We start from the raw sequence: 144,179 nt of genomic DNA on the forward strand, positions 1-144,179 counted from the left end.
TTACTTTTTAACCAACTGATTCAAATGTTTTGAAAATTATTACAGTTAAAAAATGAACTCATAAAACTTTAGTTAAATAGTGCAGTAGCATTAAAAATATATTTCAATTTAATGATTTTCATTGAACCGGATGTTACTTGACCATTTAAAAGGCCATAATTGATTCATAATGGGCTAAAGCTAACTAACCATTATCATGCTTCTCTGTTAAAAGTAAGGGTTATTGCTGTCGTTATATATTTTACCTATAGGCTACAACATATAACTGCACAACACTGAAAGATGTTTCACATATTCATAGATACTACTCATAAATAATTTAGACTGCAGCAATACAAATGGACTATTATTAATAAATTAATTACATTTAATGTTAATTAAATGTTACATTTCATTTGTAACCAGAATAACAATCTTCAACTTCCTGTATTTTTCTTTTCTTTTACATTAAGTCCTAATATTTCATCAAGCATGTGTCAGTATTTCCGCATTAAACAGTTTCTGTGTTTTTAATAGAGATCAGCAACATACAAAGCCCTCTCTGATATTTGTGAAGGTCTTTAAGACCAAGAGGTTTAAGCCTACCATGGAAGGGAGGGACTTCCCGTCCTCACCATCAGATGAGTTGCCAGAAACTGTGGGCTGCAGTTTCACAAGAGGGCTGCAGTCTCAGAGCACACTGGGAGAACGTGGCTGATCAATAAGATCAACAGATGTTCGGTCAGACAATATCAGACTGTGTATATTTGAGCTTGAAATGTTTTAAAAGTAAAGTGACTATATGTGCACCTATTAAATAGCCTATATTTTAATTGTCTATATACAATATCATAATTTACATATGTTGACAGAATATAGTGAATTATTTGCAGCATAAGACAATTATCTCAGATAATGTGTGTTGAGATGTGTTGTTAATGATACTTAAACACTGAGGGGGGAGTGAAGGTCCAGTTGGAAACTCCTATCGTTGGATGAGTCATACGCTGTAATTGTGACGATGAGTCTACGTGCAATACTGCCATAAGCACTCAACTCAAATCTAAGCATTGCATTTTTCATAGATCTGAAGAAAAACTTCAGAAACAAACAAATATTTAGATAATATATGTAAACATCAGATATGAAAGCATCAAATTGAAAAAGACCCAGAAATTCTTCTCTTTTTTTCTTAGTTGTATTATTGCATTTTCATGTATCTTATTATAGTAACCGATTACTAACCTTAAAGTATCATTACAAAATGAGCAGATGAATCAGTTTCGACGTGTGTTAAGAGGGGTGTGTAACATGAGCAAGTGTCAGAGAATTGTGCCTGGGGTTAAATTACTAACAGCATGTTGAAATTTCTGTGGTTATAATAAAAGGGTAGAATACATTGAAATCACATATTTTAAAACTTTATGGTTTGCATCCAAATGCTATATGAACAAAGTTTTCAGTAACTAATTCTTAGAAATGTTTATATGTAATGTATTATATATATATATATATATATATATATATATATATATATATATATATATATATATATATATATATATAAACACACACTATATCATTCAAAAGTTTGGTATCTGTAAGATTTTTTAATCTTTTAAAAATAAATCTCTTGCTCAACAAGGCTGCATTTATGTAATACGAAATACAGTAAAAATGTATTTATATAAATATATTTTAAAATGTATTTTATTCATGAGATGGTATAAAAGCTTAATTTTCAGCATCATTATTCCAGTCTTCAGTGTCGTATGATCCTTAAGAAATTCTAATATGCTGATTTGCTGCTTAAGAAACATTTCTGATTATTATCAATGTTGAAAACAGTTTTGTACATTTATAGATTCTTTGATGAACAGAGTTTTTTATTAGAAATAAATTAATACTTTTTTCAGCAATAGGCTACATTAAATTGGTCAAATGTGACAGTAAAGACATAAGGTTACAATAAAAAACGAACAATTTTATGATAAGAGAAAAAGCAGCATTTCTGTTTGATTGATTTTCAAACGGTTTCATGCAAGTAAACATCTCTTTTTTGTAGTACAGTTTGCCCTAAAACAAGTGTAAATATATGTATAAGGATTGGAATTCCCATTTCTGACAATATTTACAAAATTTTGCATAAAACATAAGGATGTATACTTAACTAATTTTGTAACATTTTGTAACATCTTAATATACAACTAAAGTATACGTGTTTATTGTAAGAGTAAATTTAGATTAAATGGCTATTAAATAATATGTATACTAGTATGCATAAAAAATATAAATCCTTAACTTTTTTCAACATTTCATTATATCACATTACAGAGGATACATTAAAGAAACTGTAGATTTTTTTTTTTTTTAATGGAAACAGAAAAGCAAAGTGTTTTTGCAAAAAGCTTAATTTACTTTATGGTTTCTGATGTCTACAGGAAATACAAGAAAAAGTGAAAAAAATATTTGAAAGATTTTTTTTCTTCTTATTTCTCAAAGCATCTATAATATTAAAGTGAATGTCCAAAATTTTTTGCTAGATCCCAGGAGGATATAATTTAACAATACACTGATGACATATGCTACCATAATATGTGCAGAATTTCATTTATAAAATTAGAAGGCAATCAGTATGACACTTTTTTTTAAATGAATGCAGGATTGCAATTCTCTTTATTAAATTGTATTGTTTTTTATCATTCTCTTGTCATTTACCTCTTGCTCACCTGTAAAAAAAATAAAAACTTTTTATGAGGCTAGATGTCAAGATGGCAGCCATCCTTCAGTTATCACAGTACTGTACCTTTAAGATGGACAGCATCAGCACTGTGATAACTGAACCAGGGCAGCCTGTCACATCAAGTAGATCCAGGGCGGTAGTGCTTCACGCATCTTCTCATCCACGTTCATTCAGGGATAACAACTTTGATTTTGAAAATTCACACTTTATCTCGGATATTTACATTTTTACTGTATTAAAAATATAACAAATAAAATAGAATATAGGCTAATTAAACCTGAAATTTCCAACTGTATATATTATAGAAATGAGCAGGCTAGATGAAGCAATTTATTATTAAACAGAACTTTGTGTAGCTAGCAGAAATTATAATATCATGCCATATTTTCATTGAATACACTGCATTAAATGACAACTCCCTATCTGACAGCAAGATATTCAATACCTTCGTTTTTGAGCTATTCATGAATTATTTGAATTATTCATACACAGCGCCCCTGTGACGCCAGACTTGTTATGGTAACTCTGACTCCACCTTCTATGCTTTTGCTCTCGTATTTGGCAAACAAGAGGCTCCTCCCACATCATCACCGCCCTCCGTGCGAATCTCTTCTTGTAAACAACTCCATCAGCGCGTCGTGTTTGCCATCTCAGGACAGTGGAAACGCCTGCCAAATAATGACAAAACATCTGCCTAACATTCCTATAGCGGCTGTTTGGGGGGAAAAGGAAAGACAAACATTTGAAACATTAAAAATAAAATATTCTCGCTGTTATAGTGTGTTGCGACTTCTCACGGGAAAATGTTTGCTTTAAGAAACTACAGTTTTAAATAAAAGTAATTTATGTGAGGAACATCAGAGGAATAGAATTTATAAACTATACATGAATACAAGATGTGTTTGAGCAAAAAGCCCGTTAGAACGTCATAGTCTGCAATAAATTATACATAAGTTATTACACGAAAAGGTATTACATTAATTGTGCCATAATATCACAACAAGTATCTTAAATAGTCTGAGTGTAAATAGCTGTTCTACTTGCTATGCTGATTCGTTTTATAGTCTTATATCTTGTGAGTCGTCTTATTGTACAGTACTGATGCGCGCTAACGCCCAACAGCGCGCGCACACACCCCTCTCATAGCAAAAACAAACACCACGTACTTCTAAGGTAAAAAAAAAAACATTAATGTAATATCACCATCACAGTTAGACAGATGTATTATTCTACCGACTGCTAAAGTACTTACTTGCATTTTCAACGCTGAACTCCCGTGTTTACGTGAATATTTTTAGTGACGCAGCAAAGCGCCTTACAGCGAACAACGTGATTGTCGCCATTTTTTGTTGTTATTGAAATCTTCAAGCCATGTGACAATAAAATAACACGCTTCCGGGTGCTGACGCTCAAAGTTCACCACTTTCTTTAGTGCAGATTCAGAATGACTGTTGCCTTATAGAAGGGTTGAAAAGTCGACTGATTTTGACATAGCCTATTGCATGTCCGAAGTGAACTGCGTTTATGTCTTATGTTCTGACGCCACCGTAAGGCACCTCGGGAATGTTTGGCATTGTGATTATAGCTGACTCTATTTCAGTGGTTTTCAATATTTTTGACGCCAAGTCCACCCATGTATGATATTTCCTGTGGAATTGTTGATGTAACGAAGCTGCTTGTTTTTAAACTTGTTTTTATTGACAGAAACTAGTGTCAATATACAAGTAATTAGCCATGATTAATTTTATATGATTGAGTTAGAACTGTTATTCCATAGTTTAAAATTGACTAAGATAAGAAATTAAAATATGAAATATTTTAAGTATTAAGTGTCAAGTTGACAAATTTGTACATAAAGCCTTGTTTTTCTAAGGAAAAAAATATTATTTTAATAAAATGTATTTAATATGATTAATATTGCATATTGCAGCCCCATTTAGAAATGTGTTGAGGTCCCAATGGGCCCTCACTGACCCCTTGGTTCTCACTACTCAGTGACTTGAAATCAATGTGGTAGACCTGTGTGCTGTGTCAATGGCACATTTGTGAAAACTTTAACTTAAACAATGCTGTGGCATCTGAGGAATGTTTTGCACCAACATAGTAGTCAACAAGTGTGTCCTGTCCTAAATCAGACAGGGGGCAATATCACACCAGTTATACCCATGAGTTAGTTGCATGTGGAGGGAATAACATACGTCCCAAATGACGGCTATGATGCACTAACTGTATGCACTATACTCTACTGTAGTTTATGGATTTTATAAGCCCATTTTATAGCCCCTCCCCTACTTAAAGTAATAGTTTACCCAAAAATGAAAAACCAAAGAAGATATTTTGAAGAATGGTGGTAACCAAACAGTTGACTTCCATGGTAGGGGAAAAAAAAATATGGAAGTCAATGGCTATAACAACTGTTTGATTACCAAGTCTTTAAAATATATATTTCGTGTTCAATAGAAGAAAGAAAATCCTATAGGTTTGGAACAACATGATGAACAAAATGATGACATTATTTTCAACATTTTCATTTTTCATTTCCCCTCGGGGATAATAGGCTAAGTCTAAATTTTCATTTTGGGGTAGGCTATCCCTTCAAGGAAATTGTTACATAGGCGGGTGCATACGTGTCCAATGTTCCACACTTCGTATTTCCGGATAAATAAGTGTATGACCCGCATTTGAAATGCAGTTTTGCATTTTGGAATTTTGTGGACACACTTCTCACACTAAATGGCATAGAATGGTGTGGGAATTACAGTTTTTTTCTTCTTCTGTAAAGATCCCCTTTCAACATAACAATCATGTGCGCCTCGGACTTCAATCTAATATAACCATATTAGGAAGCTAAATCGGATTATTTTTCAACGAACTGGTAAGTAAACAGACCGACTCTCACAAACAGAATTCGCGTTTGCCTGAGGTAACCATAGCAACAGTACAGCTGTCGTTCATTATTACTTGTAGATTTGCACATCCTACAAATATCACAAACACGTTTTGCTTATAATTCCCTGTGTATGATTCGCACATTGTTTTAAAGAGATTTTGTTATGCATTGGGGTGCAACTGAATACAACGCCTACTCTATGCGGTGCAGCTTGTGTAGGCTACGTTATATTTTTCAGTGCGACGCCGTTCCAGAGGCGTTTTAAAATAGGGCGTTTATGTTTCTCCTCCATTCATTTGCAGAGAGGAGACGCTCGCGTCTACATAAAGAGCAGTAGGCGGTGCGTCAGCGAAGCAAGGGCTACCAGAGTTTAATGAACAGTACACAACGGGCTCGGTTTTCACCGTGCAAATAACAGTTTAATAGTACAGTAGGCTACTCTGTTGGGTGGGTAAGTTTGTTTGTTGTTTTTGGCCTTTTTAAGTCGCTCCTTGTGTGATTTTGTGATTTGTATTCGATGTTACAGCTCCCCACCCCTCATTCTGCACTGAAGATCTTTAACAGAACTGTACTGAATTGTAATTAATGCAAAGCGCACTACATTGCAAACTACGTGGAATAAGTGCATAATGATGTGCATGGTTTCAGTAGTAATGCTGGACTCATTTTTTATTATTATTGCATACAGGGCAGTTCTGTGAGGATATGTCCAAGTTATTCCGGGCTGTTATCATGGGTCCCCCAGGCTCGGGGAAAGGGACCATATCGGAGAGGATCGCGCACAGTTTCGGCCTTAAACATTTGTCCAGTGGAGACTTTGTTCGAGAAAACATCTCTGCGAAAACTGGTGCGTGCTTTGCAAAAATGTAGCTACAAACTTTCGGTTGTTTTCTTTTGAAGCTTTTTTATCTCTGAAAACATGTCGATGCTAACAAATGCTAGATGCACTGTGAAACAGCCTTGATCATACCGTATAAAGGGGCGTAACTTTGTGGTTAGGGGAGCGCGGGGCACAACCTAACGCGGGGTTAAATGTAACACGGACCTTTTACGTAGTTACTCAGGGTCACGCGTGTTGTGTTTACGCTCCTTTTCTCTCGCTGCCAGAAGACGGTCTCCCGTGGATTTGTGAAAAGTTTTGGTAATATTTTGTGAAGATACGGGACAAAGAGTGTTTTGACACCATCTAAGTATTTTTTTTCATCATACGTATTTTTCTGTTTCTGAGTTGTGTGTGTACGTCACCAAATCTAACTTTATATTGCCTTAATCACTGTCTTGTTGGCTAAAACATGGCACCATTTTGAAACATGTCAGCAACTCCTAGCAACTGTTAGCTAGGTTTAAAATATTTTTTACACAGCGGGGTTAGTTGTAGCACAGTGTTACAACTAAGCCGCCAAGTGTTCACAATATTGTAGGCTATGGGATTTGTTTACTATATTGATCACTTGTTTATTTATTAAAAATATTGCCTGTTTTCATGTAATAAACACTTTAAAATGTGATTTTAAGCTTGTTTTTATTATTATTACTGTTACTATTAATAATAAGAATAATTTTGCATGCAAAACTGTTCAGCCCTTTCCTATATCTCTATCCATGATATTGATCCATAATAGAAGGATGATTGGATGAGGGATGGATGTATGGATATTTATCTATACAGATGTACAAACAATATCAAACTATACAGATAAAATAGTACTGAATTATGTGTGTTACACACAAGTGTTACAACTAACCCCTCTGTCTGTTACAACTAACCCCGCATATGGGGTAAGTTGTAACATTTGCACTTCTGTCACTTTCAGTGCAACTGTACGAAAATGGAAGGTCCTAGAAAAAAACTTTAAGTGTTCATTTGTAGCAGAGATGTGTATGTTTCTTGTGTAAAAAAAAGATTACTCTAACCTAATTATTTTTTAAATAATTGAGCCAAAACCAAAATGCGTTAGGTTGTGCCCCGCTCTCCCCTAATACATAAAAAAATGAATGGGGTTTCAAATTACCGATTTTTTAACTTCAACATTTGGTCCTGCCAGTTTGGAATACAAGTTAGTACACCATCGGGAGTCATGATGTAGTTCATGTGAGGTAAATGCTTCTAGAAGTTGCCAAGCTGGCAAGATGCCACTCCACATTTGTTTTTATTTTGCTGTTGTCATGCAAACCTCCTTAAGACTTCAGCTGGTATTCATGCAAGTAGATAAAGACATAATAATCAACTCATTGTATATCCTATTAAACACATTCAGTTTCCTCATTATGAATTAGCTTCAATGGACTTACTCATGCTCAGTTATGTTGTCATGGCTGGTAGATCTATTTTTAACAAAAAAAGAATTTAACCTTTTTTAGGTCATGATAATGCAAGTAACATTTTGCTTTAACACATTTTTACTAAATATATATTTGTGCATTAGTCTTTGAAAACTTTAAAGGCTTAGTTATTTAGCTGCCCGAAAATACATATTTAGTTGTGGCACAGTTTGAAATTTGTGTTGTGTTGTGACATTAAGATTTTTATAATTTTTCATATTTAGTTTGTTGTATCCACAACGTAGATAAAATTCTATTTGAAATCATCAAGACTCATGTGACTGCTCAGTCTATTATATGATTAACAATCTAGTTTCTGGTTAAAATTCTATAATTAGGGCCCAAGCCTTGAAAAGGCGAAGGCCCTATTGTTTTCCTTCGGATTATTATTAGGGCCCAAGCCTTGAAAAGGCGAAGGCCCTATTGTTTTCCTTCGGATTATTATTAGGGCCCAAGCCTTGAAAAGGCGAAGGCCCTATTGTTTTCCTTCGGATTATTATTATTATTATTATTATTATTATTATTATTATTATTATTATTATTATTATTATTTTTCTTACGACTATTCGGGCACTTTTGGGTCTCTTAACGTGCTCAAAAACTCTTGAAACTTTGCACAAATGTCAGAACCCGCGGCCATTAGAGCCGGACTGAAGCTGGTACCCGGGCGTGGCAGGGGGGCTCGACAGCGCCCCCTGGAACGCGGTCCGAAAACTTGGTCCATAAATCAAACACGCTTGCGTGTAATAATATGAAACTCGGTACACTTATAGATCTCATCGGTTCATATATCCTTCGTGCTCTGACTTTTTACCCCAGCCCAACAGGAAGTCGGCTATTTGGCGTAGTTTAAAAAACACATGCAATGGAATTTAAAATACTCCTCCTAGAAAATTCAACCAATCACCACGAAACTCGGTGTGCATGAAGTCAAGACATGGAGGATGAAAAATTGCCAGGGGATTTTTGATATCTCGAACGGTTTGGCCGTGGCGAGGAAACGAATTTATGGCGAATATTGGAAACAGGAAGTGTGTTATAACATCCTCAAACATTAACTGATCTTGATGAAACTTCAGCAGTGTGTTTGTTGTAAGAGCCCGATCACATGGATGTGACTATTGTGAGTCAAAGTTATAGCGCCACCAACTGGCAGCAGGAAGTGTGTCACTTTCAAAATGCTTTAAAATCACCCTCTTATTTTTATCCGATTTGCTTCAAACTTTATGTGTATAATGTAAACACACGGCAGATGTAGACCTGTGAAAGGATTATTGATATCTTAAATACTGTTGCCATGGCAACGCAGCAAACTTTAATTATTATTATTATTATTATTATTATTATTATTATTATTTTTCTTACGACTATTCGGGCACTTTTGGGTCTCTTAACGTGCTCAAAAACTCTTGAAACTTTGCACAAATGTCAGAACCCGCGGCCATTAGAGCCAGACTGAAGCTGGTACCCGGGCGTGGCAGGGGGGCTCGACAGCGCCCCCTGGAACGCGGTCCGAAAACTTGGTCCATAAATCAAACACGCTTGCGTGGAATAATATGAAACTCGGTACACTTATAGATCTCATCGGTTCATATATCCTTCGTGCTCTGACTTTTTACCCCAGCCCAACAGGAAGTCGGCTATTTGGCGTAGTTTAAAAAACACATGCAATGGAATTTAAAATACTCCTCCTAGAAAATTCAACCAATCACCACGAAACTCGGTGTGCATGAAGTCAAGACATGGAGGATGAAAAATTGCCAGGGGATTTTTGATATCTCGAACGGTTTGGCCGTGGCGAGGAAACGAATTTATGGCGAATATTGGAAACAGGAAGTGTGTTATAACATCCTCATACATTAATTGATCTGGATGAAACTTCAGCAGTGTGTTCGCTGTAAGAGGCCGATCACATGGATGTGACTATTGTGAGTCAAAGTTATAGCGCCACCAACTGGCAGCAGGAAGTGTGTCACTTTCAAAATGCTTTAAAATCACCCTCTTATTTTTACCCGATTTGCTTCAAACTTTATGTGTATAATGTAAACACACGGCAGATGTAGACCTGTGAAAGGATTATTGATATCTTAAATACTGTTGCCATGGCAACGCAGCAAACTTTAATATTCTTTTTTAAAGTTTTTGAGACTCTTAGCATGCTTGAAATTGCATGAAACTCGACAGACACTTTACATTTATTGCCTAGTACACTTGTGCAAAGTTTCAGAAACGGGCGTGGTAAGGGGCTCAGTAGCGCCACCTTTAGTCAAAAATGGGGTATTAGTTTTACCTACAGTAACAAAAATCGGTATTTATATTTATCTCCCCGAGCCGGACAACTTTCTAATTTACAGTCATTACCTCCGACCAACAGGAAGTCAGATATTTTGGTTTGAATGTGATTTGATGGGAATTTTGCCAGTCTCTCTCAGTGTCCTCTCTCAGTACAAGCTCTAAAGCAGACTTCTTCTCGACAGTCAAAGCGGGGTTACGTTATTGCCCGTCGTGCACAGGAACCCGAAAGGCAACGGGGTGGCGGCTTTATATATATATATATAAATATATATTATATATATATATATATATATATATATATATATATATATATATATATATATATATATATATATATATATAAATAAATATAGCTGCAAGCAGCGATGGAGGGCCCAAGCCGGTGGCAGCGCCAGCCCGGTGCCTTTAGTGTAACTAAAGGCACCAGGGTGGCGGTGCCACCGGCTTGGGCCCGTAATCGCTGCTTGCAGCTATATTTAGGGCCCGAGCACCGATGGTGCGAGGACACTATTGGAATTGCTCTGTTTATTATTATTATTATTATTATTATTATTATTATTATTATTATTAGGGCCCAAGCCTTGAAAAGGCGAAGGCCCTATTGTTTTCCTCCGGATTATTCTTCTCTATTATTAGGGCCCGAGCACCGATGGTGCGAGGACACTATTGGAATTGCTCTGTTTATTATTATTATTATTATTAGGGCCCGAGCACCGATGGTGCGAGGACACTATTGGAATTGCTCTGTTTATTATTATTATTATTATTAGGGCCCGAGCACCGATGGTGTGAGGACCCTCTTGGAATTGCTCTGTTTATTATTATTATTATTATTATTATTATTATTATTCTTCTCCGCATTTAATCGCATTTTTGAGGGCCTAAACATGCACGAAAACTCACGAAAATTTGCACACGCGTCAGAACTGGCGAAAATTGACATCTGATATGTGTTTCACAATTGGGCGGGGTAAAATGGCTCGATAGCGCCACCTATAAAGGTTCAACGGAGTGCGCCTCCCGCTACGTTTCACGTATGTGTACGAAATTCGGTACATACATGTAATGACCCAATACCTACAAAAAAGTCTCTTGAGGCATAGCCTTAAACACAACAGGAAGTCAGCCATTTTGAACTTCCTCTCTGATTTTTGTGCAGTTTTTGCCATTTTCAGGCCTCGTACTTTAACGAACTCCTCCTACAGTTTTAATCTGATCATCTTCAAATTTGGTGAGTGTAATCTTAAGGCCTTTGCGACGTTAAATTGCGAAGATCTAGAGTTTTCGTCGAAGGGCGTGTCCTCGGCGGCCTGACAAATTTTGATGTTTCGCCATGAAACAGGAAGTTGCTGTAACTCAGGCAAACAATGTCCAATCTGCCCCAAACTTCCCACGTTTGATAAGAGTTCTGCCCTGAACACATGACCATGCTCAAATTCAGTTACAGTCATAGCGCCACCTGCTGGCAACAGGAAGTGACATGTTTAACACTGTTTTGGACTCCTAATAACATATAAAAAATTGCCAGCAACTGCTTAACATGTTAACAACATACTAGAAACATGCTAAAATATGCTAGCAAACATTAGCTAAGTGCTAAAGCATGCTATTACTGCAATTAAATAGGAATTTGCTGTAACTCAGGCATTGAATGTCCAATCTGCCCCAAACTTCACTCGTTTGATAAGAGTTCTGTCCTGAACACATGACCATGCTCATATTCAGTTACAGTCATAGCGCCACCTGCTGGCAACAGGAAGTTACATGTTTAACACTATTTTGGACTCCTAATAACATACAAAAAAGTGCCAGCAAGTGTTAAACATGTGAACAACATACTAGAAACATGCTAAAACATGCTAGCAAACATTAGCTAGGTGCTAAATCATGCTATTAATGCAATTAAATAGGAATTTGCTGTAACTCAGGCATTGGATGTTTAATCTGCCCCAAACTTCACACGGTTGAATATTCTCATGTTTAACACATTTACATGAGAATATTCAGTTATAGTAATAGCGCCACCAACTGGCAACAGGAAGTGACATGTTTAACACTGTGATGCTTTACTAGCAACATATTAAATATGCCATTGAGTTATAAACATGTTAGAAACCTGTTAAAACATGCTAGCAATTCTTAGCTAAGTGCTAAAGCATGCTAATGCAATGAAAGGGGAAGTTGTTGTTACTAAAGAAGGCAATGTCCAATCTTTCCCAAACTTTACACGTTTGATAAGAGTCCTGTCCTGAACACATCTACATGACACTTTTCAGTTATAGTAATAGCGCCACCAACTGGCAACAGGAAGTGACATGTTTAACACTGTGATGCTGTACTAGCAACATATTAAATATGCCATTGAGTTATAAACATGTTAGAAACCTGTTAAAACATGCTAGCAATTCTTAGCTAAGTGCTAAAGCATGCTAATGCAATGAAAGAGGAAGTTGTTGTTACTAAAGAAGGCAATGTCCAATCTTTCCCAAACTTTACACGTTTGATAAGAGTCCTGTCCTGAACACATCTACATGACACTTTTCAGTTATAGTAATAGCGCCACCTACTGGCAACAGGAAGTGACATGTTTAACACTGTGATGCAGTACTAGCAACATATTAAATATGCCATTGAGTTATATACATGTTAGAAACATGTTAAAACATGCTAGCAATTCTTAGCTAAGTGCTAAAGCACGCTAATGCAATGAAACAGGAAGTTGGTGTTACTGAAGAAGGCAATGTTCAATCTGCCCCAAACTTCACACGTTTGATAAGAGTCCTGCCCTGAACACATCTACATGACAATTTTAAGGTTAAAGTAATAGCGCCACCTACTGTCGACAGGAAGTGACACGTTTTACACTGTGATGCATTACTAGCGACATATTTAATATGCCATTGAGTTCTAAACATGCTCAAACATGCTAGCAACACTTATCTGAGTTATAACGCATGCTATTATCCCCATAATCAAGGACATTTTTGTAACTGACTTTGACATACTCCTCCCATTTTTACCTACTTAAATGCACATCGCCCACCGTGCTCTGTCTTCCTAAAGCCACCGGGTGGCGGTGGCACGGGTGCGAGGGCCCTTTCATCGCTGCTTGCAGCTTTAATTAGGGCCCGAGCACCGATGGTGTGAGGACCCTCTTGGAATTGCTCTGTTTATTATTATTATTATTATTATTATTATTATTATTCTTCTCCGCATTTAATCGCATTTTTGAGGGCCTAAACATGCACGAAAACTCACGAAAATTTGCACACGCGTCAGAACTGGCGAAAATTGACATCTGATATGTGTTTCACAATTGGGCGGGGTAAAATGGCTCGATAGCGCCACCTATAAAGGTTCAACGGAGTGCGCCTCCCGCTACGTTTCACGTATGTGTACGAAATTCGGTACATACATGTAATGACCCAATACCTACAAAAAAGTCTCTTGAGGCATAGCCTTAAACACAACAGGAAGTCAGCCATTTTGAACTTCCTCTCTGATTTTTGTGCAGTTTTTGCCATTTTCAGGCCTCGTACTTTAACGAACTCCTCCTACAGTTTTAATCTGATCATCTTCAAATTTGGTGAGTGTAATCTTAAGGCCTTTGCGACGTTAAATTGCGAAGATCTAGAGTTTTCGTCGAAGGGCGTGTCCTCGGCGGCCTGACAAATTTTGATGTTTCGCCATGAAACAGGAAGTTGCTGTAACTCAGGCAAACAATGTCCAATCTGCCCCAAACTTCCCACGTTTGATAAGAGTTCTGCCCTGAACACATGACCATGCTCAAATTCAGTTACAGTCATAGCGCCACCTGCTGGCAACAGGAAGTGACATGTTTAACACTGTTTTGGACTCCTAATAACATATAAAAAATTGCCAGCAACTGCTTAACATGTTAACAACATACTAGAAACATGCTAAAATATGCTAGCAAACATTAGCTAAGTGCTAAAGCATGCTATTACTGCAATTAAATAGGAATTTGCTGTAACTCAGGCATTGAATGTCCAATCTGCCCCAAACTTCACTCGTTTGATAAGAGTTCTGTCCTGAACACATGACCATGCTCATATTCAGTTACAGTCATAGCGCCACCTGCTGGCAACAGGAAGTTACATGTTTAACACTATTTTGGACTCCTAATAACATACAAAAAAGTGCCAGCAAGTGTTAAACATGTGAACAACATACTAGAAACATGCTAAAACATGCTAGCAAACATTAGCTAGGTGCTAAATCATGCTATTAATGCAATTAAATAGGAATTTGCTGTAACTCAGGCATTGGATGTTTAATCTGCCCCAAACTTCACACGGTTGAATATTCTCATGTTTAACACATTTACATGAGAATATTCAGTTATAGTAATAGCGCCACCAACTGGCAACAGGAAGTGACATGTTTAACACTGTGATGCTTTACTAGCAACATATTAAATATGCCATTGAGTTATAAACATGTTAGAAACCTGTTAAAACATGCTAGCAATTCTTAGCTAAGTGCTAAAGCATGCTAATGCAATGAAAGGGGAAGTTGTTGTTACTAAAGAAGGCAATGTCCAATCTTTCCCAAACTTTACACGTTTGATAAGAGTCCTGTCCTGAACACATCTACATGACACTTTTCAGTTATAGTAATAGCGCCACCAACTGGCAACAGGAAGTGACATGTTTAACACTGTGATGCTGTACTAGCAACATATTAAATATGCCATTGAGTTATAAACATGTTAGAAACCTGTTAAAACATGCTAGCAATTCTTAGCTAAGTGCTAAAGCATGCTAATGCAATGAAAGAGGAAGTTGTTGTTACTAAAGAAGGCAATGTCCAATCTTTCCCAAACTTTACACGTTTGATAAGAGTCCTGTCCTGAACACATCTACATGACACTTTTCAGTTATAGTAATAGCGCCACCTACTGGCAACAGGAAGTGACATGTTTAACACTGTGATGCAGTACTAGCAACATATTAAATATGCCATTGAGTTATATACATGCAGGGGGGCAGTGTTCCGAAAAACATTGAAGCCGACCTGGGCGCCGCCATTGGCTAGCGGACCCCCACCTGCTGTTAGCATTCCATTGACTCCCATTCATTTTGGCGTCACTTTGACAGCGAATAACTTTACATCTGAGGCGTTTAAAGACACCGTTTGTCCATTGTTTATTTCTAAAGAAACTCGACAATGTATAAAAGGCTCCATTACCTTGTATCTTACGTTATGGCCCCGTAGAAGCCGTTTTTGTAAAAATAGGCTAACGATTGCGTCATACCCGCGCGACTCTGTCGCACAAGTCGAAAAATTACCGTATGGACAGGCAGAGAAGCTCGCAAGCAATCGGGAGGACGCGGAGGCATAAAGTCAAGGGAGAAGCCCATAGAGAGTGATAAAGTTGCTCCCGTTGCTAGCTCACGGACAGCTAATACCCACGCTCTCCGTCTCTGCGAGATTCGTAAGGGAATGATTCAGATTTCTCTCGGCACAGCTACTAGAAGACCTACAGGTTGCTCACGTCACATCTACGTCGTCAAGCTCAGTTTGAGTCTGCGCAGTTCGCCTTGCGATCAGGAAGTGAGTGCTTCTAATTGACTTCATTTCTCTCCGTTGAAACCTATGGGGCCGCTGTGTCCAGTTTATATACTGTCTATGTATACATGTTAGAAACATGTTAAAACATGCTAGCAATTCTTAGCTAAGTGCTAAAGCACGCTAATGCAATGAAACAGGAAGTTGGTGTTACTGAAGAAGGCAATGTTCAATCTGCCCCAAACTTCACACGTTTGATAAGAGTCCTGCCCTGAACACATCTACATGACAATTTTAAGTTAAAGTAATAGCGCCACCTACTGTCGACAGGAAGTGACACGTTTTACACTGTGATGCATTACTAGCGACATATTTAATATGCCATTGAGTTCTAAACATGCTCAAACATGCTAGCAACACTTATCTGAGTTATAACGCATGCTATTATCCCCATAATCAAGGACATTTTTGTAACTGACTTTGACATACTCCTCCCATTTTTACCTACTTAAATGCACATCGCCCACCGTGCTCTGTCTTCCTAAAGCCACCGGGTGGCGGTGGCACGGGTGCGAGGGCCCTTTCATCGCTGCTTGCAGCTTTAATTATTATTATTCTTCTTCTTCTCCGCATTTAATCGCATTTTTGAGGGCCTAAACATGCACGAAAACTCACGAAAATTTGCACACGCGTCAGAACTGGCGAAAATTGACATCTGATATGCGTTTCAGAATTGGGCGGGGTAAAATGGCTCGATAGCGCCACCTATAAAGGTTCAACGGAGTGCGCCTCCCGCTACGTTTCACGTACGTGTACGAAATTCGGTACATACATGTAATGACCCAATACCTACAAAAAAGTCTCTTGGAGCATAGCCTTAAACACAACAGGAAGTCAGCCATTTTGAACTTCCTCTCTGATTTTTGTGCAGTTTTTGCCATTTTCAGGCCTCGTACTTTAACGAACTCCTCCTACAGTTTTAATCTGATCATCTTCAAATTTGGTGAGTGTAATCTTAAGGCCTTTGCGACGTTAAATTGCGAAGATCTAGAGTTTTCGTCGAAGGGCGTGTCCTCGGCGGCCTGACAAATTTTGATGTTTCGCCATGAAACAGGAAGTTGCTGTAACTCAGGCAAACAATGTCCAATCTGCCCCAAACTTCACACGTTTGATAAGCGTTCTGTCCTGAACACATGACCATGCTCAAATTCAGTTACAGTCATAGCGCCACCTGCTGGCAACAGGAAGTGACATGTTTAACACTGTTTTGGACTCCTAATAACATATAAAAAATTGCCAGCAAGTGCTAAACATGTTAACAACATACTAGAAACATGCTAAAACATGCTAGCAAACATTAGCTAAGTGCTAAAGCATGCTATTACTGCAATTAAATAGGAATTTGCTGTAACTCAGGCATTGAATGTCCAATCGGCCCCAAACTTCACACGTTTGATAAGAGTCCTGCCCTGAACACATCTACATGACACTTTTCAGTTATAGTAATAGCGCCACCTACTGGCAACAGGAAGTGACATGTTTAACACTGTGATGCTGTACTAGCAACATATTAAATATGCCATTGAGTTATAAACATGTTAGAAACCTGTTAAAACATGCTAGCAATTCTTAGCTAAGTGCTAAAGCATGCTAATGCAACGAAAGAGGAAGTTGTTGTTACTAAAGAAGGCAATGTCCAATCTTTCCCAAACTTTACACGTTTGATAAGAGTCCTGTCCTGAACACATCTACATGACACTTTTCAGTTATAGTAATAGCGCCACCTACTGGCAACAGGAAGTGACATGTTTAACACTGTGATGCAGTACTAGCAACATATTAAATATGCCATTGAGTTATATACATGTTAGAAACATGTTAAAACATGCTAGCAATTCTTAGCTAAGTGCTAAAGCACGCTAATGCAATGAAACAGGAAGTTGGTGTTACTGAAGAAGGCAATGTCCAATCTGCCCCAAACTTCACACGTTTGATAAGAGTCCTGCCCTGAACACATCTACATGACAATTTTAAGTTAAAGTAATAGCGCCACCTACTGTCGACAGGAAGTGACACGTTTTACACTGTGATGCATTACTAGCGACATATTTAATATGCCATTGAGTTCTAAACATGCTAGAAACATGCTAAAACATGCTAGCAACACTTATCTGAGTTATAACGCATGCTATTATCCCCATAATCAAGGACATTTTTGTAACTGACTTTGACATACTCCTCCTATTTTTACCTTCTTAAATGCACATTGCCCACCATGCTCTGTCTTCCTAAAGCCACCGGGTGGCGGTGGCACGGGTGCGAGGGCCCTTTCATCGCTGCTTGCAGCTTTATTATTATTATTATTATTATTATTTTCCGCATTTGATCGCATTTTTGAGGGCCTAAACATGCACGAAAACTCACGAAAATTTGCACACGCGTCAGAACTGGCGAAAATTGACATCTGATATGCGTTTCAGAATTGGGCGGGGTAAAATGGCTCGATAGCGCCACCTATAAAGGTTCAACGGAGTGCGCCTCCCGCTACGTTTCACGTACGTGTACGAAATTCGGTACATACATGTAATGACCCAATACCTACAAAAAAGTCTCTTGGAGCATAGCCTTAAACACAACAGGAAGTCAGCCATTTTGAACTTCCTCTCTGATTTTTGTGCAGTTTTTGGCATTTTCAGGCCTCGTACTTTAACGAACTCCTCCTACAGTTTTAATCTGATCATCTTCAAATTTGGTGAGTGTAATCTTAAGGCCTTTGCGACGTTAAATTGCGAAGATCTAGAGTTTTCGTCGAAGGGCGTGTCCTCGGCGGCCTGACAAATTTTGATGTTTCGCCATGAAACAGGAAGTTGCTGTAACTAAGGCAAACAATGTCCAATCTGCCCCAAACTTCACACGTTTGATAAACGTTCTGTCCTGAACACATGACCATGCTCAAATTCAGTTACAGTCATAGCGCCACCTGCTGGCAACAGGAAGTGACATGTTTAACACCGTTTTGGACTCCTAATTAACATATACAAAATTGCCAGCAAGTGCTAAACATGTTAACACCATACTAGAAACATGCTAAAACATGCTAGCAAACATTAGCTAAGTGCTAAAGCATGCTATTACTGCAGTTAAATAGGAATTTGCTGTAACTCAGGCATTGAATGCCCAATCTGCTCCAAACTTCACACGTTTGATAAGAGTTCTGTCCTGAACACATTTACATGAGAATATTCAGTTATAGTAATAGCGCCACCTATTGGCAACAGGAAGTGACATGTTTAACACTGTGATGCTGTACTAGCAACATATTAAATAAACCATTGAGTTATAAACATGTTATAAACATGTTAAAACATGCTAGCAATTCTTAGCTAAGTGCTAAAGCATGCTAATGCAATGAAACAGGAATTTGTTGTTACTCAAGTAGGCAATGTCCAATCTGCCCCAAACTTCACAGGTTTGATAAGAGTCCTGCCCTGAACACATCTACATGAGAATAATCAGTTAGAGTAATAGCGCCACCTGCTGGCAACAGGAAGTGTCATGTTTAACACCATTTTGGACTCCTAATAACATATAAAAAATTGCCAGCAAGTGCTGAACATGTTAACAACACACGGGAACCATGCTAAAACATGCTAACAAACATTAGCTAAGTGCTAAAGCATGCTATTCCTGCAATTAAATAGGAATTTGCTGTCAGGCATTGAATGTTCAATTTGCCCCAATTTCACACGTTTGATAAGAGTTCTGCCCTGAACACATCTACATGACACTTTTCACTTATAGTAATAGCGCCACCTACTGGCAACAGGAAGTGACATGGTTAACACTGTGATGCAGTACTAGCAACATATTAAATATGCCATTGAGTAATAAACATGTTAGAAACCTGTTAAAACATGCTAGCAATTCTTAGCTAAGTGCTAAAGCATGCTAATGCAATGAAACGGGAAGTTATTGTTACTGAAGAAGACAATGTCCAATCTGCCCCAAACTTCACATGTTTGATAAGAGTCCTGCCCTGAACACATCTACATGACAATTTTAAGTTAAAGTAATAGCGCCACCTACTGTCGACAGGAAGTGACACGTTTTAAACTGTGATGCATTGCTAGCGACATATTTAATATGCCATTGAGTTCTAAACATGCTAGAAACATGCTAAAACATGCTAGCAACTTATCTGAGTGATAACGCATGCTATTATACCCATGATAAAGGACATTTTTGTAACTGACTTTGACATACTACTCCTATTTTTACCTACTTAAATGCACATTGCCCACCGTGCTCTGTCTTCCTAAAGCCACCGGGTGGCGGTGGCACGGGTGCGAGGGCCCTTTCATCGCTGCTTGCAGCTTTAATTATTATTATTAGGGCCCGAGCACCGATGGTGTGAGGACCCTCTTGGAATTGCTCTGTTTATTATTATTATTAGGGCCCAAGCCTTGAAAAGGCGAAGGCCCTATTGTTTTCCATGGGATTATTATTTATTCTTCTTCTTTATTATTATTATTTTACTACCTTTTGGGCACTTTTGGGGGCCTTAACGTGCTCAAAAACTCTTGAAACTTTGCACAAATGTCAGAACCCGCGGCCATTAGGGCCCGACTGAAGCTGGGACCCGGGCGTGGCAGGGGGGCTCGGCAGCGCCCCCTGGAATGGGATTCAAAAACATGTCCATATCTCAAACACGCTTGCATGTAATAATATGAAACTCGGTACACGTATAGATATCATCGGGCCGAACAACTTTCGTGCTCTAAGTTTTACGCCAGTCCAACAGGAAGTCGGTTATTATGGGCTGTATGGAAACGCATGTTCTGGCATTTAAAACACTTGTCCTAGAAAATTCAACCAATCACCACGAAACTCGGTGTGCATGAAGTCAAGACATGGAGGATGCTAAATTGCGAGGGGATTTTTGATATCTCGAACGGTTTGGCCGTGGCGAGGAAACGAATTTATGGCGAATATTGGAAACAGGAAGTGTGTTATAACATCCTCATACATTAACTGATCTTGATGAAACTTCAGCAGTGTGTTCGCTGTAAGAGGGCGATCACATGGATGTGACTATTGTGAGTCAAAGTTATAGCGCCACCAACTGGTAGCAGGAAGTGTGTCACTTTCAAAATGCTTTGAATTCACCCTCTTATTTTTACCCGATTTGCTTCAAACTTCATCTGTATAATGTAAACACACGACAGATGTAGACCTGTGAAAGGATTATTGATATCTTTAATACTGTCGCCATGGCAACGCTTTAAACTTTTATATTCTTTTTGGATGCATTTGAGGCTCTTAACATGCTTCAAATTGCATGAAACTCAACATGCATATCACATTTATTGTGTAATAGACATGTGCGAAGTTTCAGAAACGGGCGTGGTAAGGGGCTCAGTAGCGCCACCTTTAGTCAAAAATGGGGTATTAGTTTTACCTACAGTAACCAAACTCGGTACGTATATTCTTCTCTTCGATCTGGACAACTTTCTAATTTACACTCATTAGCTCCGACCAACAGGAAGTCAGATATTTTGGTTTGAAAGTGTACTTTCTGGAGCATTTTCCCTCTGCCCCTCTGCGTCTCTCTGTGTGTGTGTGTGTGCGTGTGTGTGTGTGTGTGTGAGAGAGGAGGGGGGCTAGTTTAGTTTAACCCTTTCTCTGCTGTGTGCAACATCTCTGGCACTTTTGAGGGCCTTAACATGCTCGAAAACTCTTGAAATTTTGCACACAGGTCAGAACCCGAAATATTATATTATTATATATAGAATAATATACATGTTAAAAATAGGGGGAGGGGGGGGGGGGGGGGGGGGAGAATATACACACATACCGGTATATATATGTAACCCAGATAGCATTTATTACCAGTAAAGGGTTAAAGGAAAAAGAGTGTTCTAGACGGAAAAGACATGTATCCAACCACACATCGTGCTGCAGTGACTGACACCTCTGTGAGCCAATAGTAGCAGCATATTGAGGAAGCCGCCCACAGGTCGCGCGGGCGCTGTCTTCAGCAGTGAGCAGATGAGAGCGCATTAGATGAAACAGCAGCATGGAGTATTTCTTCAGAAACTCTGCGTTAAAGAATGAATCTTGTACAGAACTAAGTGCATCTGGAAAGTTGGACTTTGGATACATTAGCCTGAAAAGTCGTCGAAGAGAGAAAAGAGTGAATTGATGATCGGAGGAGAGCAGATGTAAAGGATTTCGGAGTGAATCGACGTGAATGATCTTTCTTTTATGAAACTGATTCTATATCGCTTTGGTGAGTGAAAATTCAGCTATCAATCCGTTTCATATAAAAGACATGCCAAAATCTGTGTGTGTGTGTCTGTGTGTCTGTGTGGGGAGGGGAGGGAGGGAGGGCACACACACACACACACACAAATAGACAGCCCCCCCTGTGTGTGTCTGTGTGGGGAGGGGAGCAGAAAGACTATGAACAATTGTGCCATCTAGTGTTTTATACTATGCATAAATGTGTTTTTTATTTTAAACAAGTGTTTTAAAGTACACTAATTTCAATTAATGATATGCTGCATTTTTATGTATATTTAAACATTATCAAAGTTAGGATGTCATTTTTTTAGTTTCAAAAGTTATCTGTCTCTGTCTCCCTTTGGCTGTCATTACCCTCCCCTCACTCCCACAGTCTCACTTATTTCTTTCTGTATCAAATAATATTACCATAAACAAAAAGTTTGAGTTTCTTTTTCAATCAATGTATTATGTGTAACTTAAAAATAAGCAGATTAAACAGATATGTTTGAGGGCAAGACATGAAAACGATGAAATATAATATGGTATTAGTAAAAGAGTGCAGTATAGGGTTGGATGAATCAGATAAATAACATATTTTGTTAAAAAAACATTTGATTAATTTTCGGTGTTGTGTACTTACAATGGCTGCTGATTTCATGTGTCCGTTAAGTCCATGAGACTGTAGGGTGTCTAATTTTTCATTTTAGGTTTCAGAAGGGTGCTCACGCATACTTTGTGGTTGATATGTGCCCTCGATGCGCACTATTGCAAAACCCACACTGATGCAAGCTCTAAAGCAGACTTCTTCTCGACAGTCAAAGCGGAGTTACGTTATTGCCCGTCGTGCACAGGAACCCTAAAGGCACCGGGGTGGCGGTTTATATATATATATATATATATATATATATATATATATATATATATATATATATATATATATTTATTTATTATTATTATTATTGTTCTTCAAGGGTTTGGGGGCTTTTGGGGCCCTTAACATACTCAAAAACTCTTGAAACTTTGCACACGGGTCAGAACCCGCGGCCATTAGAGCCGGACTGAAGCTGGTACCCGGGCGTGGCAGGGGGGCTCGACAGCGCCCCCTGGAACGGGGTCCGAAAACTTGGTCCATAAATCAAACACGCTTGCATGAAATAATATGAAACTCGGTACACTTATAGATCTCATCGGTTCATATATCCTTCATGCTCTGACTTTTTACCCCAGTCCAACAGGAAGTCGGCTATTTGGGGTAGTTAGAAAAACGCATTCAATGGAATTTAAAATACTCCTCCTAGACGATTCAACCAATCGCCACGAAACTCGGTGTGCATGAAGTCAAGACATTGAGGATGAAAACTTGCGAGGGGATTTTTGATATCTCGAACGGTTTGGCCGTGACGAATTTATGGCGAATATTGGAAACAGGAAGTGTGTTATAACATCCTCATACATTAACTGATCTTGATGAAACTTCAGCAGTGTGTTCGTTGTAAGAGGCCGATCACATGGATGTGACTATTGTGAGTCAAAGTTATAGCGCCACCAACTGGCAGCAGGAAGTGTGTCACTTTCAAAATGCTTTGAATTCACCCTCTTATTTTTACCCGATTTGCTTCAAACTTCATCTGTATAATGTAAACACACGACAGATGTAGACCTGTGAAAGGATGATTGATATCTTTAATACTGTCGCCATGGCAACGCTTTAAACTTTTATATTCTTTTTGGATGCATTTGAGGCTCTTAACATGCTTCAAATTGCATGAAACTCAACATGCATATCACATTTATTGCCTACTACACTTGTGCGAAGTTTCAGAAACGGGCGTGGTAAGGGGCTCAGTAGCGCCACCTTTAGTCAAAAATGGGGTATTAGTTTTACCTACAGTAACCAAACTCGGTACGTATATTCTTCTCTTCGATCCGGACAACTTTCTAATTTACACTCATTAGCCCCGACCAACAGGAAATCAGATATTTTGGTTTGAATGGGAGAAGATCTGAGAATTTTGCCAGTCTCTCTCAGTGTGTGTGTGTGTGTGTGAGAGAGGAGGGGCGCTTTATGTTAACCCTTTCTCTGCTGTGTGCGACTTCTCGGGCACTTATGGGGCCCTTGACGTGCTCAAAAACTCTTCAAACTTTGCACACAGGTCAGAACCCGCGGCCATCAGGGCCGGGTTGAAGCTGGTACCTGGGCGTGGCATGGGGGCTCGACAGCGCCCCCTGAGATGGGATTCGAACACTTGTCCATATATCAAACACGCTTACATGAATAAGTATGAAACTCGGTACACATTTAGATCTCATTGGGCCGAACAACTTTCGTGCTCTAAGTTTTACGCCAGTCCAACAGGAAGTCGGCTATTATGGGTTGTATGAAAACGCATGTCCCTGGAATTTGATATACTCCTCCAAGAAAAATTATCCTATCGCCACCAAACTCGGTCAGCATGAAGTAAAGACATTGAGGATACTAAATTGCGGACGGATTTTTGATATCTCGAACGGTTTGGCCGCGGCGAGGAAACGAAGTTATGGCGAGAAAAGAAAAACACAATGTGTTATAACGTCTTCATACATTTATTGATCTTGATGAAGCTTCAGCAGTGTGTTTGTTGTAAGAGGGCGATCACATGGATGTGACTATTGTGAGTCAAAGTTATAGCGCCACCAACTGGCAGCAGGAAGTGTGTTACTTTCAAGATACTTTTGACTAAAGTGGGGGGGTTATTTTTACCTACAGTCACAAAACTCGGTCTGTATATTGTGCTTATCGATCCGGACAACTTTCTGATTTACAGTCATTAGCTCCGACCAACAGGAAGTCAGATATTTTGGTTTGAATGTGGTTTTGTCTCTCTCTGACAGAGTTCCCCCTGCCATTCTCTCTTTGTGTGTGTGTGTGTGGGGTGGGGGGGAAGGGAGGGAGGGCACACACACAGACAGCCCCCCCCCTTTTCTGTGTGTGTTTGGAGGGGAGCAGAAAGACTCACACTGATACAAGCTCTAAAGCAGACTTCTTCTCGACAGTCAAAGCGGGGTTACGTTATTGCCCGTCGTGCACAGGAACCCGAAAGGCAACGGGGGTGGCGGCTTTTTATATATATATATATAAATAAATATAGCTGCAAGCAGCGATGGAGGGCCCAAGCCGGTGGCAGCGCCAGCCCGGTGCCTTTAGTGTAACTAAAGGCACCAGGGTGGCGGTGCCACCGGCTTGGGCCCGTAATCGCTGCTTGCAGCTATATTTATTATTATTCTTCTTCTTCTCCGCATTTAATCGCATTTTTGAGGGCCTAAACATGCACGAAAACTCACGAAAATTTGCACACGCGTCAGAACTGCCGAAAATTGACATCTGATATGCGTTTCAGAATTGGGCGGGGTAAAATGGCTCGATAGCGCCACCTATAAAGGTTCAACGGAGTGCGCCTCCCGCTACGTTTCATGTACGTGTACGAAATTCGGTACATACATGTAATGACCCAATACCTACAAAAAAGTCTCTTGGAGCATAGCCTTAAACACAACAGGAAGTCAGCCATTTTGAACTTCCTCTCTGATTTTTGTGCAGTTTTTGGCATTTTCAGGCCTCGTACTTTAACGAACTCCTCCTACAGTTTTAATCTGATCATCTTCAAATTTGGTGAGTGTAATCTTAAGGCCTTTGCGATGTTAAATTGCGAAGATCTAGAGTTTTCGTCGAAGGGCGTGTCCTCGGCGGCCTGACAAATTTTGATGTTTCGCCATGAAACAGGAAGTTGCTGTAACTCAGGCAAACAATGTCCAATCTGCCCCAAACTTCACACGTTTGATAAGCGTTCTGTCCTGAACACATGACCATGCTCAAATTCAGTTACAGTCATAGCGCCACCTGCTGGCAACAGGAAGTGACATGTTTAACACTGTTTTGGACTCCTAATAACATATAAAAAATTGCCAGCAAGTGCTAAACATGTTAACAACATACTAGAAACATGCTAAAACATGCTAGCAAACATTAGCTAAGTGCTAAAGCATGCTATTACTGCAATTAAATAGGAATTTGCTGTAACTCAGGCATTGAATGCCCAATCTGCCCCAAACTTCACACGTTTGATAAGAGTTCTGGTCTGAACACATTTACATGAGAATATTCAGTTATAGTAATAGCGCCACCTATTGGCAACAGGAAGTGACATGTTTAACACTGTCATGCTGTACTAGCAACATATTAAATAAACCATTGAGTTATAAACATGTTAGAAACATGTTAAAACATGCTAGCAATTCTTAGCTAAGTGCTAAAGCATGCTAATGCAATGAAACAGGAAGTTGTTGTTACTCAAGTAGGCAATGTCCAATCTGCCCCAAACTTCACAGGTTTGATAAGAGTTCTGTCCTGAACACATTTACATGAGAATAATCAGTTAGAGTAATAGCGCCACCTGCTGGCAACAGGAAGTGACATGTTTAACACCATTTTGGACTCCTAATAACATAAAAAATTGCCAGCAAGTGCTAAACATGTTAACAACATACAGGAAACATGCTAAAACATGCTAACAAACATTAGCTGAGTGCTAAAGCATGCTATTACTGCAATTAAATAGGAATTTGCTGTAACTCAGGCATTGAATGTTCAATTTGCCCCAATTTCACACGTTTGATAAGAGTTCTGGTCTGAACACATTTACATGAGAGTATTCAGTTATAGTAATAGCGCCACCTACTGGCAACAGGAAGTGACATGTTCAACACTGTGATGTTGTACTAGCAACATATTAAATAAACCATTGAGTTATAAACATGTTAGAAACCTGTTAAAACATGCTAGCAATTCTTAGCTAAGTGCTAAAGCATGCTAATGCAATGAAACAGGAAGTTGTTGTTACTCAAGAAGGCAATGTCCAATCTGCCCCAAACTTCACACGTTTGATAAGAGTCCTGCCCTGAACACATTTACATGACACTATTCAGTTATAGTAATAGCGCCACCTACTGGCAACAGGAAGTGACATGTTCAACACTGTGATGTTGTACTAGCAACATATTAAATAAACCATTGAGTTATAAACATGTTAGAAACATGTTAAAACATGCTAGCAATTCTTAGCTAAGTGCTAAAGCATGCTAATGCAATGAAACAGGAAGTTGTTGTTACTCAAGAAGGCAATGTCCAATCGGCCCCAAACTTCACACGTTTGATAAGAGTCCTGCCCTGAACACATCTACATGACACTTTTCAGTTATAGTAATAGCGCCACCTACTGGCAACAGGAAGTGACATGGTTAACACTGTGATGCAGTACTAGCAACATATTAAATATTCCATTGAGTAATAAACATGTTAGAAACCTGTTAAAACATGCTAGCAATTCTTAGCTAAGTGCTAAAGCATGCTAATGCAATGAAACGGGAAGTTATTGTTACTGAAGAAGACAATGTCCAATCTGCCCCAAACTTCACATGTTTGATAAGAGTCCTGCCCTGAACACATCTACATGACAATTTTAAGTTAAAGTAATAGCGCCACCTACTGTCGACAGGAAGTGACACGTTTTAAACTGTGATGCATTGCTAGCGACATATTTAATATGCCATTGAGTTCTAAACATGCTAGAAACATGCTAAAACATGCTAGCAACACTTATCTGAGTGATAACGCATGCTATTATCCCCATAATAAAGGACATTTTTGTAACTGACTTTGACATACTCCTATATTTACCTACTTAAATGCACAATGCCCACCGTGCTCTGTCTTCCTAAATCCACCGGGTGGCGGTTGGCACGGGTGCGAGGGCCCTTTCATCGCTGCTTGCAGCTTTAATTATTATTATTATTTTCCGCATTTGATCGCATTTTTGAGGGCCTAAACATGCACGAAAACTCACGAAAATTTGCACACGCGTCAGAACTGGCGAAAATTGACATCTGATATGCGTTTCAGAATTGGGCGGGGTAAAATGGCTCGATAGCGCCACCTATAAAGGTTCAACGGAGTGCGCCTCCCGCTACGTTTCACGTATGTGTACGAAATTCGGTACATACATGTAATGACCCAATACCTACAAAAAAGTCTCTTGGAGCATAGCCTTAAACACAACAGGAAGTCAGCCATTTTGAACTTCCTCTCTGATTTTTGTGCAGTTTTTGCCATTTTCAGGCCTCGTACTTTAACGAACTCCTCCTACAGTTTTAATCTGATCATCTTCAAATTTGGTGAGTGTAATCTTAAGGCCTTTGCGACGTTAAATTGCGAAGATCTAGAGTTTTCGTCGAAGGGCGTGTCCTCGGCGGCCTGACAAATTTTGATGTTTCGCCATGAAACAGGAAGTTGCTGTAACTCAGGCAAACAATGTCCAATCTGCCCCAAACTTCACACGTTTGATAAGAGTCCTGTCCTGAACACATGACATGCTCAAATTCAGTTACAGTCATAGCGCCACCTGCTGGCAACAGGAAGTGACATGTTTAACACTGTTTTGGACTCCTAATAACATAAAAAATTGCCACCAAGTGCTTAACATGCTAACAACATACTAGAAACATGCTAAAACATGCTAGCAAACATTAGCTAAGTGCTAAAGCATGCTATTACTGCAATTAAATAGGAATTTGCTGTAACTCAGGCATTGAATGTCCAATCTGCCCCAAACTTCACACGTTTGATAAGCGTTCTGTCCTGAACACATGACCATGCTCAAATTTAGTTACAGTCATAGCGCCACATGCTGGCAACAGGAAGTGACATGTTTAACACTGTTTTGGACTCCTAATAACATATAAAAAATTGCCAGCAAGTGCTTAACATGTTAACAACATACTAGAAACATGCTAAAACATGCTAGCAAACATTAGCTAAGTGCTAAAGCATGCTATTACTGCAATTAAATAGGAATTTGCTGTAACTCAGGCATTGAATGTCCAATCTGCCCCAAACTTCACACGTTTGATAAGCGTTCTGTCCTGAACACATGACCATGCTCAAATTCAGTTACAGTCATAGCGCCACCTGCTGGCAACAGGAAGTGACATGTTTAACACTGTTTTGGACTCCTAATAACATACAAAAAAGTGCCAGCAAGTGTTAAACATGTTAACAACATACTAGAAACATGCTAAAACATGCTAGCAAACATTAGCTAGGTGCTAAATCATGCTATTAATGCAATTAAATAGGAATTTGCTGTAACTGGCATTGGATGTTTAATCGGCCCCAAACTTCACACGGTTGAATATTCTCATGTTTAACACATTTACATGAGAATATTCAGTTATAGTAATAGCGCCACCTACTGGCAACAGCAAATGACATGTTTAACACTGTGATGCTGTACTAGCAACATATTAAATATGCCATTGAGTTATAAACATGTTAGAAACCTGTTAAAACATGCTAGCAATTCTTAGCTAAGTGATAAAGCATGCTAATGCAATGAAAGAGGAAGTTGTTGTTACTAAAGAAGGCAATGTCCAATCTTTCCCAAACTTTACACGTTTGATAAGAGTCCTGTCCTGAACACATCTACATGACACTTTTCAGTTATAGTAATAGCGCCACCTACTTGCAACAGGAAGTGACATGTTTAACACTGTGATGCAGTACTAGCAACATTTTAAATATGCCATTGAGTTATATACATGTTAGAAACATGTTAAAACATGCTAGCAATTCTTAGCTAAGTGCTAAAGCACGCTAATGCAATGAAACAGGAAGTTGGTGTTACTGAAGAAGGCAATGTCCAATCTGCCCCAAACTTCACACGTTTGATAAGAGTCCTGCCCTGAACACATCTACATGACAATTTTAAGTTAAAGTAATAGCGCCACCTACTGTCGACAGGAAGTGACACGTTCTACACTGTGATGCATTACTAGTGACATATTTAATATGCCATTGAGTTCTAAACATGCTAGAAACATGCTAAAACATGCTAGCAACACTTATCTGAGTTATAACGCATGCTATTATCCCCATAATCAAGGACATTTTTGTAACTGACTTTGACATACTCCTCCTATTTTTACCTACTTAAATGCACATTGCCCACCGTGCTCTGTCTTCCTAAAGCCACCGGGTGGCGGTGGCACGGGTGCGAGGGCCCTTTCATCGCTGCTTGCAGCTTTAATTATTATATTACTACCTTTTGGGCACTTTTGGGGGCCTTAACGTGCTCAAAAACTCTTGAAACTTTGCACACTGGTCAGAACCCGCGGCCATTAGAGCCGGACTGAAGCTGGTACCCGGGCGTGGCAGGGGGGCTCGACAGCGCCCCCTGGAACGCGGTCCGAAAACTTGGTCCATAAATCAAACACGCTTGCGTGGAATAATATGAAACTCGGTACACTTATAGATCTCATCGGTTCATATATCCTTCGTGCTCTGACTTTTTACCCCAGCCCAACAGGAAGTCGGCTATTTGGCGTAGTTTAAAAAACACATGCAATGGAATTTAAAATACTCCTCCTAGAGAATTCAACCAATCACCACGAAACTCGGTCAGCATGAAGTCAAGACATGGAGGATGATAAATTGCAAGGGGATTTTTGATATCTCGAACGGTTTGGCCGTGGCGAGGAAACAAATTTATGGCGAATATTGGAAACAGGAAGTGTGTTATAACATCCTCATACATTAACTGATCTTGATGAAACTTCAGCAGTGTGTTCACTGTAAGAGGCCGATCACATGGATGTGACTATTGTGAGTCAAAGTTATAGCGCCACCAACTGGCAGCAGGAAGTGTGTCACTTTCAAAATGCTTTGAATTCACCCTCTTATTTTTACCCAATTTGCTTCAAACTTCATCTGTATAATGTAAACACACGGCAGATGTAGACCTGTGAAAGGATTATTGATATCTTAAATACTGTTGCCATGGCAACGCATCAAACTTTAATATTCTTTTTTTGAGACTCTTAGCATACTTGAAATTGCATGAAACTCGACAGACACTTTACATTTATTGCCTAGTACACTTGTGCAAAGTTTCAGAAACGGGCGTGGTAAGGGGCTCAGTAGCGCCACCTTTAGTCAAAAATGGGGTATTAGTTTTACCTACAGTAACAAAAATCGGTATCTATATTTATCTCCCCGAGCCGGACAACTTTCTAATTGACAGTCATTAGCTCCGACCAACAGGAAGTCAGATATTGTGGTTTGAATGTGATTTGATGGGAATTTTGCCAGTCTCTCTCAGTGTCTGTGTGTGTGTGTGAGGAGGGGGGGCTTTATTTTAACCCTTTCTCTGCTGTGTGGGACTTCTCTGGCACTTTTGAGGGCCTTAACATGCTCGAAAACTCTTGAAATTTTGCACACAGGTCAGAACCCGCGGCCATCAGGGCCAGGCTGAAGCTGGTACCCGGGCGTGGCATGGGGGCTCGACAGCGCCCCCTGTAATGGGATTCGAACACTTGTCCATATATCAAACACGCTTGCATGAATAAGTATGAAACTCGGTACACATTTAGATATCATCGGGCCGAAAAACTTTCGTGCTCTAAGTTTTACGCCAGTCAAACAGGAAGTCGGCTATTATGGGCTGTATGAAAATGCATGCCCCTGGAATTTGATATACTCCTCCAAGAAAAATTATCCTATCGCCACCAAACTCAGTCAGCATGAAGTAAAGACATTGAGGACGCTAAATTGCGGACGGATTTTTGATATCTTGAACGGTTTGGCCGTGGCGAGGAAACGAAGTTATGGCGAGAAAAGAAAAACACAATGTTTTATAACGTCTTCATACATTTATTGAGCTTGATGAAACTTCAGCAGTGTGTTTGTTGTAAGAGGGCGATCACATGGATGTGACTATTATGAGTCAAAGTTATAGCGCCACCAACTGGCAGCAGGAAGTGTGTTACTTTCAAGATACTTTTGACTAAAGTGGGGGGGGGGGGGGGGGGGGTATTTTTACCTACAGTCACAAAACTCGATCTGTATATTGTGCTTATCGATCCGGACAACTTTCTCATTTACAGTCATTAGCTCCAACCAACAGGAAGTCAGATATTTTGGTTTGAATGTGGTTTTGTCTCTCTCTGTGTGTGTCTCTGTGTTTGTCTCTCTCTGTGTGTGGGGAGGGAGGGAGGGCACACACACAGACAGCCCCCCCTTTTCTGTGTGTGTTTGGAGGGGAGCAGAAAGACTTCTTCTCGACGGTCAAAGCAGGGTTACGTTATTGCCCGTCGTGCACAGGAACCCGAAAGGCAACGGGATGGCGGCTTTTTATATATATATATATAAATAAATATAGCTGCAAGCAGCGATGGAGGGCCCAAGCCGCTGGCAGCGCCAGCCCGGTGCCTTTAGTGTAACTAAAGGCACCAGGGTGGCGGTGCCACCGGCTTGGGCCCGTAATCGCTGCTTGCAGCTATATTTAATAATTGATTTGTCTCAGTTAAAGGTTACATTTTAAGTGTGAACGTTAGCAGAATTTTCTTTTAAAATTCTTGGCTGCTTCCATTCTTGGTAAAATATTATAGAAAAAACAGCTTATTAAAGAAATATAACGATATATGTTTGAGTTTGATATGTGTTCAGTTAATTATCTTTTTTATTCTTTTCTTTTTTGCAGAAGCTGGTGTTCTAGCTATGACGTATATAAAAAAAGGATTGCTGGTGCCAGACCATGTCATGACACGTCTTCTTTTGCCTAGATTGGTGGAGATGACCAAATACAGCTGGTTGTTGGATGGTATGGTGGTAAATCTCATTTTAATAAATTATTTACCCGTGCACATCATTTTTTTAATCCATGTGCCCTTGTAATACTACTACTACTACTAAAATAACTTCCTCTCCCTTTTGCAATTGACATCTCTTCTCTGAATGTGTTTACTGGCACGAGGGCGGGACAACCTGTCACTCACATGAGATCACAGCAATCGCAAACCATAATGATCCAACCATCCAATCTATTCCTGATGGACCAAATTAAGTCCCACCCTACATTTTTTCTTGTTCGAGAAGCCGTTTCACTTGGATATTTCACAAACGGAAGAATAGGCCACTTTCGTTTCATGCGACTTTAATGATTAATCCTTTTGCTATATTATTATTATTCATTTATTTATTTATGACTATGCTAAATCTTTTTAGAGGAAGCAAAACTTTCATTTCTTCATTCAACAGAAACTCAAAACAATCTGTAGTGTTAGTAATTTTAGGAAGTAAGCTATAAGCCTTGGATATATGTTGCCTTATATTGCCTATTTTCATTTTATGAATTGATAACTGATTTCTGAGATCAAAAAGTCGAGATGTAACAGCTGCTAGCTTAGAAAATCAAAGTCACTAGCTCCTAATATAGGATGAGAGTGTGACCTACAAACATTCTTGCTACATGGATTAAACTAGTGTTCCTTTATTGCAGGACTGTACAGATTAAAGTGCAAACTGCAAAGGCTAATCCCAACTAAAGGTTCAAAATTAATATAGACTACAAAAACGTATCTACACTCACTCACAAGTAATGAAAGCAGGTCTCCCCACTGGCAATGTTATAATGAATAAAAAAATACACAATATGTAGGGTATTATGTGTTTTTTATCATTATAGCATTGCCAGCAGGGGACCAAATAAGGATGTAGTATTGCAACACTTGACATTTATGCATGGTTACAAAACTACACATTGCAACAAAAGTGTGACATTTCAAAGTACCGGTAGCATTTATTTATAACCTTCAATTGGCATCATACTAATTTATAATGAAATGAAGAAAATGCAATCACTCATATGTGAATAAATCAGGTGTGCGCATGAACATTTTGATGTTTGACCTGTAATAAGTGTTAGAAGTCATTTTTGTGAATTTACCTTCCAGGTTTCCCTCGAACACTAGCTCAGGCTAAAGCCCTAAACAGTGTGTGTGATCTGGATATAGCCATCAACCTCAACATCCCTCTGGAAACACTGAAAGAAAGGCTGCGACATCGCTGGATACATCCAGCCAGTGGGAGAGTGTACAATATGTGCTTCAATCCTCCCCGCGTCCAGGTGAAAATACTAGTCATTGTCCTCCATTTCAGTTTGAGATAGGATATCACAGTGCAGTACATGTAGCCACATTAAATTAGATAAGAGTTAGTAGGTTATGGAGGAATAATGAAAATGAAAGCAAATCTCAATTTCCCTTTTTCATTGTTTCTGCACTGAAACCTTTAAACTCATAGGAAGTCTGTCTGACTCCTTTGCTCCAAAAGCAGGTTGAGCAACAACATAAATGTATAGCACTTTATCCTCCTGTTAAATAGAGTAAATATAGTATTGTGCCATGAAGTATGTGCTGCATTTTTAAGCAAAACAGATACAGGTGCATTCTGGGAATTTCTAGGGAGCAAATATTTCTGTGTACTGGAATTATTTTGTCCGCATCAGAAATGCACCGTAAAAAGTAGGCACTTTCAGTTGTTACGTCAAAGAGCTTTTTCTAGGCCCATACAAACTGTTTTATTGGTATGAATTAATGTATAGGCTGATTAACTGATATTAATCATATTTTTTAATTGAATAAAACCAGTTCATTTAGATGTTACAAGTGTGGCTGTGTATGTACTCCCTACTGAACTAGGGAGTGCATTGAGACAAGATTTCGCAATATTCTCAAGATTTTCGTTAGTGTGTTCACACTGAGGCTGAAACCTCATTTTATTTAAATGGAAAACACCACATGGTTCTCTGAAATAGAAAGTAAAATGTTCCTTTTTAAAATGACACTACCCTACACCTTCTTGCAGAGTTTAGTTCCAGCATTAAAGACCCCTGAACCAGCTAATAAAGGTCTTTGAAATTACAAAATTACAACCAGGTGTTTTGGAACGGGGGTTCTGGACAGGGTTCACTCCTCGGGGTTCACAGGGTCCTTCGCTGCCCACCAACTTTACACATTTTGTTGCTTTTCTAAGATTGCTTGCTATCCTCTTAAAGCTGCCGTAGGCAAGTCTGGCAGATTGAGTGGACTTAGACAAAATTTTGAATGTTTACAACTCTCATGACCCTCCCCCACTACCAACGAGCACCCGCCCATCGTCAGTGCGTGTGTACCTGATTTTCTGTGAACGCGTCCGTCTCTTCAGCATCGATCAACACCATAGACTCGGAGGTAGGCTGCCCTGGCTAATCTATCCATAGATAGCAATAACCGAAGAACTGGAAGCTTGTTATTTGATTTTCTCTCTGCCATCACGCTTCGTACAATCTTCAGGCGAACTTCAGGCGTGTCGTGTGCATGTGATATTGTAACGTCCGCGTCTGCGCGAGGGAGGGGGATCTGTGATTTGTGCACGACCTGTGATTGACAGTCAGATCTCGCACCCCCCTGCGCTGATTAGACCCGATGATCCGGGAGCGGTGGATTTTTGTAAAACAAAATAACACGCTCCAGGTGGAGTTAGAAGCTCGGGTTTTTTCTAAAACCACCTTATTTATGTTGTTCTGTCGGATTATAGTGTCAATTTCACTGAATTTGATCAAAAAAATTTTGCAGACGGCAGCTTTAATTTTACTGAACTGGAAGAATCCTCAGCCACAATCTCACGCTCGTTGGATAAAGGATACCCTATATTTTATGAAATTAGAGAAAATTAGATATTCTTTTCAGAGGTCTACAATATTTTAATAAAAATTGCCAGCCCTTTCTTGCACTTTTTAAAACTCTCCAGCTTGACATATATATATATATATATATATATTTCACTATTATTACTATTTTTTTCTTTTACTCTTTCTTAAACCTTTTTTCTTTGTAATGATTTTGTGTTTCTAAATTGTTTACTATTTTTTTCTAGCTGTGTTACACAATTTTTGGTCACACTTTATATTGGGTATCTGTAATGTACTTGCATAAAAATAAAATAGTTAGTAAAATAGTTAGGTACAATTGTGTTCTTGTCGTATTGCAAAACACTATTTCTGCTATTAGGTTGGGATACTAGTAAGTTTAGGGACAAGTTTGGTGGTATGGTTAGGTTTGAGTGGGTTAAGGGGTAGGGGAAGGGTCAACAGTGTAATTATAGATGTAATTAAAATCAGAAATGCATTATGTTAATAGTAGTTAAAAACACTTAATATAAAGTGGGACCAGATCTTTCTAACAGCCTTGCTCATTTCTGTTGTGTTTATAGGGGATAGATGACATCACAGGAGAGCCATTGATTCAACAGGAAGATGACAGACCAGAAGCCCTGGTGGCCAGACTGAGACACTACAAAGATGTTGCCAAACCGGTCATCGATTTCTATAAGTACGCTCATAAAGCATTCATAGAAATTACCTCACATTTTGGAATGCAATCCAAAACACACCCAGTGTGCTTGTGACTGTACTTCTATGACTCAGAGTCAAATTAACGAATGACTTGTGTACCTGGCTTTTACCTTGTTTACTAACAGCATTGTAATTCTTTGAAGGGCTAAAGGCATCCTGTACACATATTCAGACACAGAGACTGATCAGATCTGGCCGAATATCTGCACACTTCTCAGCACAAGGATCCCCACCATCCAATCAGATGCACGGTGTGCTTCAACTCCCTGAGGAAATCCTCTAACATTCTTATATCCAAGAGAACCAACGTGGCCTCATCTCAGAGGAATTGCTGATTGACCACTTCGATTTCCAAAGATTCCATGCTAATCATTTTTATGATTGCAGCGTGTCCGTTCGTGGTATAGTAATATTCTTCATAGTGCTATCTTTGATTATTTCACTTGCTGAAAAACTTGCTGTCTGCTTTTATAGTGTTATTGGTTCCTAAATTTCAACTCAGAGTGCACAGATTTCACATAGATGTGATTAAATCACATATGAATAATAAGTGAAGGGTAGACGCACGTGACTTTGTGTGAATGAGACTGAACTGTTCAAGCATTCCTGTGAGATTCTAGATTCAATTATTTCTGAGATGACTTTACTTTATATCATCTCTGTCAGTGGTATTTAGCTTTCTCACATATTTCTTTGTAGTGTTGTCATGCTACTACCGTATACATCATAAAGAATGCTATGATTATGTTTTTGTTTTACAAGCTTTATAATCCACAAATACCTTGGTAAAGTACAATTTCTTAATCTGCTGAAATTGCTATTGAGGAGACCAGGCCTTATTCTTTGAAATACAGTGATAGAATGTTTAACTGTTAAAAATCATACCAATGTATTGGTAACACTATAGCAAATGGCTGTATATAAGTAATAATCCTATTTCATTACAAATGTTCATTAAACACTGCCTCCTTTTTGGTAAATACTGTTCGGCATTGCATTTTTAAGACCCATATCAAGAGAGATTTCGATAAGAAACAATCTAGTAATGTTTTATGATTATATATTGTAACTATTTGTAAATTAATAATGGTTTAGTGTTCAACCATTACAACAGTGACAGTGATTAAAGCGCAGATTTACCAGAAACCAAAGATGCAATTACAATTAGATTCAAATTAGTCCCCAAAACAAAAGATAAGCTGAAGGATCTCAGAGTGTTAGGCACACAAGACCTTGTGATACTTATCAACCTATCTTTATTTGTCTCCGTTTACTTTTCTTTTATTCTTAATTGCTTCCCATTTTCTCGCTCTCATTTTTTTTTTCAGTCGTCCTATACACCAGCTAATAAGGGTTGGAGAAAACACTCAAAATAATTCCACACCATCTTGATGTGCAATCCCATATACAAGAATTTACATGTTTGAGCTTAGCCTTTTTTTTCCCATTGAAAATAAATGTATTTTCTCAGAAATTTGAAGTGTGTTCTTTTATCTTTCTCATGGAAATCTGTCTTTGGCTGCCCACAATACACATGAAACTTGTTCATAAAACATAATACACATAATATTCCATAAACTAACTGACAGAGGAACGGAAAGGATCTCCTAAAAATGTGTTTTAGTTGTTCTATGAGCCCTATAGGCTAGTGCCTTCCTGATATTTTTTTTCAGATTCATTAAAGAGGGTGTGAATTAATTTCAGCCACTGTACTACTTTTTGACAATAACTTATTTTAAGGCTATATGAGTGATTCTATAATTGGATATACATTTTGCAATTCAAAAAGTTACGGGGGGGAAAACTGTTTAATAACAGATTTTTTTTCCAGTAACTTATTGAAAACATTCCATTTTAATAATTCAGTGCTTGCCAAACACATTACTTTTTTTCTTTTTTACTTTTAACACGATTATTTATAGATTTATTTATAGAATTGTTTGTCAACTGTCAATTCTGTTACATACTGTCAACATTGTTACCCTTCCTTGGTAACGGAGTTTGACAGTAACAGAATTTACCATTTTAAACTTTGTAGCCATAAACTCCACTTGCTAGCATAAATGCTAAGAGCACATGGCACTAATGAAATCATGATTAAAAGACTTTTAAACAACCCACTGTGTGACCAGTGATACATTTTGTGGTATAAATATCGTGGTAACAGTTTTGACGTTTTACAAAATAACTTTTTGTGTAAGAACTTTTTAGATTAAAATATTTTTCAGAGAGAGCACACATACCTTTCAGTGCTTCTGATCTTATCAGTGAGTGAGAGTGACATAATTTCCTGTATCTTACATAGTTGTGGGAGATAATTCCACCTATTTAAAAGCAAGTATAGTATGGTAACAGAATTGACACAAAATGTATAAGATTATTTTTTAAGATAAAAGTTATTGTTAAACAATTTAATGTTGTAGATTTAGGAAAATTACCATTTATAAATAAAATATTACAGAAAGAAAAGTAAAATAAAATATTTTGATTACACAATGAATGATACATGAAGGAAAAAAAATACACTAATTCAGACAATAATAAATCATGATTTTCAGCTATATAAGACACTTTTTACAGAAAATATTATATTGTTATGGCCTGTAACATTTTGTGATCCATGACAACGAGTAACACATTCTGAAAATAAAAATATAACCATTTGAAAAAAGCAGATAAAATAATGACTTTGGACACCAAATGTACCTGTAATTATAGAATCACCCATATATAATACATATATTTATTATTGATAATTATTATTAGTTTTATGCATACAAATACTTCTTACGTAAAAGCGACGTCAGTGCAGGGTTGTACTCTGCGGTGGAATGCATTCAGGGGGCTGCGCGTTGACGTTTATGTTCGAATCCTACTACGGCGAAGGGCAAGCTTATGAATATTAATTAGATAAGATGACAGGACTCTCCCAGCGAGCCGTTTCGAGGAAGTTTATAAAGCGACGTCACCATAATCTAATTGATATTCACAATCTAAGCCTTAGCCATAGTAGCACACACCATCTGCGGCTACAGTTTGGACGCGGCATCACGGAAGTCCCGAAACGTACAAAAAAGATGTCATTGCTGAACGGAGTCTCGGTTTGATACATATTTATAATTCTCATCATCTTGCCTCGCATAAAAAATAGAAGTCAGACGGCTTATCACAAAACAACAACAACAACAAAAATCAGTGATATTTTGACTCCATTTCAAAAATCCATTCCATGATTTCCTAAAATACTAACGGTTCCGTCCATATATTGTGTACAGTTATTGAACATTTTAAAAATAAAAACAATATCAGTTTCTATTTACTAATCTCGATCAAACTGACGGTCCTTGTGAATTTTGCTTGTGGGTTGTTGTGATTCGATGATGCTGAAGTAGCTCGTCGTTGCTTCAAGTCTTGGTGCGCTTATTCGAAACGCAGCACGATTCGCTGGGACATGCGCCAATCTGACCTTTGACAGCTAGCGAATGACAAATGAAAGGTCAGCGTTTCTGACAGCAGCTGGGGCATCGGAGAATGAGAGACAGTGCATCGAAAGGTAGGAAGAAATGCTGTTTAGATAACTGAATGCAGCCTAATTATTATTAGTAGCGGTAGTCATACAGCATTGCATAAGACACTTCGATCTTACGTAGTGATTAAAATGTTATTAATAGCCTATATAAACCGTTGTGGCTGTCGTGATGTCATAATGCACCGAGAGGTTGGATTTTATCCTGATCTGCATTGCTAAATAAGTATTACGTTATATATAGTGCCATATGCGTTTTGTTTGGCTGTGCTCTTCATCATGTCAACATCTCTGCAGCATACAGTAATCGCGTTTGGGCATTTATATGATGAAAGGCCTGTTTTAAAAAGAATAAGCTACATGTAACGTTACACATGAGTCACGACAAGCAAAGCAGATCAGCTGATCGGACGCTAGACTGATGCAGGAGCTGGTGATGGTTTAGGGAATCCTTATTGCTTAGGCTACTAATATTATTATTTATTCTGATAAACCGAGATTTCGACAAAAGATGCACGACGACCATGCTCCAATCCAAAATCCAATCTTGGATGTTAGCTGGTAACGTTAGATGTTTTTTAGCTGGTCTAAGATTGTCATATTAGCAGCTAGCCTGTCTGTTAGCTGTTTGAACAGTTATGGTCCAAAACACAGCTTGACCATCCTAAGCTGTTGTGATCGTTTAGGATTTATTTTTCTATTATGATTTATTTGGTTTGTTTGTTTTATTTTGCTTTTATAAGAAGGCCAGCTAATATATATATATATATCACTGATTCTTGAGAGTCGGGACAAAACATGTCCCACATAGAAAAGTCTAATTTATAGCAAAAATTAAGAAATTCATCATGATTGGCATACTTACAAAGTTAAATCTAAAGGATTTGTATATACCTATCTGATTTTTAGAATAAACTTTTTATCTTTTTGGGGAAAATTTGAAGGTTTTCTACAGGTCCATGTAGAAGGTCCATGTTATTGCACTTGTCCTCAGCAAGAGGTCACAACATTAACCATCCCAAAAAACTTTAAAAAAGCTCTACAATTGTGAAAACATATATATCAAATACAAAATAAGGGGTATACATATAAAAAACAATGCATGAAGTGAACATCAAACAATATTTTCCATAGAAATCTGCCTATTAAAGTTGTGTCCTCAGTTTCTGTCAACTCCGTCAGATATTTTCATAAAGCTCTTTAAATCAGGAAATAGCATGGTCAGCTATATCCCTGAGGACCCCTATTCATCTCTCTGCCTGTGGTGAATGCTGCAATACCACACATGCTCTAGTACGTTTTACATTTTTTTATATTTTAGACAAACAATGTCAATATTCCTATGGTCACAGCTGCACCATGTCAATACCATCTTTCTGTTAAGATACTTTTTTTAAACCATAGTGGATTGAATTTAAGCATTTTAGTGAGGTTATTGGGACAGCTAGCAACTGAGGAAAAACTACCTAGCTGCAGTGTACAATACATGTTTTGGTGGAAAATACATGCCCTTACGTCAACTCCGTCAGACGTCAACTCCGTCAGGTTCTATGTCTGACGGAGTTGACCTGTACGATGACGGAGTTGACAAATCCACCAATAACCTCTTAATGTGCGAATATAATATTATTTGTGAATATAGTGAAGGGTTAAACTGTTATTTCAGGGTTTTATTTACACATAAATGCACATACATAGCATGCATTACATTATTTAACCGTACGCATCTGACTTGTAGAGAATGGGCAGGCAGTGGTCTGCTTATTATTGTGTAACGTGTAACTTTGCCAGCACTTTAATATATATATATATTTATATATAGAGAGACAGATAGACAAATGAGAAGCCAGTGTAGGGCTGGGCGATATGGCCCAAAAAAATTATCACGGCAGAGGGTAGCCCCTGGTTTCCCTTATTGTTTTTTTTTTTGTTTTTTATAGTTGGAAACGGTTTAATTTAAAATAGTTGGAAATGGTGTATGTGCAATATGTTTATTATAGTTTGCTTTACAGTAAGTTAAATACTCTAATAACAAGGAGTAGTTTTAGTAGTAGTGTTTGAAGAGCACATCTGTTCAATAATCAGCAATGCACACATTTTGTGTCAACACCGTCAGTTTTTCGTCAACACCGTCAGTTTTTCGTCAACACCGTCAGTTTTTCGTCAACACCGTCAGATCTTCGACGTTTGGATGTATGTTTTTGTTAATTTTTTTGGGAAAAAAATATTCTTCCTTCAGTTGATGTTGTTTTTGTAATAAAGGACCATCTGATCTACATCCTCTTAGGTTTTATTTATTTAAGGAATTAGTTTTTACAATATTGAAATTAAAATCAAAGTTTGAAAATGCAAATATTTAGAAATCTGAGTTTTCAGAATAGTGTGAAATCACAACTTAAGTTTATATATTGTATTTTGTTTACATATCAGAGTAACTAAACACTATTACAATATACTTCATAACTTTAGATTCTTGTTGGATTGGAAGAATTTAAATTGTTTACTTTTTAGTGTGTCTGACGGAGTTGACACAAATCCAGTTCTGAAGGGAAACATGTAAATTTGTTTAAAATGTGTTTTTATTTAGAACCTGTTCCTTTACATGGTTAAATAGCTAAGACCTTTCTCTGCAGAAACATATAACTCTAATTGATATAGTGTGTATTTAAAAAAAAAGTTTTTTAAAACGTGTTTTGTCCCGACTCTCAAGAATCAGTGATATATATATATATATATATATATATATATATATATATATATATATATATATATAATATTATTATTATATATATATTTTTTTAATTATTTATTTGCTGTCAAATCGATTAATCACAATTAATCATATTGAACATAAAATGTACAAGTTGCTGTTTGTATGTATATATACAGTATACACACACACACACACACACACACACACACACACACACACACACACACACACACACACACACACACAAATACACACATATATATACTGTATATAAACAGACATATATTATACAAACAAACTTTTGTTAGATCGATTTGACAGCACCTGCTACAATGCCAATCTTAGACCAGCTAAAAAACATCTACCAGCTAATTGGATTTGTCAGTATGGTCATCGTGCATCAAATCTCTGTTTATCAGAATAAATAATAATAGTACGCAATGAGGATTACTAAACCATCAACACCTCCTACATATCAGTCTATGTATATATGTATATATATATATATATATATATATATATATATATATATATAAATACCAGTCTATCACTAGTTATGATGTGTAAATAATAATACAATAATACAAATATTTAATTTTAATAAAAATAATATATATATATATATTAATAATTATACAGTATATAATAGGAAACATGTTAATGACAATCGAAAAAAATATAATTCGTTAATTTACCCGTTTCCTTGTTTCCTTTTTATTTATCATTTTAAAATATTTCGTTTCAATATTTTGTTAGTTTGATCCACTGATAAGCAATGATGATCCCACTCCATTCACTCTGGAAAATGGAAGTAACGGCACCAAATCGTTTGTCCTCATCCGATAAATCTTTCTCTCTAGAGCTGTATGTGTTTGATTGGAAAAAATATCACAGAAATCTCAATTTGATCAATGGAAAAGAAAAAGTTCTGTACTTTAGTTTTATTGTTTTTCATGTGTCGTCTATGATAAGCACGAGGTCATTTTATGATGGTGTAAAAGGTTAAGGGAAATCCCTTGCATCATCATGCAAGGAGCTGCTGAAAGGTGCGCTCCCTGTTGCCATAGAAGCAACGTTGCACACACAGTCCTCTATTGACCTGCAGTCTTACCATTACATTAGAATGTTTCTTGCGTCTGATGATATTATATTATATATTACCAACTGCAAAACTTATCATTTAACTATATTAGGTCTAAAAGGGTTAAAGTAACTTAAGTAACTTATTTTAAGCAAGCCACTACAATTTAGGCTTTTATTATGTTAAAAATGAATCCAGTCCCCAGCTGTGAATCCAAGTCCACTTCATTCTAACGAATGTGAGGCATGTTAGCTTTGTTTATAGTTTTATCATCTTCGTTGCAGTTTGTGAATAGGAAGACTTGTCTCTTAAACATTTTAAAATAAAAGAGACAAGAACTTAAAAAGGAAAAAAGGGTGTTTCTTGTTTATTGCCTCCAGCTTTTTATTGAAGTTTTGAACTACTAGATCTGGTAGAGTATAGTAGAGTGATATATTTTGATAAAGACATTGCATGACATTGTTGATGACTGATAATCAGACATTTACAAGTTACAGGTCTTGAAAATGGTCACAAGATTTGTTAAAAAACAACCTGTGTGGTTGTAACATTAACTACTAGACAAGCCCTATAGCTTTTGAGTTGAACAAAATAACTTTTTTACTAGTGTATTCATATCGCCAGTTACAACAATGATTGATTTATGTGCATGCGCTTGCTTACCATTTTCTCAGCTGCTGATTTTCATTTGATGAAATAATGATATTGACATGCTCTTGCACTAAGCAGTACCCTATATTTCTGTCTTCATAAAAGTTTGTATTTCAAGTGTCCAATGATGTCCTCCAGCTGACCCAAGGTTGCTTTTATTGATCGTTTAACTTTTTACAATGGTAAAGGTAAACAAATGAATTGGAGTTGGCGTTAAATTGTTAATTAATGGCAGACAGCAACTAGAGCCTTTCTCTCAGTGACACTTCCTACAGGCTGTGCTCTCAGTCTCACTCTTCTCAAAGGGTTGTCCAGGCTCCAGCTCTCTTATGAGAAAGCATGTAGCCCTAGTGTCTGCCAAGCAAGGGGGCTCCATGAAGGGAAGCATCAATAGTTCAATTAGAGACAAATCATCCTTCCTGAGAGGAAGTCTTGGATTGCCTGACTTCCACTGGCAAAGCACTCAACGCTATATCAGGGTTACTCATAGACTATAGAGCCATAAAAACGTATTTTTGTTCACAGAAAAAAAAAAACGCAAAGCCCACTCAAAAACAGCAAGATTTAGCATTGCTGCAGCTGATAAAAATTTAGGTTTGACCTAAACAGCCATACAAGTACAGTTGGTCTTACTGGAAAAGAGTGATAAACCTTTTACAGACTAAGTATGCATGGAACATCTCACAGCCTTCCCTGTTTAGAAATGTGTTGTTCTGAAATGTGTGTTTGTACATGCAAAGCAAGAACAAGCTAGTTTGTGTTAAAGGTTTTCAGGCAAATTGTGAAAATATTTCCCCCAAAAAAATTTCTGTGCTGATTTTGAGGGGAATTCAGGAGATTGTTGTGGATTGGAAGTTTGAAAGCATGATCAAATCAGTTAAAAAACGAATACTAACAATTTATACAATAGGTAAAGGCACACTATGTAAGATTTTTTTAAACAAAATATCCAAAAACCACTAGAACAATGTTATATATTTTGTTGATTTGTGTACTTGAAGGCATACTAAGTATAAATTGTACCTTAAAGGGATAGTTCACTTTAAAATTAAAATTCTTTCATCATTTACTCACCCTCAAGTTGTTTCAAACCTGTATTAATTTATTTCTTCTGCTGAACACAAAGAAAGATATTTTGAAGAATGTCAGTAACCAAACAGTAGTCTGTACCCATTGACTTCCATAGTATTTTTTTTTCCTACTATGGAAGTCAATGGGTACAGACTACTGTTTGGTTACTGACATTCTTCAAAATATCTTTCTTTGTGTTCAGCAGAAGAAATAAATTAATACAGGTTTGAAACAACTTGAGGGTGAGTAAATGATGACAGAATTTTAATTTTAAAGTGAACTATCCCTTTAATATAACAGCTTCAAAGTAATTTCGGTGGTAAACAAACTCATAGTAGGGCGATTCATCCTGGTAGTAAAGCTTGGGGGGGGGGGGGGGGGGGGGGGACGCCGCTGGAAAAACCAGCAATGCAAGTTTGAGAGGAGCGCCCCCCGACAAATCTCGCGAGAATCACGACTTGCTTTACGGCAATGACGTCACACACATTAACAACATATGAAGCACGAAGACACTTGCGCGCATTTCAGACGTGATACCTTTGCGTGATACTCGTCGATGAAAAAAGAAAAGAAAATGCGGTCGGAAGAGACTAGGAAAAGGAAAAGAGAATCTGACCGTGTGAGGAACCGGACAATAGTCCCACTCGGTCAGGCTTTCACTCGTTGGCGCGAGCTAAAAAGCAGCACTGGATGCTGACCTGGCGATCTTGTTGATGGACCAGTAAATAAATCTCTTATTTGTAAACTTGTTTGCGTTCTATGTTGTATGTTGTTGCACTTGCTTGTAGTATGCCATTTTTTTTACGATGCTGTTCATTCATCCATTATATCAGACGACGCTGTTGATGTTGATTCCTGCGATTATCATGAGAACAGTTGTCAATATTTCACATAATTATCAGGACATAAATAAGCCTAGAGGTTGTAAATAGTGTAAACGAGCACAATTTGCAAACTATTATGATAAATTGCAATAATCATGTCTAATGACATCATAATGGCCAATGTTATGAAATAATGCGACATACATTTAACTTTATTGATGTCATCTAGCATTTTGTAATGTTTACATTACAATAAAAAAAACACAAATTAAATTATACAGTAGGCCTAGACTATAGGCTATTTACTTGTGATTTAGCTGCAATCATGTAAAAACGTTATAAGCCAGCAAACGCGGTAGGCTACTTTATTATTGGTATTTATTCCACAGCGACTCTAGGGGTCGCTGTTTGACAAAAACACAATTTTTTACATAGTGTAACTTTAAATTATTTAGGCCTACTTTCATTATCCCAAATGTTTCTAAGAATGTTTAAATCCAGAAAAATAAGCAGTTTTAACCAAGACATGGACATCGCCTATCAATGACTTTATTCCCGCGTTACCCTCGATTTCCAGTTTTATTTTGTAGAAACCATGGAAACACCAAAGACGATTTAATATATTATGTGTTTTATCAGACAGGTGAGCAACTACTTGGACATATTCATTGACAGAAATTGTTATACAGCTCAGCACAGTTAGTCTTTTTGTTTAAGTCTTGTTTTCTTGATTTACTGCAAATACCATTTACCATGCCTAATATCGATCTAGCTCACTGCAGTGTGCAATAAGTTTCTCATATAGTAGCCACCTGTCAGGGTTGTGGGTAAGAGAAGTTACTGCCGTGATCAGTAACGTTAGGCCTATCGCTCTGTAAGCTGGATCACGAACAGTTGGTACAGATCCATCCTCGAGTAACAACAAGAGTAAATGATGACTGCCATGCTAATTTTTTCATAATGCTCATTGTGATATTTTAAAGTTTCCTAATGTTGTTTTGGAGTCTCCTACAACAGGTTTACATGCAATTAAAGGTAAAAAAAACTGTTTAATTTTCTCATAATATACGTTTGCACATCACCACATTTTCAATGATTCTCAAACAACTCGCTAAATGAATCAGTCTCTCTAAATCCCTCCTATCCGCGAGCTACTCTGCTCTAATTGGCCAGACAGCTCAGTCTGTTGTGATTGGTTTACCGCGTACAGCACGCGTCGAAAACAAAAAACTCCCATTGCCATAACAACGTCAGTTCTGCGTGCATGAGGCTTCCTACACCGTAAACTAAACACAGTAACAAACAATGACGATTTTACCATATCAATCCGAGCGTGAGTCCGATGATGAAACACTAGATAGAAGAACTAGTTATTCAACCCGAACCTCGATCGCAAGGACGACCCGAGCAGGACGTTTCAGTGATACGCTACTCAGTTTGAGGTACATTATGAGATGTTGCAATTCCTCCCCATCATTAACAAGTGCATGTCCATCAACCGATTATTTTACTTGTACTAATTTATTTACCGAGTATGTTTCTAATATATTGCGGTGAACACGTGGAAACTGTATCAATAACAGTGCATGTATGCTGTATACATTAGCCGAGCTCTACCATGAATTACTGATGAAACATAAACATTGGTAAAACAAATCTTGCTCCATGCTTAATCTTTCCTCAAAGTAGTGAGAATGACAGACAACCTGCATTAATAGACACAGTTTTATGTAATAGTGGCCCACAGCTGATCAGCAGAAGAATGTCAGTTAGACAGTGATAATACGAGTTAGCCAGTTAGCAGGAGACCTACACAATGTAAAACTCAAAACTAGTATTTTGAACACCGTCATTCAAGAGCAAGCGGTTTGCGAATCCTGCATTGAACTCCGAGATTTGAGAAGCAGTCGTCAGTAAAATAAAGGGAACACAGCAAAAGTTTAGGATTATACTGCTGTAGTATCATGGTAAAGATACATTTTTTCACAGATTCTTCACATGCTTGTCCTTGGGCAGTGAAAAATAAAGTCTTTACCGTCACATTGTAGAGCACCACGTCTCCTCGACATGATGCTGTCCAGTATCCACAGGAATCAGCTGCCGGTTTAAGTTTCCCTGGAGTCTGCGCACGCAATAAGTGGGCGGGCTAATTACATATTGACGTCACGACAAAACGGCTTATGACTCGTTTGAAAGTCGACTCTTACGTTTGAAAGACAATAACTTTATATACGGTGCACTTTCAGATTTAAAACTTTGCAGGATGTTTTCATTCACTTAGAGCTAGTGTCATGAATTGCGTGGAAGCAAAGGCGGTAGTCGGATCTAAATGCAGCAGACTTTAATAAACACAGAACGGGAAAACTCGGAACAGGAACGTACATTCATTCAATAACTGACCACGAACAAAAGAGCACACAGGATTTAAATACACAGAGGGGATCAGGGAACGAGACACAGCTGGGGCAAATGATGACAATGAGAGGGACATAACGAACTAACGAGGAAACACACCTGAAACAAGGGAGCTAATAATCAACATGACTACGGATAACAGAATACAATTAACAAGGCAGAGAAACAAGGAACAAACTAAATGCAAAAACCAAAGACAGTGAAACACAAACATGACACAATAAACAACACCGTTACAGCTAGCCTATGTTACACACTACATGAAAGGTAATTTTCAAAAATCCATAATAGGGGCCCTTTAATACATTACCGGTCCTCCATGAATATGATTTCTGCCTGAGTACCGTCGTATTCCCCACAGGCTGTAGAGGTAGCCTTTGTTTTGATTAAACGACCTCTAGTGGCGAAAAATTACATAGTGTGCCTTTAACAATAGTTTATAAACAAACAAGCTAGGTGGGATTTATTGACATTTCTGCAGAACTTTCAGATTCCACCTGGGCCTGGTTTGAAATACTACAGTATCGGGAGTTACTTGGATAGGCAGATGGAGTAGACGTGTTTGTGTCTTTCTGCCGCACTTTTATGTTTTTTCTTGATTATTTGAGCCCGTCTATTCATTTATTTTATTTTTGATCTGATCGTATTTAAGAAAGTTGTATAATTTTGTTTCAGTATGACCACCAAATCGACTAAACAAAGCAGGAAAGAAATAGTACAGTATTAAATTAAATTTTTATATTATTATTTTCATGACAATTAATTTTTGTCACATTTTCCCTCCTTAATAGTCTTTAATGTGTCTGGACATTTTAAATGTATGTATGTATTTTTTTGTCCTCAATCTCAATACAGTAATATTTAACAAATTGTATAATACTGTTATAAAATGACTAATTAAAAAATCACCATAAATGTAAATGCTTAATTGTTAAGAAAATTTATTTTTTTCATGTCATTTTAACTATTTCAATATGGTCTGTTGAGCATGCCTGGGGCCATCGTAATGTTTGGTAATATTATCAATCAAGTTATAGGTAGATTTATTATAAATGTATCTCATTGAAATAATGAGTTATAATGCAGGCACTGGATGTACATTGAGGGTGCAGAGTGGGCTGCTAACTGGCTGCATTGATTGGCTGCTGGCTCTGTGTGTGTGCAGCGTAGTAAATGCGGCGCTTGATGACACACCGCCCTCTTCTCTCCTGCAGCTAGCGGCCGTATGTAGCGGGACAGCCTGCTGGAAAGCACATTATTCCCTCCCTCCGAGCTGCCATTCAGAACATGTGCATTCCCCTAGTCTCTTGAAATCGTCGTTGTCGTACGTCTATGTGATTCCCAATTGTTCTCATGAGCCTGCTAGGTGGCTACAAGAAAAAGAGCAGTTATGATGGCTACGAATCTTTGCAGCTGGTCGATAGCGGCGGAGACTTGTGCACCGGGGGACGAAGCGGCGGCGGCAGCAGCGGTTTGACGACAGTGACCCTCGGCAGCGTTAAAACAGGCCCCGCGCGGCAGGACGACTACAGCACCATGGACAGCTCAGGTAAGAAAACCGCGTCTACCGGATGGCGCTTGCAGGCCAGCCGCTCCTTCGTTTGATAGACACCAAGCAACCTGTTTTGTGTTTTTGTTTTAAACTCATGCTGATTTCCTGTAAGAATCCTTGGTGGTAGATTAAATATTAGTTGTCGATATCCGCCGGAAGCATGTGCTTCGTGTCGTCTGTTCGTGTGCTGTGTCATGACAATTGATCAAAGCCACAGAGCTGGCGTATAGGAAGCTACATTGAAACTACTTTGATTGTTAGTTGACATATCAGCTATTGAAATTCGAGTTTGTGAACTAGATATATGTGCATAAATGACGTTTGTTGTTGCCTCATATATTGGTGTGCTATGCAGTTATGCAATTTTCTTTGGACGTGTATGTAGTTGGGCTTATTGCATGGAGTTTTATATGGATTACAGGATAGTAATATCTAAAACAGAGTTTGGATGTCTGTATTATAATACTGGGATTGCTCCTGTTTTACTGCAGTGATCTGGGATGAAAGGTGGCCTTCAAGACTGAGACATGAGGAAGAGCTAGTGTCAGGTTCTTGTAGTCCCAGCTGGTGTCTGCTTCGGTCTGGTGTTTTTGCACGTGTGTGAGAAAAAAATTATATAGCCTATGCTCAAATGTTTTTTGTTAAATTTACAGTAAAAAAATAAATAAATAAAGAGAGAGAGAGAGAGAGAGAGAGAGCAGTGCAGTGCATGCTAGAACTTAAATAAATAAATAAAAACACAGTGAAGATGATACAAGCATTAGCTACATAATGTTAATGTTAAAATCTGTTAATTTCTGTAAAATAACAACGCATTGCATTATGATTTAAACAAGTTAAAACAAGTTAATCAAAAGAAGACTTTCCAATTAAAAATATTGTATAGAAATAGCACCAAATAAACAATTCAGACAATTATTAAACGATTATAATGTACATAAAAGATCTACTCTCACAATATAACTGATAACATAACCATAGAAACACAACTTTGTAAATAATATCTAAACAAATGTGATGGATTGTGAAGGAAAGCAACTTTCCCCATTGATTATAAGGCAATATTTTCCTTTAAATGTGACAGTTGTGGCAGGTCACTTACAATGAACTATAACAGGCAGCCTAGTTTTCATCATTAAGCAGGACCAGCTTACTTTAGTGTTGTTGGAGTGTTGTGAGGCATTGCTGGGTTGTTGATTCTGTGGCTGCTTCATTGCAGTGGCAATGTTCTCAGCATGAGGCCTAGTCACAGTGCATTTAGAGTGAGATTCTAATATAAGCTCATTTTAGAGAAATTGCTGACCTTGATTAAACCTCTGTTCATTTAGTTCCATAATTATTCACTTTGAATTTTATGAGGGAATTTAGAATGTTTTAAATTGCTGCTTGAAAAGACAGTAGCTTTTTGTATGAGCCTGTAGGTGATCTATAATTGAAAAGCCAGCCGGGTCTTGTAACAAGACACACAAGCACACAATTATACACACAAACACACACAGGGGGCTGTACATCACAGAGCCACTCTTTGTGACTCAATTCTGCTGAATTAAAGGAGCAAAAGAAAGGAGGATTGTGATAGGGAATAGAGAATAAAAGAGCAAATGTGTTAGAAAACCCATTCTTTTATATTACAAATCCACTGATCTGATCTTTGTGGTCAGGACGGCCCCCTCTCTCATGACACATACATACAAGCGCTCTTGGGCTCTTTGTGCGATTAAAAGGAACATTAGTAGGAGTTCAGAGACTCTGTGCTCTGTGAGAAGGGCAGCCTTGGACTTTGAAGTCAACTACACCCCTGCGTATTTGCTCACTCAGAATAGAGCTCCTCTGTACCTTAATGGCAAGTCTGACAGGAAGCCCACTCTCTGGCCGGGCCCACTACTAAAACAGTGCCAGGCCACCCTGCTTTTCTAGCTACAACAACAAGTTGGAGGCAGAAAAGTGCTGACAATTTTCGCTGTTTACTCGTCAAAAAATATTTTCACATTTATATTGAGTTTTACTTCTTAAAGCATATTTTTCCATTGACAGCAATCCAAAATGACATGTGTATTTGATATTATAGTATTATTGTTCTGTAGATTTTTTTTTACCTCTGCCTGCTTTTTTTTGGAGGCCCTTACAAGCGTGAGCAAGACTTTTTCCTAGTCTGCTACCTATAATTTCACATTTAAACATGAGGCAAAATGTAAAAACACGGGCACATACAGAAGACGTGTATATTCTAATCATGTTTCTGATCCTTGTGAGAACTATTTCCCCCACAGAATGTTTCATCTCAGCACATTTGAACACGCTGAACACTACTCACTTACAACTGCAGCTCTTTAGAATGAAATGCATTTATTCTGAGTGCATATGTGTTCGGCTGCTGGGAAGTGATCTTAAATGAACATAGAAATGCCTGTAAATTACTGTTTGAGTGTCACGGCAGGATGTGGCAAGGAGAGAGGAGATTGCAGCTTTAACTTTTATTTAACAAAATAAAGAATACAACTAAACGGAACAGAGCTGCAGGAGAATGCAAGTAAACACAGGAAAGCCAGAACATACAAATTAAAAGTCCAAAGAACAGAAACTGAAACCAAAACCAAATGTTACAATGGGTTACAATCCCGCTAATTGTTTGTAACCCATTTTGTAGAATAGAAATGCACAGAAATAGTTTTTACGGATGTTGCCATGAGCTCACAGTTAAATTCAGTTTGGATTTGTATTTTGTACACAACTTATTGTATCCTCTTTGAGAGATTAGAAAATTATTTTTTTTATTAAAAGTAATGTATTAAAATCAGGAATTTATTAGAGGTTCTGACAAATAGCTTTGCTTTGCTTAAAAAATGCAATACACAAAACATAAGTTTCGCCACTAGAGATTGCTTATTCAAAACAATAACAAAGGTGTAGCTTGATGACGATGTGAATGAGTGTGGAATCATGGGAGTTGTCGTCTTTACCCCCACAGCTGATGGAAAATCATGTTCATGGATGAGCTAATGTATTATGTTTTATTAACGTTACTATGATATGAAGCAGGGCGGGGCAGAGAGCCGTGACATTTTACATGGCTGTTTTCTGCATTATTTAGCTGATATTTGCAATGCATGCAGATGTGTAAAGTCAGGGGTTCAGAAAGTAAAAGTCCTGCCATATGTTTATTCCACCCTTGAACTCAGCCAGCTGATCTCCTGGCTGACAAACTGCTAATTAGCAAATCCAGATGATTGGAACAAAATACTGAGGAGGACTTTTACTTTCTGAACCTGGACTTTACACCTCTGTTTGCATGTTATTATGCTTATATGTCGCAGTTGGACGCTGCCGCTCCTTTCGTTTAGTTGGTTATGTTTATTTTACTATTAAAGTTAACATTTAATGTCCATCTCCTTCCCTGAACTTGAACTTTGTTACAGTTACATTTGCTCACTTAAATTATTACATTATTTTTTTTGTGCTGAATTACTTCTCATACAGGCCACATTATTTGACAAATTAAAATTGTGAGGTAATGCAGCGCTGTTTTACTTGGTCAAAACAATCATACATTTGAGTGTGTTAAAAGTTGTTATAATGTTACTTTGTGTGTTCGCTCAGTGGCTGGTATGAGACACTTGCTGCATATTGCAGTCAGCTAGATCGATATTAGAATATCATATTAAAAGCTGGATGACTTGTGTTACCAAATGACATGCAAATAATTTTCAAATATTTTGTATGGTGGAGAAAATGCTGTATTACTGTTACTACAAATAAAGCTCTCTCTGATTATGCTGTTAGCCACTTGACTAAATAGTGTTGTCTCTGGGGCTGTTAACACGACACTGTTTTCAACCAAAAACGTAAAACTTTTTATGAGTTTTGGACATTCATTTAGACGACGACAGCGTTTTGGGTGGCTGAAAATGCAAACATTTGAAAACAGGTTTCAAAGTGCAAGTTTTTGAAGACGGTTTCCGTGTAAACAACAAAAACATGAATCTGTAAAAAACGATGACTTCAAAATGTTTGCACATGTGTATTACATGTTCAGTGACAGTCTATTGTAAGTCATCTAATGGCCTGGCAGCAGAATAGAGCGTTTTTAGTCTTTTTCGTGGATCCGTGTGAATGGGGGTCGTTTTGACAATGGTGACTCAAAGGAAAAACTTCTCAGTTTTAAGCATATCGTTGTCATGTAAACGTACCTCTGAGGCATGGTACTGTCACAATAGAACCCCGTTTGGACCCAGTTGCACCATTTCCCGCCACTAGTTTGTTGTCATGGTTTCTAATTTGATTTGTCATCACTGTCTGCTGTGTTCTCTTTAATCACCTCGTTTGTCTGTGTATTTAAGGGGGCTTTCACACTGGTAGTTTAGTTCAGAACGGGGCACGGTTCGCATGAAAAATCGCTAATGTGAACGCTATCATGCAGAACCGGGTGCGCACTGAGGTACCGAACCCGAGACTACCTGGAGGAGGTGGTCTGAGTTCGGTTGCTCCCGAACCGTGCTGCGGTTCGCGTGAATGTGAAAGCAACACAGACTTGGGTGCGCGCTTGTTCAAGAAGTAAAGTGACCTGCACATGCGTTTTAGCTGATTATTATGTATTTAGTTAAATAAAACGCATGTAAGGGATGGTAGTGTTGATGATTTACCTTGGATAAGACGAGCGAGAGTGAGCCTGCAGTGTATTCGCGCATAGCGCGTGGAATCAGGAAAACAAATTTGGAAATCCACTGTCTCCTCAAAAGAGTCCGTTTGCAAGCAGCAAAAGACCACCTTATGCGACACACACACAGTAAATATGTGTTGCTCACTCAGCTGCGCATAATAGCACCGAATTAATAAAAATCACAATATATTGACCCGCGTTCTGTTTTCTATCATGCGCCGTGCACGTTTGCGATGACGTAATATGTAATATGCACGCAAACGCACCAGGGTTCGAATAGAATCAAGTTGAGTGTGAAACCAGACCAACGCTGTGGGGGGCGCCGGGAACAATCGCTCGGGCTTGGATCGCAGCAAACGAGCCCAGTGTAAAAGCCCCCTTAGTCCTGAGTTTTTAGTTCACCTTTGTCCGGTCTAGTTCGTGAATGGTTGTGTTTTGCTTGCTCTTCTTCATTTGAATTACCCTGTAGATACAATTAAATACTATGTGAACCTTCTTCATCGTCGTCTTTGTGCCTTCATATGCAGCATAACCGTGACAGAAGACCGGACCAGTAAAGTGATATAGATTATGGTTTTGTTTTAGTGTATTTTGTAGTTATATTTTCCCCATCACCATGGACTCTCCCTCATTCCTGTTAATCTACCTTGAGCAGGGAAATCGTTCCCTTAAGGCACATGTGGCAGAATTCATTGACCTTGCACATCAATCGAAATTCCCGGAATTTCACCAGCCCCACTCCCAATCCAGTGCCCAGCAAGGAACCTCCAGACAGCGAGAAACTGCAGCATGAGCCCCCAGCAGACAGGCATGCACCATGGCATGAACTATTATTTTGATTTTGGAGAGGAGGATCCCTCCCAAGCCCGTCTACTCTATTTTGGATGAGATGGTCCCACCCAGCCTTCTTCTCCCACCTCCTCTCCATATATCTGCCTTGAATTTTTTGTTTTTCGCCAGTCCCTCTGTTCGTCATCAATACCTTCTCCAGCCCTCATCCACGCCTGCTACTGCTAGTTCCTCATCAGCCTCCTCTCAGTGGCGCGGCTACACCTGGGGCCTGCTGTGGGCCAGCTTCCCCTGGGCGTGGAAATCCCGTGTTTCCGCCCCCGGCCTCAGATCCAGTCATGCCACCTTGGCCCATCGCCCTGACTCCTTCACCTTCCTCCCTTGAATCCAATAGTAACCTTCGAGCTTTCTGTTCCACTGGAACCGAAAGGTGCTCCACCTCATCCCTCTGGCACCCTGTTTCCATCTCGTGGGGTCGTCGCTGCAGCTCCGTTGCGGACTCAGGGACTATCAGCATCACTCTGCTCCTTCGGCTCTCTGTCTGCACCTAGGGCTCCACCTCCATCGGCTCGGTTACCTTCACTCGTCCCCAGGGTGGAGTGGAGCTGGAGACCCTAACCACCATGGCTCCTCCCTCCAGTAACATCCAGCTGTTCCTGCTCAAGGCCATCCCCTACTGGATCACACCACCATCTGCATCTTCCTGGAATGCCATCTGTTTCAGGGAGCGTAATGTCACAATATCACCCTGTTTGGACTCATTTGATTTGCACTATTTCCTGTCACTAGTTTGATGTCTACAGAAATAAAACCAGAAATAGAGGGTAACAGGCTGCATGATGCAAACAGTTCATTTCGGCTGTAGAAAACAGTGTAATTGTTCAGTTGAAGTCAAAATATATAACATTTTTCTAGTGTTTTTTGGTATTTTAATCCAAAAATCGTACATATTGTACCTTTAAACGTTAATTTAAAAATATGTGATGACTGTCACAAATATAATTTAAAGAAATAATTTTTTTGTACGAATCGGCTGAATGAATGATTCATTGACTCTATTTTTCCCTTATTTCCTATCTATCACTACAGTAGATATCAGTGTTTAGATCCAAACAGCAGTAGCGCAAAGATTTTCATTTTGAAAGCACATTAGTGTGATGGTATTTGTCACGTGTAGAGTAGACACGAGATACATGACGCAGAATTTCTAAAAAAAAGATACTTTAATAAACACAGAGAGTTTAACCAGGAGAATACACAAAGAATAATCACATTCACCACACTAAATCACAACTAGAACTGACAGAGGATTGAACAAATTAGGAAGTACTTATACATACTGTATAGAATATAGATTATTAAAGTGTTAATAGATGGTGATTGAAATCAAGATTGCTTTCTTTTAAGGAATTCAACTTGGCAACTCTACTATGTACGAACAATTTCCACAGGTTTTATTGTTACGCCAGAAGGCAGAGACAAGAAACTTTATGAGTGTGTCATTGAATCATTCGATTGAATGATTCTTTCACAAACAAAACAAGCGAGTCATTAATTACCGGGAATTAATTCAAACAAATCATTTACAGTTTTATTCTACATTATTTGGAACTATTTTCATTGACAAATTAAAATAGACACATATTATACTTGTAGGCAATAGTTTGTTTCATAAAACCCTGAACCCCAGTAATACTTTGACCTCAGTCATGCTCATGTCTAAATGGGAGCAAAAACCAGCAGACCTTCCAACATGTAGTAGAAAGTTCGTAGATGACGCCGTATAGCAACAAAGGGAGGACCACATACTTTTGTCCATCAATTGTATGACAAACTTCCATAGTACGTAAACTGACTAGCTGAGGGACTGTGGGTTGTGTGACTCACTGACAGTGGTAGGATCTGTATTAGAATTCATTAGAATGCGGATGCAGGACATTGTTTGACCCCCCAATATTGTAGCCTGTCTACATGCCGATGAAAATTGCCAGACGTGTGTGTGTGTGTATGCATGAGTAGGTGAAATCTGTAGCTGAGTGGGAGGTAGGAATCTGTAGCTCACTTTCACACAGCTTCATATCATCAAGTCAAGTCACCTTTATTTATATAGCTCTTTAGACAATAAATATTGTTTTTAAGCACCTTTACAGTGATAACAGAAGAATGATGCATTTCTGCTGTTGTTCAGCTATAGCCAGTTCAGTGTTGATTCAGTTCCGTTATAAATACCATCATGATGATACCATCATCGTCTAAAGCACATTTGGCTCAAAAGGTATCTGTACATTGTATACAGTAACATTTATTATAGATTAACCTATTTATGATGACTCCTATATTTCATATAATGGATTTGTGAAAGTACCTAGTTTAGAAGAGAAGATGGTGGACTGGCTTTGGTTTTGAGTGTACAGGAACTATATTTACAAGGGAAACTAAAACCTTCAGATAAACACGATCAGCACATGCTTTGATATTAAGTTTCCTTGGTGATCAGCGCCACTGCAGCATTAGACATCTGCCTAATTGATGCTGCATGTTTGATAGAGAATAGTGTTTTCATGGTAGTCTGCATGCTAGTCATTGTATAAGCATGTACTGTATAATGTGTAGTCATGACTAATGTTTAGCCGAGTTTATACACTACCATTCAAAGGTTTAAGGTTATTAAGAGTTTTTCTTAAAATAATATTTTTATTCAGCAAGGATACATTAAATTATTTAAAAGCGACAATTAAGACTTTCATGTTATTACAACAGATTTTTATTCTTTTGAACTGTATTCATAAAAGAATCTTAAAAAAATGGTTCCACATAAAAAATCTAATTTTCCACAAAAATATTAAGCAGCACAACTGCTTTCAGCATTGACAATACCAAAAATGTCAACTTTTGAATAGTGTATGTATTATCAATATACCAGTATATCACTAGTCATGACATGTGAAATGCCTGTTAGTGGTGTCCCGTCTGCATGTATGTTGTAAGATATGAAATTCTGCTCATTTGAAGGCCCTCCGTCTCCAGATATGGACGGAAACTATGGAGGGGGACTTCTGGATATTGTGAAAGGGGGTGCTGGAAAGTTCTTCAGCAACATCAAGGACAACCTCAAAGACACCATCAAAGACACCTCTACGAAGGTTATGAACCAGGTGGCCACGTAAGTCCTCATGGTTATTTTGTGTAGGTTAGGTTTTGTGTACCCACAAGGAATCATCGGCATTGTCCTCAGAAAACAGCTTGTTAAATATACCAAATAGTGTTGCTCAGTATAAAAACAATAAAAGTCAAAATAAATTAGAGTTTTGTGCATGTTTGCACTTGTGTGTTTATGTGTAAGACTTCAAAGAAAACAGAGTCAAGGTCTTTCAATAGAGTGACCTACTTTTGTGTAACGAATGTTACTATTAATAGATCAAGATTTATCAATCTAATGACTCTGTTTAGGTATGTGTGTGTCTGTATTGGCATAAGAATAGAAATGGGCACTCACACAGTGATGGTGTTGGTTTTTTACAACACAGCACCTGGTCTCTCTGAGAATTGACATAAGTATTTAAGTGTTTTACCTTATATACCTTCATAACCATCATCACTATCATCAATTGCATAACAGACCTGAGACAGAAAGCTGCTTGTTCAGCAGGAAACCCCTGTTTACTCTTTGTCATGGTTATGTGTTTTGTGACCCAGCTGGTGTGCAGTTATCCAGAGGATACTCTGGTGATGCATGGGATAGCTGAGCTTCCAGAACTTCTGAACTATTCATGTGCGTTTATCACTCAGCTGAAAGGAAAGCATTCAACACTAATGGGTAGACATAGCACAAAGTTCTTATGTAATGTAGCATTTTACCCCTGACTGACCCAGAAGCAGATCAGATCTACCAGGTTACTTATGGTGCTCTTAAGTCAGAGAGCATTATTAAACTCAGTGGAAATTAATATTATTAATATTATTGCTATTCATATTTTGCCTAATATATTAAATCATGATTGGGACATGAAAATGTACTCCGTAATAACCTTGCTAATTAAGGAAAGAAAAACAAGTCTCTCTCCGACTCTGTGTGCTTTTCTCTTACAAACACAATTATATTGATAATAATTGAACAAGCTGCTATTTCCACCACTGTGAAAAGGGTGAATGACACCCACACACATATTCAGACCACTGCACAAACACTCACACACAGACACACTGTAAACTACTAGTGTATTTCATTCACCTCTTGCACAGAGGCTTAGAATAGTAGCTTGTTTACATATGATCCAATTAGAAGGATTTCACGCTTCAGCAGATTACACAGGTGATTTGGGTGTTGTGTAATGTGGTCCTCTATGTCTAGAGTTAGATGACTCAAATACATGAATATACACTTCTGTTCAAAAGTTTGGGGTCAGTAAGATTTTTTTTAATGTTTTTGAAAGAATGTGGCTTATGCTCAACAAGGCTGCATTTATTTGATCAAAAACACTGAAAAAAATTCACGGGTTACAAATGTAACCTAGGTTCCCTAAGAAGGGAAACGAAACACTGCGTCTGGTAAGACGCTATGCAAACGCCTCCGCATGAAACACCTCCGGTGTCTGAAGCATGTGTCTAAACAAGACAATTGTATTGACTGGCGACAGCCTTTGACACCACTACCAGTGCGACCGTGAGTATAAAAGGGCGCCTGAGGAACACATCCTTCGTCTGAAGGAGACGTGGCAGGCACCACGAAAGCATGGCAATGAGACTTAGTGTGTCGTTCCCCTTCTCAAGAAACTTAGGTTACATTTGTAACCTGACACATTTTCTTTCGAATGTAACTTGCACTGCGTCTTGCAAGATGCTATGGGGAACAAATACCCACTCCACCATTCTGAGGGGAATGCATGCCCTTTTGACGCTGACTAAGCACTAAAAAAGCTGATTCTTCTGACCTTAGTGTCAGAACCAGATTCCCCAAAGGTACGCACCAGCAAGCTGTCAGTGCCTAAGTTTACATGCACACAGAGTGAATTCATTCCGATTGATGAATCCGAATTTTGTGCTTAAATGAATGCTAAATAAATTGTTAGGGTTGATGCGCGCATGCGCAGTCCTTTCCAGTTTCAGTTTTCAATCCGATCAAGTGTTTACATGTTCTCTCGATTGGATTAGAAAAGGAATAAACCACCCCTTTCAAGCTAATCGAAATTTAATTCAGATCAAGCTCCGTCGAATCGATCAAGCTGTTTGCATGAAGGCTTTTCTGTCCGATTGAGCCGGCAATCCGATTACTAATGGATTATTTGGTTGCATGTAAACGTAGAAAGTAACATTATTCCCTTCGGCCACTGCCCAAGCTACATACCCTGTACGTGGAAAGTCCTTGCAGGGCCAAGCGGTAGTGCTCGGCCCAAGGCTTGGAGTTATTTACTTACTGAAAAATTCCTTTAAGGGAATATGGCCAGGCTTGCAAAGAGACCCTGGCCTGTCACTTCAGGGGGATTTAAAAGCATCAATCCCTAGGGATCACCAGGGAGGCTGATCCCTGCCATTCTAGCCTAGTCAGCCTACAACCAGTATGCCTATGCAGAATCTCTAGATTCAGCACTCTCACAAAAGCCTCCAATGAGAGGGTATTGCAACAGGCAGTAACCACTTCACACCAGATTCCAGAGATGGAAGTCCTAGAAACCAGAGACTCAACATATCGACCCTCCAAGCAAGGGGAGTAACTCTACTCAGCCCGAAAATGGGTTATTCAGGACTTGTAGAGCACTAAAGTAGCTTTGGAGGAGCAGAGTACTCTACATGATGATCCTCTAGAATGAGAGGAGTACTGACCGGCTCACTGACTGTATGCTTATCAAGGAGGCCCACTGATAGTCCTTCAACAGGCTCTAGATAGCAAGGCACTCTGCATACTGACCCTCTAAATGAGGGGAGTACCAAACTTAGCCTACAGGTTTATCTCAAGGAGGCTCACAGAGAGCCTAACAACTTGATACTGTAGATTGTACGGAGTCCTAGGGAGCAAATAACTCTGCATAATGACCCTCTAAGTGGGGGGAGTACTAGCTAATACATTAGACTTGACTTATCAAGGAGGCTTGCCTTACAACGAAGCTCAATCTAAGATTGCCCAAGTCAGCAGGGTCGATCCACAGTCATGGAGGCTTATAAAAAGGAGCTCTAATGAGTGGGGACCTCACCAAGACAATTCTCTAAAATGAGAGGAGGACTAGTTAATTTCAGTGCCTAACCAAGGGGTTGGGAGTTGCGCAAGGATGAGGGCAGATGTTATTCCCCTCAAAGGGAAGGAGGGTAGGAATTATTTACCCTCATCAACTCTCGAGCGCATCTAGAGCATCTTGATTAAATCACTTCCCTCAGATTGTGTTTCTTCTTCATACCTCATGCCTCCTCTGCTCCTCATTGGAGGAGGGGTGCGAGTGGCGACACTAGCCCTCTGGCCCTGTCTTTGGTCATGAGCCCAAGACGAGCCTGGTCCCCCTAGCGGATGGGGGGAGCGGACCCGGGCCGGCACGGTATGAATGTTTTAAAGGCTGCCGTCCACACCTTCACCTCCTCAATGGATTTGCCGAATAGTTCTGAAGGCAAAACCGGTGCATCAAGGAGAAAGCCCTTCTCTATCTCGCCCTTCTCCCCAATGCTATCTAGGTTCACCCACAGATGTCTCTCTGTGGCCACCCTTGCCGCCATCGATCTGCCTATCACGGTAGCAGTCTATTTAGTGGACTGGAGAGTGGGATTTGTGGTGCGGCGCAGCTCACCCACCGCATCAGGGGAAAGACCCCGACTCTGGTTTAGGTCCCTCAGCTGATTGCCTTGGTACACTTGCAGCACAGCCATAGTGTGCACAGCCTGACCTGCTGCCGTGTATGCCCTGTCATTTAAATGAGATGTCATTCCAAGATGGCAGGGTCAGAGCCTTCAGTGTTGATGTTTCCCCATTTGAGAGATAGTTCATGAGCATCTCTTCAATAGGAGGCATCTATATGTATCCGCGCTCACGCATCCCCTTGACATTCGCATAGTTAGAATGCTCTCTTGATCTCCATATGGAGATCGGGAAGAAAGGGATCACTCACGGGAGTCGGGTGGTTATGTCCAGATAGAAATCGCTCGTCTAATGTGCCTTGAGCAACTCCCTCTTTCTTGCATTCCATAACCTCCAACAACTGCTCATAAAGGGCAAGCAGCCTGAGAAGGCTCAGTTATATCTACCTATTCACCTTCATCAGCCATTTCCTGCTCATCCGGCTTGAAGCTAGCAGAGCACTGCCCGCTGGATCAGAGGATGTAAGAGATAATACATCCTTCTTCAGCAGATTGCTCTCGTCAGCCACAGAGGAGGTCCTTTCAAACTCCTCAGCGTACCACCTGAGACCCCCACAATCTCAGTTTCCTTCTCACCTCAGCGACAGCAGGTCATGAGCCATAGGGTACAGGTGTTTGTCCCAGTTCCCTTGAGCAGAGGGTCAAATGAGAGTGGAGCTTTTAGGAAAACGCTCGCAGTGCACGCATATAGCCCCCTTAAGGACTGAGCGTGAGTGCTCTAGCCAAAACAAACAACACAAAGGTCTTGTGTATCATCTGGTGTCAGATAACAAGGACACAGATCAACATTTTTCCTGAATGCTTTGCAACCACCAATATCCAAAGTGATGCAAACACTTACCAACATGCTTCAGAACAAATGGCTCCTGAAGATTAAGAAGAGAATGACGTTTTTCCCAGGCATCCTTTTATCCCTTACTAACAGTCGCAGTAGTGATGTCATGGGCTGTCGTCAATTGTCAATACAATTGTAGCGTTTAGACAAGTGCTTCAGACACAAGTCACGCTGAGGTATTCCCCATTCGTCTTGCCAGACACAGTGCAAGTACCCATTCAAAAGGAAACAGTAATATTGGGAAATATTCTGATTATTTCAGCTAAATAAAACTTTGTAAATTTCCTACCGTAAATATATAAATAAAATATTTTTGTGAGTGGATGCAGCAAAATCGCGAACATAAATAAACAACTTTAAAAGCCGATTTTCTCAACGTTCTATTTTTTTGCACCCTCAGATTCCAGATTTTCAAATAGTTGCATCTCGGCCAAATATTGTACAATCCTAACAAACCATACATCAATGGAAAGCTTATTTCTTTCAGATGATGTATAAATCTCAATAATAAAAAAAAAAATCCTTGCGACTGGTTTTGTGGTCTAGGGTCGCATATATTTTTTAATTTATTCCATGCAAAGCTGAATTTTTTGTATATACTGTAAGTACTAGATGCATTTATCATTACCACAATTATTATTATTTTTTGTTTACCATAATTGTATTGATAAATAAGAACTTTACTATTTTATTAAGGACAGTAGAACATTTTAAATATACCGGTATATATATTTTTCAAAATTGGTATGAATATATGTTATGCTATCGATATTAAGTTTATATGTGCTCTTGTGTACAATTTAGATATACAAAAGGAGAGTTGGACATTGCTTACATCACCACACGTATAATAGGTGAGTAATGAACAATTATGTGATAGTGAATGTTAACCATGTTCGTGAACCATGGTATTTGCATTTACTTCAAGGTATTATTTTTTTTAACAAGGTATTAATTTTTTACTTTTACTTTTTTAACTGTGGACATACGTGTCCTTGGTTTTAACTGTTATTATATAATCAATCAGTCAATCAGTTTAATGTATTTGCTTATTTCTCACTCGTATGACTTATGGCCTATATGGACAGAAGTAATGTCCGGAAGGACTATTTGTTTTTAATGACCCTACAAGTTTGATTATTAAACCATAAAAATATAAGGAAACTCATTTATATTTTTTTAAATATTATAAGAATAAAGCAATACAAAACACTAAACAAGGTTAAAGTATTTAAATGATACAATGGCAGAAAAAATTGTTACAGGTTGTATTCTACTATGCAAAAGAATGCACAGAAAAACAAATAGCTCACACAGAAAAAAAGCATAAATTACAACATAATCATCAGTTATTAATATTTTGTTGGTTCTCTCTTGTTTTTGCATGTGTTCATTTCTTTTCATGATAGCCTGGCCAAAAATTATGTCCACACAATTTGGCATGTTTCATTGCGTTATCGCAAATTAAACAGTTGAGTCCAAGTTCAACTATGAAATGTGCTATTAAAAAACTTCAACACGTGTTGATTATTATTTGAATAACGGGTGAAGATATCAATTTCCTAGGCTGGACAGAGAGTTAGTCCGGTTTAAAAGCATATACAAGTGTAGTTTATCAGATGCTAATATTATCATGTTTGTGTTTCAGCTATATCCACTAAATGCAATGTTTTTATTGGCCACACTAAACTTACTGGAAAGAAGTGTTATAATCCTTTACAAATTGTCATTTTACTCTGTCAGTGATGTCATATCCTGCTGAGACGGTGGAGATGGGCTACAGGAACCACACAGAGGATATCCGTTCCTTTCTGGACTCACGGCATGCTGACCACTACACTGTTTTCAACCTGTCACAGAGGAACTACCGAGGGGCCAAGTTCTCCAACAGAGTTAGTGCAATCAGCTGCATTTCCTGAATTACATACTTTCATTTCACATTCTAGATCACTTTACAAATTAAAGTGCCTGTGGGCTAAGTGGTAAATACTTGTAAAGATTTCAATATTGTCTTTGTTGCAAAAGAAGTCATAACTTCTTATTAAAATTTGTACGAAATGATGTGCTGATCAGTGTTTGGAATAACGGCGTTTAAGATAACGGCGTTAGGTAACGACGTTATTTTTTCAGTAACGGGGTAATCTAACTAATTACTCTTCCCGTCGTTACAACGCCGTTAACGTTACTGGACGTTAAATGCGGTGCGTTATATGCATTGATTGAATAAACTGTGTAATCCGATTCTGAACGCACCCCTGGCTCGCCGCTAGTGAGGAGGTGGGTTAATAACGATGTAAGCGACTATGATTGGCTAAGGCAGAGTCATGTTTCATGGTAGCCAATCAGAGCCAATGTTTTTACACATGCCAGCACACGCGCCAGGCGCCACACACACACACACACACACAACCGCGCGCTAAACAGATTTGACGGAGCAGCAGAGATGGCGAGTCAGGAGCAATCCGATGGAAAGTTGGTGGAGATATAAGCACTACTTCAAATTCATTGTGGTCAAAGGCAAGAACGTGCATGTAATGTGTACATTATGTCCAGGAGCGAAGACTTTGTCGACATCCGTTGTAAGCAACTCTAATTTAATGAAGCATCTCACATTGACACGCGCATCTACAAAGCTAGTGGCAAAAAACACCGATACCTCCACCACAGATGCTAGTTCGTCAGGTTGTTTTCTTGACCAGTTGTCTCAGGTTGAGAGAGTTTGATTTAATTTGCTAGAGTTAAATGCACTTTATATGGTGTAACCGTTTACTTTTCTTACAAAGATAATACTTGAAGTGCAGGATAAACCTCTTGCTGTCTGTCGACGTGCAATAAATATCGAAAGTTATGTACAAACACCCGTCTGTTCTACTCATTTCAACTGACTTGTGAAAACTGCTCACAAAAATCCAAATTCTTTAGATTATAGCAACTTTTTTTTTAACAGTAACGCAAATAGTTACTTTCCCTGGTAACGAGTTACTTTTATAATAGAGTAATTCAGTTACTAACTCAGTTACTTTTTGGAACAAGTAGTGAGTAACTATAACTAATTACTTTTTTACAGTAACGTTCCCAACACTGGTGCTGATAAGGGAAAGTTCAGACATATTTAAATTGCAACATACAAAGACTGAAAATCACTTTACCTTTTTTAAACATTCCATCTGCTATTTTAGTTGTTTTATTATTTTTGTGTATTTTGTGTCTGTATGTATGGTTGTACTGCTGCCTGTCTTGGCCAGGACACTCTTGAAAAATAGATTTTTAACCTCAACGAGTCTCTTCCTGGTTAAATAAAGGTTAATAAAAAAAATAATACTGCAACCACAACTAATAGACATAGCCCGGTCTAGGGTATAAGAATGCCTTAACCATCCCCGGTGAAAACTCAAGGCACTTGAGGTGACACCAACAGGGCCTGGAGGTCTCATACTGTTTTAAAAGACATGATGCCTTGAAGGAACACTTCCTTTTCAGAGTCAGAAACTTTTCCGGAACAGTCTCAATAAGGTCGAAGGGAGCTGTGGATAGACCTTCTAGTACAATGACCAGGTCCCATTATGGTACTCTAGTGTGGCTTGTAGGCCTCAGCCTCAAGGCACCAAGGAAGAAACTTGTCACCAATGGGTTTCTCCCCAGGGATATACCAATCAAAGGGACATGGTAGGCAGCTGTGGCTGCTACGTACACCTTTAGTGTGGAAGGGGATAACCCTGCTGAAAGACAATCCTGCAGGAACTCCAGCACTGTATCAACTGGGCAGTTAACTGGGTTTCACTGTCGAATTCCGCACCATGAAGTGAAAACCCTCCACTTCAATGCATACAGTTTCCTCGTGGAGGGAGCTCTGGACCTGAGGAGACCTGGGATCCTTCAACCCCCATCCTTCTTTGGAACAATGAAGTACTAGCTGTAGAACCCGGATTCTCTTACGGGTGGAGCAACCTGTTCTATGGTCTCCTTGCCCAAGAGAGTTTTAACTTTCTGTTCTATTACCAGAGCCTGCTCTGGGTCTACCGCTGTGAATATAACCCTGTTAAGTTTAGGCGGTAGATACCCAAACTGGATTCTGTTGCCTCTTTCTACAGTCTCCAGGACCCAATGAAACATGTTTGGCTGAAGCTTCCATGCTACCAGATCGTCTACTACTACTGGGATTGAAGTAGCCACATCGGTGCTCTGAAGCGAATCAGCAGGGAACGACCAACCTGACTGCTCTAATATTCTCTTCGGATGATGCGAGCGGGCTGCCCTCAGAAGTCTGATCTGATACTGGCGTCAGGACTTCTTCTTCGAAACCTGTCTTCTGCTTAGGCGGCTTTGGCTCTTACTGCTGCGCCCTGTTTGAGGAGCTTGACGGTTGGGGCTGCTCCCGCCCACTATTGACATAGTGTGCAGATATGTACCGGCCTGACCTGCTGCCATATACGCTTTACCCACCAAAGCTGAAGATGTTTTGAGTGGTTTGGTGGGTAGTGCCAGGACCTTCAGGGATGATGCCGTGCTAGGGGACAGATATCTCATGCGCGTCTGTTCCACCTTGGGCATCGCATACCCGTACTCTTTCACTCCCCTGAAATCAGATTTTATGTGGACCTGAGGGCTGAAGGGACGAATACAGTTTATTCCACAACCTCAACACTTCTATATAAAGGAAGGCCCCTGGCTAGAGGGAATGATTTTGCAGACATAAAATGCTCGTCCAGCTTGCTTCTAGGTCGTGACGTCACCATCCTGTGACGTTCCGTTTCACCATTGGACTGATTCCACACACATGCTTTAGACGCAATCACGCAGAGGTTTCCCAAAGCGTCAATACTATGACACACCAGCAGTTCCCTTGAAAGGGGACGAGCCAAGCCAGTGAAAGAGTTGTAGCTGGAATAACCAAGCAGCTTTTGCAAAGCTTGGACAAACTGGGAAATTTGTCCTGGTTGAGGACCACCACAGCAGGGTTTTCTCCATGGTGGGAATATGTGGTGTTAATAAATATTTACAAATTTATTTGGCTGTTGTGGAGTGATGTCCCATTAGCCAAGTTTAAAAAAAGTGCAGTATTTCTCTAAAACCTTTGCTGTGCACTGCAGCAAAAGGATGATTGACGAATTGGTGATTTGCTGCCGTATTATCTGTCACAGCAGGACATTTGGTGAAGCCGCTGATTGACTGCTGTCAGGATGATTTGAATCATTCCTCACCTAGCGTTAGCAGATGCCTTGCACTTGTACTTTTGTTGTACCTCAGGACAGACTTGCATATTTTGCAAGTGACAGTTGTACTACAGGCTTTATCTTTAGTGAAGCATTTCCACACACTTGAAGTACCACTGCTGCTTTACTGCAATGACTCCAGGATCCTCACCTGTTGTCTTCTGCAAAGCACATGATCAGCGACTAGTCAACCTCAAGCTTAAAGCTTTAAGCGTTATGGTAGAGCATTAAAGTCGACTAGTTGACTAGTAGGGCTGTGTGATATTGAAGAAAAATGCGATATGCGATAACTCCTTAAATAATGCGATATTCGATATGCGATACGATAATGCTTAAAGTGTGTAAAATAAACTAAAATTATCTTTAAAATATATTTTAAATGATATAGGCTAACCTACATGTGTTTCACATTCTTTTTATGACAAGAAAACATGCTTATAACTTCTGAAAGTGAACATCAGCGTTTTACTGTAGCATAAGAAGTGTTATTTAACATCAGTGTAAACCACAGGGTTTCAGGTTAATCCTACATTAGGTTTATTTAATAAAAGATACTGAATCATAAAATATAAAAATAAAACATTGCTTAGTTTTCACTGTATGAATTAAATATATCCTGATACTTATTAAAGCTAAAAAAACGTTGTCTTTTGTTCATGACCCCATTTATTGCAAGCTGTTGCGATATGGATATTGCGATATATACATTTGCGATATTTCGATAAATTCGATATATTGCGCAGCCCTATTGACTAGTCTGGGCAATCCCTGTTATTAAGACATTTCAGAGATTGTAGCTTTAATATAACTTTTGTTTATCCCATTCCATCACAGATTGCTTTATTTGAATGAAAATATTTGTATTAAAGCTCAGAGATTGTAGTTTTAATATAACTTCTGTTTATCCCATTCCATCACAGATTGATTTTATTTGAATGAAAATATTTGTATTAAAGCTCAGAACATGATTTAAAGCAGAATTCAATAGTGGGAAATTTTATTTTGTTTTGTCATTAAAAAGCATGCTCTCTGACCCTGGGAAATGTCAAAAAATGGACATATGAACATCCCTATTAAATCAGTCATGTAAAATGTTTATACAGTAGGTCCCAGATGTCTCATTAAACATTTGGGGAAGCTACATGATGAATCTGTTTGTCACCCATAGCACTGATTGTTGCTAAAAGTAAATCATCATCATAATGGCCACTTTAATAATATAATACTACGAGTTAAGGAATGTAATTCCGGTTTTGTGTCAATAAAGGGGTACTTGAGCTTTATTGATGGGGCTCTGGGGAACATAAAAGATTTGGGAAACACTGGTGTAGTGTGAGTTACTTATTCTACGAGACTCATTTCTGTCTATAAATGATACTAGTGGCTGTTGTGACTCTTATGGCCTTCTTTCATTAAATATTAAACAGTGCTTTTCCTATGTAATTTAATAACTACTAAGATAAACTGCATGACTCAACTAGTTCTAGCTCATGACTTATTTGCTGTTAGAGTTATAATTATATATATCATTTTGGGATCACTTGTTACATTCTTTTGATTAAAAAATGCTCTAAATGACAAAAGTGCAGCAACATTGATGTATTATTTATATTGAAGGTTTGGCTTAAATATAAATAATATATGTGATATATGATGATTCTGACTTTTCCTTCTTACACAAATTCCTTGTTGTAAGAATTGTTGTCTTGTATGTCTTTTTAAAAATATTTTATTTTATCCATGATTATCCACATTTTTATTCATTTGGATATTGTACTATCTTTTTCATCTTTTTCTCTCTAACTTCTTCCTCTCATAATTGTCCTTCTCGTTTATCTGTAGGTTTCTGAATGCAATTGGTCTTCCAGGCAGGCCCCTAGTCTTCACAACTTATTTGCCGTGTGTAAGAATATGTACAACTGGCTCAAGCAAAACCCCAAGAATGTGTGTGTGATTACCTGTTCGGTAAGGAGGTCTTTTAATGTCCATACCTGTTGCCTGTTGTGGTTACTAAGCATTAACCGCCATGACTGTTAAACCAGATTCATTGTTTACATTTGAGTCGTGAACATTTCACACTTTTTCAAAAAGGCCCAGAGTTTCTTAAGCCTAATTATAACATAACAATCGTGCAAAAATAAGAATTTCTGAGAGCTTGCTGAGAAAACAAAGTTCTCGGCAGTTTTGTTACACATCATTCATCATTATCAGCTATCTTTAATGAAAAGTAGGACAGTATGTGAAATTAGCCTTGGGCTATTAAGTACAATAGAAAAGGAGGAACTTAACAAGAAATATTTGTATTATCCAAGGCTGTCCTAATGCATGTTTGCTCTTTTTAGGATGGCAGAGCTTCTTCGGGCGTGCTGGTCTGTGCCATGTTCTGTTTCTGCCACCTTTTTGCCAACCCGGTGCCAGCCATGCATCTTCTCAGCGCCAAGAGGCCTGGATCAGGCCTGTGGCCCTCCCATAGGAGGTACGACCAATCAGATCGCAGCTCTCTGAATAGTATAAATACTCAACAATAATTTTAGAGTAGATGATGAACTAATAAAATTGCTTTTTATGGCATATTTTACCTTTGTCTTGAAATGTAAATTTTTCTGCATGTTAGTTGTATACAGAGAGAATGAAATGTTTCACCAAAACATATGTCCTAGATTAAACAATGTATGACAGATTTACATGTGTGTATTTATTCAGGTACATAGGTTATGTATGCAGTTTAGTCTCAGAGAAGCCCACCGTACCCCACTCCAAACCGTTAGTCATTAAAGCCGTCACAATGAGTCCTGTTCCTTGCTTCAACAAACAGCGCAGTGGCTGTCGGCCATTTTGTGATGTACTTATTGGTGAGACCAAGATCTTTTCTACAGCTCAGGAGTATGAGAGAATGAGGTAAGCATGTCCATACAGATTCTCTGCTAATGGCTCATTTAACATAGCTGAGATTATTGTAATGAATAGTAATATATTGTCCTATCAAATATCGTTTCAGATATGGTATGTTAAGAGAACAGGGTTGATCAAAATCCACATATGTTGTTTATATGATGAACAATGTTTATGAAAAATTAAATGTATTGTTAAAAAATACACTAACAACAGTTAGATGAATGTATGTAATCCAATTTTAATTCTACTTACTGAAAATCAATTTTGAATGACTATGTCTGTATCCTGTTTGCTACCTCAAATTTTAAAATGGAATTTTCTTTATTTTATTTGAAAGGGCATTTCTGAATTGCGTACAGGATCATTTATGTAGCACTTAAAAAAATAATGATATTGTGTAATGCTGAAGTATATCTTCATGTATGCTGCTCTCAGGGAACACAGGATTCAAGAGGGCAAAGTGGCCTTTCCTGTGGGAGTGAGTGCCCAAGGAGACGTGGTGATTTCAGTTTTTCACATGCGTTCCCATGCACTTCAGGCCAAGGTATGAGACCAATAACTAACTGTTACCCCTTTTAAATCTAAAGCTGCAGCAGAGAAACAAAAACTATAGAATGAGTACAGTATATAGGCCTACATGTAACACGGTTGCTACACAGTTTGAAAAAGTATGGAATTTGATTTGAACTATTTCCAAGTCTGGATAAGTATGGAAAAAAAGAAAACAGAGTATGGAAAAATAATAGTGTTTACAGACTATTGCCCCTATTCAGTTTTCTAAAATATAAAATTAAGAATTTGTACAAATGTATCATATAAGCAGAGTGTCTTTGTGTCAAAGGTTTAGTGAATGTTTAGTGATTTTTGAACACGACTAAATGAATTCAAGGCGCACATTTTCTTTACACATTTTCATTGTCTTTGCCATAAGCAAATCTCTTTTGAACTTCAATAAACAAATGTGCACGTGCCACTCAAACCAGCAACAGTTAAAGGATGAAAACAATAATCTAAATCAGACTGCACTTTGCCGCTTAGTGATCGTGCAACATCAAACCACATTTACAGTATCAAACTGATCTGTCAGAGGTGAATATGTGTAGGTTATAAAACGGTTTAGGTTACTTCTGATCACGTAAGAAAGAGAAAAAAAGAAAAGAAAATATTTGATGTACTGTATGAACCTTTTATGTTAAATATGGTCTGAAAATTCTACAGAGGTTTGGACATTTTTGTCTGGAAATGTATGGAATTTTGAAATGGAAAATGTGTAGGAACCCTGATGAAAGCTTTCTGTTCATGCTAGTTATCAGTGACTGAAAGGTTGGAACATCTTAAGCATTTGTCAGTGTTTTAATTTTGGGGTGTTTGCAGGTAACAAACACCCAGATATTCCAGATTCAGTTCCATACTGGTTTCATCGCCCCCGGCACAACAGTCTTAAAGTTTATGAAGTAAGTGTTTCTTTACTCTTCTTTCATAAGCATCACACTGTAACGCTGGACATTCTGAAGCACTTAATCTAGATTTAAGCAGAATCTAGATTTTAAGTGTATTCAAATTCCTGCTCCACATAATGACTGATAAAATGACCAGCAACTCTTTGCCTGTCACGATTACAGCATGTTAAGACAAAAGCTCTGATTTACATGGAGGAGATTGCTTTTTGCTTGTAGCACCTGGTTAGGACACTTGATTAGGGTGTAAAAGTATTTCATTTAGCGTTCTTTAAATTCTTCTTAGTATTAAACATACAATTCTATGACATTATTAATTTATAGACTACATGGCATATTTGTGCTTTTAAAAACTGATTTGCCACACCGAAGGACGATTTAAGTACACTGAAAAAAAAAGAAGCTAAAACGTGATTAAAAGGATTAAAATCATGAAATCCAATCAACAACCGATATATAAAATCAAGTTCTCACCCTCAATTCTTTTATTTTTCAATAATCCGTTACACCTAGATGTACGTCACAATATGGAAGAAAAGATCTGTCACTTCTTTAAATATAAACTAACTTTAAATATATGGGGTGACCAGTGACAGCACCCCAGCAAATATGCTTTCCCTTATACATTCATAGAAAATTCCCTTATAAATTAAAAATAAATAAAAATAAAATACAGAACGTGCTGTTTAACTATTTGCAGCTCTGCAGTGAAGTCTCTGTATGTGTTTGTCCAGGACAGAGCTGGATGCCTGTGACTCTCCAGAGAAATACCCACAGCTGTTTCATGTGCTGTTAGACATTGAGGTTGAAAGCACAGAGAATCAGAAAGATCTCACTCCACCGTGGGAGCAGTTCCCCACCAAAGACCTGAGCCCCAACGTGCTTTTCTCCTGTCATCAGGAACACCAGGATGCACTTGCTGTTGCAGGTAACACACACAAATTATATATATTACTAGAATCTATAATACTACACAACACAAAAAGCTAAACAAATGGTTCTATTTTTTAATGAGGCCTTAAAAGTAGGTCTGGGTGATATTTTATTCACAATAAATCAATAATGAATTTGTTGACGATATAAATTTAAAGCACCATTGTGAATATCATAATGGTTTTAATGAAATTCCTCTGGCCATTATTTGGCCATGTACCTTGTGACTCAAAATTATGACGTTAAAAAGTGTAGTGTCTGATGATTGAAAAAATCTTAAAATCATAAAAATACATAAAAAGTTTATAAAAATGTAGGTATATTTTGAAAATCATATATAGACTGAAGTTTCTTATGCTGTCCAAGGCTGCATTTATTTGATAAAAAATGCAGTGATAATAGTAATAATGTGAAAAAGGTTTACAATTTAAAATAACTGATTTCTGTTTTATTATACATCTTAAAATGCTAATTATTATTGTGATGGCAAGTTGAATTTTCAGCAGCCATTACTCCAGTCTTCAATGTCACATGATCCTTCAGAGATCATTTTAATAATCTTATTTGGTGCTCAAGAAACATTTCTTATTATTAACTGTTGAAAACAGTGTTGTGGAAACACTGCTACATGTTTTTCAGGATTCTTTCATGAGTAGAAAGTACAAAAGAACAGCATTTTGTTCAGCATTTGCATTTACTTATTTTAATTTTTTTTAGCTATATCGCACACAGCCCTAATTTTCTTTATCTTGAAGTAAAGTTGCTACTTTCTCATATGATAGAGAGAGACACGGTGTCCCTGTGGAGTTTAATCACCATTAAGAGTTCATTAGTTTGTCCCTCAGTGAGCCTTTTAAACAAGTCAACTCATCAGTCACTCGCTGGCATTCTGTAGAGTGTCTATGCACCATTAAACTAAACACCATCTGTTTAATGTACTTTATTTTCTGCTGAAAAGATGAAATGGAGGGCTTGGACTTGGAAGGTAAGATGTAGTGTGGGAGGCTTGAGTCAACAGTAAATAGTTAACTATAGATAGATTTGTAGTTGACTATTGAATTTAGACAATTTGATGGGTAGTTGAAAACTAGGTGATTTTAGTGGCTTTGAGAGGTACAATGAAATGTTATGCTTCTCACATAAAACTTAGAAAATAAGGGCAGGGACACACCAAACCGACGCCAAAGAATTAGCCGACTGTGTTGTCGCCTCGCTCCGATGCAAAAAAGCTGCACTTGAACACACTGTCAGCTAGTAAGCTATGTGCTTTCTGCGCCTGCGTGTAAGTGAGCCAACTGTCTATTTCTGCAGATATATTAGTCTATATTCATCATTCAAAAAGGGTAACCGACGATGCAGATACACAAACTGTAAACTAGCAGGATTGATATTCAAACTGCTTTATCACTTTTTATTCCACTCCGCTCATGTTAATATTAAAATATTCACCCAGGAACACTCGGGTAAGATGCCGTAAAATTAGATCAGCCTTCTATCTGTACCGTTTTGACTTCTTTGCCTGCTGTTTTTCTGTTATTCTCGTGCACTGACTCATTCAGCAAGCTGAACGGCCAATCAGAGTTCATTCTCTCACTGACGGCCCGTCGCTGATTCTTCATGCCGAATCAGCCCTGAAAAACCTAACTAAAGTCCAACTAATCCAACTGTGTGGAACACACCAAAAAATAACTAAGTCGGCCGACGCTCAAAAACGGCCCGACTTTGCCTGACGGCTGATCGTCGGCTTGGTGTGTCCTGGGCTTAACGCACAAATCATATGGGCAAAATTGATTTTGTTCTTTGCATCTAACCATTTCTCCGGTCTGTCCCTTAGATCCTGCCCAGGGCCACGGGAGTTGCGGAGGCAGAGTGGGTCCGAATGAGGAGAGTGAACCCTCAGATGATGAGATGCTCTCCCTTTCTAGCCAGCAGAGCAACACAAGCAATGAGAAATCAAAAGCGCATAAGAAGCCAGAGCCCCAGCCAGCAGCGGCCCCTTCTCAAACAGCTGAGGAAGATCTGCTGGGGCTGGACGGTGACGCAGCTAAGCTTCCTCCATCCTCCCCACAACCTCCGACCACCAGCACCACCACAGACCTGCTGGGGGACCTGTTTGGAGCTCCGCCCACACCACAGCCGGCCAGCGGCCCCACTTCTGCTCAGTCCACCCCACGGAGATCTGCACCCGCCTCCTCCTCACCCTGTCCGTCACCTCGATCTGGAGGCAGTAAGTATGTTTTACGGCTTTTTAAAAAAGACTGTTGAACTGATTTAGCTGAGATGTCAGGAGTCAGTGAAGTGACGCAGCATCTTGGTTGATAGTGGGAAATTTGAATGACTGAATTATTCATTTGAATGGCATTCATTTATTTAAAATTGCTGTAACATGGTACATTGCTTTTATTAAATGGCAGTAATGTAATAAAAACACCCAAATTAAATGAAAAGCTATTTTATTAATATTAATATTTGTTAATATTATTACACAATACTACTACTACTAATAATAATAAATTATTAACTTAATAGCAGTTTTCTCACCGAATGTATTTATACCACTGTTCAAAAGTTTGGGGTCAATAAGTTTTTTTTTTTTTTTTACCTTGTTTTTTATTAAGTAAGGATGCATTAAATTGATCAAAAGTGTCAGTAAAGACATTTATAATGGTTCAAAACAATTTAATTTAAAATAAATGCTGTTCTTTTCAATTCTCAAAGAGAGCTGGAGTAATGGCTGCTGAAAATTCAGGTTTGCCTTCACAGGAATAAGTTACATTATAATTGTAATTAATATATATGAATTACAATTAATATATTGAAACAAAAACTGTTATTTTAAATTGTAATAATGTTTCACAATATTACTGTTTTTATTGTATTTTTGATCAAATAAATCAACATCTTACTGACCCCAAACTTTTGAATGGTAGTGTGTATGTTGTTTTTATGTATTTATTAACATTTGCAATAATTTCCTAACTAAAAGTTGTTTACGGTTACAAAGCACCATGACCATTTTTTTTTCAATGATATAAAGTACCATTTTACCAATGTGTGGTGTGCATATTTTGCCTATTTTCAAACAGCTTTGAACTTGTTTTATCCAGTCAGATGTGAGAGACAGAACTATCGGTCTGTATAAATGTCCATTTCAGTAAAAGATCCTTTCTTTAATTCTTCAGCTTTCGACCCGTTCGGATCTGGGCCCGCACCCGCACCCGCTTCTAAGCCGCAGGACTTCATGGGGGCGTTCCTGGGTCCAGGTAATATGGGGCAGCCAGACCCCTTCCTGCATGCTGCACGATCTCCGTCTCCTACAATGCAGAACATGGGCATGGGTAAGGCATGCGCCTTTGCCTCTCAGTACTGCCAGTGTGTGGGCAACGTCACCATAACAACCAGCCAAGCTCTTTTGTGTTAAGTCCTCCAAAATATGATCAGCAGAATAGCCTTGCAAATGTATCTCTATAAAACAACTTGCTAGTAAATGTCTTATTTAAAGTGCTGATGGTTGATGTTTTGGAGAGAGTGGAATTATTATTGGCCCTTGAGCTTGATTATTTGTTTTAAGTACAATGTGTGTGGTCGATAGCAGCATGTGCTTCATGAAGGACAACTGAAACCCTGTATTATGTTTCTGGGAATATGCAAAGCAGATTAACACCAATACGGAATACAGCAAAAAAATGTAACCCCCGTTCCCTGAATTTACGTCAAAGTGACTGACTGATGGAGAACTGGAAAAAGGAGCACTGTATGATGCCAAATACTGTTGATTGCTACATTCTGTTTTCAGAGCTTTGCATTTACTGAAAATGAGAGAAATATGGTACATTATAATATGTTGAAAATGTTTATTTAATCAAGCATTCATGGAAGATCATATCCCAGAATCCCATCCCATAACTTGTTTTAACTAATCAAAGCTATTAACTTGCTTGAAAACACATAGAAAGGGAAATGTTTAATTTGACTATTCTTAGTTACAGTAACATAATTAATTAACTAATTTCTAATCTAAAACATTTGAATGGTATTATTTTGTGTTATGTATTATTTTACCTTAATTTTGTTTTTGTTTAAGATTTGTTGTAACTTTTTAATCTAACTCTAGGTTGTAATTTTCCTTTAATTAGTCAAAAATAGTAGGATGCAATTCACAATTGTATTAGCCATCAAGTTAAATATGATCCCTTCACAGGTCGCAGTTCACCTGTGCCACCCACTACTCCCTCTGTCAACATCCAACAGCCGAACTCTACGGGAGCATGGGAATGGAGCAAACCAGCACCTGAAGGTAAGTTTTGTTAGAAGTAGAACACAAGATGTGCCGTAGGGACACCTGGTGGCCTCTTCTGAAATGACACCTAAAAAACAAAATGACTCACTACTGACTGACCTGCCATCTGGACTGGTGTGATGAGCTCATATAGCTCATAAATGTTAATCTCTTGTGAAACATAATATGACTGACCTTTGTTTTTTTGTTTTTTTAAATCAATAGAGCTGGATACAGCTTGCCCGATCTGGTCAGTAGTTCAGATTTGTATATATACTGTATATTCATGTTTGGATCAGTGAAAATAGTGACGGTGCAAGTACAAATCTGAACTACTGTAATTTTACATGCATTTTTACAAATATTTATTTTCAAAATATAACAAAAAATAGTTACAAATACATTTAATTTAAAATCAAATGTTTTGTTTTGATATAAAAAAAATTGGAAATCATACAGTTATTATTATTATTACACAGAATAATAGTTATACAGGAAACTTTACATCCATAAATACAGAGACATTTTTTCACAAATAATTCTTGCAAGTTTGACAAAAAAACTAATTTATGTTTGCCAGTTTACTTACCTAGCTTTATCTAGTTTAAAATGTTGACAGAAGCCAAACTTACATCTAAATGTTACAGGAAACCAGATAATTTTAATAATCCCTATTCAGTGACGAACACTAAATTATAAATCCTGATCTGTCATATCAGGTAAAGGTTTTGGAATGGGAAGTAAGTCCGCCAGCACTAGTCCAACCAGCTCAGTTCATGGTACTCCCACCCACCAGGCCAAACCCAACACTCTGGACCCTTTTGCAGATCTAGGTAACCTAGGAGCCAGTCTGGGAGGAGGTAAATGGAATAAAGTTCTTTTTAATGAGCCCTATGTTAATAAATTCATCATGGATTCAATTTCAAAATCTGTGTGTTCATTCCAAGGTGGTTCGGGATTCTCCAGCAAACCCACCACACCTACTGGTACTGGGGGAGCATTTCCGCCCATGGGCTCCCCTCAGCGTCCTGCTCCATCTCCTCAGCACACTACCTCTGGAGGCTGGCATCCCAGCACAGGCTTCCCCTCATGGCAGCCTGGAGGTGGAGCTCAGTGGCAGCCGCCGGCCCAGGGTGCACCACACCAGACCCCACCTAAAGTACCAGGACCCTCTATGCCTCACACTTCACCACAGAACAGACCCAACTACAACGTCAGCTTCTCCAGCATGGGTGGAGCATCGCCAGGAGCCACTGGACCAAAAGCACAGCCTAACATGGGTGAGTAACTGGACACAAACTGCCTAGTGATTCATCATAGAATCTGTTCCAGTTTTAAGTAGTTGGGCTTCATGCGGATGTTCCTTGTAAAATTCTAATATTTTAAGCATGCATCATTATTATTGTCACGATTATTTTTAGTTTCAACCTCATGGACTTTAGTTTGTATCCTTTAGTCATATGTCTCATTTGTTCTCAGTTTCCTGCCACTTGTTTGTCTCCTAGGTTACTCATTGCATTCTACTTTGTTTATATGGTTGCTATCAGTTCCCTGTATCACCTGTGTTAATCCAATCATCTTTGTTTTCACTTAGTGTGTGTGTGTGTATATATATGCCTGTGGTTTAGTTCTCATTTGTCGGTTCTCGTTAAGGCTTATGTTCAGTTTGGTGTAGTTCTCTTTTGGTTAATAAAGTCTGTTCACTTTTATCTTCATCTTCGCGTCATATGCACCACACTCGACTAAAGAGACAATTATAAGCCAATAATTAGATTTATGTTATAGCCAATAACCGATAAATGGCTGATATTAAAGTTTTGTACTATTTTTTTAAAAAGTAAAACACTAAAAACTATAACCAGTTGTTTTAAATACTACAAATGAACTTGGGCATCACAACATACATACATAATGTACAATATAAAAAATCTGTAGTTTTTGCGATTGGCTAAATGTTTAGTTTAACAGTGAAATTTTTTTTTTTGCTAAATTAAAAACGTTATGTGAGTTTTAGATGGTGGCAAAGGTAATCTAAATATAAAATATAGAGGAAATAAGCTTGTACAAATAAATATCTAATGATGCAGATGAATTAAATAATCTCTAATATTGGTGAATGTCCGATATGGTAGAGATATTGTAGCCTGGCTCCGCCCTCCTACGTACTTCCGCTCAATTTTCATTTTCTTTCAGTACTACGTCTGGGTTTGAGGTATATTCATGGGTTTTCCCCGGTCAATTTTTTACCGGTCCGATCAGCGAACAGAGGGAGTAGCTGAGAACGATGACGTTGAGGTTGTGCGCTAGTTTGTGTACACATACGTCACGACCAAACGTTAGCGATGGGTTATGGCAGATCTAATAGTTTTAAACTTCAACAGAGTACCCGCCTTCAAGGAAGTTAACGCTTGTCAATGGAGAGCGGCCAGACTCTCTGTACATATGAAATGTACGAGAGTCTGGTAGGATCAGGCTACAGATATTGTGCATCTCTAAATAGTTACTTTACTACAACAACAAAGAATAATATAAATGGCAAGTCTTTCCTTAATAATTATTTCCTGTTTCTTCCAGGAACCAGACCAAAGGTTTCTGCTGCTAACTTTGATGACCTACTCTCAGGCCAGGGCTTTGCTGGCTCAAAGGATAAGAAAGGGCCAAAAACAATAGCAGAAATGAGAAAAGAGGAGATGGCAAAAGAAATGGACCCAGAGAGACTCAAGGTAAAAAATAAAACACACACACACACAGACACACAAATAAATAAATGCAAGCTGATATTTAAATATATTTTATGACAGGCTGGAATACTTTACTCTGATTCATCAGTCATTGTCAAATATGTTTGCCGTTTAGTTTGTGATAGTGATCAGCTGACTGTACATTGTCCCTTACATATTCCTCTTTTTAAAGACTTTGTTGTAGTTCAAATCTGAATCCGATTATTATGTTTTAATATAATGGTGCTATTTGTGTCAGATTCTGGAGTGGATTGAGGGGAAGGAGAGGAACATCAGAGCGTTACTGTCCACCATGCATACGGTGCTTTGGGAGGGGGAGAACCGCTGGAAACCTGTAGGCATGGCTGACCTTGTCACACCAGAGCAGGTGAAGAAGGTCTACCGCAAAGCTGTGCTGGTAGTACACCCTGACAAGGTAAGAGACGTATTTATTAATTAAAAGAAAGTATGAAATCTTAAAAGCACAGCTGCAAAATATAGTAGCATTCAAAAGTTTGGGGTCTATACATAAAAATAAATAAAAAAAAGATTTTAGAAAGTCTATTTAGCTGGTAAAATACATTAATAAATGGATCTCAGGGGGAAAAAAGTATGATACGACGCCCTTTAAAATATCTAGTTAAGGCATTTCAAAGACAAAATGTGTATGTTTCCTCTCTCTTCCCATCTGCAGGCTACTGGACAACCCTACGAACAATATGCCAAGATGATTTTTATGGAACTAAATGATGCCTGGTCAGAATTTGACAGCCAAGGACAGAAAGCACTGTACTAAGACTTACTGTATATGATCAAAACCAGTCAGCAGTTCCTGCCCAGATTAGACGCCCTGCAACCCAAAAGTCCTTGAAAGTCTCCTTTGTTATCTCTCCCACCTCCAGGACCCTGCTTCATAGAGACGTCAGAGCTTATCTACAGTATAGTTGTGTGTATCTCTCTATCGTTCATGCACTAGGCCAACATAACTGCTGTGTGAGAAGACTGCTGTTGAAAAAGTAGCATTCAGCATTGTTAAAAAAAAAAACCCTCTTATTTGTGTCTTTCCCTGGACTTGCCTACATAACAAAGTTCATACTTTGTCATTACACAGCTGTGAAATATGAACATTATCAGTCAACCAGGTCATCATAGAATTTTGGGTAAAATTTATTCAGGAGTCTTCGGGTGAGTTTATGATTTATTAAAGAGGTTTAGTGCTGAGGAATCAAATGAAAAAATATGTCAGAATTCTGCAAGACAAGCCACACACTGAATCTACAGGTTTTGCGGCTTGCAAAACTTTGTTACTCAACACAAAGTTTTTTTCAAATTCGTCATATAGAGTTATTTAGTAAAGTTTTGCATGCTACAGCAGTACGCAGGACCTTTTCTATTTCTTCCATTGCATTGACTGTGTCCTACTGTACACACCTGCTCGCGACTGCATATATGTGCGAGGGGTGTTTATTTATTTGTTGGCTGTGCAAGACAACTATGACATGTGTGAAAATAAAAGTGGGTCTCTGTAAAGTGAGCTAAGACTCAGTGGTTTCCCGGACAGTCAGGGGCTAGATGATTAGAAAGATACGCTCAAACGAAAGAAAACACAGACAAAAACCTGCAAAAAATGTAAAAATCTTGTGTGATATAACACGTAACTTCTTTCAGAAGCTAAGAGTTGCTGTGCTGGGGGGCAAAAGCACAATAAATATGAGAGACTTTACATGAAATGGGAGGTTTTCTCAAACTTGATCTGTGAAATGCAGTAGATTTAACTAGAAGTTTATTCTTATGTTGTTTTCTACTGAATATTGATCTGTCTGTATATGTTGCACTATAATAACATACTGTTTACAACATAAGTCCAAGGAAATTCTTTATTCATATAGTTATTCCATAGAAAAAAAATAAACTAGTCGTTTTGCAAGGACCTCCAAGTACATGGCTTGTTTCGAGATATATCTGTGCATTGAACGTTAAGGTTGTCTTTAACACAATTTATGTTAACCTGATATCTTTAACTGGTTAATAGTGCCCTAAAGAACAAGTCATACTTAGTACTTTTTGTTGAAGTACTAAATGTACTAAAATCCGCTTCAAGTTTCGAATGCATTCATGCTTGATAATGAAACAAAGCCTTTTGACTGAGAAATGTGATTGATGGAAAGTGTTCAAATCCCATTGTTTTATTACCATAGGTGTCTTTTAAACCAACTGAACATATCACTTGGACCGTTACTATTTTGACATATGAAATCATAAATGCCATTAAGCAACATAAGTGGATACATCTTTAAAATCCAGCTCTTTTAGCATATCTCGGTATCCTCATAATGTACTGCATGTTTGACTGTAAGTGGCACGTGGTCCAGAAGAAGTTTCTAGAGTGTACAGCCACCAATCTGCCCTTTCTCTTCTCAGTATATTTGCACTTGAATGGCATTAGGTAAATCCAGAACACACTTACGTAACTTGCAGTACTCGCTGTACATCTCGTTCATGCTTTGCCTTCCTCTTTTCGCTATCATGCAGTGATATACTGAAGCTTTATCTGTTATCGAAGCAGTCTTCTCTTACATTTTGCCATCAGTTACCTTCCTCTTGAACAAATCTGGCACTAAAGACTTGAATGCACACAATGGACAAAGACAACAGATTAGCAGGAATTGAATAAAGATGGAACTGAACTTTCCCACCACCCTCTTGTGGACTGAGCCGTTTATCTTCAATCTTAGGATATAATGTTCGGAAGCTAACCTCTGTATACAGTAGTGAATGTGTGGTGTTCAATAATGCTGTTTCTCTGTAAGGAAGTGGTATGGTTTGGATACAGCTCTGTGTTTGTTTGCTGTATCAGTATTATTGTGACATGAATTTGTTTTCTGTGTCTTTTTTTCTGTTTTTATTTTCTCCATATGGAGCTGTACATATGATAATGTGCATTGCACAAATAAATGGGAGACAAAATGAGGTTAGTGTGATTTTTTTTTAAAAGTGACGTGAAAGGTAAAAGCTTATTGAAATTACAGGAGAATTAAAGTGATAGTTCAGCTAATATGACAATTCTGTCATCATTTACTCACCCTCATGTCACTCAAAAACTGTTTGTCAAAAAGGCGTTTTTACGATGAAAATAGCTTTTTTATGGAGCTATGCTCCAATGTTGTTTGGTTACCAAGTTTCTTCAAAATATATTTTTGTGTGTTGTGAAGAAAGACACGTATACAGGTTTGGAAGAACATGAGAGTGAGAATTTTCATTTTTGGGGGAACTATACCTTTAAGATTGCATAAGCATCATCGTTCTAATGGGATCCTAGTTGGAAAGAGTTTAACTTCAATTTATGCTTTTCATGCAAATACAATGACCGACTTTCAAAAGTCATGTACAAATAAAAAGTGGTATGTCATCACTCTTAAAAGCCAGTGAGGAATGAATCATATTACTAAACGGCTAAAAGTTTATAGTGCAAAACATTAGCAGTAAAGAATTAAATGAAAGGACTGACTAATCCTGCTGAGTCATCAGATCCCCTTTCTTTGGCTGATTCATTCGGGTTGTCCCGCCCACATCTTTGGCATGTGAGGGTTTAATTACCAAAATTTGTTGGGATGAAGGTAAGGATGAAACAAATAAAGGAAAATGGTGAAGTTTGATGCTAAAGATTGCTGAGGGATCTGCTCTAAAGCAAAAGACACTGACTTTTACAAAGAAAGGGAGTTGAGATGAGATGTAATATTTGCTTGACACTATTGACTTTTTTCTTTAACGCAGATTGCTCTGTGCCCTATTAACCCATGGCAGCCTGACCTTTGACCCCTGGAAATCCCCTCAGCTTTGATTAGATATAGTGCCCACAAGATGGCAGCAAAACTATGATCATCTTATTTACACTACGTACAAGACAAATTTCTCAGAATAGTTTAACTATGCAACAGCTTCATTCATAAATTAAACTAAATAAGATGCATTAAAAAAATAATAATAATGTTCAGCCAATAAAATGTAATTTAGTTATGTGCTATCATATGACATCCCCTTTAGCTGGTAAATCTTACATTTTCCATGTGCTTCACATTTTTGGTAAAACATTTGTGATGGAAGCATTAGCACATGTTCAGTAACATGGCACCATGGTGAGTTTATTTTAGACTAGAAAATACATAGAATAATAGTAGCTACATCCAAATGTGCTATTTAGAGTTTTTCATTTTTGATGCATCTTTTTTTCTTTCTTTCTTTTTTTTTTTTTACTCTAAGACCGAAAAATCTATGCATCATGCATAAAACAATGTTTGGCATACACATTTCCTGTAATTTGGAACTTGCAAGATAATTTTTTTTATTTACATATATAATATTTTAAACTATGACATTGTTTTACAACTTTCCAGACAGTGAACATGGATTTGAATAGGCTATGTAGAGTTTTAGCCAATTTGCTAAAAATGAGTTTATGAGTTATAATGATGGCGTCCTACAAATTTTAGAAAATTATTTGAATCTCAATTATACATAAATATAAAATAACAATCTTTTTACAAATGTGATTTCACAATTAGTCGCATAAACTGAGCAATTACTGTTGTAGGGCATTCAGTTTGTGACAAAAAAGCACTTTATGCACTCCAGGGTGTTATGGATATAACAGTGTAGCATTTTTTACAGATATTTAGACCTAGATCATAACGGTGAATGGCCCGGGTCATTAAGTTAAAAAGTGGACTCATTCCTCCACTGAGTGTCCATAACTAAAAAGCTCTTGTTTGAGCACTGGTCCTTAAAACAAGGCAACTCTGAGTCATCCTCATGTAAGTGACTGTTCTTTATCTTCACTCTACCATGTTAATCTTTATAGAACCATGCACCTGCACTGTAACTCGCCTGCGCTATCAAAATGACGTGTACTTGACATGCATGGATTTTCATATAAAGATATGGAGACGTGCATAGACAGGAATATGTTTATGTAGTTGTCTGCGTCCTCCTTCACATCCTTTTGTTCAAACATCTCAGTTGGCATTGCAGGTCCATTTACGTCAGTGGGCTGCGAGGATGAAGTTTTAACAAGGCCAGAGACGAGTCAGGCCAGGAAACTTTATGAGTGACAATAAAATAAAATGTGCTTAACACAAAATGGAAAAATTATTTTCTGGTCCAAGAGAAATGTGAATACAGTACAAAAGCTGTCAGGATGGCAAAGAGGGACCTTCGTTTTGACAGTAGCTTAAAAATATTGTGAAAGTTTTGCCATCTTGTGCAGATTAACCCTCTGGGTCTCTTTCTCCCACTCCTGCTGCTGCTCTCCAGGAATAAGTGAAGGTAATGCCCTAATTCTGAGCCAAGCCCCAGGGTTCAATTATAGCCGTCACATTAAAGGAGTAGATCACTTTAAAATGAAAATTAGCCCATGATGATTTACGCACCCTCAAGCCATCCTAGGTGTATATGGCTTTCTTCTTTCAGACGAATACAATCGGAGTTATATTAATAAACACCCTGACGCTTCCGAGCTTTATAATGACAGTGGATTGCAACCAGGTTGAAGCTTAAGAAAAATATTAATATTTTACACGCTACAAAGTAAAATTCTAGCTTCCGCCAAGTGGCCATACGGAGTCTTCTTGCATATAACTATAGACAGTATATAAGATGGAGACAGCGACCCCATAGATATCAACCATAGACAGTATAGCATATAACATACGCAATTTATGACGTCAGAAGTGGCGTAGTGCATCATGGCGTAGCGTAAATATCAGCAGTACATCACATTATCGCATAAGTTGCGCTTCACACTAGGTCGTATCCATATGTTTGTTTGGCCGGAAGCTAGTTATTTTACTTTGTAAAGTTTTAAATATGAATATTTTTCATATTTAGGCCTTCATTAACCCCCCAGAGCCGTGTGGAGCACTTTTATGATGGATGCACTTTTTTTAGCTTCAATCTCATGGTTGCAATCCACTGCCATTTTAAAGCTCGGAAGCGTCAGGGTGTTTATTAATATAACTCCGATTGTATTCGTCTGAAAGAAGAAAGTCATATACACCTAGGATGGCTTGAGGGTGAGTAAATCATGGGCTGATTTTCATTTTAAAGTGTGAACTACTCCTTTAATGTGACTGCTATTTTACTTACCTTATTGTTTGTCATTTTACCCTTTTTGAGTTATATGTCTTCTGCTAAATATGTGGAAATGAGAGCACATGCATGGTGACGTGTACATCATATTAATTTTATAGAAAAGGAGGCTGATTCATTCTAAAGAGGCTGCTTATTTGTGTTTTGTATCAGGTATGTTTTCTGTTGCATATTCATTCCTTGTCTAAAGTAATTTTTCTTTACTCAATTTGTTTCATGCTCATTTTTGCCTTATTGCATTGTAACTGAATAATAGAGAAAACAAGGGTGATTCACTCTAAAAAGGCTGCTTATTTTTGTTTTGTATCAGGGAGAGAAGGAATGAAAGATCCTGAGAAACCACTGTCCCGTGTCTAATCCCACAAAGCTACACAACATAGAATCAAGTGTTTTATAACTGTTGTTGCCAGTCGAGCCACCGGTTACACTTGACTGTAAATCACATCAATGATTTGGTCTAATTAATGAATTATACTTTATGATTCATATTTCATATATTATATCATTTCAACTGATTGAGAATTTGGGCCTGTGTGCACATTTATAATTTTAATGTTTATAGTATTTCGTAATATTATTTTTAGCAAAATATATAGTTTATTATGTGCGTCATTATTGTTCTTGTCCAGATTTATTTCTTGATGAAAGAAATCCCCTCTGCTTGACAGAAGAAGAAATAAAGTGAAGAAGTTATATATTAAAAGGTGTATGCTTTGTTTAAATTAATCACTCTACCAATTCATTCAAATACTCTGATTCATTCAGGAATTAAACAATTTACAGTTTAGGAATGAGTATTTGAATCAGTCACTCAACCGATTCAAAAACAGATTAGTTCAGTAAAAAATGCTGTGTGTTGCTACTGTTGTGGCTTTGTTTGGAACTACCGGTATTCATGGCAACGTGAAGGAACTGGGAATATTGGGTCTAAAGGCAAGTTACTAAATATTGGCTTCTTGTTTGTTTAACTGCTTATAAAAGCAATATGACATTCACAATCATGCCGTTTTCACAAACATCAGCAAGGCTGTGATTACCATATGCCATCATGGCTGAATCTGATATTCGGGAATCTGTATTATGAATGGCAGAAAGAGTGACTTACTTTAGATTTAAGTAATAGCTACTCAAAGCAGAAGAGTTAATGCAATAAAAGATGAAAGATCTATGCACTCTGCGGTTATCATAAAGGCAGGAGCTTTAAAGGGTACATGTAATGCATACAGTAAACGATATTTTCAAAGTCTTGAGAACAGACATGAGTAATCAGTGACTGAATTATTTATGAGCCAGAGTTTTGGTTTTGAATCCTAACTACCATCCACACAGAGCTGTTGGTTCATTATGTGAAATTACATGACGACATTTACCCAAACACAGTCTCTTTTGAGTCAGACAGGCTTCACAAATGTAATTGATCAGTTACTTGAAGTATGATTTCAATGGTTGATCTCTGCACCTCCTTTAGAAGTTAGCATGCTGTGACATTTCCTGAAGATGTGTTTTATCTAACACATTTTAATGGTACATTTTTATTCATCTCACAATGTTCAGAATGAGGAAATATTCCTCCAAGCTTACCAGAGGACAAGATCTCAACTTCTCTACCGGAAACCCAAGGACAGTCGTATGAGGATACATCAGTCAGCCTAGTATTGTTGTACATGTGGCAAAGAATAAAGTCAAGCACTAGAACTATATTAGTCTGAAAATGCACATCATAACTCAGAATATTGAGTAACATAACTTCTTCACTTGTCCACGTCGAGACACCAGATAATTAGTTTAGTCAATAGGTTTTATTTTGTGGTTAAATGCTCCTGAATGTTTACATTAACTTTAAATAGATATTTTAACCATTGAATATATAAGGAAATATATTACATAATTTTTTTATATCACCTTTAAGTTTTTGCAATTCAGTTAAATAGACCTGCTGTGTGACAAATGAATGTATAAAATTGAAATAGAAGGATGATTAGTTATGTATGCCGTAACATATGACGTGTATGGAAGAGGCAGTTGATGGAAGTGAAGTGTGTATGGCACGGCTGCTGAACATTTGTTAACAAGTTCACCGAAAGATTCAGTAAAAGTTCAATGAACAGAATCAAGACTGGACATCGTATTCTTTTGCACTATACAAGGGTTTATTACAAAAACAATGTAAAAAAAAGTCTTAGTTAAGTTAGTTTATATCATAATAATTGCATAATAATTGCACAACTGAAATTTACAATAAAAAAACAGACGTAAAATAAACGTAAACGTAAAATATATAGAAAAATTTAGGTTTTAATAGATTTAACTTTTTTTTTTATATAATAAAAAAATTAATTAATAGATAATGTTAAACTACCATCCTACTGAAGTAGTACTAAATCTGTTTGTATCTTTATAATACACTAACAATAAAAACAAACAAACAGGTATAATGAAGAAGCCACATGAGCTTTTCCACAAGCGGTTAAATGGTGTCAAGGTATGTGACTGATATAAAGCGCACGACAAAGGAATAAACTAAATAGACTTTAATTATAACTTCCAACACAAGAAACAGAAGAATAGCGTGGAGAAACACAACCTTCTAACATAAACAACACAGGACAAGAGACAGACTGAACATAGGAGTTAACGAGCTAATTAATGAGGGACAGGTGAACGAGACAAACGGGATAGCAACAGAACACAGTGAAAACTTTTACGAAGTACATTTACACGACAACAATATGCTTAAAACGGAGACGTTTTTCCTTCGACTTTTTCGTGTACAGACACCATTGTCAAAACAATCCCCATTGACACGGATCCGCGAAAACGACTAAAAACGCTTTATTCTGCTGCCAGGCCATTAGATGGCAATGAAACACTATAGATTGAAGACGTGATGCGCCTGTGCATGACACCATCATTTTCAGAGATTTGCGTTTTTGTTGTTTACACGGAGACCGTTTTCAAAACCGTTCACTTTGTAACCTGTTTTTAAAAGTTTACGGTTTCAGGCACCCAAAACGTCATTGTCGTGTAAATGAACGGCCAAAATCCATGAAATGGTTTAAGTTTTTTGTTGAAAACGGTGTCGCGTAAACAGCCCCAGGACAAAACAAAACATAACCCTGCATTACTTCCCCCCCTCCGGACGCTGCGACCTCGCGCTAAAAGAGAGTTCAACCGGAGAGGGAGGTCGGAGTCCTGGAGTCATGACTGGTGACCAGAGTGATGAGGGCAGGCTAGGTAGTCTCCAGAATGGTACCAGTATTCAGGGGGCCAGGGAGGCACTGACAGCTCAGGAGAATCAAGCTCCGAAGCTTGGCTCGGCCACTAGGCTATAGCCGGGGACGCAGTAGGGAAAACAAGCTAATTAATGAGGGACGGGTGAATGAGATGAACCAATGAGACGAATGGGAAAACTGCAACACAATGAAAACTAAGGCCCTGTTTACACGAGAACGCTCGCGGGTGAAAACGTAAAAATATTTTATCGGATGTGCCTTTCGTTTACACGGCGACGCCGTTTTTGGGGCTTAAAAACGCAAAAAAGTGAAACCACCCTCCAGAGTGGAAATCCTAAAAACGCTCCACCATTGCGTTCCCATCTAAAGGGTAAAAACACAAAAGTCTGCTAGACAGTGAAGGCGTCGCGTACGCGTTTACGTCACAGGCATGCGCCAGTACAGGAAAATAACAAAACATTATCAAACTAAAATAGCATTAATTTCATTGACAAAAAAACAAAACAAAATTCTGTCATTTTTGAGCGACACGCGAAGAGCACCGAGGGTTAAAGCAGCAGCTTTACCGTATTAAACATGAAAAACTGTGTCAGCTTCTCTTTCACTTTCAGTGCTTCACATTGCCACCTAGCCGCCTGGAGTGCATAACATCCAATTTCCCACACTTTTGCGTCACCATATGCACACAGATTTCCCCCCCATAACGCTTGTCTAAACTAAATGCTATTTGTATATTAAACTGTACATTAATAATGTAATAAACATCAATTTAACAGCATAAGATGTTACCCTACTGAACAACTGATTACAAAGAACTAAGAAGAAACAATTATTTAAATGAAAAACTTACTGCTAACCAATGAACTGTTTTTTATACCGTAGCATTTTTTACAGGTTTTTTTACTGTTAAGATTACAGTTACTTTTTTACAGTAGTATACTGCTGTCACTGCTTGCCATTTCATGTGATTTACCCATGTCTGCACATTATTTCACACAGTTTATAAGAATGAAACTGATATTGAACGCTCTTTTGAATGTGTTCCAGGAAACCTACAAATAGGCAATTCTCCATCCTCTTTTACTGTTAATCAGGATACACATTGCAGCTGCTGCTGTGGAAACTACAGCTATAATAGTCAAAATAATAAATAGTTTGGAGGAAGTTTATGGGAAATGTTTAATCTGAGCCAGAATAACAGGTGTAGGGATTTCACATAGTAGCTTTGATGGAGCCATTTATTATGTCTGTCAAGAATAGAAAGCTTTCAAATTTAAGATGAGCAGATAGCTGTGAACAGCTGTGAACTGAAATGCTGTGAGATATTGCAAAAGAGATTGTTGAAATGTTTTATGTAGGTAATGCAATGCAATGTTTACCACCTATAAAACAATTACATGGCGATTAGGACCTCAATCTTGACTGTATGCAAACAAATAGCATTTTAGTTTAATAATAGGATGTTTATTTACATTTATACCCCCCCCCCCCCATTCATTATTCATTATTCATTAAATGAGTGACTATTCATTAAACCAATAACCTTGATACAGCTTGGCATATTGGATCCACTGTCTTGCTGAGGTAAAGGAAACATGCTGGCACAGTATTGTCAAACATTCTGAATATGCAAATACATGTATTTTTAGTGAACAATCCATTACTTTTTAAAACGTAGTATTTGTTGCCCTAGTATTTGTTGCCAAATCGCACACACGCACATATGCGCGCACACACACTAATAGTTGATTGGTGTGTATTTCTGGCACTCCCTCCCAGAATAGCTCCATGTTTGCATGGAGACCCATGGGAAAGTAGAGATGGCGTTTACAAATTCACTGGAAGAAAACTTAGCTCTCTTACTTTTCACTAACATTCACTGATGTTTTCTCACTTTTCAAGAGCACAGGCCGCATACCAACAAAACAGGTGAGTTTCTCAACTTTTGGCAAATCAGTAGCATCTTAATTCTTGTTTGTTCTTGAGTTGGCAAGTGTACATTGTATATTGGTAGATCTATAACTGCTGTATTTGATAAAGAAATATCGTTGAAGCCTAGGATTATGTAAATGGTCACATCTGGTGAATTATATTTTGAGTTATTAAGCTGTGATACCAGATTGAAAATGAATTTGAGGATTACATGTGATTCAGTTATGGCTTACAGTTGCAAAATGTGCTATCTATCTATCTATCTATCTATCTATCTATCTATCTATCTATCTATCTATCTATCTATCTATCTATCTATCTATCATCAGTTCGCCAATAAAAAATAAGCCAAATTGAGTCAAACTGAAGCCTAGGTTCAGGTTATGTCATATATTTACTCAGATATTGCACAATGAGAGCTGAGGATTGTTTTGTTGTCCTATGAGGATAGAAAGAGAGCCACTGAGTGCACCTTATCAGCTCCTGATCTTGTTCTTAAAGTAGCCTATTCAGAGCAGACTTTTCAGAAATAAAGCCAATTTAGAAGCATATTTTATTCTCACCGCTTGCATGAGGACAAGTGCTGTTCTTTATGCTGATCATGGCCTGGTGCATCACTCAATTTGAAGGGGGTGGTTTTGTGATCAATTTTGAACCCAACCCTACATCAAATCCTAAACCTAATCATACAGCCACATGGTCTTTAGTGATGTTAATGGACTGAGGAAGTCTTGTTGATTAAGCAGCCAGGTGGGGCCACCAACAGCAGCATCCTAAAAACTTCACTTATCGTCAGGTAGCTAATGTTAAAAAATCCTACTCTAAAAACTCATTTGATAATTGATAGTGAATTATCCTTGGTTTTCTTACAAAACTAACATAATGTCTAAAAGCTATCTCAGAATAGTAACCAAAATATATTGTGCAGGTGTTACGTCCTGGGGACTTATTATGTAAAAAGGGTTTTTTATATGTATTTTACTTTGTTTAAATATTGTTGTTTTTGTTATGTGCTCTGTCTGTCTCTGCCTCACTCTGTTTGCCTTGGAGTTCATTAGCCACGCCTGATGCTCGTGTTACAGAGCTACACTATAAGAGAGCAGAGTGAACACTGCTGGGAGAGGTTCACTTCTTCCCTGCCCCAGACTGGTGCGTTGCTGTAACTGGTGCGTTGCTGTAACTGGTGCGTTGCTGTAACTGGTGCGTTGCTGTAACTGGTGCGTTGCTGTAACTGGTGCGTTGCTGTAACTGGTGCGTTGTGGTTCACTTCTCCCCTGCAACAGACTTGTGTGTTGTCTAACTGGTGCGTTGTCCTGGTGCGTTGCAGTTCATCTTTTGTGTGTGCTTGGGTGTCAAAACAGCATTATTAGTTTTGCTATCAAGAAGTGATTTTTCTTCTTTTATCTCTTTTCTTTCTAACTTTGTTTAGGTATTAGGAGGTATTGTATATATATTATATGTTTAGCTTGTTATGGAAAGCAGTGGGGAGATTGAGTCACCTTCTTTTGTAATACATGAATCCCTGTTTTTGGTTAGTCAGGGAGTGGAGGGAAGCATATTTTTATTTATTTTCTTTTACCTGTGTTGGTCATTTAGTTCTCCTTCCAATAGTAAGTTATCTCTTTTGTTGTTTTGTTTTGGTCTGACCTTCTCCTTAGTGAATGCTACCATGTTTCTTTGTTTAAATACAATACAGATTTTCTCAGTCGCTTTGGTGCATTTCTCACATCATTATTTACATTTGCACAACAGTTAGTTCAACCTCCACAACATTTAGTCATTTGTGCACATCATAGTAGCCGTTTCTCATTCCTTCGAACAAATTGCAAATGCTTTTGGACATGCATCAATTGCTTTCATACAACTCTCTGCTGTTTTATAACATTATCATTTGCTTATGTCATGTCAGTCAAAATTAACTATACTTGTGAATGCTGAATAGTCATTCCATATAAAACTAATAGTCCTCCTTTCATTGCTTGAGTCATTACATACAAAAATGTTGAACTAGTTGTCAAAATCTGTCAAGCAAATTTAAAAAAAAAATTTAAATCATTTTTGAAAATGTCTCCTAAGTTGAACAATTTATCTTAGGTGAATCTCAACTTTCACTGATGCGAAGGGGTGTGTGAAGCATTACTGTAGTTGCAACCAATGATAAGCCACTTCTCTACAATCACTGTCAGAGCTGAATCCCATAAACCCCCACTTTACAAGCATATATGAACCAAGCAGGACATAGTGTGTACCATTTCAACGCATTCTCATACAGAAATGGAAGGCCAGCCTCGTGGAAGAGGGGTGTGGGTGCGGGTGAGGGTGCAGGACGGGGAAGGGGAAGAAGAGGCCAAGTACATAGGCGGATCCCTGATGAAATCAGGGGTACAATTGTGGATCAATTGTGGTACAAATGTTAGGGGTACAACAGGGGTACAAATGTTGTCAATCACGGCCTCACAATGAAACATCTGCTGACTTTGTTAGACACTCTTTACAGGGACATAATCCCTGAGAATGAGAGGGGTCAAACTGGAGACCATCTGAGCAAGCATGTTGTTGTTTTGGATTGCATTGCAAGAGATGATATTCGCTGTGATGTAGATGAAATTATGTGGCCAGACAGAGAGGAACGTCTGGATGTGCATGAATGATTACAGTACTATGTATGTTGTATGTTCAGTTCCAATATGTACTGCAGTATTGTTTACAGTTGTGCACAGCTCTACCCAAAGGGAGTTTATGTTTGTTGTAAATAAGGGTGTATTTTTTCTTTTGCACAATGCTGTGAACAAATTAGAATTGCAAAGAGCATATGCAGTAAAAATGTGAAACATTCAGTGTCTTGTAGTTACCTCACTAAATACAGTAATGTGTAACTTTACTGTATTTTTCAAATGGCTGTGCAAATAGTATATAGTGCTGTCTTGAGCATTTTCAGGTAGTGTCACCAATATCTGACTTTTTTGCATTGGAAAACATTTACAGAATAAACTGTCATAATGAAAACATGACAAAGCCATTTGACTATCTTGTTCATAAGCAATGGTGTCAAGACTTTTCATCTTGATGACACTGACACTTTCATTGACATGAATACTTGCTTTTGAGGAATGAGCTATCCATTTTGAGCAAGTGACACGCTTTTGCAGGTTATCAACTAGGTTTTGCAGTTTGTACTAATTGTTTTGAGAACTGCATTAACTGTTGTGCAAATGTAAATAGTGATGTGAGAAATGCACCAAAGCGACTGAGAAAAACTGTAAATCATTTTACTTTTGCATCAAGTGTTGGCTCAGATTTCTGGGGCAGAGGACTGAAGGGAACCCTCCACTTTACGTTTTGATTTATTTGAATCATGTCTCCCAACCCTAGACTGGGAGAATTTGTAACACAGGTATCAAAACTGTGTATGATATCTCCAACAAATTGTTTTACGTTTTGGAAAATTGCTGGCTAAATTGTAGAAATTAGTTTGAACTCATTCAAAGTATTTTGTACAATCTGTTTCTGCCCCACTGACAGTTTTGGGGTTAAACATTCATGCTTACTTTTACTTACAAAGTTTCTCTTTGTACAAATGTATGACTACGAAAATGCCACCTCGTAGTCGTAACATATTTAGGTTTTAGAATGAGATCAGGTTAAATGCTATAGGGAACCAGTGAAAGCTTGAACACCACAGGGTTCATTCTTAAGGCGTCAGAGTTTTCGAGATTCAAATTTTGATTCGCTTTTTCAGTATGTTGCAAGAAGAGAATGGTATATATGATTATCTTCAGTGCATTAACACTAATGACCAGCACAAAAGCTGCGGACATGGCGAACGGCCGTTAGTGCGGGATGCAGGGTTGTTTTGTTGATGGGTCATCCAACGATTGTTCAGCAGTTCCAGGAATATGCATGCTGTCTTATTCTAATGATCAATTAGCATTAGTGAATCAGTGCGGTGTGCTCTCGTTCCATTCAAGTGATAGTATAATCCAGTATGTGGCTATTTATGTGCCATAAGGGCCAAGCTATCAGGTCAGGTGAGTGGCAGGAGCTTGTGCCAATACCCCTTCGAAACTCTGATCATTCTAATGTTGATACATTACTTGCAAATAGTCATTATGTTGTTCTGCTGTCACTGACATAAATACTATAGCACTGATGTGTTTATAATGTGGATTGATCAATGTGTCAATCACTAATGTGATGCTAAATTATATTACATTACATTACAATTATATTAATTCTCTCATATGGTCAAATAAATGTTTACCACAGAGGCTCCTTGCATGCACAATTGTAAAATATTATAGAAGATTCTGTAAACTCATTCTGTGAGTTATCGCACACACGCCATAAGTTATTTAGTTTGGCTCTATAACCTGAGCGGGTATATTCAGAAAAGTGGAGCAGTGCTGCACATGAATGCGTCTATTATAGGTTCCGCATTCCCCAACCTGCTGGATGAATGGTGCTCATATTCTGAATGTAGATACAGTGCCCACATGCATTCCTTCATCACACATAGATTATGTGGGTGAGTCTAACACCGTAATGTAGCTTTTATGGCCTATGCATGTATACATAACTTGCAATACGTTTTCTTTTGCATGTGCCATGTAAAGACATTAGAAGTTTGAGACATTTTCACATTATGTGATGTGACACAATCAATCATTCTTTATTGTGCGAACTGAAGGATTTGTCATATTGACTACGGTAATAGTATGGTAAATGTCCATGTTTGATTTTTAATATACATGAGGGGTGGTATAAGGACCAATGAGAAGTTAGGTGCAACGGTGCATAAATAGAAAACAAAATGTAGGCTGAGCTCAGAAGAGTATGTTAAAGCTAAGCAGAAACTGTAAGTGTACACTGCAATTCTTGTGCCTATGCATTATACACTGTTTAGTAGCATAAATAGTGGAAGTAGTGTGTTTCACACTGAGCATTTCAAAAAGAAAAAGTGGACTTCAAATACCTGGATGATTATTTAACTTAAAAAACAATGTATGGAATGTTGGACACTTCCTGCACTCAGCTGTCACAGCTTTCCTTAAGTAGCGGAAGCTCCATCTGAATATACACAACTAATAATGGCTAGAAGAAAAAAATATTTTTAGACTAAAATGTTTGCTCTATTTTGAAATCAACCTACCCCAATAACTTGGAAAGTCTACTAAAACCTACTTTTATGGAATTAAAGGGAAGAGAGAGAGTTAAAACTGCAGCAAGTTGTTATTTTTTTCAGCTCACTGGTTTGGATACAGTTAAACTGACGTAACAAATTATGGTCAATTTATATCTCTTAGTGTTAAATCCAGTTAATTCCTGTCTTGGTGGAATAGATCTGTTACTCTGCTGCTGTTGAGCAAGTACGGGACTTGCTACTGCCAATACATACTGATACACAACACACTGCTCTGTGTCAGAGGCCCAACATGCTGCCAGGGACGAAATGCAATGGAGAGTGCTTACTGAAGCCTTCTGTCCCATAGGGGACGAAGAGAAGTAATGTAACACTGCTGTGAGAAAGTAAGACATGCTGTTGCTGTAGAATACAGCGTACATGAATTACCCCGTTGCAGATCTTTACAGGTGGAGCTGGGGAAGTTAGAGGGTTTCTGAAAGCATGCTGCACTGCTACAGCAAACACTGACCAAGTATTTGAAGGTTGAGCATGCAAGGTCATTGGCTACATAGAGCAAGAACCAATCAGATGTACTCTAGAGAATTATATTATTGCAAGCATTTGAGTTAAGGACCTATTAGCCTGCGCCATCAAGAGTTTTATTACATAACTTTGTATGTATGCCAGAACAAGAGAAAAGTGCTGTTTTGACCGTTATAAACAGCCTCCAAGTAAATCATAAAGACCGATTGTCCAAACTTTGTTTTTGATGTGTTCTCAAGCTAAACTAGATGTCAGTATTAAGAAGGTTGGGCTTCTGTTTTCTGTTTTGAGAAAAGGCTCTGGTTAAACACATCTGGGAAACTTTGTATGAAGGACGTGATGTAATACATTACTGCTCAGTTTTATGCCAGCAATATGTCAGTTATGAAATCCTTTTTTGGATTATTCAGAAGACAGGAAACCATTCTTTGCACCATGTAACCCTGTGTGAATGTCATCGTTTATCTTTGCTTCTTAAAATATAAACTGAACTTTTTTTAGACCACAAAAAAAAAGAAAAAAAAAACTCTGAACTTTGTGCAAAATGAGCAGTGTGAGACGTTGTTGAGATCTCTTCTGAAACAGAGGAGACACTGGTGAGATTACATGGGGTCTGATAAATAAAAAAGATTTATATTTACTCTCTTTTTAATTCTGGTTAAAAATTCTACCAAATGATAAATGAAATGTAATTTCTAGGCTTCACATTCAGATTTACAGATTTTTGTAACCTCTAATATTATTTTACTTTTATTTTTATGTTATTTCTTATTGCGGCTCTCTTATTTTGGTAAAAAAAAAAAAATATATATATATATATGCCTGTTTGTCTGCTGCCATTCACTCACTGATGAAGGTTTGTTTATGTTACTATTTTTGATTACTTTCCTGTCCTGACGTTCCTTGGCTGTGGGCGAAAGATGCTGTGTTGAATCAAACCTGTTTGTTCTTGAGTCCTTGTCCTCAGTCTTTATTAGGGGCCAAGCCCCGAAGGGGATAGCCTTGTATTCTGTTAGTTTTCCTATTATTATTATTCTGCTTCTTCTTTCCAGTTGAAGTCAAAGGCAGCCCTATGAACCGTACATAGGAAATTATGAAATTTGGCACAATTCTAGAGATGGCCATGAATAGTGATTGGACCAATTAGTCTCTAGGGTCAATTCATCTCTAGGGCCACCACAAGTTCAAAAATTCAACATTGAAATGGTTATAACTTTTGAACCATTTGATCTAGAAAAATGACACGTAGTTCACCTGATTCAACTCATTATGGTGATCACAATCAATATATTACACTAAGAGGTTTGTATACACACTGGGAACTATTCTCAGAAGGCGAAGCACTGCTACTTCTTTGGAGTGATTTGCTCGCAGCACCTGAGAAGCCCCGTGGTGAGGAGCAGAGAGTTCGCTGTGTTTAATGTGACCTTGTTATTTGTACACGCTGTGACTATACAAATCACAATATGTAAATAGGACAATGTTGGCGTTATTTTGTCACTTATTGGGAGCAGTATGCTAGCTGGAGCCGTTTACCTCCAGTCTTTGTGCTAAGCTAGGCTAGCGGTGGGTGCGTCAGACAGAGTTACGGCACGCCCAGAGAGTAAAAGTGTATGTATGAACTTATCTAACTCTGGGGGATATGGTAAATAAGCTAAAGTCCCAAAAAGTCGGTGTGCTCCTTTAAGGTATGTGCTTATAGAGAAATGTAATTTAAAAACAATTTACACAAGTCAAGTGTGACAATTAGCCCCAGGCTTATTCAGAGCCTGCTATGTGTCATATACTAAGACATGCTAACGGACTGTAAAAACTAGCAAATAAGCTCATACCATGTGAGATGGTTTCATTTGTTTTTGAGGAAGGAAGTGAATGGAAATGTAATTTGCTGTGTGCCCTGCAAAAAATGACCTCTTCAGCAGTTTTAAGTTTTAACTTTCACTTTCTCTGAATTGTTTTCTTTTTCCTTACAGTTGGCATATAAAACACTGTTAAATTTGCTCACTTCTGGGAAATGAACATCTTTGGCTGAAGTTAGCCAGCTGGCGTATACACTTGTCAACCATGTGACATGACTTAAGGAGTCAGATTTTATCATTTTTTTGCAGGCTATAACCCTGGTAGTACTGTGCTGATTATTTGCTCACACATATGAAATGCAAAACATATGAAAGTTTAATTTGAAGTCATTGATCTTGCAGATCCGCACAAAATCATAACACAAACTTAAAAGAAAAAATCCAGAGCTCAAATGTTTTGTGCAAACCCATGTGCAGAGTGGAACAGACTGACAGCTGCACTTTTTAACAAAGTGCCCTTAACCTATTATGACGTAAACCGTGCGATTAACCTTTAGGTAATATCCTTTCGCTGAGAAGACAGCATTATTTATTCTGTCTCCCTGGTCCTCAAACTAAATCCACTTATTGATCTGTTGACATGCATTTTGTTTTCCTATATCTGCAGGCAGAAAAAAGTCCAATTTGCATAATTTGGAGGCTTAAACCAACATAGAAGATTTCACAAAAGAAAATCGTGGCAGCAGATTTCAGCAGATAGCGACATTTTTTCAACTTAAGGGATTATGCAAATCAGACATGGTGTAAATGGGCCAAAAATTGTCCTGAACTTTTATGGCAAAAGGTGCAATCTTTATTGAAAAAAGGTGTGTTTGCACTGCAAGTCATGACGTCACAGTGGTATTCCAGTATATTTCTCTCATGATTAAACTGAATTGCGTAGTTGTTGTAGACACATAGAGTTTTGCACTGAAATATAGTGGCACAACTATTTAATGAAATCTCCCCACAGTAATTTAGCATCTCAACGCGACTAGTCACAGTCCTCACACATATATTCATTCATACTGAATCCTTCAAGCAACATGGCATGGGCTCAACAACAATAAGGTGGGAAAATATAGACCTTTCACAGACAGAAAAAGGGCCTCTATGATTTCAGGAGAAAATAAATAATTGTCCATGATTACCACCTTTGCAGACAAGAAATGATCGCTTCTTACGTACTTAGTTGTTTTTCCAATGTGGCCTATACACCAATGACAATGGTAGACCCCCTAGAGAGACCCAGTATTAAGTGCCTTGCTCGAGGACATGATAACATGGTAAAAGAGCTACTAACAGGTTTTGCATTAGCAGCCTGGATCATTAAAACTTATGCTAGCAGCACCACTTCTCTGTAATTTACATAATTGGAACGTAGACTTATCTTGTGAAAGAGTAGGGGTGTAACCCCGGCATCCTGGCCAAATTTGCCCAGTGGCCACTGTCCATCATGGCCTCCTAATCATCCTCCTATATATATACTAATTGGCTTCATCACTGTCTCCTCTCCACCAGTAAGCTGGTGTGTGGTGGGCGTTCTGGCGCAATATGGCTGCCGTCGCATCATCCAGGTGGATGCTGCACATTGGTGGTGGTTGAGGAGATTCCCCCCTTCTATGTAAAGCGCTTTGGGTGTCCAGAAAAGCGCTATATAAATGTAATGAATTATTATTATTATTCTTGTGCCTATGCTATTTATTCCCTGTTAGAAGTTTGCCTTCGGTATTGGATTATCAGTTCATGCCAAAAATACAGTTCATCAGTAATTTTCCAAAAATCTCCCTTAGTTTCAGGTGAAAGAACATGGGATCCCACAAACCAGGGGTGTTTAGTCTTGCTCCTGGAGGACCACTGTCTTTCAAAGTTTATGTTCTTCCCGGGTTTTGGCACCAGTGTAACGAGGCTCGTTGTTATGGAAGAAGGAGGCGGGAAGCACCGAACATTCAAAGACTTAAACCATAAAATAAAACAAATACAAAATGAAAGTATAGGCCAGCAGCCCCTCGCGGACGGCTGCTGGCCACACAAAATAGAAACAAAACACAACATAAAATCAGGCCTGTTCCTCTCGCTCTCCACTGTCGTCGCTCCCATCACTTGATATTTTGTTATCAAAAAACAAAATTCAAAAACTTAAGTGTCCAAATTCAGAAATAATTTAAGACCAATTACACAGAAACTTAAAACACTTCCTAGCATGTGTGTGTGTTGACTTGTGGTGATCAGGAAGATGCTGCTGTATGAGTCAGCTCATTAGAGGAGGTTAATTGAAATGGTGACTTGGAGCTCAAATATGTGTCAGTTTGTCTGGGACCAACAGCTTTGTATACTACGAATTAAACATCTAAATCTGTTACTGACCTTTTCAAGGCTTGTAGATCATGCACTGCATTGACAAGAAAGAGAGGCGAAGTTCAAAGGGTTTAAATTGGTTTCACAGACAATGTGTCCTGTTTTGGAGAAATTTGATATCTATAGCCAACACTGAAAATAAAACATTTATAGCATTATTGTACAGTATCATTTCTCAGATTGGCTTCATTATCATTATTACATTCAACTATTATCATCCAGCTTTCAATTTGTCTTCCATGCTCTTCAGTCTTGATATTTTAATCTTCAATAACACCACAAATGTTACTGTTACTGTTTCCATCAGAAGACTGAGTAAATATTGCTGACATTTTGTTCACCGTGTAGTTGAGGTTTGCAACCTCATTACGGTAGATATGCTTCTCATTAGTTACCCCATACATCTCACAGTCCTCCTGACAATATTTCAACCCTGGGATTGTGAATGGCGCCTGGTCATTGGGTGCCAAAGGAAAGATTGTCTAATTGTAAATCTCCTTTTGTCTTCAGCATGCCGTAAAATTCACCCTTACCCATTGCTTCATTTCTTCCCTAGAAGGAACAAATCTCTGTCAGAGCCTACTGTGTTTAAAATGGTTTGGCTTTAACATCCAACCATATATCTGAGCTACACATGCACCTCTGTTTTGGAATAAGGGAGCATTTGACCTCCTTTATTTCCAAAACTAGTGTGTGAGCAAACATCTGAATATTTAATTAGTGCTGCACATGCAAGTTCTCTTAAGATCATGACATAGAGAGTGCATGAGCTTGACGTGCATGATCTATTGAGATCATGACATATGGCGCTTTTCCACTGCATGGTACGGCTCGGTTCGGTTCGGTACGGTTCAACACGGCGCGGAGCGGTTCGGCTCGCTTTGCTTTTCCACTGCGTGGTACGACTCAACTCGGTACGGCACGGTTCGGTTTGCTTTAGCTCGGTTGCTTTTCCACTGCAGTTAGTACCGCTTCAAAGTGGGTGGGACTGATCGTTAAGTTGCATGTCTGGTGGTAGCCGTGTGCGGCTAAGAGCTGTGCTACTTCCGCTCCTCGGCAACCAACGAGAGGAACGTCTGCACCTCGTCCACTGACCACGATTCAGCCATTTCTTGTTTGATTTTTTTGAACTTTTTTTGTCAAGTAAAAACTCTAAAAACAGGTGCTACCGCGTTTGCTGTTGTCTGGCTATTTAAATATAGCGGGTTTAGTGTCTCGTGTAGCAAATATACAATGACGCTGAAGTGACGATTCTGTCTGACCAATCAGTGATCTGCAGTGTTTTCACGTCACGTTTAGTATCGGTACGGTACGCTTGGAACCTCAACAGAGGTGGTACCATTTAAAGCGAGCTGAAGCGAGCCGTACCGTACCGTACCATGCAGTGGAAATGCGCCATAAGAGAGCCGTACCGAACCGAGCCGTACCGTACCATGCAGTGGAAAAGCGCCAAAGCGTGCCGTGCCGTGCCGAACCGTACCATGCAGTGGAAAAGCGCCAGTAGTGAGTGTATGAGGTTATCCCTCCTGATGGTGAGAGATCCACATCCTATTCCTAACTAAATTATTTTTACATCATCCACATCTTAACTAAAGGAATCTGAGCAGTGCATCCTCAGTCTTTTATATAAATAATTTTTTCAGTCACACATATACAGAACAGAAGTCTTTGCTTTTCCTGTGAGTGATCAGTTAAGGCGGAGTCTCGAACGGCATCACCAGCGGCCATCTTGTCACAGGCAACGAACACAAATCCTCTTATCTCGCTTAAATCTTGACGGATTTACAAACGGTTTGGTTTCTTACAAACGTTATGGCTATAATTCTGGATGCTTGAACATGTTGAAATATATAATATTATAATTATTCATAAGTATAGTGTCATAACTACATCTCTGACATTTATAACAAACCAACCCGTTTGAAAATCGGTAGAAAATTTAGCAAGTTATGATGTTTTATAAACAAAGTTCGGGAGGAGCACGTTCAAATAATTGATCCAATTATCACGTCATTCCAACCAGCTGTCAACAATCAGTAATCAACATTTCTATCCAATCAGCATGAGTGGAGACCTATATACATACTCATTTGACTCACCAACGTTCCTCGACAGTTTTTCAGCATCCCTCCACCACCCCGTCTCCTCACACTCGCCTGGTTACTTCCTAAACCAGCAATACGGGGGGAGTACTCTGGGTTCGGGCCGAATACCGAGCCCGGAGCCCTCTCCTCGGACAGCACGCCAAATATGCATACCATTTATTCCATCTGACTTATTTGTAAGTGTGAACTCGTGAAATGGTTATTTAAAAAGTACATGCACCATTAAAACACAATGGTACGAGTGAGCGAGCCCCCTGTGGCAAGATGGCCGCCGTGTGCGGACGTCGACCTCCATTGGTCAGCAGCGCGGACGAGACATCTAGCCTTTATTAAATGATATCTATAGAGGGTTTTCACCGACGTCACATTCTGGGCGGTAACCCGGATGCGCGGCCATTATGGAGGCACTCGGATGTAAACAACAGCATAGAGTGGGCTTCCATTGTAAGGTTCTCAGACCTTATTGAAGTACCTACAAGAGAGAGGGGAAAGAAGAGTATGATGGCGAGGCCACCCAGCTACCACAAGCCAGGAACACAGGCCAAAGCAGACAAAAAGAAACCAAAAACAACCAAAGTGCGTAAGCCTGCTGGTGTCCACCCCCCAAAAGCTGCCGTTCCTCCCCTGCAAACAGTTCAGGGATGTGACCCCTGTACTGGTTGCAAGGGGGTATATGAGGATGCAAGCGACCCAAAGGCCAATGAGGAATGGGTGGCTTGCTGCCACTGCCAACGGTGGTATCATGAGTCCTGCAGAGAGCTCAACGGACTTATGGATGACGATGACTTCATCTGTCTTGGATGTGTTCACTGAAGTTGTTAAAAGGATGTAGGCTTAATGAAAGTTCCATTCATTGAATGTAGAGTGAAGTTTACAATGTTACCATTTTTGCATTTGTTCCAGAAATGCATTTTTTTTTAAATCCTTCCAAGTATTAATTAATTGAAGGTCTCCGTTGTTGTATTTTGCGCTTCATAATGTGCCACACATTTTCAATGCACGTATTCAGTTTTTTTTTTTACTTTTTACTTTTTACACAACGTCCCAACTTCATTGAAATTGGGGTTGTATTTCTCATGTTCATTTCAAACATAATATAGTGTCCCACTTTCCCTAACAAAGTGTCCCACTCAACCTGATTGCTTCCAGTTTGCTGAAGAGGGTGTCAGATGGTGTTTAAAGATGAACAGTTTGTTAATAAATACTTAAATTGGGAAAATTTCACAATAGTGGCCTTCATTACAATCTATTTAAACAAAACACATACAATTTTAATACATTCTACTGATTTAGGTTGTTTAAAACGCAATTTACCAAAAAGTGTCTCACTTTACCCATTTCACCCAACTGTTTTACAAATATTGATAATTCAGACCTACTTTTCACAGTATGGTATGCATATTCAGACAAGACTTTATATGGTTAAAAATAATTGTGAAAATGGCTCAGAAAATTAGTTCAGAGATTTTTATTTTTGCAGTTATTTTTGACAGATGCAATATGTGCTACAACGAACGATACGATACTTTCCTCTAGCCATTTCAAAAACTTAAAAGTGTGTAATTTCTAGGAAAAATGCATATTTTGTGGATATTATACTTCTTTAATTGGTTTGTGTGAGGCTTTTACATAATACCAATCAGTGCAACAGTTGCTGTGCAGCCATAATGCAGAATTAGAGGCCATGTCGTGAGTCATTTGAAATATCTCCCTTGGTGATGCTCCCAGGCGCTAGTGATTTAACCACAACTCATGCTATGCATGACTAGTCTCATTTTTCTGGGCCAGACCTGAGCAGAAGGAGAGCGTCAGCCCCCCTGCAGTCAAAGAACACCTACACTGAGATGCATACAAACAATTTGCAGCCCACATGCAAACATTTACCCACACAAACGTATCTGTTCTGCTGTGACCGTTTACTGCGGCAACACCTGTAAACTTGGAGAGCCTGCAGGGAGAACCACATGAATCCTTTGAATGTTTTAAATCGAACAAACATCTTATTGCATCTAATCGCTGAACTGACTCAATGAACTGAGAACCAACTCTTTTTTACATGTTCAATTCATAATGAACTGAAAGGCTGAATGTGCTGCAGCTTATAGTTAGAACATGTGAAGTGAACTGGGGATCTGACTGATGCGTGAGGCAAAATTTATAAGCAGAACAATAGAAATGATACAAATAAATGTAATTGAATATCTGACGACTTCCCTTTAAGACAGTTTTATCGACCAATATGAAACACGAGTCTGTTTCCTTGACTCCTTTATCTCACCATGAACTACATTTCCCATAACCCATTGCATGGACTCGGTTTGATTACTTCCACCTGTGTGTCATTTGCTTGTCAATGTACTGTATAAGATCTGGTTCTCAAACGGAAGGCTACATCCTACGAACGCTGCATATCTCGGCTGCCACGCCATCAAATGTTTCTGGAGCCTTCATTTTGCGTCCTTCATTCTGCCTGTTTTGAAGGATGCATCGGAAGCATCCTTTTGTTTTGCTGTAAATTAATCACTAATATCTGAACTGACAATAATGCAATTCACTTCATTAATAAAAAGCCAGTTAATATAAAAATTTGTGATACCAAGTATTTTTTCAAAATTAAGTTTTATTATTTTCGTGCTGTGACTGTGGGGACAGTAACATGTGTGACGTAGCCACGCGCTCTTACTAGACCGTCTCATTCTAGCGTTTAATTGCCGAGGAGGAGTCTACAAGCCTTGAACTGAAGGACGCGTCTCGGTAGGATGCATGCAGCCTTCTGTTTGAGAAACACCCTTCCCCTCACACCTCGCAGTCTTGTTGATGTTGCAACTCCATTTCTGAGTATTTTGGTTTCCTGCTCTTTGGTTTTGATCTTCTGCCTGTTACCTGGATTGCCTTGTTTGTCTTATTACCCGTTTCTTGGACTTTGCATCTTATATGGATTATTCTGACTACTGTGTGTTTTGACCTATTGCCTGTTCTTGGCTATTATGGATTACCTTGAAAACTGCGTTTGGATCTTTCACCAAGTCTCAGAGCAGTTTAATACCAGAATGCATTATATGTGTAAAAAAAAAAGAAAAAAAAAAAAAAAGAAAAATTACATTTTCTGCCAGGACATTATCCAGTAATTTTATGGAATTTTCCATTACCCATTAAAACACAACCTAATGCAATACTTATTTCAAAATACAGAAAAATTACAAAATGCAGACAAAAGGAGAACAATTCCTTCATATTTATACACAATCACATTGTGGCATATTTATACAGTGATAGCCTATATTTATTAAATATGGTTGGCCAGTTTTACACACTACATCTTTATTTTCCACAGCTATAAATCCAATTCATATAGCCTATGTTTGTTATGGATATATACTATAGTAATGGATTTTAAGGTTTTTATTTTTTATAAGGTTTTGCTAAACAAAATCTTGCTTCATGCCTGTCTCCATCCTGCTGTGCACATCTAAAGAGATGGTGTTCTTGGTCCATATCACAGGCACAGCATAGTGCATGTCATGCATTTAAATATTTATTGTGAGCACTGGGCTTGCTGTAGCAGCATTATGTGTATGGGCCTGGAAAAAGCTGATAAAAAATGATAAACATTCAAGCCTCTGAGCATCACTGTAGCTTTGGTGTTGGTATCTGCATTCACATGTGACTCAAATGTTTGCGAGTATTTTGTGAAGCGTTACCGAAAATCGCTTGTGGGTTCAACATCATCCAAGGTCTAATAGATGTCACAGCAAAGATAAATAAACGCCTTCATGATGTTAAAACATTTAGGTTTAATAATAAATAATGATTAAATATATTTTCTTATGAAAGGCTATAATAATGATTGGTCTAAAAATTAATACATAGATTGTAAGTAGCCTAAATGTGTTTCACCGTGAAAATCAGAAATCCACAGTTTGGCAAAACAGAGAAGCACGTCACGTGAGTGCCTCGCGCTCATTTTAGATGATGACAGCATGATGAGATCATGCGGATGACGTTATGTTGCTAAACTGCAACAGTGCAAGTGATATAGTCATACAGCAAGACGTTCGTTTTATTCGTTTGAACCAATTATTACTCTGCTGAAACAGTTAGTGTATTATTATTTTTTTTTAAATGCCATATTATGATTGAAGTGTGATCAATTTCAACTTTAACCTAAACTATATTTTCTGTTCTTATGTAGGAAGCGTTTAGGATTGAAAATAAAGAAATTAACATTAGGCCACTGGAAGGCAAGCCTACCCGAATATGAATTTCACTGGAATAGAATAGAATAGAATAGAGGTATTCAGATATTTCCCCAAGGAAGGTGTGTAAATAATGTTGCAGACTTTCTTTTCCTTGCCAAAAATGAAACAATGAAGATGGTTATGGTGTGACGCAATAGGCTCCGTAGATGTTGCCCCTCCCTCCGCCGGGAAACTCACAGCACACAGCGGCAGTGCTCGAGTTCAGGATGCCGAGCACTGGAAACATTCAGAAAGTCACACGCCTCTCCTAGTCTGCATAACCGGCGACTATACAGACATTCTCTATTACAGGAGGAAGAGTTTACCTCTGGATCTGAAGCTATTTTTTATTGTGTGTGGAGTAAGACACGTAAGACTTTGATAGATAGTTGGATCAAATCTGCGGACAGTCAGAAGTGCGATTAACGTTACCTCAGGTGAGACATTCTTCACATATTTCACACTTTTGAGTTCAAGCGGGTAAGCGGGTGATCTCAGGCAGCAGTTATAACGGTAAAACTGATCGATAACTTCTCAAGTCACTTCATCTCCCTTGTCATCTTTTAATCATAAACCACGTTGACGTTTTAATCAATTTCCTATTTGTTTAGTCACCTTTTATCATTCCTCTTTTGAGCGCGCGCTTATCCAAACGCATACACTAGATATTGTTCCTCCAGTGACCAGTCGATGTTTGTTGTTTATCTACACACAGACACGATTCATGTTGTGGTTTTGCTCACCAGATGAATATCAGAGGCAGTACAATTTTCTTGGGGTTTTCCTCCTCCAGTCTGTCGGTGTTTCCGTGTCCATGATGATGTCAATCGACGTCCAATTTGTTGACGAATAGTTCTTTGAGTGGAACTTTTAGTGAATCGATTGAACCGGATTAACGTTAGGCTAATCTGCTATGCTGTCTATGCTCAACCTAAGGCTGAACAAGTGTTGTTATATTCAGATATTTTATTTTGTACCTTGATTGTTAGTTTGGAAAGTGGAAGCAAAAAAAAAAAAAAAATCGATCTGAGCAGTTTGTGAACGGATTAATTGAACTGGTTATCATAATCATCTTTCAGACATGTCCGATTGTTAATGAGCTGAGTTACAGCATCTGGACTGAACTGAGTATTTAACTGATGGTGTGAAAGTTATGTTAGTATGACAGTTTTATCACCAATATTTTAATTGGTATAATAAACATATTTTTTAATGTAAATTCATTATTACAACAAGCGAATAATAAAACACCTTATATTCAGATTCTTTGTTTTTTTTTTATATAATGACTGGAACCAATTAAAATGTAGAAATTACAGTAGCCTAAACATAGGCCTACTTTTATTTTATTTTATTTTTTTACTTTCGACAAACCTTTAGAGACCGGCATATTGTGAGCTACAAGGTTGTTGGTAAATTCTTATTTTTTTCATGGAATCTTGCAATTTGCAGTGTTTATTATAAATGATTTATATGTGCACCATTTTTTTCTATGTGTTTCATGTTGTTTTCATATAAGTCATGTGCCCTCCTAATCTTAATAACTTCCCCTCCCTCTTGCAGCCACTAGTCTCTTCTCTGATGATGTGTTTTTCGGTGTGGGGGTGGGACAACCTGAGATCACAGCAATAGCAAACTACAATGATCCAACAACCCAATTCATTCCTGAAAGACAAAATAAAGTCCTGGCCTACATTAAGGTGCAGAGGAGTTGTGTGTGTGCTGTGTAAACATGATGGTTATTGTACCTCTAGATTAATATGAGCAGGCATTTACTCATCTTTGCACAAAACAGATTCAGTATTTATGTATTTTCTCACATTTGCTTTTTGTAAAAAAAAAATATTGCTGAAGTAAGACGTGCTTCTCATTTCTTATTTGTGCTATATTTTGCACCCTCTACTGTACAGGCTTGAATTTTCATTTCATTTCACTTTTAGTGTGAAAGAGCCTTTCAGTCGTATCCGTATGGTCTCCAATTCACCAATAATCAAGTAGTTCTGGCAGGTCACGTTTGTCAAGCTCGCATCAGCTGATCCACATCTACCTATAGGAATACGACGCCTATCACTGTATACATATATAAGCTCCTTCAGTATTATCAACAGCTTTCGCGTTTCTCAGGAGCGAATTACCCTCCTCCATCCCCAGCTCCACCTCTCGTCAGTCAGGATTTGGCATTCTGATTCCCCTTGAATCAGAATAAATTCTCGAATTATGTTGTACTTTAAAATCTTGAATTAAATATATTTGCATACATTCATGTTGGTTCTGTTCTGTTAACCCTAAGGGGGGTTATTGCTGCTCTCCCTGCTCTTATCCATGCTAGGATGCGCAGGGAGTTCTCGCTTAGAACGGAACCATACCGCCAATCCAAACCGTATGCTAATTGTCAATCATATTTGACGATAGCGGTCCTGACAGAACTACATGTTTTCACATTGTGGGGTAACCCACACAGACGCAGGGAGAACATGCAAACTCCACACACAAAGTCAACCGGGCTCAACCGGGACTCAAACCACTGAAAAAGCCTATACATTTACATTTGCCAAAAATATTACTTTTTTTGTTTTGTTTTTAAACAAACAAGCAATTATAGCCCAGGTGAGAAAAAGTAATGCAGAAGTAACCTAACACATTCCATTCCATAAAAAGTAACTTACTCAATTATCAGTTACCTTTTTAGGGAGTAACGCAATATTGTAACATTACTTTTAAAACTATTTCCCCTATACTGCTGATTTTCAAAAACTTTTTTGCTTCAAATCAAAGTTTGTAACCACCTTGTAGCTCGTTGGTTTGGTTCATGGCTTTTATAACTCTTTTATGAAGACTTGTCCCTATTGAATAAAAAATAAAAAATCCCTATTGAAAAAATACTTATGGAACCAAGGCTGCTAAAAAAGAAAAAGCCTTTTGTACTCATTTTTTTTTACCGGTTCTTTGAAAGGAACCATTCAACGAATCAATGAGTATGTTTCGGACTTTGCGTTGCATGGCAGTTCAGAAAATCAGAAAAGGAGTGTAGGATTCCAATTGCTTATCAACTTTGATGGGTTGATCAATTTCTCATCCTCTAATTAAAAAGGCATTGTAATTAAAATGGTTAAAGATCGGTTTGGGCTAGTAACTGAAAGGTTGTAGGTTCAAACCCCTTAGCAGCTTTAATGATCATTGTGTCACTTGAAGTTGGTCATTACTTATGACACCAACATTTTTAGATACCAGTGAAATTTAACAATCCTCGATTCCAATTTTGATACCACAGCTAAAACTGCTAATATAATTTCAAAGATTATTAAAAACAAGTAAACAGTCATTAATAAAAAAGAACACATAATTAAACTACAAGCAATAGCACAAATAAATAAATACAATAGATCGAAGATACAAATGAAATATTCAGTGCTTTTCAGGTTTTTCAGGTAGGTGTAACAGCAGTTCTCAGGGACATTTTGAGATTCATTTGTGTGAATTTGTCCGTTTAAGCGCAAGGAGACGTCAAAAAGAATTATTTTTATTATTTACACGGTGTCTGAGACGTGAGAGTTCTCTTACGCTTCAATGCTTAAATTGGCAAGGCTTGAAAACGTGTGCAAATTATAAACTTTTCGTGTCCATGCAGTACTGGCCCAGTCGGGACACTGACAGTGTCCCTCAACTGGCCAGAACATCGTTCAAGCTGAAAGGCGGTCTTGCATCCACCATGTTCAGCACTGAATGAATGTCAGGGTCCCTGCTGTAACAACGCGCTAGGTAAATAAGAGAATGACATCTAGTGGAGAACACTAATAATAAGATTAACTTCAATCAGATATTATGTTTAATGTTTGCGGGAATACATATCGAAAACATATGGATTCGTGGCTTTTGAGAATCGATATCGAATCGACCACATTAAAAAAACAACAACTCACAAATAGATATCGAATTGACCACATTTTAAAAAACGATTAATCAAAAAATCTTTATTTTTGCCCAGCCCTTATGTCAACACAACTACATGAGGCTCAGTGATAATTTTTATTTTGCCTATGGAGGCCGCTCTTGTACAGTATAATGACAGCAGCCCCATCTCAGCCGCTCTAGCAAGGGAACCAACCCAGAAAAACTATCGATATGAATTTTGGTATGGCAAAACCGATCAATCGGTCGACCTATTTAAGATGTTCCAGCATTTGACCTGAGTTAATATTTGTTTAGGTGAGCATTTGGTTTCATGTTGTTGACACAAAATTGAACATCATCAAAGTTGTTTTGATATTTGATAGGGAACTTTAAATGAATATATGATATGTTATCACAAGAGCATGGAAAAAGGCTTTACGTAAATGGCCACTTGGCTTGTCTCCCTCCATATTCATGTCTGATCTGTTTTTATGTCAGATTATCTTATATCATGTTTGGTTCAGCAGCAACTCATGCAGGTGGCTACAAATGGTGTGGAAAACATTGCATCATGGGGTCTGTAGTTTAATAATTGCTGAATGAATCAGATAACGAAACATTGGTATTGCAATTTTTTTATACATTTACTTTGTTCTCTGGGTTACTTGTGTACTGGCCGGAACATCATTGCATACTTGTGGCAAAACAGGTTTCTGATTTCACAATATTGCGTAGAATAAAATGGCAGGAAATGCTAAAACATGGGCGTTGCTGTCGTTAACATGTTTGCGCAGGCATTCAATCAAAACAATGTTTTGCTTTGTTAATCTTAGAATTGAAATGCATCCACTGCCTGAGAAAACGGGATTCAGGGAAGCAAGTCGTGCTCGTCATTGATTTGAACAAGAAAGGTGACTTGCCTCGTCAGAGAGAGCATGCCAATGAATCAAAAGCAAATATGGTTATAGCAGAGTAATTCAGTCTGAAACTGGTGTCATATTACGGCCTGATTTGTGAATTGCGTGGCAAAAACTTTTTGCCTGCTCTATTTTCCCCTAAGTAACTCAGGAATGAAGTCTGTGTCCCTTAAGAGAGTAAAGTTATGCCTACGCTTTTCTTCTTCAGTGTTTTCATGTTAATTGAATTTGTCTGTCTAAGAATTTTCCCACACAGAGGTTCTTGTCCCCATTCTTCTCTTATTCTCTCTCATTGCAGGCTCCATCACTCCACCAAGAAGAGAAATGAAGCTCACGATCAAGTGAAATGATGTAAGTATCTCTAATTAGATTTTATAAGGCTTTGGATTATAACATTGAGGCATATGACTATTACTTTTCATTGATTACTCATTTCCCAATGGTTAATTAATTGTTAATGAGAGGGAATTTGCATTTCTGTAATTTGGTTGAGTTGTTTTGTTTTATAAGATGATGACACATTCTTCTAATTGTCTTTCTTAACATTTTCCAAATCATGTAGCTTGATGGGGAGAGGCGTGCTAATTGGTTTTAAGCAATCTGACTTGCGATTTTCTACTGAAAATAAAATCTCATAGACTTTAGAGCTGCACTTTACTGTATATCGGCACCGAATTGCTTATCCGCTGATATATTTTTACATTTATCGGTAACAGTCAATATTGTGAATGTTTAATATCATGGTGTAGAATTGTGCATGTTAATTTACCTTTGTCCTAAAAAAAATCATACATTTTATTTTTTAATTACACAGTTTAATGTAATCTTTAGCAAATGTTTCATACTGTACATTATAATGTTATGATGCCTCAATTTACTTGAAGCATTTAAAATTATTGATTTTAGTTTTTAGTGTTTTATTTTAGACAAAAAAAGTATCAATTTAACATCGGCCATAACATTAAAATAATTATCGCCTTATCGGTCAGTAAGAACTGTTATAATGGTGCATCCCATAGACTTACATTGAAGGTGGGACCCTTATAGGCCCTATGCACAGCTTCACTACTTCCTGAACTTAAGCAGGGACCTTTGTTTCCTGTCTGCCAGGATTGGCCAAACTGATTAATCCAGGTGTGTCTGACCAACAACAATAATCAGACACACCTGGATTAATCAGTTTGGCCAGTCCTGGCAGACAGGAAACAAAGGTCCCTGCTTAAGTTCAGGAAGTAGTGAAGCTGTGCATAGGGCCTATTGGTTATTATATATGAGTCATATATTTTTTCAAATTTGCCAATAGCGACCATTTAAAGCACTCCAGCAGTGTTGTTATTGTTAACTAAAACTAACACTATTACAAATATTTTTCGTTAATTGAAATAAAGATGGAATGAAATAAAATATATATTATTTTGAGAAACTTAAACTAAAAAAACTTGCACGAGAATTAGAAATGTTCCTTTAGCAACTGATTGTAAGAAGTTGGAGTACTAAAATTACTAAACCTAAATAAATATAAATGAAAGCTACAGTAAATAGAAATATTAAGAAAAATGACAAAAGCAAATAACAAATTTACTAAAACTTTAAAATGAAATGAAAAGAGAAAATATGAAAATAAAAGCTAATTCAAAACTAAAATAACACTGCATAGTAATTACCTACTGTAACATTGTGATACATTTCAATAGGTACTACTCACGTTTTAATTAGAAAATGTACAAATCTATGTAATTTTGTTTGGAAGCTTTGTAATAAAACCACAACAGAAAATCATTTGAATTAGGCAGAATTGGAATGGGAATTTGGTGTATAGTCAACTAAACACTGTCACACTGTTTGAGCTTAAAGATTTGACCATTCCAGCATGGAAGAAGATAGTGAGTCATATCCATACTGAACCGTTTTACAGATGTCCTTTCTTTCCCACAGGTTTTTGTTTATCACGCTTACGCTTCTTGCGAATTTCATTACCGTTTTACAAGGTGAGTCGTTGATGCATTTACTGTAACTACTTTGCTAAAATGATGCTTCCTGTTTTCATTCAAATTCTCTGTTATCCTGACCCGCTATCTCGCGTCTTCACATTGTTTTCCATTTCCCATTTGCTGTTGAGGCAAAGACCTACAAAACATGTTGGACACCCACCAGCTGTCAACAGTCCCTCTGTCCACCTCAGAGATGCATTAGTGTGGGTTATGCTTGAGCGCACAGAGTGCAGGAGGCTGATGAATGGACGGAGAGATAGGAATATATAGAGAGATAGTGAGAGAGAGAGAGATAGATTGAAAGTAAGGGCTGGAGGATGGTGGTGATTACACCCACATCATGAATCCGACTATAAACCTCTAACGGCCACCCAGGGGCAGAATGAGAAAAGGCCACAGGCCTTTAAAAACAGTAGTGCAACTGGCAACTGAAGGTGAAGTGTATTGTCATTTAATTTGGTTGTTTTCGGCTAAATGAATGAATGTAAATGGATAGGGAGCACAATATATCAGTGCCATATTGATTATCGGATGATATTGGATTTAAAAAAAAATATTCATCATCAGTATTGTTTCATGTTACATTGTGTAATTGTGAATGCTCATTTCCCATATCTACATTTAGATGTCTTTTTCCGTCAACTAACACTCTTTAAAAACGCTAAAAATTTATACATTTTTCATATTGAACTATACAGTATATTGTTGTGATTTTTTCACTAATTTTTTTATTCTTTTTTTTACATTTATTTAGAAAAAATAGTAATATATCGGCCATTAAACTCAAAAACAATTCTCTCAACTTTTAAAATATACAATTAACTCTATCGGAGTCAACCATAAAATGAATATTGGTGCTGATGTCAAGATATTTTTCTCAATTTAATATGCAGAGACAACTGAGTAAGCCATTTTGTAGGTTGATTTCAACATAAAATGTAAATACTGCGGCACTATTGCTCTGTTTGATCATCCTGACCAGCCTGTCACAATTTATAGCTTTCACGTGATGTCACACCCTTATAGGAACGGCCACCTGGAGGGCAAAACAAGGCTTTCCTCAATTGCCTGCATTTTTAACAGGTTTGTACTGAGTGCTAATGTAGTAAGACAGTGATATTAAAAGACCAAATTCAGTATACACCTTATTAATGATGCATACTATGTACAGGCAGGCAAATAAATCCATAATATAAATGCACAGTTTCTTGTTAAGCAATTTTCCATAGAAATCTTCATTAAAGGGATAGTTCACTTTAAAATAAAAATTAATAAAGAAAGAAATTAATACAGGTTTGAAACAACTTGAGGGTGAGTAAATGATGACAGAATTTTAATTTTAAAGTGAACTATCCCTTTAAAGCTAGGGTAGGTAATGTTGGAGAGCTAGCCAGATTTGAAAGTGGCACCTCTTCTAAGCTCCGCCCCCTCCTGTCAGTGCTCCGTCCAAAGCTACGCCCCCCCACAAACATGAACGCGCATCCACATTTGGAGTCAGCTGCATGTACCTACCAGTGATGCGCGGGTTGATCCAAAATGAGCGGGTGCCTGCGGTTACCCGCGGTTACGAGTCATCCAAAAATACTTTTAATGATATTTGGGTCGCGGTCGTTTACCTTTGTAATTTATGTAGTACTAGACACAATGTTCTATGAAATACATAGGTCTACACTTTATTGGCTGAATGCGCGAGGATGACGCACGAGCTCAGTCAGAGATGACAGTGGGAAATCCTTATTTACCTTTTGAATGTTGAGCGCGTTATTAACTTTTTAATTAAAGCTGACACGGGACAAAATGCCCGATTTCCCAATGCGTTGAACTGAGCAATGCCATTGTGCCGTTTTAATAGGCTACTTTTAAACGCATATAGCTCAGTAATGTCAGTTTTATGTAGCCTATTTGCTGAGAGGGGGCGGGATTTTTGTTGGGAAAGTCAGGGGAGAGACGCACACGTCGATTAGACTGGATAAACACATGCAGCATCTTAATTGTTAAGAAAATGAAACGAAATAAATGAATAAATCAAGCCTTTATTACAAAACACTAGGGACTAGGCTATATCATACAGCATTCTGAAAAATGCGCACCCCTAGTTCCTCCGTCTATGGCCCATGACGCGGTGAGCATTTACTAGCTACTTTAAAAAACGCGGGTCAGGAAGCGGGTCGGGTACAATATTTTCTTTCTTTTTTTTGCGGTCCGAGTTGCGGGCGGGTTAGTTGAAAACGTCGGTCGGGTGCGGGTTGTTTATACATTGACCCGCGCATCACTGCTGTGCACGCAGTGGTGCTCGGGCACGAGACATGAAGGCATCTGATTGGTTCTTTACATTCGCACCGAATGGCAGTGATTGGTCAGAGTTTTTACTGTCCTACAGCTGCTACAGAGGTCAGATTTTTTTCATTCCTTTTTCTGAACACATAATGTATTGACTACTATCAGAATGGAAGGACCATATCACCCAGTATAAAAAAAAGTGTTTCTGAACAGGATTACCAACCCTAGCTTTAAGTAAATGGCTAACTATTTAGAGCGTTGCGTTCATATTCGGGGCTCATCTGCTTGCTTGTATATAAAATGTATCATCAATAAGCTGTACACTGAATTTGATCTTTTTATACAACTGTTTTAGTACATTAAGGCACTTTACGTGCTTTAATATACCGTAATACACCGTTAAGCGTTTTAGATCATCCCACTTTATTAGGGAAATACTGCAGCTGGTGCTCAATATAATTCTCAAGACCAAAACTTGAATTTTGCAATAAACTTGTCCACATATTTTAGTTTTTATTCATTTGAGAGGTGATCTAAATATTTGTGGCTGAAAACAGATGGAAAATTGAGAGGCCTGTGCTGCAGTTCAATGGATGTTTTGCCCTCCAGGTCTCTTTGTTAGTCATGTGACTGAAAACTGAATAACACAGTAACTCAACTAATGGCATTATTTGGGGCTGGGGTATCTGTCTTACCGACCAATGGCAGATGGGGGAGTGTTCGGAAAACTTGTTTGAGAATAGTCATTATTTTTGTAGTTCAATGTGGTACAGTAAGTTAACACACTACATTTAATACATTAATCATGCTCTTTATTAAGAAAAAAAAAACTTTAAGAAGTTACGATTTTCTTAAAATAATAAGTGTAAGTACACACAATATTAAAAAAGACTATCTTTGTCTGGAAATACAGTATATGATAGGTCGCTTATGTTGCAGTCCTACACAAGTTGTGTTGTCCTTGAGCAGCTTTCAGATGAATGTTCAATTCTGAGCACTTCTAAGAATTGAATCTGTCTATAGATGTTTTTTTCTTATAAATGGCATTGGTCTGCCGTTTGTTTGTTTGTTTTCCCTCACTGTTTGATATTTCAATTTGAACAGTATTGCAAATCAATGTCACTCACGTTGAGATCCTTGTGTTTCAGGTCTTGCTGCTCTGAGTCCTTCAGATGGCTGGGGTGGTGTTTATGAAGACCTGAAGTGGACGTCTCTGCTATGTTGTGAGCTGCCCTTTGCTCAGACAGTTGACAGTGGTCTTTCAGAACGCCAACCTGCAGAACCGTGTCAGCTGCTAAATGCTACAAAACCGGAATCCTCTAGTAAATCACTCACCCTTTCTGGTAAATTCATCATGTCTGATATTACAGTCATTGTTTTTATTCATTTATAGCTATAATGTAACACTGGGATTTTAGGAATAAAGAAATATTAAATAACATAAAGTTAGGACTGTAAACGATTAATCGCGATTAATCGAATCCAAAATAAAAGTTTGTTTGCATATTATATGTGTGTGCATTGTGTATAATTATTTTGTATATATAAATACACACACACATGCATGTATATATTTGAGAAATATTTGCATTTATATACTGCATATATATTTTTATATGATTTATAGGTATTATATATAAATAACAAATTTTTCTTAAATAACATACTTTTATTTTGGATTCGATTAATCGCTATTAATCGTTTACAGCCCTACATAAAGGTATAGTTTTTTTGTCCGTGTTTGCAGAAATGCTGGAGTAGCAATATTTGTTGATAGTCACAGTATTGTCGATCATCTGATTAAGCAGATAACATGTAATTGTTTTTTATTGGAGAAGAGCTATACAATTTAATTGATTTTTGCTTTACAATTAAATGTCTTTATCAGCGTTCTGTCAGCCTATGTAATATGGGTTTGTTTGTTTACGTTTTGACGTCAGTACCAGAGAAAGGTTCAATACATTGAATTTATTTTAAATGTTTTCTTGCTCTGTCAGGAAAGATAAAAACATTTTATAATAAGCCGATTTTCGATAGTTTTGTTCTACATACACTAACATTCAAAAGTTTGGAGTGAATAATTAAAAATATATATTTTGTTCAGCAAGAATGCATTAAATTGATCAAAAGTGACAGTAAAGACTTTCACTGTACATTGTTACAAAAATGTATATTAAATGCTGTTCTTTTGAACTTTCTTTTCTTTAAAGAATCCTGAAAAAAAGTATCATGGTTTCCTCAAAAATATTCAGCAGCACAACTGTTTTCTTAGATAATAATAAGAAATGTTTCTTGAGCACCAAATCAGCATGTTAGAATGATTTACTGTTTACTGGGAGCAAGTGACTTCTTTTAAATACACAATAAAATCTTACAACCCCAAACTTTTGAACGGTAGTGTTCAAAATAAATGATAGACAATTTGTGAGTAAGTCTTGCCATTTTAAGTTCTCAGAAAAGCTGTTTAATTTATATTTGCATAAGATGACCTTGTCCATTAAGTGAAGAAGTCTTAGCTACAGCTATGAACCAGAGAGACCCCTCCAGACAAGTAGATGGGTGTCAATACACTTGCTAATCAATTCTCATTACTTTCTCTTCTCTGCAGTAGGCCTCAGGACAAAGTCTACAAATACATTTATATTTAAATGGAGATAAGTTAGGGTTTACAATCCTATTAAAGTGTGAAGTAGCTTTTCAAAAATAGAAAAGGAATCGATACAAATACTCAGATGTAGATGCTTATTTTTCCGTAACATTTTTTTTTCATAACATTTTAAAGCATTCATAAAACTCAGTTTAAAGAGGAAAAATAATCCCCAGCTACTTTTATTTATTGGACTCCTGCAAAAGCGCAAGTATAAAACTTAAAAATGATCCTGCCAGAATCTTAACTAGACTATACTTTTTAAAATATTTATTCATTTGATGTTTCAATGCATCGTGTTTATATTTTTCATGTTATTTGCACACCATTTAATGAGCCTGTGTTCGGACAAGAATAATTTGCAGATGTTTCTAATTGCGATAGGCTGTGATGAAAGAAGCTAACAAGGGAATGCAATCTCTTTTCAGGAAACTGTTTGGACATCCTGTGCTGGCTTGAAGGTGAACGGACAAATTTGATTTGTAATGCAAAGAGCCACAGAGCAGCAGCCGCTGCCAGTCTGTTCACTGTTAGTCCTCAACAATTAGTGTGAGTCCTCTGTTTTCATTCTGCTCTCCACAGACTACTGATTGGCTGAATGGCTGCTGGTGTATTGCTGCTCCCACATTAAGCGTGTATGTGGGGAAATTATGCAGATGATGTAGAATACATCTCTAGACTATACTATTAATGGTTAATTATATATTAACCATTTAGGTTAGCTATACTATTAACTTTTTAATTTTCATTATCATCTAATTCATATTATATTATATATTTTTTCCCCTGTATAGATAATTATTTCCCCTGTGAAAAATATGATCCTGTTTTGATCCCAAAGTAGGGCACCTATGATGAAGTGACTGTGTATTTATGTTGTTTAAGAGTGCCTGGGAGTTTTATTGTAGTGTTGTGGGTACAAAATAAGCCTTAATGATTGTTTACCTTTTTTATTATTCATTTTAGTCTACAGGTGGATATTCTTTCAGACAAAAACCATTCTGCTCACTGTGCTGGGGAAGATACTGCCACGTGCTCCGTTTCTCTTCATGGCAATGATTCAACTGTCTCGTTGACCCTCAGTATATCTGTGAATGGGACTACTGCACTGTCACCAAAGATGCAAATCAGCACCTATCATCTAAGTAAGAATTTCATTTTTATAGTTATTTTAAGATTTAAGTAAAACACACACACACACACACACAGACACAGACACACACACACACACACACACACACACACACACACACACACACACACACACACACACACACACACACACACACACACACACACACACACACACACACACACACACAGACACACGTGCTATCTCATTTCCTTCTTTCCTGTGCATGTTTACTTTGGAAGCTGTAAAGTTACTAGTACTGCTGATTTCTACATTAATTTGTAGAGTAAATGAAATTATTACAATATAAAAATATTAAAAACTGATGTTTTTAATCGCGATTAATTAAAGATTTTTGTTTTTATACATGAAAAAATATATATACATACCGATACTGGTATAATAAAACAGCTGTATATAGACAGTTAGGGCTTCACGATTTTGGCCAAAATGATAATCACGATTATTTTGATCAATATTGAGATCACGATTAATTATCAGGATTATTTGTTGATTTGTCACATAGGCTAATTATAACTGCTTTTTACATCCATATTGTGCTACATTTCCTGCTAATGTACAAATATGTGCATCAAAATAAAATCGGTCCTCTTATTCACCAAAATTCAGTGCATCTCCAGAATAAATAAAAATAAATAATTTATTAATATTTTAAATTGTATTTATATTTTATATACATTGTATTTATAATAATTATTAGGATAGACTAGAGATATTATCTTCTGTTATAATTATTATTACCTATTGTACAATGCAGTCTGTTATTTCTTGATAACACACCGTTGCCATGAAAAACAGAGCGTTGTCATGGACACGGAAGCAATACAATCGATTTTAAATCAATACACTCCTTTTTAAATCAATATTTTGTGTCAAATGATTGATTTATTTGGAAGTAGCCGTGTAAGCGGGACCCCGATGTCAGTGAATACAATTCTGTCATTGTTATTTGAAAAGTCTCTTGTTATTTGAAGTCTCTCGCGCACTATCGCTCGCGCCCAGACACCCTCGGTCTCTCTCGCGCACTATTGCTCGCGCACAGACACACTCGGTCTCTCTCGCGCACTATTGCTCGCGCGCAGACACAGTCTGTCTCATCTCGCCCAGTTCGCTTCGCTTTTGTCCAGAGTTCGCTTCGCTTTTGTCCAGTCCGGCAAAACATTCTAGTTTCTACATCTAGAAACTAAGCTGTGCGGTGCAGGGAACAACTCTGATTATTGGCTCGTCATGGAGCCAGCGCTAGATTGGCTTTGCAAAAAAAAAAAAAAAAAAACTTTCATATGGAGCGTTCTATGAACAGAATGACGCATTTAAAATATCGCACGATCACGCGAATTTGATCGTGGGAAGCCAAAATCGTAATCGTGATTAAAATTCGATTAATTGTGCAGCCCTATAGACAGTAGACTATTCTTAGAACTTGGCTTGCATTAAAGGTTCACATTATATACAATACAATACTTTCTCAAGTATTTAAAGGGATATTTCACAGCTGGAAATGTGACTGTGCATTTAAATTGGGTCATTTATGTACTAGAAATGTGAAATTATTTTTGAAGTTGGTGCCTTCTAGACTGAGAAAAGTCAGAAAATGTATTTTTGGCTCATGTGGATGAAAGACAACAACTCCCAGAATGCACTTGCTTCGCTGCCCTACGAGGCCACTCCCAAGCCACGCCTACCAGTTACAGAGGGCAGTATCGGAAGAAATTATACAACTAGACTACTAGTTGACTCGAAACTGAAAAGACGCCGTTTTATCGTGAGTCTCCGGGACGATTTAGTTGATAAAATAATTTAAATACAAGCAGGTCTTGCTCCTCTGCTGCAGCAGCTGCTCCGGCCGCCTCTTGTTCCTCCATCATCCCCAACTGTTCCTCGCTGTATTGCGGCTCGTACAGGTATACAGTCCTATGGGCGGGATGAAAACGTGCCACTAGCTCCTACTACTGGCTGTAGTCTCTAGCCTCTGGCCAAAAAAGCCTCAGATGACGCTAAATGACAATTTTTGCGTCATCTGAGTTTTTTTTCCAGACACGCAATACAGAAATCTCTCGTCTCAGGGGGACATGATGGAGGGAGGGAAGCATGGTCATTCGAAAATACTACTGGGTTTCTACTGATACAAAGCTTAATGCTAATCAGTGAAGTATCCCTTTAACAACAGAAAGTGCACAGTCCACTTCATGACACTGTTTTTCATATTCAACACCGCAAAGCTGTTTGCTTTAAAGCATTCTATTGTATAAAGTGCTATATAAATAAACATAATGTGACTTGACTGGAGTATCGAATTGCAGAGCTGGTGCAAACATATCCATATTGCTATGATCAGATGCTTTCTTAACTGCTGTTTTCTCACCGCTGTTATTTTTGTTGCATGTTTATTTTGTTATTGAGAGAAAAGCGTGCAGCTCATATTTACATATTCGTTTAACCGTTACTCTCAGCAGCGCGGATGATGTTGGGATGTTATTTGAGCTCTTATTCAGTGTGTTTTCTGATTATTGGATTTTGGCATGGTTTATTTTGTTAACAACATGACTCAATCTGCTTCGTGCCTTCATTATAGTGGAAGCCAAAATGAGTCCACACTTCTGCTCTGTACTCTGCGGTGCGAGCGGGTTAAATTATTTTGTCTTCCGTAAGTGGCAGGTAGTGAGCTGGGTTTACAGTTGTTACAGTTTATGTTCAGATATAACAACAATGGCATCTAGCGGTCGAGGTTCCACTGCCACGAATCTTGAATATAAACAAAAATATATATATATCAATACAGATTTTTAGGAATCGACAAACATAATATTGCAATATTCACGTGTATCAATATTTTCTTATACCTGTAAGCCAAAAATCTTGAGCAGCAACTGTCAAATTCCAGAAAGGAAAATAAAATAAGCAAAACTATACATCTAAACATCAAAAACATAACTTTCACTGAAATTTAAGTCGTTGTTCACCGAAAGTCTTGCTTGACGGACATGGTCACCATTTAATTTCATTGTATAGACATTAGACATTCTGCAAAATAACTCTTGTGTTTTATGGAGGAAAGAAAGTACCAACATGAAGGCGAGTAAATGATGACAAAATTGTCTTTTATTTAGCTGAATTTCCCTTTAAAATTCAAATAATTGAAATGTTACATAACGTGTCTTTGTTAAACAATCTTGTTGTACCTGTACAATAATAATAAATGATGTCCAAAGTTTAATTTCTTGGGTGACCGATTCTTTAAGGTTTAATGTCAAGAGAACAAGTTGTCCGGACATTTTCACTTCCTTTCTTTCTTTGAAGTAGGCCTACATTTAAACGTGTGCTGGAAAGAAGTAAATGAGAAAAATCATTAAATGAATGAAAAGTCCAATCAATGGAAGCCTATTTGTATTAAATGCAACAGCAGAATTCATTTACTTTATAATATGTTAGTGTCAGTGAGGTGTTTTTTTTAGAAGATAATGCCTGTTAATAAAGACTGCCTCAACTGATTGCTATTAATGGTTTTGCCATTATTGAAATAATTGATTTTTGCCTAATTCACACCCTCCACCACTTTCTCACATAATGTAATGTGTGGATTCCCCACCCTCAGGTCGATAACGGTCGAAGACACTCTCAAAAACAAAATAAGGATGATTAAAAAAATAAAATTATGATCATGAGACAGTGTTCTATCTTTAGGATGTCTAGACATAGAACGGTTGTTGGCCTTACAGGCTTTACTAGTTGTTGTTTTTTCAAGAACTTTTCTGTGCTCTGTGAAGTACATGAAGTAAATTATTGACATGACGGTTGATCACGATCACCCATAACAACTGTAAAAAATAAAATGATATATATTGATATATATAAAATAATTTATTTTCTTTGCAAATAATAACAATTTAATATATTGTGAATTTCTGCCTTTCACAGGAAGACCAGACCCACCTGTCAATCTGCATTACAATGTGACAACAGAAGGCGAAGTCATTTTCAGATGGAGTGGCACACAACCGGACAGTGATGCCATAAACTATGAGATCCGATACTCTTCCAATTCCTCGCTTCAGCAGTGGGAGGTAATTGGACTCATTTGTTGGTCTTATGAATATGTTGTAATGGCATTACAAAGTAATGTTTGTGAGAACTATGTAAAATATATATATTAAGCACATGTTTGGTTCGTTTTTTAAATGTGTTTATTTGTAACTAAAATCATTATTTCATGTAATATGGCAAAGCAATTTAACCTTCACAGTGTGAATGGATCTGTATGAACTGTGGCTCTTTTAGGTGGTGAAGGTCAGAGGTCGTTCATGGGTGCCTCTGAATGAGCTCAGTTCTGGGATCAGATACATAGTCCAAGTGCGCTGCCAAAACTATTTAAACCACTGGAGTGAATGGAGCCAACCTTTCTATTTCACACTAGATGGTAAGGATATGTAGTACAGAAGAACTTTACATACTACTTCCCTTCATGCTGTATGTTTATACATTTGAGTAATGAATTAATTTAGGTCTGTAATCAAAGACCCCCTCAGGTATACTCATCAGGTATAGGCAATGAGTACATGTATGCAAATACTGACATTTGTGAAAGAGTGCTTAAAATGTTGCTGCCTGATATTCTCAATCAGGTTGAGACATTTACCCTTACATTAACATTAGTGGCTTTTAGTGTACGTCAGACTTCATGCAAATGAGTGCTTTTGCTGTTCCAGTTATATGCATCTTTCAGAGAGATCCATTGTCTTCTCTAAGCCTCCATGTTAAGAGTTTAATGTTTGATAATTACATCCGTATCTACTCTTTGCTTCTCTGAATCTGAATAATACTTTAGCTTGTTGCCATGCGCACACAATATCTCTTTGATTTGTTCTCTAAAAGATGCATCTAATTCACTGTCCATTTTCAGAATTAATTACTATGGTAAACAATGTTCAATGTTTTATAAAAGCATTAATATGCCATTTTCTTCGCAAACTGAGGTCAGGCATTGCATTTGCCAAGGTATAGGGTATTTGCATACTTATTACTATTAAAGCAGATGCACACTAGGGTTTGTGCACTATTGAAATGTACTTATTGTAATCACGAAAACTCTCGAAATAGTTTTAGCATGTTATTGAACATGGCAATGTTAACGTATTTGGTCTTGGCGGACTAGATCTGCTACATGTATGGACTTGCTACCGCTAATAGATACAGACACACTGCTGTGAGCATGGAAGATATGCTGCTGCATGAATAGACATACATAAACCACAGCTCTAGGCAGGTGGAGCTATGGGAGGTGGAAGGTTTCAGTGGAACTGTTATAGGACTAGCCTGCTGCAAACACTGAACCAGACTATTTAAATGTTAAGCAAGCAATGTCATTGGCTGCAGCAGGATCAGCAGAGGCCAATCAGCTTGTGTCATGCGGTAATGATGTGATTGTAGATCGCATGTAAAGAATCTATCAGCCTGCGCCTCTAGATTTTCATGACTGAACTAGATATATAAACCGAATTTAATGTCAAAATGGTGTTAACAAGGTTGGATGTGTGCATGTCCAAAGTCCCCAGTTTAAAATAGACAATAGACTTTTATTCATTCACTTGTTGCCAACTGGTTGCGTAACAATGTAATCGTTATTTGAAGCACCACGTTACTTTCAAAAGGTGATTTTATTCCATAGACATCAGTGTTTATATCCGAACTAAATGTTTAATGAACTTTTATCCCAGTTCTTCTGTAATAATATGGATATTTGTAACAGAAATAATGGTACTGTGGTTGAAAAGACTGTTTATGAAACTCTTTTACATGATAACTTCTTTCTCTGGCTCAGTGGCATCACCAACGTAGCTCTGAATGTTCCGGTGTGATTTTGTAAAAGATTTAATTGACACAGGCAAATCTTTGCGTAGGTGTTTGAATCGAGATCACAATCTTTTAACATGCAGCTCTAGATGAGAATAAAGTCATGTATTGTAAATGTTTACAAGGCCAGAGTATGTACTGACTACTGACCTTGAGAGCTTTTACTTTGTCATCATTAGGTTTATTATAGTCATTTTTAAATTCCTCCTTGTAAATAGTTTGTTGCTAAAAGCCTTCATAATTCAAACGGAACACCAGTTTGCATATTAAAAGTCTTATGCTTGACATCATGTTCAGGCCAAAAAATATCCTTAAATTCATTTGAAGTTGAATGTGAGGAGGACTGTATGCGTCTTTAGAGGCTGTACAGGAGTCAAATGGCTTAAAGGACAGTTTTAAGGAACATACAATGCATCTCAACTCCTGTGAGTTTTTGTAAAATGTCAGAACATGGCTTACGTGTGCACACACACCTGTACACACAAGCACACCTTACCTTAGAATGACTCAGTATTATGAAATAAGCATTTTTTTTGTAACCTGAATGAAGCAAATTGAGATGAACTATTAAGATATAAACACTCCCCCATGGTAGAATAGTGTTTCATTTATCTGCTTAGCCAAATTCTGACAGTAATCAGGTGGGTGTTTTTTATGTCTTATCTTGCTATTAAAATGCCCACACCACATCGGTGCCCATGAATAATATTAGATTAGTTATAACAATTGAGTGCTGTATCCAGTCTGAGATACTGCTGCCAACTAATGCTGCCTTTAGAGCTGTCTGCATATTAGATAATGTTTCAACCGTTTCAGCTTGATTTAACCTCATGATACAGCCATGAAAGACTGGATTCTGTCTCTGTTTTTTTCCTTGGATAATTTTTTTTCAGTTGTCAGTTGGGTTGTATATTTTCAGAATCCATGCTGTGCAAGTCACCATGGCAACTAAGCTTCAGGTTGTTGACTAGCATTACAATGAAACGGCTTTCTCATTTCTGCAAGGGACCAAGACGGGAAGGGGGTAAAATAAGAATCAATACAAGGGTGAATCTCGTAACACCTGTCAGGAACATGTCCAAGTTATTTTTCCATCTTAAAATCAAAAGAAACATTTAGTTACACTTTCAATGAGGCCTGTATTTATAATGCATTATTGGGGAATTCTTATGCATTATAATACATGCATAATGCATAGTTACAATACATTATAATACTTGCCTATAGAGTACAATGCATTATAACACCAGATGAAGCCTGCATTTATAATATATCATAAGGGTGTAATTTAAACCAGACGTGTTTTTTTTACTTATATGCCACATGTTTTCTAAAGTTTGGTTTATTTATTTGCATGTGTAATGCTCAAAATACTCATTATCTTTTTCTGCTCCTCAAAGTCAGTTACATCCCTGCTGAAGTCTTCGCGACGCCCGGTTCAGAGGTAACGGTTTATGCCGTCTTCCACAACCGCAGCTGGAGTGCGAGTAAAGCTGTGTGGATGCTAAACGGGCAAAAGAAGATTCCGGAAAGCCAGTACAGGGTGATCAACGATCAGGTTAGCGCAGTCACTATGAAGGTAGATGAACCCGGGTTTGATACTCTGATGTGCTGCCAATCGTGGGGAGAGAGGTTCAAATGCATGATCGCCTACGCCAAAATATACACAGAAGGTGGGTTATGAATTATGGAAGACATCTTTTACCAGACAGTTAATCCAATTTTGCTTGTTTGAAAAACTAGATGATTTAAAACGTGCTCTTTTCTTCAGGGAGGTTTAATGCGGATATTACCTGCGAGAGCAAGAATTCAGAGGTGGACACCATGAGCTGTGAGTGGAATAAAAGTGTATGGGCACAGGTCAGACTCCTTTACAGGTATGAACACAATCCTAGCTCATCTGTTTTCTATTCCCGTCAGATTGTTTGCTGCACAGATACTAAAGATCTTACTTTTTTTTTGTAGACAATATACATCAATTTGTGAAACCATAGCAAAGACGCAGGGCAGTGAAGAAGCTGAAGAAAACATGTCTTTGGTAAAGGAGTGCCCATCTGGAGCAGGAGACCACATCAAATGCACTTTAAGCGACCTTAGCCTGTTCTTTTGCTACAAAATCTGGTTGGAAGTGGAAGGAGGGCGTGGCAAAGTGAGATCACTTCCTGTCTATGTTTTACCCATTGACTATGGTGAGTTCCAAAGATTTCCAGCAGCATTATGATCCAAACTCCAAAGTATTCTGTTGGCTTTCAAATACAGACTGAATTGCTGTTGACAAATGAGACCGGAATCTTTCACTGAAAATTAAATATATCAATATAATATTATTTATTAGTTTTAATTAATTATTAGTGTATTTTGAAATGTAAATATAATTATATATATATACACACACACACATATACATATACATACACATACACAACAGTTCAAAAGTTTGGAGTCAGTAAGTCTCTTATGCTTACCCATGCAGGCTGAATTTATTTGAACAAAAATACAGTAAAACAGTAATATTGTAAACTATTACTGCAGTTTAAGTGTAACTGTTTTAACCATTTTTACAGTATTCCTTTTATGGCAAAGCTGAATTTCTTTGAATTTTGAATGTATTTTCTTTCACTTTTAATTAGTTTAAAGGTATTGTGGAAGATTTTCCCGAATTTTAGAGAAGAACCGCCCTCTCCACTTTTTGAAAAATGCACATGCGCAACACTCTACCCGAGAGGGAACGCCTATTAAACGTGTGCACGAGAGAGCAGTCACGAGCCTAGTCCTCCTTGTGCACGCTCTGTTTACAGGTTGCTGTCAGCATGGCTCATACAAGCCTACTTTCAAAAATAAGATTTGCACTTTTTCCACTATGTCACACATTGGAATTATCAAAAATGAACACACAAGGTTTTATAACATTTCAGCATGATACCTTTTACCATTTGGTCATAAGGCTACATTAGACAAATTGAGATGTTTACCGTGTCTGCGCGGTGCGTGACTTGTGCCAGGGCTAGCATCGCTAATCATAGCTTACATTAACTTTTACTAGCAGTAATTTTAAATGGATTTCTCCAAATAGCATGCCAAACTTTACCTGTCGAGTAGAAACTTCGCGACTGAGGCATCAGTGGGAAGCCCAACCTGTGCTTTTAGCGCACGCCAGCTTGTGAAATATTCCAAAAACACTCTGGTCTTGTTTCTTTCTTCAGAGGCCTTTCTCTTCTTGTCATACAATTCGTAGACACTTTTTCTCTTGCAACCCTCAGACATTTTGAAAAAACCCGGTGAGAACGGCGAGCTTCAATGAATGGCTGAAACCGCAGGTCACCACACATACTGTACACCTGAAAGTGCGCATGCGCAGAAAGCGGAAACTAGCTAGGGACGAGCACGTACGACGGCCTTACGTAAACATACCACCAGAATGATTGACAACTAGGAGGACCAATAGTCTTGATGATCCACCCGGAAAAAGAAAATCTTCCACTATACCTTTAAGGCATCCTATTCTTGCCACTGTATTCACGTTGCAAACTGAGATAAATAATAATTTCCCTCTGTGTTTTTCAAAGTGAAACCATCTCCTCCCTCAGTCCTTGAAGCGATCACTTTGCCAAACAAAACCTTGAGCGTAAAGTGGAGACAGCCCCATTTACCTGCATACGACATGCAGTATGAGCTGCACTTCGTGGCTTTGCGTGGGATGGCAAATGTGCAATGGGAGGTAGGAAGAAGTTTTTGGAAGATGGGGTCTCAGGTGAAGAAAATATATTTGAGCTAATGCATCTTGCATAGTGCTCAATCACAGGGGGAAGACAATGAAGTACTGTGGTCTGATCTGTTTATCTGTAATTGAGATGTTTCCGCTGAACTGATCCTAAATGAATAAATCAGAGTTCCTCTTCTTATGCCCACCAATCTTCTTAGAACTTTATCTTCAATTGATCCATTTTAGATTTCAAAAGGAAGTTGGTCATATTCTGTACTCAGGGATAATGTCTTCAATTTTCTGTGGCATGTACAGGTCATCAGTTCTCTATTGGAACCACAGGCAGAGATTCCGCTTGAAGATTCCTGTGTTCATTTTAAAGTAGAAGTTCGCTGCAAAAGACTGAATGGCTCTGGATACTGGAGTGACTGGAGCAGGAGTCACACTTCGATTGTTTACAACAGGAAAGGTAAAGTTATCAATATAGTTCTGCTACTATTATTTATTTTATACAGAAGCCTTAATTTTCTCCTAATCTCAACATACAGTAGCAACAGCTATTCATTGCTGAACTATTTTAGCTTGAGTCTCTGGTCAAAGAAATAGCTTTTGCTACCTCCAGATCAAGAAAAACAAGAAAAAACAACTTTTAAATTGAGATCAAGAGAACTTTTTTGTTATGTAGAGATCACAAGAACATTTTCAACATCTTGAAAAAACTGTTGTTGTCTGTTGTAGTCGATGTATGCTTTTTTTCCTTTAAGCTTTTTGTTTTTCCATGCATTTTTTTTTTGCATAGTAAAATAATACCTTTTGGTGTAGGTTGCCTTTTTTTGCCAAATAATTTTGTCAGATAAATACCATAACAAAATTTAGTGTTTTGTTCTTCCCTCATATTTAATATATTTAAAAATTATGACATTTTTTTCCTTATATTTCGATGGTTTAATCGAACTTGTAGGGTCATTAAAAATAAATATACCCTCGGACATCACTTTTGGCCACTATTGTATGACAAAAAATATATGGAATGGACATTTTATTAATTTTTGTTGAAATCATTTGTCATGAAACCCACATTACTTTGCCAATATGTATGACAACAGCATAAAAGAAGACCAAGCTGGAACTGGTGAAAATAATGTGCAGCTGACGCCTGTTATCTCTAAGGCAAGATTTAAAAAGATGAAAAAAATTGAAAAGATAAATCAGAGGAAATCATTCTTTTATTTTGGCCTTGGTAGCCTATTTGATTCTTCACTTATTCTAAACGCACACCTGCTTTATAATAGCCATTTGTATGTACATGAGTCATGATCTTTTGTAATTTGTGAGAACTTCATAGGGATGAAGTATAAGTGATGTTTACAAGGATGTATTCAGAGGGCTGATGACAATTTAGAATTTTATTTTATTGTTTTATTTTTGTTGTCAGAAACCCTGAATATGAGTTCAAGGTTACTCATTGGTTTAATTTGTTAGTGTGATTGTAATCATTTAAATGGCTCTGCGTATATGAATTGGCTTTGTCTTCTTATTGAGAATGTTTTGAACTGAACAGAGTTACGATAGAAAATCCATTAGGGTTCATGTAAATTGCACCACACCTAAACTGCAATGCAACTGCTGAGGTGAAGATCAATATGTTCTTACAACACCATTTGTCAGCTCTTCACAGAACCTTTCTAAAAATCTTTACGTTGGTGCAGAGGTGTGTCCTAGTGCCAGAACTCATGCGGAGACATTTTTTCAGAAGAAACTATTGGTAGCAGAGTGTCGTCAGCATTTCAGGGTAAAATTACAGTCATTCTTGTCTGGTACAGTTAGTGTGGGGGTTGTAGGAATTTGCCATACCTTCTTTCTTAGTCATAAGAATACTTAAAGGATAATTCCGGTATTTAACACCTTGGCCCTATTTTAAGGATCTGAAACGCAAGTGTCAAAGTGCAAAGCGCAAGTAACTTTGTGGGCGGATCCCGGCGCTGTTGCTATTTTCCCGGCGGGATAAATGACTCTTGCGCCTGGCGCAAATGTAAAAGGGGTTGGTCTGAAGTAGCTTCATTATTCATAGGGGTGGGGAAAAAAATCGATTCCTAGATGCATCGCGATGCGGACGTGGACGATTCTGAATCGATTCACAAATGCCAAAAATCGATTTTCAAAAAAAAAAAAAAAAAAAATTTTTTTTTTTTTTTTGAAAATCGATAATAACGTAATATTGACGGAACGCAAAAGACGGAACTCTGAAGCGTGGAAACAATATTGTCAAAGCTTCCACCCGGCTCGGAAAGGGCAAAGCGCATTACACAATCAATCGCAACTTTTATTGCCAAGGATTTGCATCCAGTTGTTGAGAACCAGGGCTTTCGCGCTATGTTGCCCACTTTAGAGCCGAGATACAACGTCCCATCTCGGAGATATTTTACAGACACAGCGATCCCTACACTCTACAACAAGACCAAAACCGAAGTCATGGAATCACTGAAGAAAGCGGGTAGGATAGCTGTAACGTGATGCGTGGACATCCGTATTTTATGTTAATAGAGATTCAGAATATGTTGAAGTTTGTTATAATTTGTTATTGTTGTGATTTTTACTGTAGTGAATTTACTGTTGTGAAATGGAAAATCAATAATCAAGAATCGAGAATCGTTAATAATCGAAAATCGACTGTAATCGAATCGGGACTTCAATAATCGTAATCGAATCGAATCGGGAAATCAGACAGATTAACCACCCCTAATTATTCATAGGTGTGGTTTGGGCGTAACGTGAAATAAACCAATCAGAGCGTCCTCTCACATTATCTTTAAGAGCCGGCGCGCTTGTTCCATGGCGGATTGCTATTATAACGGCAGATTTGCCAGCGCACGCCAGTAGCGATTCACAGCCGAGGAGGCCGACGTTCTCGTCAGGGCCGTAAAACACAAAGAAGTGACAATGGGGATGATGGGAGAAACCCACCCAAATTAGCTTCGGTTAAACAGGCGTATAATTTGGGTAAATGTGTAGCCTTTTTTTTTATTTTTTTTTATCTAGATAGATCTTTTTCACATCTTCACGGACACAACAATGATTTCCCTCGTGTGTTAATATTTTTCCTTGTAATAATGTATGATTTGCAAAAATGAAAACTGCTGCGTCTGTTTATATTAGAGAATCAAAGTGGATGCGCGTTAACATTATGGCCAAGCACGCGCCCTTAAAATACCATATCACTAACGCGCAACGCGCCACTGTCTTTAGACTGTTTTTTTCCTGTTCAGTGGCGCAATTGCTTTCTAAAACTGGAAAATAGCACCATGGAAGTTTTGCGCCGGAACACGCCTCCTCTTTGCGCTGAACCGCCCCCGCGAGCGCAAATTCATTCCCTAATTTACCGACGTGCGTCTGTGGAGGGAAAAGTCCGCTGTGCGCGGGTGCAAAATAGGAATGATACATGCGTCGGTGTTCAAAGTCAATTGCGCTGGGTGCAAGATAGGGCCCCTTGAGTTTATATTGTAGTTTGTTTTGGATGAACAAGAGTGGTGGACAACATTTTTTTGACAATGGTTCCTCTCCCGAGTTTTTGACTATAAAAGAATTGGCCATGGACCCATTTAACATTGGAGTCAATGGGCATGTCCGAAAATGTCATTAAAACAACCTTTAACATTAGTTTTCAAAACTGTGCAACTCACCGAGTGATTAGTGATGTTAGTTGATGTTCCAGAAACAAAAAGTGTTGCGAAATACAGTTTCTGTCGTGTTTTATTCGTCATTTTGTAAAATCCCATTGAATTCTGTTGAAGGACTGAGTGCTCGTTAATATAAATGCGCTACCGGAAACGGAAAGGGGGCTGTTTACATTTGGTCGATGTAGTCTTTTTGCTCGCTTCCGTTTCTCATAAGGCTAGCGAGCAGAGCAACTGTGCTCCGGGAGAGTAAGCGAAATAAACAAACAAAACCTTGAAAATATTGAAAGACGTGACCACTGACCAGTGCAATATGAAGTTGAACTCGACTGTGACCGTGAGTGTCCCGCGAGACATAAACATCGGTTATCGCCATCAAGTGGTCGGGAGTGTGCTAACGCTTCAGATTCAAATATTGAGCGGAAGTTACACGGTTGTGAAGTGTCTGAAAAAATAGTTCCACTATAGCAAAATAAACGGATTGGAATCATATATTGCGACGATATATTGTTTATAATCATCAACGAACACCACTAACCACTCGGTGAGTTTAACAGTTTTGTAAACGAACATTATTGGCTGTTTTAATGACATTTTCGGACATGCCCATTGACTCCAATGTTAAATGGGTCCATGGCCAATTCTATTATAGTCAAAAACTCGAGAGAGGAACCATTGTCAAAAAAATGTTGTCCACCACTCTTGTTCATCCAAAACAAACTACAATATAGACTCAAGGTGTTAAATACCGGAATTATCCTTTAACTGGAAGTTTGTAGTCAGAATGTATGCTAGTGACAGATAAATAGAGAAATATTCCATATGATAAGCTTTCTAGTAAAATTACAAAAAATGTGACAGTGCTCCGACATACAGTATGGTGAGAGCGATTCGTGGCTCATTGTTCTTTCCCGATCCCATTCACCTCTATCCTATCCAATTGTTTCTTGTCTTTCTGGACTTGTCCATTCCAAATAAAGGCAAAAAGTCCAAAAAAGAACTTGACTGTATAGCCTTGTCATTTCAGCACCAGAAATGGGACCAGACTTCTGGCGCGTTCTACAAGAGGATCCTGTTAGGAGCGTGACAAATGTCACTCTGATCTTTAAGGTTGGTAAAGATTGACGTGATTGACTTTCTTTAGCAGCCAGATGATTGTGATATAAAAAAAATCTGCTGGGTTTGAGCTTGAATGTTTTTTTTTGGTCAATTTTAGCAGCCTGTCCTAGCAGGAGATCCATATAGTTGTGTGGAGGATCTCATGATTGAACACCAGACCTCAGGTGGAGCCGTGGGGTCAAAAGAAACAACCTTGGCTCAGTTTCACTCGTTCCAGTGGAGGAAGGAAACGCACACAGTCACTGTAATGGCTCGCAACGCTTTGGGCATCTCTACACGGAATAGCAACATGACGCTGTTACATCAACCCAAACGTGAGCTGACATGCTTCATACCCTTCATACCCACACAAAATTCTTTCATATTCAGTCTAATGCATTTCCAATGTTTGACGCACAAGGCGTTTTTGCCTTCAAACTAAATATGTGTCTATGTATGTGCCTAAACATGGTGTTTTAAGTCATCCGGCCCTACATTTTCGAAACAACTGTTTTGATAAAGCTTAATGTTGTTTTGTTGGTGAAAGTGTTGTTGGGGAAGAAGATTTGGATTAGTTAGTACATATATACAAAGAAAGATAATAGGATTCTCTGGTATTTTGTTCCTGCTTGTTATTATCTGTTCCCGCACATAGAAATAATAAAGTTTCCCCTATTATTTGAATTAATGTCCTTTCCTTTTTTAGGACAATGTGTACGTTCGTTCAGCGCAGTTGCAAATGCGAGCTGTGTGCATCTCTCCTGGAGCCTGTTACCTGATCAGCCGGTGCCTCAGTCATTTGTCATCGAATGGTTAGACCTGAACAAAGACCCTAAACAGGACGGATCTCTAACTGAGAGGCTACAGTGGGTCAGAGTTCAGTCCGCATCGAGGGATCTCTCTCTTTGCCGTATGTTATTTTTGTCTATATTTTCAGGGTTCCCACGCTCCTTGAAAGTATGAATTTTAGACACATGAATGTCAAGTACTGGAAAGTATATGAAAACAAAGAGGGACAAACATTGAGCCCTGCATGATGAACCAGTGAGAAGCGTGGAGCTAGGGATAGTTCACCCAAAATTTTTAATTTTATGATCATTTACTCACCCTCAAGTTGTTCCAAACATTTATGAGTTTTATTCTTCTGTTGAACACAAAAGAATATATTTTGAAGAATGTTGGTAATCAAACAGTTGACAGTCGCCAGACTTCCACAGTATAAAAAAATACTATGGAATTGAATGGCTACCATCGACTGTCTGGTTACCAACATTCTTTAAAATATCTTATTTTGTGTTCAACAGAAGCAAGTTGAAATGTTTTCAATAATGATTCATAAGAAAGTAAAACAAACCAGTGTGACATAAATGTTAAAAGCAGGAATAAGAAAGCTTCAAACGGCATCTCTCGTTCAAACTCGCTCTCTCTCTTACTCTACCAGCCCTCTCTCCTCATTGATTTTTTAAAAAGGTCATGACCTTTAAATTTGATTTTAGTTGTCAGTATATGCATTAACATTACTGCAGTAATGATAGACACAGGTGCAGTAGGTTTTTGATACTGTCCAGATTGGTAGTAACAAATCCAACTTTATTGTCTTTATTGTGCTTGATATAAAATAAAAGGTGCTGTAAAAAGTCCTCGAATCTGGTATTCATGAAAGAGTAAACCCTGTATTATAACATGACATTCTCATTAGATTTTCATATCAGATCATGACACAAATAAAAAAAGTTTATTCTTAGCCGTATAAATGATCTTTGACAGAATCATTTGTTTTTGTATAGGTCGTTTTTATGGCTCAGAGGAGTTCACATTGTATCCGGTGTTTGTGGATGGTGAGGGGGAGCCGGTTCGATACACAGGTGGGTTTTATAGCAGTGACAAACAATGCATTGACGTCATCATTTGATCCACCAGCTGAAGACATATTTTTTTTTACACACATTTGGTGTTTAGCAAGTGGTCCCTGGTTCACATACATTGTAGTATTATCTAAAATATTAATTTATTGACTGACAACTGTGTTCACATTATACAAATAGCTGTCTGGAAAAAAAAATGTTAATAAAAAAAAACAAAATCTTATTGATTTGAATGCAAGTTGTTTTTTGTTTTGTCTTCCAGCTACTAGGGGCGACCCTGCAGCGTACATACTGCTACTGATCATTGCGTTCCTGTCAGTGGTGCTGTTTGTCACACTCATGATGTCACAAAACCAGTAAGACCTACAACTATCTTCTCATGGTCAAGATAAAGATAGTTACAGTATCATAGGTTTTGTCTGCGACCCCTAGAGTATCTACTGCAGGGATCTGCCAAATATCTGATATACTGATTTTGTGAAACGATTAAAATAGTTTAGGGCTATCGATTTAACGTTAATTTAATTAGTTATAGAAAATGTCCAGCCCACCCAGAGCTACGTGGGTCATCTTTCATACAGTTAATTGGTGATGAACATAAGAAGCAGGGCAACAACTCACTGCCTATATAATTCAGTTAGAATGCCCCTAAAATTCAAGATATCCGGGCAAAAATACCCCTGTATGAGTTTTTGTCTTATATTTATATAATATTATATAGTTAACCAATGTCACATGAGTAACGAGCGCAATATTACGAGTGCTGTTTTTGTCCCAAATAAGTGAAAATGTGATATTGATTTTATACAACAGTCCAATAAATAAGAAGTTAATATTGTGTTATATTTTAGATACAATATTGTCTGTTTTTGCTCAATTTTGCCAATGAAAATATTACCTGTAAAGCCAGATCAGAACTGTTGTGCATCTCCGATGAACACAGCGGTGTTTCCTTTCTGAATGAATCTGCGTTTTGAGCTAATCAATTTATAAATCCCATTTATAAAGAGAGACATTTACTTACTGAAATACTTCACTTAAAAATAAAAATTCTGTCATCATTTACTCACCCTCAATTGTTTCAAACCTGTATGAATTTCTTTCTTCTGCTGAACACAAAGGAAGATATTTTGAAAAATGGACAGTTAACTGGTCCCATTGACTTCCATAGTATTTTTTTTTCCTACTATGGAAGTCAATGGGACCAGTTAACTGTTAAATGGGACCGGTTACTGACATTCTTCAAAATATCTTCCTTTGTGTTCAGCAGAAGAAAGAAATTCATACAGGTTTGAAACATCTTGAGGGTGAGTAAATGATGACAGAATTTTCCTTTTAAAGTGAACTATCCCTTTAAGTTAACCACAGATCATCTGTTTATATACCTAGGTTACCTTTATTCAGGCAGAAGAACACATTAAAAAGATTGAATGTGTTTGTTGGAAGCTACCGTGCATATTGATTTTATAAGACAAGTTTGAATTAAAGCGAGGCATTGTAAGCTGATTTGTATGGGATTTTGTTTGGTTGTATTGAATGTCAGGTTTACAATACATAACTGTGTTTACAGAGTGAATAAGGAATGTAATGTACATAAATTGCTGTAGTGCTCATTCTAAGCAATGGTGTAGTTTGCTCGAGGGTAAATAATTCAAAGATAATTTTACCAAAGTAACTGATACAATCATATTTTTGCTCATCTGTTTAGACTTGTTCCCCAAGGGATAATATCGTGCCTATGTGTACCACAAAAAGGGACATGCCTATTAAGACCGTTTAAGGAGTGGCAGAAGTGCACATTCATTTTTATTTATCAAGGTTTTATTTTCTTATGTTTGAGTACAAAATATATATTTGTGCATATATATATATTACACACATACATTTACATTACAGTTTAAAAAAAATTCGGCCTGTATTTTTTTTATGTTTTCAGAAGAAGGCTACATTTGTTTGATCAAAAATTCAGTAATATAATAATCCTATAATCCTTCATTTTACAGGATGAGAAAACTCATGTGGAAAGATGTTCCAAATCCCAACAACTGCTCCTGGGCCAAAGGAATGGACTTCAGGCAGGTCAGTGTGACCAACTGTCACACACACAAATTAGCATCCAGTGACAGAAGATTATACCATTTCATGTTGAAATGTCTACCTTTCTATTAAGGGCTAAAGATATTATTCTATTTCAAATTTACAAATGAGAGATGGATCTGAATGGTTTAATTAAAGCAACACCAAGTAGCTTTTGCTCTCGGGGTCCCCCTACAGTTAGGAAACAGTATTGTCTTCTACTACTGTCGCAAAATCTGTCATGGTTACACCAGGGGATATACGTGCATTTGTTGACAAGCCGATACCCCCGAACTCTGCAGAAGGAGTTCTCACGTCTTGGGCAGACTGCCTGCGTTGCGTGTGAAATGTCTTCATCCCAGGTACAGTGGCATATGTCATATGAACATCATTTCATGGGTTTTATTTTTTTCAAACGCCAAAAGATCGCGTAGCTCACGTTTACAAGCCAGCGTCATTATAGTAGCCTATTGGCTACTGTTTCACATAATGGATATGCTAATTCAATTCAATGTTTGTGTGGTAGGTAATAGCCATATAGGCTATCGTCAATATTATAATATCAAGCTACCATAGATGAATCTGTAAATTTGAAAAATCGATTTGCATTATAGCCTGAGGCAAGACACTTTCGCCAGAAAAATAAATAAATAAACAAACATGACTATCAGCCTGCAGTCATTAGGATAGTTATCCTAAAAGATGATTTTGTCCGTCTAATCATGTAGCTATAGCTAGACCGACAGCATGACGGCCGAGTCAGCATCGGTCGGCACCCCTCCGAGTCCTCCCCCTTCAGCTCACTTTATTGATCCTCCTCCGGCCTTTGATTTTATCTCTCTCCCTTTTTCTCTTCCTAGTCTCCTCCGACAAAACCTCTGCCGCCTTCGGTTTAGTTGCTGCTTCGGCCGTGACAACAACATACAGACGCTATACCAGCCGGCAAACAAACGCTATTTGGGCTCTCACGTCCGAATTTGAGGAAGTGGTGGGGGAAGTGAGGACTGCCGTAAAGCCGTCGAATATTGTAGTTCTTTTTGTGCTCGGGTTACTACCCGAACCCCGAAGTTCCGTAGTGCCAGTAAAAGCAATACAGACCCCGTCAGGCTATGGCAGACGTGTCATTCAACCTATTGTAAGTCGATGTACCATCACAAGGGTCTTGGAAATATATTATGAAGGTTGAAAAACTACTTGGTGTTGCTTTAAGCAGAGTATACAGATGGTTTTTTTCATCACATAAAGAACCATTGTTTGTATTGAACCCACATTTTTTTTATTAAATTGACATTTTTTTTATTAAATTTGATTTAATTCTCTCCCCTCTGTAATATTTGAAAGATGTTTTTTTTCTGTAAAGCAGTTTTGAATGATATGTAATGAAAAAAAGCACTATACAAATAAATGTGAATTGAACCGAATTTAATCGAAAATACAGATCCGTTTAAATTCAGAAAAATCATGCTGCAGGTAAAGCTGATAGGATAAACATTCAAAATACATCAGTTATCACATTTCCACAACACTTCTGCTCCTTGCAGATTGACACCATGGAGAACCTGTTCCCTCACTCGGAAGGGCTCACTGCCTGTCCACTGCTGCTGGTCTCTGAGAGCATCTGTGAGCTGGAAATCGAGAAATGTCCTCCTCTCATGCTTGAACATGAAAAAGAAAATGAAGCACTCATTTATAACTCTGGAGAAAAGGCAACCACCGACTCTGCCCGTCTTGGAGACTCCTCTGAACCTTTATCACTGGAGGCTTCCACTGCCGCTGCTTCCCCAGAAACATCAGGCCAGTCCTCAGTGACGTACTCGACCGTTCTCCTCTCCGGGCAGCCCGCTCTCCTTCGAAAGCAGCAGGAAAGTCTGAGCAGCTCCAGCGACGAAGGCAACTTCTCTGCCAACAACTCTGACATTTCTGGCTCCTTCCCTGGAGGGCTCTGGGACGTGTGCTCGGACAGCACCAATCCCCGCCATTCCAGCTCCTACAACTCCGTGGAAGAGTTCTCGGAAACATCGGAACAAGATTATGAGGCATCGGAAAGCACCGGTGTAGCCAAAGACCTCTACTACCTCGAGATGAATGAGGAGGAGAAGCGGGAAAGAGAAGAGGATATTGAGGAAGCACAGGATGGACAGGATAAGAATGAGGTGGTTATGAGGGTGGACGCCAGGCCTCTTCTGGAAGGCAAAAATTCCACAGCCGTCAATTCCAATAATGGATCTCGCAGCATTCCACTTTATCTGCCTCAGTTTCGAACCGAATACATTAATCCACCCTGAAATAATGAGAACAGCACCACTTGGTGGTAATGTGGAATAATTTTATTCCTCACTGGATGGAAGTCCATAAAATGCCTAAGTGGCTTTCCAATAGGACTGCAGGATTTGGGATTTTTTTTTTTTTTTTTTTTTTTTTGATTGATTGAATTTGTGACTACTTTTGAAAAAGTTTTTTTTTTTTAAGCTCCAAGCTGCACAATTTGAGGGAAAAAATATATATTTACGAATTTTGTGATTTATACAGTATGATTATAAAATATTAAAATGATAAAATATACATATTATTATCATTTTTATTAAGATGATTATTATTATTACTAAAAGAAAAATACTAAGCAAAATAAAAATATTACTATTGTAATATTTCACTGTAAAATAAAAACATTTGAGAAAAAATATAATAATATTTTTATTTTACAGTATATCAGTAAAATTACATTACGAATATGAATGGCTGTCTTCATTTCTTCATTTTCGAAAATGAAACCATCAACTACTGGGAAAACTGCACAGAGCCCTTAAAGTTTCTCTTTTGTTGACACCAGCCAGCTTCTCGTTACAACTTTGGGAAGATGCTTTTACGCAAGTTTTTAACGCAACGCATAAGTTAGCCAGATACAGAGCACATGCAGAGATGAGTTTGTGTGGAGCAGCATTTACTGAAAGACACTGATCATGAGCTGTGTGTGTAAAAGAACACGGTGAACACACTTCACTCTGAAACATGCAGCGCATATATTTATTTAATTCATTTGCAGCCTTTGAGATATGATAATCGCACTAAGACATATTGCGATTATGGTTTTATAATATGTTCATTAATCGTGCAGCCCTACTTTCTACCCTCAACCCTGTATCCAACAATATCTACCCTTCATTCCATGTCCTAATTTCATCTATCCTTAGTAAAACAACCAAAACATTGTCACGTCTCACCTCCTAACAACTGAGTGTTTTAGTTGACTCTTTTATGATCGGATTGACTCACCTCTAATATAATATACATTTGAAGGTTTACAGCCAGATTTCCCAAGCTCTGCTGATCAGGGCATCCAAGCACACTTTAAACTGAATGTCTCTGATGGGTTGATGATCAGCCTGTCATTGCAGGAACTCGCTGCTTTCCACCTTCATCACATGGAACATTTCGGAAGTGTTTGAAGGCTGAAGTAAAATCTTATAAAGACCACACTAACTGGAATGAAGTGCAATTGCAGGAAGAGACTGAAGAAGGAAGGACTTTATTTACTCTCTCAGTGTGGTCGGTCACAGTCGCAGTCACGCTTTAGTGGCTGTTTGTGCTTCATCAAGTCCAGCTTATAAGTGAAGAGACTTTTTAAGATGCGTCCATCTAAATATCAGCTTTGTGAAGAAATAGCTTCTCATGTCTGCTTTTACATTGGGCTTATTCATTCAATATGAATGTATATTTTGTCAGTGAGGTCTGTGTTTGGAAACTCAAATATTTTGAGTCACAAAACGTCATCTATTTTCAGTGTATGGTCATTTTTGATGAAATGAGGGTTGAACGTAACTCAGTGAATAAAACTGGTTAAATATATGCCAATCAGTAAGAATGTGTGTACAGTACACATGTATTTCTTGTCTATTTTTCTGGTCAAAATAAACTATTTATTGCAGTTATGGGCAAATGTTATTTGTTTGTCTATTTAATTAGTTACAACATTTCTACATATTTTAAGAAATAAAGCTTCTGCATAAAGCTCCATCTATCTTACATAAGCTATGCCTGCTACCTTTAACATTGAATGTGTTTGCCTTGAGAAAACCATTAGATAAAATGATTGATTTCAAGACATATGGTCTATTGAAGTCTCAGGGCCAACAAATGTTCGTGCCAAATGCAATGATACAATGCCATACCTGCCGGTCAGTGTATCCTTTGGATCTCCATAGTACCTCTGTGCACCCGTGACGTTCTACCCGGAGCCGTTCACGTCCTCAGACTCGTCCTCTATGCGTTTCTATGTTAACAAATTAATCTGCAGCTGTCTGGTGGTACAAGTATAGCTCTGTAAGTTGTTTACGTTCATTATTATTATAATGTTTTATTGCCTAACTTGCTGTCTTTGCAATACTTTTGGGGGGGTTTCACTCAAAAAATAAATTTTGGCCTCTTGTTAAATTTAATTAATTAAAATAAGCAAAAGTAACACGATTTTTTAATATTTTGGCCCAACTTAATTTAATTGTGTTCAATCAACCTAATATATTTAAAACAGGAAGTTTACTTAATTCATTTGTGTGAAAACTACATGAATAATTTTTGTTGACATCTAACTGGGCAGTGGACCTGTCATTCCCAGCATGCTTTGCAAGGGACTGCATGAATTCAGGGATGTTAATGTTAGTATTTAATGTTCAGTTATGTTAGAAACTTAGAGGACTTTCTGTAATGTTTTTTAATTTTGTGGTTACCATTATGCAGAAGAGTGGCGACTGTGGGCGCAAATAGCAGTAATC

At 38.0% G+C, this 144,179-nt stretch overlaps 3 protein-coding genes across 26 annotated transcripts; all 3 read left to right on the plus strand.

The window, feature by feature from the left end:
- The first annotated feature begins 5,343 nt into the window (after positions 1–5,343).
- On the plus strand, positions 5,344–37,784 carry ak4 (adenylate kinase 4). 3 transcript variants are annotated; one of them, XM_079628457.1, is made up of 7 exons: positions 5,411–5,597; positions 5,915–6,063; positions 6,301–6,459; positions 32,615–32,734; positions 33,867–34,039; positions 36,166–36,284; positions 36,451–37,784. In XM_079628457.1, exons 3-7 carry the CDS (start codon positions 6,318–6,320, stop codon positions 36,575–36,577), a joined length of 681 nt encoding a protein of 226 aa, XP_079484583.1. In that variant the 5' UTR covers positions 5,411–5,597; positions 5,915–6,063; positions 6,301–6,317; the 3' UTR covers positions 36,578–37,784. The 3 variants fall into 3 exon arrangements, with proteins under 3 accessions (XP_079484584.1, XP_079484583.1, XP_079484585.1); XM_079628458.1 differs by lacking the exon at positions 5,915–6,063 and having other exon boundaries at positions 5,344–5,597; XM_079628459.1 differs by lacking the exon at positions 5,411–5,597 and having other exon boundaries at positions 5,915–6,059; positions 36,451–37,778.
- Positions 37,785–39,708: 1,924 nt separating this feature from the next.
- On the plus strand, positions 39,709–83,725 carry dnajc6 (DnaJ (Hsp40) homolog, subfamily C, member 6). Of its 12 annotated transcripts, XM_079629175.1 has the most exons (20): positions 39,727–39,860; positions 50,002–50,137; positions 58,599–58,749; positions 64,063–64,112; positions 65,002–65,150; positions 70,314–70,436; positions 70,814–70,947; positions 71,175–71,369; positions 71,802–71,910; positions 72,741–72,820; positions 73,558–73,751; positions 74,715–74,741; positions 75,591–75,983; positions 76,939–77,094; positions 77,958–78,053; positions 78,755–78,895; positions 78,983–79,315; positions 80,610–80,758; positions 81,015–81,191; positions 81,450–83,725. In XM_079629175.1, exons 2-20 carry the CDS (start codon positions 50,125–50,127, stop codon positions 81,549–81,551), a joined length of 2,772 nt encoding a protein of 923 aa, XP_079485301.1. In that variant the 5' UTR covers positions 39,727–39,860; positions 50,002–50,124; the 3' UTR covers positions 81,552–83,725. The 12 variants fall into 12 exon arrangements, with proteins under 12 accessions (XP_079485294.1, XP_079485302.1, XP_079485301.1 ...); XM_079629168.1 differs by lacking the exon at positions 74,715–74,741 and having other exon boundaries at positions 39,709–39,860; positions 76,939–77,019; positions 81,450–83,718; XM_079629177.1 differs by lacking the exon at positions 74,715–74,741.
- An 8,197-nt stretch (positions 83,726–91,922) lies between these two features.
- On the plus strand, positions 91,923–141,824 carry lepr (leptin receptor; the record flags this gene model as incomplete). 11 transcript variants are annotated; one of them, XM_079629160.1, is made up of 21 exons in its annotated part: positions 91,923–92,061; positions 93,123–93,213; positions 113,375–113,427; positions 115,012–115,064; positions 118,496–118,690; positions 120,423–120,543; positions 120,961–121,139; positions 125,063–125,208; positions 125,423–125,561; positions 128,395–128,667; positions 128,766–128,871; positions 128,960–129,183; positions 130,561–130,712; positions 131,013–131,166; positions 135,399–135,481; positions 135,588–135,804; positions 136,176–136,379; positions 137,257–137,334; positions 137,597–137,690; positions 139,338–139,413; positions 140,952–141,824. In XM_079629160.1, the coding sequence occupies 19 exons, from the start codon at positions 113,423–113,425 to the stop codon at positions 141,693–141,695; spliced, it is 3,243 nt and encodes a 1,080-aa protein (XP_079485286.1). In that variant the 3' UTR covers positions 141,696–141,824. The 11 variants fall into 11 exon arrangements, with proteins under 11 accessions (XP_079485286.1, XP_079485285.1, XP_079485282.1 ...); XM_079629159.1 differs by having other exon boundaries at positions 91,928–92,061; positions 93,115–93,213; XM_079629162.1 differs by lacking the exon at positions 93,123–93,213 and having other exon boundaries at positions 91,973–92,061.
- Positions 141,825–144,179: the final 2,355 nt, after the last annotated feature.

The sequence above is a fragment of the Phoxinus phoxinus genome, assembly GCF_949152265.1.
Source record: "Phoxinus phoxinus genome assembly, chromosome: 11".
Taxonomy (NCBI): domain Eukaryota; kingdom Metazoa; phylum Chordata; class Actinopteri; order Cypriniformes; family Leuciscidae; genus Phoxinus; species Phoxinus phoxinus.

Excerpts from the sequence above, each read along its gene's own strand:
- dnajc6 (XM_079629166.1), top strand. The coding sequence starts at position 49,942 with ATGAGCCTGCTAGGTGGCTACAAGAAAAAGAGCAGTTATGATGGCTAC. Across the intron at positions 75,984-76,938 it reads GTCACCTCGATCTGGAGGCA|CTTTCGACCCGTTCGGATCT; the intron begins GTAAGTATGTTT and ends TTAATTCTTCAG. Across the intron at positions 81,192-81,449 it reads TGGTAGTACACCCTGACAAG|GCTACTGGACAACCCTACGA; the intron begins GTAAGAGACGTA and ends TCCCATCTGCAG.
- ak4 (XM_079628458.1), top strand. The coding sequence starts at position 6,318 with ATGTCCAAGTTATTCCGGGCTGTTATCATGGGTCCCCCAGGCTCGGGG. Across the intron at positions 6,460-32,614 it reads AAACATCTCTGCGAAAACTG|AAGCTGGTGTTCTAGCTATG; the intron begins GTGCGTGCTTTG and ends TCTTTTTTGCAG. Across the intron at positions 34,040-36,165 it reads TCAATCCTCCCCGCGTCCAG|GGGATAGATGACATCACAGG; the intron begins GTGAAAATACTA and ends TTGTGTTTATAG.